The 144,179-nt window shown below is 40.5% G+C and overlaps 2 protein-coding genes across 11 annotated transcripts in view; one reads left to right on the top strand and one right to left on the bottom strand.

Moving 5' to 3' along the window:
* Positions 1 to 42,362, top strand: part of SLC25A12 (solute carrier family 25 member 12) — a 132,853-nt gene extending 90,491 nt beyond the window's left edge. For both annotated transcript variants that reach the window (XM_075829454.1, XM_075829452.1), the window contains exons 12-18: positions 19,503 to 19,555; positions 20,667 to 20,747; positions 30,368 to 30,508; positions 33,404 to 33,542; positions 37,698 to 37,856; positions 39,059 to 39,149; positions 41,726 to 42,362. In XM_075829454.1, coding sequence (XP_075685569.1) covers positions 19,503 to 19,555; positions 20,667 to 20,747; positions 30,368 to 30,508; positions 33,404 to 33,542; positions 37,698 to 37,856; positions 39,059 to 39,149; positions 41,726 to 41,921 — 860 coding nt within the window. In that variant the 3' untranslated portion in view covers positions 41,922 to 42,362. The remainder of the gene's footprint in view (positions 1 to 19,502; positions 19,556 to 20,666; positions 20,748 to 30,367; positions 30,509 to 33,403; positions 33,543 to 37,697; positions 37,857 to 39,058; positions 39,150 to 41,725) is intronic.
* Positions 42,363 to 62,328: 19,966 nt separating this feature from the next.
* On the bottom strand, positions 62,329 to 142,796 carry DYNC1I2 (dynein cytoplasmic 1 intermediate chain 2). 9 transcript variants are annotated; one of them, XM_075829443.1, is made up of 19 exons: positions 142,650 to 142,796; positions 139,817 to 139,862; positions 132,865 to 132,980; positions 131,515 to 131,629; positions 122,770 to 122,914; positions 120,388 to 120,411; positions 114,503 to 114,562; positions 113,562 to 113,677; positions 87,938 to 88,027; positions 86,792 to 86,954; positions 86,583 to 86,682; positions 84,042 to 84,167; positions 81,890 to 82,036; positions 80,795 to 80,908; positions 77,230 to 77,363; positions 69,931 to 70,075; positions 66,917 to 67,057; positions 63,573 to 63,698; positions 62,329 to 62,950 (listed from the first exon to the last, which is right to left on the bottom strand). In XM_075829443.1, the coding sequence occupies exons 3-19, from the start codon at positions 132,970 to 132,972 to the stop codon at positions 62,837 to 62,839; spliced, it is 1,968 nt and encodes a 655-aa protein (XP_075685558.1). In that variant the 5' UTR covers positions 132,973 to 132,980; positions 139,817 to 139,862; positions 142,650 to 142,796; the 3' UTR covers positions 62,329 to 62,836. The 9 variants fall into 9 exon arrangements, with proteins under 9 accessions (XP_075685558.1, XP_075685557.1, XP_075685560.1 ...); XM_075829442.1 differs by having other exon boundaries at positions 132,865 to 132,985; positions 139,819 to 139,862; XM_075829445.1 differs by having other exon boundaries at positions 142,662 to 142,796.
* Between the last annotated feature and the right edge of the window lie 1,383 nt (positions 142,797 to 144,179).

Raw genomic sequence — 144,179 nt, 5'->3', positions numbered from 1 at the left:
AAACGTCCTTGCTGAACCCTATATTGTCTACTTCCACATTAGTAGTAATCCGGCTTATGCTTTTCCTCCTATGATGACAAAATGCGCCCTCCTTCTCATTCCCCGTCCATCATTTGATAACCTGGAGGTAGGGAGGAAGGTTTAAATCACCAGGTAGTCAGACAGTACTTCTTTATATAATCCATAATCTGTATTGTGGATGTTATTATCAGTCCGCACCCCCTTCCTTTAACATATTTAATTGTCTTGAAACTCTTGGTTGTAATGGTATTGTTTCAAATTATCCAAAACCTTGATCTTCTATTCTTCAAAGAAGAGATTGTCCTGTTAATACTATGAGAAATAAAATGGCTTTACTTGTCCTGTGGATATATAGTTGACTGTTCAAACATATTTTTTTTTATTTTTCATTTTTTTTAGTATAACCATAATGTATAAGGACGTAGAGTATGAGGGAAGGAAACATAAACGCTGCATTTCAGATATTAAGTGAAAAAATGTTGTTTCATTTTCTCGGGTTGCACAATACACTTACTAGTTTTACCATGTAGCATATATATTTATATAGGTGTGTGTGTGTGTGTGTGTGTGTGTGTATATATATTGGCAGCTCTGGATGCGTAGTGAGCAGAGCCATATGCCCCTATGGCTAAGATGACACTTTTTTTTTATGCCCTAAAAGTTCAGGAAGCTGTGCTATGGGGAGCTGTTTGTTAGGGTACTCACACTGCAGAGCTGCTCTAGCTTTGTCTGTATCTGCTTTTGATATGGAGAGAACCCTTTGGTCATTGGTGAATGTTTTTTCCTGACCAACATGATAGTGGCCCCACAGTCTCCACGTGGAGTAAAAATAAACGTATTTCTGTTTTACTTTAAGAGTTGCTGTTTTGTTAGTCAGGGAAAGGAAATTTTAAATGATCAAAGTGTTTCCTAAGGAAAATAATATGAGGGGTTTAACATGGCTGAGGCATTCTGCAGATTGTACCATGTACCCGTTTATAGTTTATTAATTTGCCTCCAGTCCGGCCATTCCTCGACATTTTTTTGAAAATTAATGGTTAAAGGCACATACATTGCAAAATATCTGCCACAATATCTGTTGTTTATGTTAATGAGTAACAACGGAGAAACTAAAAATATGACCTCGACCATTTACGGCCAAAGGAACAATTCCCTATCATTAGAACAAATTTGTTGGTTTTTTTTTTGTCCCATAAACCTTATGTTCAAAGGATTGTAGTGGATAATGCCAATAAATTCCAAACCTTCCCGCAGTATGTAGGTGACAAGTTCACATGAGGTTCCTTAGGATTGTTGTTGCTATGAAAAGAATTCTTTTAATTCCGTTTAACAAAAATTGTAGGTGTTTTATGATTGAGTTGAAATGATTGTGTGACTCAATGATTTATTTTTTGCTAGCTGACGACATCTGCAGCACAGCTGGTAGGATGTATATACACTTTTTATTATAATTTATGATGTTTAGTATTACAAATACCAAGTACAGTAGGTATGTCTGTATTGTGTCAAATACTTTTGTGTCAAAAAAGACAAAAGTATAGTTGGTATGATACCTTTATTCGCTAACCATAAAAGTTCTATATGCGGCTTTCAGAGCACACAGGCTCCTTCTTCAGGCAAGGTAACAAATGAATGACTGAGAAATAAAAAAGCACAACATTTAAGATGTTACACAAAGACAATTAGTACATGAGGTGATACATCATTAAGATAAGCCGGGACAATAAAACTGAGGTTATAGGGGTGATGACTTAGGAGTTAAGGGATCGGAGGTCAGTCTGATGGGGGACGTGACGTGTGTCCATGTAGTGGCTCATAAATCCAGGTGTTAGATTGAGGCCTTGTGTCAATGACTGAAATTTTATCATCATCTTGAATTCCCAAATATTTCTTTCTCTGTTGTTTTTAAAATGACCCTTCAGAATGAGTACCTTTAAATCTACCAAACTGTGATCTGGTCCGGAGAAGTGTTTTCCCTCCGGTGTATCCACCTCCTGTTTTAGTGTATGTCTGTGAAGATTCATCCTGGTTTGTAGTTTTTGTATGGTTTCACCAATGTAGATTCCTTTATCTATGCACCTTGTACACAGGATCATGTACACTACATTGGAGGATGTACATGAGAACGTGCCAGTGATTTTATAGTCCTGCTGCGTGTTTGGTATCTGGATGGTGTTTGATGACAAGATGTTGGTACAGGTCTTGCACTTTCTACTGTTGCAAGGAAATGTGCCAGTCTCTGATGGTGATGAGCGGCACTTCTGACCAGGAGATTCCTTAGGTTTGGTGGTTGTTTGTATGCAAGGAGAGGTATAACCGGGAATATTTCCTTCAGTTGATTGTCTTTGTTAAAGAGGCTCTGTCACCACATTATAAGTGGCCTATCTTGTACATGATGTGATCGGCGCTGTAATGTAGATTACAGCAGTGTTATTTTATTTAGAAAAACTATCATTTTTGACGGAGTTATGACCTATATTAGCTTTATGCTAATTACTTTCTTAATGGACAACTGGGCGTGTTTTACTATATGACCAAGTGGTCGTTGTACAGAGAAGTGTATGACGCTGACCAATCAGCGTCATACACTTCTCCCCATTTACACAGCACATAGTGCTCTAACTAGATCACTATGTGCAGCCACATACACACACATTAACGTTACTCAAGTGTCCTGACAATGAATATACATTACCTCCAGCCAGGACGGGATGTCTATTCTGAATCCTGACACTTCCCTAATGTTTGTGTGAGATTTACAGCAAGGCAAGCGTAATCTCGTTTTAAATGACTGTATTCCTCAGTGATAGCAGGTGTTGTTTTCTGTCTTCGCTGTCTGAACAGATTCGTATGTACCGCAGAGCCTGGCTGTAGATGATGGATTTCTTTGTGTCTCGGATGGAAGCTGTTCCATCTCAGAAATGCTGGATGGCCTGTAGGTTTATGGTAGATAGTTGTTGTATGGTATTGCTTCTCATGTATATGGTCATGTCCAGGAAATGTATTTGACATATTGAGTAGTTGAGAGTGAGTTTGATGGTAGGATGGAACATGCTGAAGTTTTTGTGGAAAGAAAGAAGTTCATGTTCAGAGCCTGTCCACATTATCAGCAGGTCATCAATGTACCGGAAATATGCTAGAGGTTTAGTTGCACAGGTTGATAAAAACTCTTCTTCTAGTTTGGCCATGAACAGGTTAGCATATTGTGGTGACATTTTGCTACCCATAGCGCTTCCCATACACTGCAGATATATGGCTTTGTGAAATAAAAAATAATTGTGGAGTACGAACCTGATGAGTTGTAGGGCTGGCTCTGTCGCTAGATTGTTCTTTTGAAGAAAGTGTTGGCATGCTGCTATGCCATCCTCATGGGGATGTTATAATACATCAGTATTGTAAGAAAACCATATTATCTGCTGCTGGAAACCTAGGATACACTAAACAATCATTATTATGGCCGAGGAGAGACTCGGGCATTTAACACGTAGGACATTTTTACTGATCTTATCCTGACTCCTCTGATGCTCTTGTGCTGCATAGAAGACATGGACATTTCCTTCAGGTTCATAAAGTCTTTTAAAAATATCCAGGTTTGGATAGAATGTAAATCTCTGCATCTTCCATTGCTAGTTGAATAGACCTTTACATATACATGTTTGAAGTTGCCCATGTAAGCCTTATGAATACTAATGGACAGCCAATAAGAGTAAGATTTCACCTGGTTCCACTATTCTGTAGAAAACAAATACTATTGCTTCAGTTTTGTCGAGCCATCAGGTCTCCATAAAAAGGAAATATTGACACTACAAAGACTGCAGTTCCCACTTACCGGCAGCCGCGACCACAGGACTCTAAAACCTGGCCGGCGTCTCCTTCCTCAGAGACGCCGGTGCAAACTGCTCTCGCCTACTGCTGATGCCCATAGGGTGCACGCGCGCGCTCAACCCCAGTCTTAAAGGGCCAGCACGCACACCATAAACTTTGTCCCTTACCAATCCCAGCACAACCGGGACTTTAAAAAGAACCCTGGCCACTTCCACATTGCCTGAGCAATGTTGTATCTAACCCTGTGTTGGTCTGCAAAGGTTCCCAAGCATTATCCTGTATCCTATATCCAGTGTCTGTGTTCGGTGTCTAGTCCAGTTTCTGTGTCCGTGCCGTGTCCAGTGTCCAGTGTCCGTGACCACTTCAGTGTCCATGCCAAGTCCTGTGTCTGTGACGACTTTAGTATCTGTGCCCGTGCCAAGTCCAGTGTCTGTGGCGACTTCACTATCCATGTCTGTTCCAAGTCCAGTGTTCGTGACCACTTCAGTATCCGTGTCCTGTATCCGAAACAAGTCCTGTTGTCCAGCACAAGCCAGCTTCCGATAGTCCGGCACAAGCTAGCTTCCGATAGTCCGGCACAAGCCTTATCTGGCACAAGTAATCTACCCAGGTACTCTTGTTCTAAAGGCTATTATTGACTCTCATTTGACCAGCTGCTACTACGCTACGGCGGAGCAGCCCAGTGGGGCCACATACCCCACAGCTGTGACAACTGCATTCTGTATATCCTCTTTGAGTAGGCCTTCAACCTATACGTATTTTGGAATTGACTTACACATCTGATCTTAAATGGTGCAGAGCCAATGGCCCCATAGCTCTGGCGAGCCTTTAGGTTGGAGACATGTTGGTGCTGCTCTAAATTAATAATGATAAAGGGCTTCAAGATTGGGTGTCAAAAGACTATCATACATCTAAAAAGCTATTGTGGTAAGACCATCAAAACACCTGTCCCACTGCCCTTTCTAAGTCACCTGCCTTTTATGACTACATTGTACTGTTTGTTCCTTTTATGTAGGACACATAGCAATCTTCTTTTATTTTTTGCTGATATACAATGGCCAGATAAGTTTTTTTCTTTTTCAAAAAGTTGAATTTGCACCATTTTTTTCAGAAGGATTGTGGAGGATTAAAAAACATGGCTACTTTCTACCCAAAAAAAGTGCAACACCTCTTTATAGGCTGTGTGTGGTATTGCAGCTCACTTGCATTGAAGTGAAATAGGCTTAGCTGCAATACCATTTACAGTATGTGGACACGTGTGGTGCTATGTTTGGAAAAAAGCAGCCACGTTTTTCTAATTCTGGACAACACCTTTTAATATTTCATATTTTTTACTCATCTCGGCATATGGTATATATGCTCCCAGATTTCTCTATCTACTATATTTTGAACAGAGAAGATAAATATTCCTTAAAGGGGTTGTCCGAGATACCAACATTTTTTCAAAAACTCTGTCATACATTACCCCTTATACAGACAACCTAAATAAAGCATTATTTGAAAAAAAAATTCTACTTCGCACATTTCTGCTTTGAATTTAGCACAGCTTGTTTACATGCAGTTCAGCTCTGGTTTGTTGATCTTTCCTTGTTATGAAACTTTTTTCCCGTGCACGCTCATTGCAGGCTGCAATGAGCGTGCACGTACCTTCCAAGAGTTCATGTGAGCTGTCCTTGCTCCTCCCCGCTGACCTCCTTCACTGCACTTGTCTCCTTGCTGACATTCTTGAAGGATGATGAGCAAATGTTCTCCTCCCCATTATGTTTTTCACATTTATGTTTTCTTTCTCTTTTCAGGTCTATAAACCTCTTCGTGTCTCCCTCACCCTCGTCCACCCTCACCCTCGTCCACCCTCACCCTCGTCCACCCTCTTCTATCTCATGTCTCTCTCCACTAAGGCTATGTTCACACAGAGTTTTTTTGCCGGAGGAATATCTGCCTCAAAATTCCGTCTTGAAGTTTGAGGCAGATTTACCTCTCCCTGCACGTTGATTTTTGCGTCATTATTCCCGGAGTTTTTTGTGCGCTGTTTGCGGCTTTGTTTGCGGTTTTGTTTGCCGCTTTGTTCGGGCCGGTTTTCGCTTAGTTTATCTTGGCGTTTTTTGCTTGTTTGTTTGCGTCTTTTTTTGCTGTGTTTTCCGTTGCGTTTATCGTAGCCTTTTTCGTATCGTTTCTTTTTTTGCATCGTTGTTTGCGGCTATTTTTGCTGCGTTTTTCGTTGCGTCTTTCGTGGCGTTTTCCCAGTAGTTTTTCGCGGCGTTCTTTGCCTCTTTGTTTGCGGCTTTTTCCGCGATGTTTTCCGTGACGTTTATCGTAGCCTTTTTTGCGTCCTTTTTCGCCTCTTTTTTTTGCGTCGCTGTTTGCGTTTTTTTTTCTGCGTTTTTCGTTGCGTCTTTCGTGGCGTTTTTCGCGGCTTTATTTGCGATGTTTTTCGCGGCGTTTATCGTAGCCTTTTTGGCCTTGTTTTTGCGGCTTTTTTTGCTGCGTTTTTCGCGTCGTTTTCCGTCATGTTTTTCGCCCACGGCAATTGAGTGCCGCGGGCATAAAACAACGGAAATACGCTTTCTCTGCCTCCCATTGAATTCAATGGGAGGTCAGAGGCGTAAACGCCCGAAGATGGAGCATGTCGCTTCTTTTTCCCACGAGGCAGTTTTACTGCTCGCGGGAAAAAGATGCCGACGCCTCCCATTGAAATCAATGGTACGCATTTTCGGGCCGTTTTTTACAAGTTTTGCTACGCTGTTTCCGCTTAAAAAAAAACAGGCGGAAACATCCCCGTAATTTCAGCAGTTATGGACGCCCTCGTGTGAACATACCCTAACAATGTAGGCTTAGATACAGGACCCCAGAAGATCTTATCCAGTTCATGTCCGGGCTATTTTGCGCCTTCAGGACCAGACACCGTTTAGCCATTTTTAGCACGTGTTCGTTAAATGGCTATAACTTTTTTATTTGTTGGGCTAACGACGTGATTTTTGCGACGTTTTTTCCGTAGACAATACAGGTTTCATTTTTTATCGTTTTTATACACACCTTTTTTGCCATTTTAGAATTTTCTTTCATAAAGTTTGAAAATAATAGTAAAAAAAAAAGCTTTTTTACGTTTCAGCTATTTTTTTTTTTGCGTAATAACATAGTTTTACCCTAAAATAGACCTTTTATTTGTGATCGTCATTGTCTACTGTAAATTTTTATATATTACATGTCTATATTAGGGTAATTGGGTCAGCGCTAGCGTTACAACAATGATTGGCGGGGGGAACGGTATTTTTTTGGGGTGGGTATTTTATGTGTATTTATTATTGTATTTTTTTTTGCACTTTACTTTACTATTTTTTTTTTACTATGGTCTGTCCCCCAAAGGTCAGAAAAGACCTTTGGGGAACTTTATATATTTTTTTTCTTTCTTTTACATGTTTTTCCACTGTAACTGGAGCTGCACAGCAGCCCCAGTTACAGGGGAAATCAGCCCTCTCATAGTGACGATTGTCACTAATAGGGCTGTGCTGGGTCTAGTAAGACCCAGCAGCAGTCTGTCAGTAACGGCACCCGGTGATCATGTGACCACATGTGATCACATGATCACCGGGAGGAATAGAGACAGCGCCGCTGCTGCTGTCTCTATTCCTATACACAGCGTTCATTGAGCGCTATGTAAAAAGACATCGGAGAAGACAGAAGCAGCTAAAGCTGCTTCTATCCTCTCCTCAGGGTCCCCGGCAGTCACTGACAGCCGGAGACCCGACATTCAGCTGCCCGATCGCGCGGGCAGCAAGTTAAAACCCGAGCCGTAGAAAGTCTATGGCTCGGGTTTTAAGGACCCTGACCGCTGGCCGTAAAAATACAGCCAGCGGTCGGGAACCAGTTGTTAAACAGTGCACGGTGTCCCGCGGGCCGCAGATAACAGCCTCAAGGGCTGCATGCGACCCGTGTTCTGCATAGTGTTGTATAATTCCCTATCAAAGCCTACTATGTGTAGGCTTTGATAGGGGAAGAACTAAAAGTACAGATGCCACTGTACCTCTCTAGTCCGCGGGTGCCGTCCCTCTTCACTTTTTTCACTGTGAACACGCATAGGCGCGTTCACAGTGAAAAGATGCATAGGCTGGGCGGGCGGGCACGCGCAGAAACGTCACGTCTCCAGTGACGTGTCGTGTCCCATCCGAGGTCTCGCTGTGGCGAGACCATGTGATCGGGACACGACACGACAGTGGAGGAGGAAGAAAACGTGACGTCAGAAGACATGTGATCGGCAGAAAAGAGCTGCCAGAACGGAGAACAGAAGCAAGATTGCACAGGTAAGTATATTAGGGAATACTTAATGTGTGCATTGTGTGTTTAACTTTAAAATAAAAATATATCTCGGACAACCCCTTTAAGAAAATATTTTTGGCAGTGTTATCCTTCTCCCTACTAGGGTCCTTTCTAACTCCCAGATCTCCTGAACGTAGCGTGAAGGCAGCTTTTTACATCATCACTATCTAGCCCAGACTTATATCGAGACGCCGCCATTTATAGTAGGCTTTAAAGCAGCCGAATGTGTCTTACAACAATGCCGAACACTATGTACATTCAAGCATAGGATATTTCTATATTAATTTTTACTCTGCTTTATGAATTACGGCAGGGCTGAAAATTGTGTGATGAAATTCAAAACGTGCTAACTGATATAGCAGCACAATCTTACAGTCTTAAGAAGTCTATTCTTGGAGCAATATAGGTTGTCAGCAATAACAAATGAATATTCCATTTTTTTGGATGGGAAAAATTGATAATCCTCTCTAACCCCATTTAGGACAACTCCTATCTGTTTTTTGAATCAACACAATTTAGCAGAATTATTTAGGGCATACAGACATCAGGAAGGGGGTTTCACTCGCTCGGGGGCGACTCTATGAGCCAGTGCAATAATGTATGACTGGGACCCATGTAATACTACATTTACCCTGCAGCGAAGATCAGTGGCCCCCTTCAATAACAGCTAATCACCAAGGGTTAAAGAAGTCACACCTACTGCAATCAGCAGATCGCCAAGGTGGCTTCATTCTGAGGAGGGGACAAGCCACTGTGCCTTCGCCAGGGTCTTTAGGTACAGAACTAGGGCAGAAAACTGAATCTTTTCTCCTGCTGAAGGAAAGCCTAGTTACACCTCTAGATCATGATCATGATAATGTGTACATGTGTGTATGGTCTGAGTCCGTTCAAACTTATTTTTAAATATATGCAAATTTATGGATGTTGGATGTTTTTGTGTTAACGCTAATTTTTATTTATTGCCCTATATATATATATATATATATATATATCGCTATCCAATTCTGCAGTGGTGTACAGAGAATGCTCTTCCATATAATTCAACTATAAAGACAACCAGCAATCAGGGAGCTCTCTGAACACAGAATAGCTGCTCTCCATGTGGTACGACGTCAGAAACGTTTCTATTTAACAAACATCTGCAATGGGGTTGAGACGGAGGTTAGAACACAAGAACACACATGCTATGAAATTGGTTGGGTCCCTGAGTAGTTCATTCTGACTATTTTTCAAGTTTGATTTAAAAAAAACAAAAAAAAAAGTTTTAAACTCTCCTGCCATGTGTTCTTCAAATATTTATCATTTATGTGCGTCTTTATCAATATATGAATATAGATCATTGTGTAATTTCTAAGCATATTTTACTTTAGTAAAAGTGTGTATAATTGACAGAAAAAAAATAATTATATATATATATATATATGTGTATATATATGTGTGTGTGTATATATATATATATATATATATATATATATATATATATATATATATATAATCTTGTAGACCTCTTACATTAACAAGATGCTAGTATGATGACGTTTTGTTAATCCAACGTTTGATAATCCAGAAGGTCTAATAATCCAGCACCTGTTTCCAGCACATTACCGCAATAGAATGTAAGATTTCTCAAAATCAGAAGCCAAATACTGAGTTAAGATTTTACTTTTCCATTTTTTCCTGAAGGCTCTCTACTCTTGTAGTGAGTTGTTTTTTTTTTGTTGTCTATGCCAAACGATGCGTGCCATCATTAGGATCACAGACCAGGCCACAGATCAAGGCAGAGATCAATCTGCAATTTTTTTGAAATTTATGTCGTTTTTGCTCAAAAAGTTACAGACCAACCATGAACGACAAATGGTTCAGAAAACAGCCACCTGAAATCACTAATGTATGGCTCGCTTTGGTTGTGGTCACCGAATAAAAGCTTTATTTCAAATGTTTACATAAGAAAATTAACATTTATACGAAAATTCAGTGACAGAGTTGTGTCACCCCTTTTGAAGTGCTGTCTTCAACTAGCCCACAACTGAGGCCTGTGCTGGCTACGACAATGGAGCTGCGTTGGTGTTTTCTGCACTTGTTGACATTTAGAATATTTTATGTACATTTAGTTGAAGTACACCCGTATGGTGTATAATTTTGATATTCTTGAAATTATTCCAGTCTTTTACCAATGCTGAATGACAACCACTTACGGCAGCCATTACAGTGCCCAGTTGTTTCCAAATGCTAAATGGCATATGAAGTTGTATTGTTATGTTACCCTTTCACATAGATGATATGGGTGTACGCCTAAAATAAGTTTATGGCTATTTAATTATGAGGGATATTAAATCTTAGTGGTATGGCACGAATCTAAGAATGAGGTTTGCAATAATAAAGAAAAAATAATAATTTTAATGATTTTTGTTTCTTTTAAAAGATGAAGTGATCAGCACGATGTATTATATGTGACCGTTGCCGTAAAATACCACTACAAGCAGAACTAGGGAAAAAAGTGTGTTTACACTGGTTCCTTTCATCTAATGTTACACTTTGTTTTAACCCCTTCCTGTCGCAGCCATTTTTCGGATTTTCGTTTTTGTTTTTTCCTCCCCACCTTTCAAAAGCCATAACTTTGTTTTTTTATTTTGACGTCAACATAGCCGTATGAGGGCTTGATTTTTGTGGAACGAGTTGTACTTTTTAATGGCACCATTTTTTGTACCATATAATTTATTAGGAAACTGGAAAAAAAATTCTTTGTTCGGTGGAATAGGAAAAAAGCAGCGATTTTCTCCATTTTTTGGGGGGGTTAATTTTTACGTGCGGTTAAAACGACATGTTAACTTGGGACAATATGATTGCAGCGATACAAAATGTTTATAGTTTTACTACTTTTACTAAGAAAAAAAATAGATGTCAAATATAAAATTTGTTTTGTGTCGCCATATTCTGAGAATCATAACATTTTTAATAGATTCTGTTGATACCATTTTGGGGAACATGAGAATTTTTGATCACTTTTTATTCCATTCATGTGGGAGATGAGGTGACCAAAAAACAGAAATTCAGGCTTTTCAATTTAATTATTTTTTTTTTTTTTACTGCATTCACCATGCGGGTAAAATAATGTCTTTTATGGATGTGGTGATACTAGTTATGTTTTATTTAGTTTACATTTCTTTTGGGGGTTGTTTTTTTTTTTTTACTTTTAATATTTGACTTTTTTTTATATAGGAAAAAAATGTATTTAACTGTATTTAACTTTTTTCTACTAGTCCCCCTAGGGAACTTGAACTGGCTATCTTTGGATCGCTTAGACGCTATATTGCAATACTAATTTATTGCAGTATATCGTGATCCTGACGGGCACCTATTAAGCCCTAATATGTGTACAAAGATTGCAGACCTGAGAGCCTCCATTAGGCCCCCGGGATGCCATGACGACCTTCAGCACCCCGCGATCGTTTTGCGGGGGGGAGGGGGGGGCAATGGCACGTCAGATGGGGCTGGCCCACTCATTTTGATGTCTTAGATGCCGCAGAGGCTATAGACCGCGGCATCTAAGAGGTTAAAACGGTCTGGATCCCGCTCGTTACACTGAAGTACCCACTGTAAGATACTGCCGACACACTCATTCTATGGAGCACGCTCCATATTCCCCCACCAGACCTCCGCTGTATATACACGGCGGATGTCGAGAAGAAGTTAAAAGAAACAAAAATGTTAGGTATAAAATATATGCAAAAGCAGAGGACATATATACGATTTCATAAAACTGTAAATTTTTCCACTCTAACTTTCCTCCTACTGTTACTACACCCATCATCCATAACATTGATATCACTGACTAGTGAAGTGAGTAACATTGATTATTTTGTTACAATGGCACCTGACAAGGGGTGGGATATTTTAGGAATTAGATGAACAGTCAGTTCTTGAAGTTGATGTGTTGAAAGCAGGAAAAATTGGCAAGTGTAAGGATCTGAGCGACTCTGACAAGGGCCAAATTGTGATGTCTAGACGACTGGGTCAGAGCATCTCCAAAACGTCCAGTCTTGTGAGGTGTTGCCGGTATGCGGTGGTTAGTATAATCCAAAAGTAGTCCAAGGAAGGACAAACGGTAACCGGCCGACATGGTCATGGACACCAAGGCCCATTGATGGATAGCAGTAGTTTCTTTTTAACACAGATTTGCAATGGGGTTGAGACTGCGGCTAGAACACACATTTGGGTTAAGACTGAGGTTAGAACACACATGCTATGTGTCACGTTGGGTTCGTGGACCCACTGGGCGGTACCGCCTTGACGGTATGGCAGCTGGCCAACAGGGCGCAGGTTACAGTCTATAGTTCGTATAGTGTACCTGTGGCAGCTCGGACAGTAGCAAGGCAGGCTCGGCTGGGACTAGGCAACAGGTAGACGTCAGGCGTGGAGTAGCAGGACAGGTGTGGAATACAGCACAGCACGACTACAGCACAGCACGGCACTTGACCAGGATAGCACAGGATACAGGAACAGGGAACACTGGGAACTGGAAAACACTTGGAGACCATTAGCTTAGACAAACTAGGATACGACAAACAACGCTCAGGCATCGAAGCAAGGGGCTGGGCCCCTCTTAAAGTCCAGGGCACTCATGGGCTGATTACACATTAAAGTCCCGTGCGCGCGCTGCCCCTTTTAAGAGTGGGCACGAGCATGCACGCTTTGGGACCTGGCCGAGGTTAGTGGAAGTGAGCATTGGCGTCTCCTGAGGAGGGGACTGGGGCCAGTGCTCGCAGACCCATGGCTGCGGCCGTCAGGAGGAGAGTGAACCTGACCGCCCGCAGCCACGGAAATGACACCCGGCTCCTGCCGGGGAGTAAGACTACAGCATAATGACCAGGTAATCCTGCCAATGACTGAGACACAGGAGGCTGAGCCGAACTAATCTGTAGCAGGCAACGGTTGTGACACTCTGGGCCCCACTGGAGAACTTCTCCAGAGTTCCAGTCCAGGACTGGGGCATGTAGGCGGAGCCAAGGCAGGCCCAGCAGCACGGGGTTAACGGCTTTGGACAAGACAAAGAACGAGAGGAGCTCGGAGTGGAGAGCTCCTACTTGGAGCCTCAGCGGGTTGGTCACAGCAATAACTGGGTCTGGCAGAGGTAGTCCATTCACAGATGCAACCACCAACGGCCTCTCCAGAGGGGTAGTGGGCAATTGGAGACTATCCACCAGGTCCCGACGAATGAAATTAGCAGCGGATCCAGAGTCCAGATATTCAGAGACCCGATGTGTTTTCTCCCCGGACACTATGGTCACGGGGATGGATAATTTAGAGGGAAGTCCTTCTTTACCCAAGGTTGTCTCTCCTACCAACCCTAGGCTTGTGGGCTTTTGGGGACACAGACACACAAGATGGCCTCCGATGCCGCAATATAGACAGAGTCCCGAAGTGCGTCTGCGTTGTCTCTACTGGGTAAAAAGCTTACACTGGTCCATCCTCACAGACTTCTTAGGAGGGTCGGCATCAGAGGACAGCAGGGGTCCCTGCAAGGTAGAGACTGGACTAGGAAGACCTCCCTCCTGACAAGCTTTTTGGAGCCATTCTCGGATCCTTATATCAATCCAGGTGGCCAGAAGGATGAGGTCATCCAGGGTAGACTGTAGATCTCGAGCGGCAAGTTCGTCCTTAATCTTAGGAGACAGTCCCTGCCAGAATGTAGCCAGCAGGGCCTCATTGTCCACAGCAGTTCTCCCGCCAGGGTGCGGAAGTGGATGGCGTACTCGTCCACGAAGGTGTCTCCTTGGTGTAGGTTCAGCAAGGAAGCCGCTGCAGACGAGACTCGTCCAGGCTCCTCATACACCGTGCAAAATGTCTGGAGGAACCCCTGGAAGTCACAGGTCTCTGGTCCTTGTTTCTCCCAGATAGGATTCGCCCATGCAAGGGCCTTGCCAGTGAGGAGAGAGATGATGAAAGCGACCCTTGCGCCATCAGACGAAAATGCCCTTGCATACAGGCTGAAGTGGATCTGGCACTGGTTCAAAAATCCACGACCAGTCCCTGCGTCTCCATCATAGAGGTCAGGAAGTGGTAAAGAGAAACGGGGATCAACACTGCCAGGAGGTATAGGAGGAGGAACGGCAGCTAGCGCCTCCTGCCGACGTGCGATAATGTTTAAGGCCTAGAGGAGTTGGTCCTGTCGAGACCGGAGGTCTAGCATATCCGTCCGCATCTCTTGCGACGTCATCTTGGTCTTGGATCGACCAGCGGGGTCCATGGCCTGAGCGTACTGTCACTTCGGGTTCGTGGACCCACTGGGCCGTACCGCCTTGACGGTATGGCAGCTGACCAACAGGGCGCAGGTCACAGTCTATAGTTCGTATAGTGTGCCTGTGGCAGCTCGGACAGTAGCAAGGCAGGCTCGGCTGGGACTAGGCAGCAAGTAGACGTCAGGCATGGAGTAGCAGGACAGGCGTGGAATACAGCACAGCACGACTACAGCTCAGCACGGCACTTGACCAAGATAGCACAGGATACAGGTACAGGGAACACTGGGAACTGCAAAACACTAGGAGACCATTTGCATAGACAAACTTTGGAATACGACAAACAACGCTCAGGCATTGCAGGGAGGGGCACAGCCCTTCTTATAGCCCAGGGTGCTCTGGGAGCAATCAGCTCAATCTCCCACCTGCGTGCGCTTTGGCTTCTTAAGTCTGGACTGAGCTCGCGAGCGCACCCTGGCGGTCACTGTGGAACAGGACGGCCGTATGTGCAGACATCTCTGGAGAGAAGGGCGTCGACTGGATGGAAGGCGCTCGTGGTCAGCGACCACTGTCGTTACACTATGTTTCTGAAAGGGCCTACAATATGCATGTGAGCCTCAGAACTGGACCATGGAGGTCCAAACTTGCAACTTACAGGACTTAAATGATCTGCTGCTAATGCCTTGGCGCCAGATACCACAGGAGACCTTCAGAGGTCTTAATGGGTCAGAGATGTTTTGGTGGCACGAGTGGGAACCTACACAATATTAGGCAGGTGGTTTTAATGTGTTGGCTGAATGGTGTATAGCTTCATCATCTTCCATGCTGCTTATCATAACACAGTGTTGGGGTATCCGATTATAAAAATTACAAAAGAAAGTTTGGTGCAGACAAATGAAAACGTGTTCATAAGAGCCATTAGGTAGGAGTCCTGCTAATACGAGCTTACAGTCTATAAGGAATAGATATAAAGGTCAGGGAATGGGGCAAGCAGCTCTAAACATGTCAGGTAATGGCAATTGGAATGGCAGTTGGTGGACACTTTAGGCCAGGTTAAAAGCTTATTGTAAAAGGTAAGGGCCTGTGCACCTCAGCATTGGTTTGCTTTGAGGGGTTTCGTTGGACCTTTCCGTCGGAGGAACCCCTCAACAAAAAGGCAAACGGAAACCATAGGTTCCGTTTGCATTACCATTGATTTCAATAGTAATGCTTCCGTTGCTTATGGTTTCCGTTTGTCACCGTTGTGTTCGGTTTCCGTTTTTTTTTACGGAATCAATAGCAACTCCGTTGAGGGGTTCCTCCGACGGAAAGGTCAGACGGAATCCCTCAACGGAAACCAATGCTGATGTGAACACAGCCTAAATTTTCGTTGTGAGTTTGGGGATTGGAGAAAGTAGGATGGAATGAGGGAGTAAATTCCGGAAGAGACGAGGCACGACAGAACTCTTGTATGCGGGAGTGCAAGGAGGTGATTAGAGTGTTAGTCATTTGGTAGGGTGTGGGGTGGTATCTGTGAATTAGAGAAAAATGTGGAACAGAGCAGAATTGGATATGGTTTTATAGGTAATTGAGGATTGGGAATTCAAATCTTTGTGTGATTGTCAGTCAGGGTAGAGAATGAGAGAGGGGGAGGCATTAGAGGAACAAGAAAAGAGGTAGATGAGTCATACGGAAGTGTTATATGTGCATTATCTAACATTGTGGTAGGATACAGAAAATGTGTTTGAGTTGTGGACAACAGGAGATAGTCGGAGTGTGGATAAAAGGCTAATGTGAAGGCTGAGTTAAATGTTAACCCTTGGTAACGTGCTTGTGTACAGCGGGATAGGGGGGTGTTGTTAACTGATAAAGATATTTCAGGTGTGAGAGCTGATTGTGATTGGGATATTTGGCGAGCTCAGTTATGTTCATGCTTAGTTTCACAAAGCGGGAAGATATGAAGCAGGAGCTGGCTGACAATCAAGCTAGTAGCATGTCTAGGTAGGGAGCAGAGATATTTGAGTATCATCTGTGTATAGCTGATCTTGAAAACTAAAAGAGTTGATTAGTTAGCCAATGCCTTAGGCTTAGAGCCTGTGGTATACCAACCAAAAGTGGGCGTGGAGAAGAGATTATTGGGAGTAGGACCGGCATTATATTCACGAACCCGGTAGTTCTGGATGAATTCTACAATGTTGTTCTATTGTGATACTGCCCTCTATTTGCTCCCTGGAATATCTCTTTCAATTCACATTAGGCTACAGGTAGCCTATTTATTAGGGGAATAATTGTGTCGATACTATTAATGACTTGTGCATTGTTAAATGATGTGAAAAAAACCGTACAATTTTCCCAGTTTCTTACCTTTCTAAAACCTAAAATGATTGAATTTTATTGAGCTATGATTGAATATTATTAAAGTTAATTAATCCATGGAGTGTTGTTGCTTTTTGCTGTGTATATAATTCAAAAACACATTTCTTGCTGTTTGAATAAATCTTTTAGACTTAATTGTGTTACTTTTCTATAGTAGAGCAATGCCTGTAATATTCTATGAATGTGAATATTTACATTTTATGGGAAGACAGCATGGAAGCATTATTTGATTGGATTAATTGCCTCTCACTGCCAGCACAAACATCATGATTATTATTAACAGTGACGTATTAGATGTTTTATGAGTAAAAAAACCAAAACTCAAAACAGCGTAAAACTCTTTTTGCATAGAACAAAGGTGAACCTAACCTTGTATATTAGGGAATTGCATTTACAGCAATTTCCTCATAGACTTCTGTTATCACAATCGGTAACACAGACCATTTAGGGCAGGCTGTGCTTGCTGCGTCATAGGCAAAAAATTTACTAGATGTCCTAAAAGTCAGCGTTTATTGTACTGATGGATTAGAATATTTAGAAGTATAATAGGAACTTGCTGTAAATGCAAATGAATGAGTAACTTTTTTTTTAAGTGGCACTTTAGGGGCACACAACCTCATGTGTTGATTATAAAGTTTTGCTATTACTTATTTATTCCTGTTGCTTATCTATCCTCAACTTATTCCGCAGCGCTGTACAGAGATTATCATCATACACATAAATCCTGTACCCATTGGCTACATGCACAAATGGTGCATTTCTAAATTTTTGATCCTTGTTACATCTGTACAAATGTGTAAAGGCTTTCTTCTGGATCCACACGTTCTCATTTTTTTGTAAGAACTGTAATAATATAATAGGGAGGTCTGTGTGAATATACCCTAATGCTTCCCATGCACATTAAATTAATGTTGATGAATCCCAGATCCAACTGTCCCCCAAAACCAGATATTGATGTAAATGAGGATTTAAATGGGTTGCCTCACGACCGACATTTATGGCATATGCGCAGGATACCTCTGGGACCAGCACCTATTTCAAGAATAGGAATCCTCTGAGCCCATTCCTGCCTAGTGAGCCGGCTGGAGCATCCAGGCTGTGAAGGTGGTTGGGTTCCGAAAACAGCTTAGCTACTCTTTTTCCGTAACTCCCATAGAGGTTAATGGGAGTTATGGAAACAGCATAGCACAGTGGAATAAGCTGTTTGCTTAACTTGGCAGTTACAGAAACGACGTAATTCACTTTGCTATAATGTTTCCGTAACTCCCATTCACTTCTATGCGAGTTACTGAAACAGCATAGCACAGCAAGCTATGTTGTTTCTGGAACCAGACCACCTTCACTCCCTGGATGCAGCGGCTGGGTCACCCGGCAAGAATGGGGTCGGGGGACTCCCAATTCTTGAAATAGGTGCAAGTCCCAGAAGTAGGACACGCATCTATCAGACATTTATTGCATATCCTGTGAATATGCCATAGATGTCTGTTCCGAGACAACCCCTTTAACAAGCAAACGGAGTCTGCATTTTCTTGCGGAGGTTGGGAGAGAAAATGGTAGACCAAACGAGTGTAAGGGCTCATGCACACGGCAGAGCCACCCTAATGGCAATGCATGGAGAATTTTACGGACTCTATGGGACAGATTTACTAATACTATCTTAAATTTAGACAGCTTAGAATTTATCACAGTGGCTCATGCTGGATTATACATTTGGCGTATCTAGACATTTCTAACTTTATACCACCTCTTCGTTGGCTTACATACAAAGGTACAGTAGAGAACTCATGCACTTTTGAGGGAGCCCTATTATTGCTCCATATAAAACGGAGTGTAATATGGCCATGTGCATAAATGCTTAGGCCAACAGCTTCCTTGTGTGTACAGCCAGTTTAAGCGTGCACTGATCACGCTTAATTGAGAAACTATCCAGTGTTTTTAAAGGGGTTGTTCACTGTGGAGAATATCTTCTCGGTAGAAGGGTCCCCCCGCTCACAAGCTAATCACAGGTGCCCTGAGCTTGAAGCTTCATTTCTCAGATATAATCTGTGAGGGAACCCGGCAGTAACTGCTAAATTTCTCTACAGTGCCACCTAAGGGGAAATTAAGCATTACACAGTTCCCATTGAAATCACTGAGCTGTCTGTAATTCAAAGAGGTGCCAGGTAATCAACAGCGAGAGACACACTTCGTAGCTATATGAGGTGCCTAAATGGGAGATTTGTCTCCATTAAATCAGAATTCCCATATAGGGTATTTGAAAATGGGTTTCTAAACTGGGCAACCACTAGAACGAAGACCAAACAGTCAGACTCTTGCATATTTTCAGGTCTTTTTCTGTTCTATTTATACATTGGTTGCGTTATTGGGCAGAGGACACTGATTTTTGTGGGCAATAAAATTATTACCATTGACCATTTCCTGTGCAGCAAAGAACACAAAATGCCTAATATGGCTACAAAATGACAAAAACCGACAGGCCTCTTTATAGTCAATGGGGTCCATCAGTCAATGTTGTAATTTTTGTTGTTCTGCTAGTTTTACAGAGCAGAACTATGGAATCGAATAATTCCTATGTGAACAGAGTCTGGAGTTATGAAATTCTTGTATTGAAATGTTTAACTTTACAGGTCTTTGCTGTAAACCTGACATATAAGAATTTTGGGATGGATGTTGGGAATTGGTGGTAATCTAGTAGTAAATATATAGTATATTCAGAATTCTAAAATGTTTTCCCTTCTGCTCCTTGTGTAGGTTTGCTACCTCAGCTTGTAGGAGTTGCACCTGAAAAGGCTATTAAACTGACGGTAGGTGACTTTTGGCATTCTTAACTGAAAATCCAACCTAGAAATATGCAAATTGCAAATAAGGATTTGCATCAGAAACTGAGCAAAGCTAACATTATCTAGTATCACGATGCTTAATATGTCAGAGAAGAAGGAAATGTTTGGCTTGGGGGTTTAACACAGGACTCCATAGATCCCCATCATTGTGTTTCGGATTATCAGATTTTATATTAATGCAATTGTATGATGAAGCCAAATTGTGATTATGTTTCAATGCTTTTTTTATGTTGTTTTGTGACCTCCCAGTAGTATTCTTATTTTTGTATTTACAGTGTAGACATTTGCAGAACATATCCCTGTCTAACACACCGTGGGACACCTAAACCTGTGTCTTTTTTTGTAATTTAAAGCAATTCTGAATTCACAATAAATCTCTCCAGTTGAATCTTCAGATCATAAATTTAATAAGTAACGGTACATCTTGTAGTAATAATTGTTTAGCCACTGGACATATGTTGCATGTACAAATCCAACCATGATCACTAAATCTTTTAATATACATCTGTAGAATCTGCTCTCACAAATCAGTAACTATTCATCTTCAGCACTTGGAAGACACGAAAAATATAAAATCATCCCTCAAAAGTCAAAATAATTCCAAAATAAATCTGTGTATCATCATATAATAAAACGCCATATATTTCTTTGTCGTGGATCATTTTTCTTGTAATAACAAAATTGGGTTTCGGCTCTGGTATCCCTTTGAAGTTGACAATAGCAGACATATGTTTGCAAAGTTTGGTGTCCCACAGTCTATAATTTCGCCTATTTCTCTAAATTCACTTGCTTATTGGCTTTCATTTGTTATATAAAGTGAAAAAAGAGAAACCAGTCGTGTGCTTTGTCAGTTCTCCGGCTACGAGATAGGCCTGCGGAGCCCATTATGGGAGCGTGAAAAGCAGATCACATCATGTAGTGGTTCTTGTTTATAGATAGCATTATAAATTGTTATGTCTGTTTTATAAAAGAGCAGCGCTGCCAATAATCTGGTGGAAGAATGCGCAGCTCGGGAGATGTTCAGTGAATGTTGTCATTTTGTTTACTTATGTCACAATTTCCCTTCTTTATGTAGGTTAATGATTTTGTTCGAGACAAGTTTACTCAGCGAGATGGTGCAATTCCGTTCCTGGCTGAAGTCATGGCTGGTGCCTGTGTGAGTATCTTGTTTAGTGAAGCAATTTGGGAAAAAAAATGTTGATGTTCCGAGGAGAGGCTTGGGCTAAGTTATTTTGTGTTGGGTTCTGTACGAAAAAGATTAAGAAAGCATATGGTTTAAACACCTATAGATCCATGCACCTGGAAAGGCGCCTGAACGGACCCTGTAAAGCAGCACATGGAGCTATACAGAGCCATAGGCACTATACATGCTTCTCCCCATAGAAGCAAAATCCTGCATGGCATGCATGGGAGCATGCTACAATTTTCTTTTCACCTGGATTCAAATGGAATCCGTTGAAAAAAAAACTTTATATACAAGGATACGTACAACATGGATTTGTAAGGGTACGTTCACACAGAGTATTTTGGCGCTGTTTTTGATGCGGAAACCGTGCCGTAAACAGCGCCTAAAAACACTTGAAATTAGTGGTAAAAACTTCTTGCGGGAAAAAGAAGTGACATGCCCTTTCTTCGGCCGTTTCCGTCTGACCTATCATGAACGTCAATGGAAAGCAGAGATTGCGGTATTTGCCCGCGGCCAGAAAATGCAGCAAAAAAAACAGCAAATGTTCTGTCGGCAGGTCAAAATCTGCCTCAAAATTCATGAAAGAATTTTGACTCAGATTTTTCCGCCTGCAAAAAAACAAAAAAAAGACAGCCATAGGCATGAGGCCTTACACAGGTTTTTTTTCTGACCAAATTTAAAGGGGTTTTCCCATAATCAACATTTATCATCTATCCACAGGTTAGATGATAAATATCTGATTGTGGGGGTCCGACCACTGGGATCTCCACCGATCCCAAGAATGAGCTTACCTGGCCAATACTGTGCGCCCCATATGAATAGAGCACTACTGTGCATTCTCGGCCACCGCTCCATTCGTTTTTTATGGACATACCAGAAATCGCGTTGGCTATCTCCGGCATCCCCATAGAAAATTAATAAGAATATAGATGGAAGTTCTAAATGCATCTTCTCTGTCCCATTAATTTCAGCTGCCATAAAGCGCGCACATCCTGCTGTACTGACTACACAGGAAGTACAGCAAGCAAGTGTGTGTCTCCAATATGGCCGCCCCATGAACAGTTTTACAAATAGGAAATAAATAGCTACAGCATTTAAGAATAAAGACAAAACACATTATTTATCATCTATATACTTAAATATATTGAATGAAACTATAATTAAATACAGGATACGTTCCCTTTAACATACAAGTCAAGAGTGATCCATTTCTGCTGATGGTATAGATGCTTTGACTGGCGATTATCTCCATATGGCTGCCTTTGCTCTGCTGCAATAAAAAAACATTTCTTGACCATGGTTCATGAACCAGACGGAGGTGTTCTGCCTCTTCTGAACCCCAAGTAAATAAACCCCTGTAACAGTGTATGTTTTAGGATATTTCATTCAATTTGGATTTAGATTGAAGGTGGAATTACGCTTTAATATCCACTATTTTTTTTTTCCACTTTTTTTAAATGTTTTTATTTATTCTTGATACAAAAGATCCAGAAACCCGGCTTACTGCACAAAGTAACAATAAGCATACTTACAATGCGGGTGGTGAGCTTCCTGAGGTTAGTCGAATCCTTTCTGTAAACATTTGTGTACTTTAAAGGCTTGTTCCTAAAAACTGCACTACTATTTGTTTATTTCTCTTTGTTGGGAATATACTAGAGATGTCAATTTTTGTAATCTTTTTTTAAAGTTTATGATTTCTAATGACTGCCATTTGAGTGAAGTTGACAAGTTGGGATTAAATAAAACCAAAAAAAAAAATACTATCCACTCCCAGGACTCAGGGCAGTGGGGTTAATGACCCCTACCGGTTTTTAATTCAGAGACACGTCCCTAGAGGGCCCCTGAAGGAGGCTGCTTCTAGTCTCCTCTGATTGGATCTGGCAGCCTTATGCATACCTAGACCTTCACCTGTCACTGCACAAAGTTTGCATTCAGCGCCATATGAGAAAGACACTGTTGTGAAAAAAGTGGGGGTAATCCATTAAAAAAAAAAAATGTACTGTGGACAAGTACAGCGAGGACTGTGTTTTCTTCACAGCTCAGGGTTATCTCTGCAGTGACTGCACGGGTCCAGTATAACCAGATAAAGATGAACTTTGTATAGCATTCCGGGACTTCATACAATGGTATTTCCATTTTTCTTAATGATGGTGATTATTTTAATAGAAGGAGAATCATCCTACATATATGTATATATAGCATTTAAGACCAGAGTTTTGACTCCTCCTTCTTGCAGGTGCAACGTCATGGCAACAAAAGCCAAATTTTGCTATTGTGTTGGGGTGTTCTGAAACACCCCAAATCCTATTCTTGATAATCTATCCCCCAGAATCATATCTATGTTGTCTGAAGTTAAGTGTGTAGAGGCTTTACGGAATATATGCTAGACTAGATATATCATGGCCACATCTGACTTAGGACTTAAAGGGAATCTGTCAGCAGTTTTAAGGTCTCAAAACTGCTGACAGGTTGATAAAGGAGAGGGGGGAAAGAGCATTTTACCTTGCAAGTTGCATGACCAAGAAACCAATGTCTGATTCCCCTAGCGCGACAATCGCAAGTGTCACACTCTGCTCTGAGTGACGGCTCTAGCGACCAATCAGGAGACTGCTATAGCCGTCACTCAGAACAAAGGCTTGCAGCATGTAGTGGAGGAGCACTTGCACATCAAGTCCCGCCTCAGTGGCACTTGTGATCGGCACCCCGGGGGTATTAAACATAATTTTCTCTGCTTCATAACTGCTAACAGGTCCCCTTTAATAGTATGATGACTCCGTTTCAAAATCAAGCAATGAATATTAGTTCAATACACCTCAGATGCAAACTTGTACTTGGCAGATATTTTATAGAAGATCTATTTTTCCATCTAAAAACAACAAGTAAAATTTTCTTTCCTTTGCTCTTATTTTTATAGCGGACACAAAAATAATACATATCAGCTCTATAAAGGCAATGTGATTGTTTGTTTTTTTATCAGGGACTAACATTTTCATTAGTTGGTAAGAAAAGGGATCATTAAAAATTATTTTAAACCTAAAAATAAATGAACTAATAAGTCGTAATTTTATTATATATATATGCCACAAAAGGGCTAGCTATATAGAGGTATTAAAAAAATGAAGTACGGTAATACATTAAAATGAAAAACATATTGTTGCTCGGAGATGAATATTCTACACAATACAGTTTTTAATCTCCAGAACTAAAGTTTTGTGGCCACTATTGTGACCAACACAATATTGTAGTGCTTTAGTGGTCACATCTGACCTTTAATTTATTTTTTTTCTTATTAAAACAATAAGTATATATATATATATATCTTCGGTATGTTGATTTAGAGAGAAGTGCAGATGTGGACTTATGCTTTGACTTCCATGATACCTCTGTTCTTCTAGACTCTAGAATCTGTTGAGAATTGTTAGAGTGATTAAAAGAAAAACAATTACACAAATCCTCATTGAGTGTATTAATTATGCAAAATTTCTACAAAATGAGTTTCTCCTCGTTTTCCTGAAAAGATTAAGGATCTTTCAGAAAACTGACACATCAAAGCTGTTAAGTAATAAAATGATGAAGGATTCAGGATTGCAGACACTAATTTATTTTTTTCTTCAGACAAAGTCCCTTCACCCACACAGTGCATGTAATTCATTGCTGGAAGTGATGTTGATTGAGCTCTACAGATTTGATGAACTCTTTGTTCTTGAGATCATCATGGTGACATCTGTCCTGATATTATTAGCAGAGAATATATATATGTATATATATATATATATCTAAAATAAGTGGTACCCTGTAATCTTATTTCTTGTGCTTATGACCAAGATCCAATTAAATTATCAGATGGGAACACTGCACAGACATACCATGTATATCACTTATGGACTATGTCTGTGTGTTCACCCGGCGAGATCTCCCTGTCTCGTCTAATTCTTCACCGTTAGCTCTCAGAAATCTACAAACCAAGATTTAGGGAGCAGAGAAGTTGTAATGTATTATTATGGTGTCTCTGAACAATATGTTTCCTACATAGTGCCCGACAAGTGCTAAGAAGTAACCTGTAAAGAGAAATATTCCGTTTATTGGAAGTTTAGATTAACTTCCAATATCTGGTTAAACCACGAAGTGCCACATTTGAGTTTGTGAAGCAGCTAATATGGAAACATGAAACATTTACATGTTATTTCTTATCTGATTAATATATATATATATATATATATATATATATATATATATATATATATATATTTTTATCCCTGTACACCATCCTTGTCAGTAAAGCAGAATAAATCAAGGAGTATTTTATCGTACTTCAAGAAACTTTATTTACCAGCAGTGCAGGTAATATATTGAAACTAATATATAACTAATAAATGAATAAATATATATATATATATATACACACAGTAAAACACGCAGGATATAGACAGTAAAATTCCAATAATTCAGCACCCTTGGGACTGTCAGGGTGGTGAAATTCTGAATTATCAGATGACACACATGCATACTGTACTTACAAACGTACACATACATACATACATACATACATACATACATACACATAAATGCTTTCTGGCGTTGGTGGCAGAATGTGGGTCCTGGTTGTGTTGCTGGCATTAAGGGGCATCAAACCTTTATCCATTTCATTGGGGATCCAAGGGACATATGGTAGCAACTGGGTAGATTACATCTATTGGTTGATATTATATCCAGATGATGGTGCTGATGTACGAATATTGTCTCCAGTGTGATAGAGTAAGCGCACAGTTTTCCTGCCCCTGAATATTGAGGTAGGCTAATAAATGTAATCTATTCTGCCATTTGTGCTTTCCCCCTAAACCCCTGTAAAATGGATAAAAGCCAGCCGCACGACCTGTCCCGCCTACTGGAAACAAACAAATAAACAGGGGACTTTCACATTAATCCAATTCAAGACAATTTTATACATGATTTCTGGAGCAATGCGTGCCAGACCAGTAATATTTGACTATATGTATGTGTGTTTAAATGTATGTGTATATATATATATATATAAATATATATATATATATATAAATCGCTGCGGAATATGTTACCACTATTTAAAATAAAGAGTATTTTTATTAAAAACATTTTTATCTCTCAATGTGTCATTTTATGAGTCCGTCATTAGTGAAACATTGCGTAGCAAAAAATAAAATGTGTCCTTACACAGGAGAGTGTACTCGGTGCTCCAGAATGCAGAATGTAGCATTGCTGCCCCTATAGGTGGAAACAAGAATTGCACCTTTCCTAAACTAAACAATATAAACCCGTTAATTGACAGGGATGTGTAGGTTGTAAGTAGGAAGCTCAGATTGACTTTCTATGGGACATCCTAATGTTTGGAGGATTTGCCTTGGGTGGAATTGTAAAGGGCAATAGGTCTAATGTGTAGGGTCACATGTTTACACCCTGCAGCAATAACGTGGCACGGGGTGCTGTCTGCCGGATATCGGTGTGCATATTTTTTTTGTTCCCAGTTCTTTTAGTTTTTTTGCTTTGCTTAATTGTTCATTGTGGGCGTTTTACCTCATTTGGTTGACACAGAGGTTAAACAGATGACTTCTACTATTCACATTGATGCACTGGATAATGAGTATTTACAGTGTAATTTGTCATTACAGCCGAAGGTGTCTGTTACCAAACAGATTTTGTTTAGAAATTGGGAAATAGTAAAAATGTGTCCTGTAAATGTTGCTATTATTGAGTATTTGTTATTCAATCGTTCTATGTACTATTGTCCTAATTGTTCTACTGTTTTCAACAATTTCCCCATTTTATTCAAAGAGGAGGAAGAAAAGTTCTGGCACTGCCAATTCAGACACGTATTACTATAGAATGGAGATTCCCAAATGCCACTATTAACATTGATGGATTTCGGCAACGTACATGCCCACGGGGTGCTCCTCGACTTCAAAAACACATCAAAAACTTGAGTTAAAAAATAGAAGGAATCAAGGCAATCACCGACAGTGGAAATTAATTTCTTTATTCAAGATGTTTTGATCTATTCGATGTGGAGCAAGCCTACATAGGCTTGCTCCACATCGAATAGACAAAAAGATCTTGAATAAAGAAATTAATTTCCACTGTCGGTGAGTGCCTCGATTTTTCTTTTTTTTTTAATGGCCCCATTTTATGTTCTCTTTTGTCAAGTATTTAGGTTGTATCTGTTTCTGGGAAAGTTGGATGACAATGAATATGGCTAATATTGCACTTCTACAGTGGGTGTTATACAAGCTTTCCCAGGGAGACAAATCTGTCTAGTTATGCAGCATCCTCCAACCACCTTTCGCTGTGTAAGTTTGTGAGCTTGTTCAGGTTTAGAGGGAAAGATGGGTGATCAGTCCCACGGGTAATATCACACATCAAAAGCCATTGAAAAAGTCAAGTTAAAGTTCCTTGAATCTGTGTATTTAATGCGCAAAAAAAAAAATCAAGATAAAGATGGCTACATCTGTACAGTAGGCATATGTTTGACAAATCTTTTTTTTTTTTAGGTAAATTGAAGATTTTCTTAGCTTTTTTTTTCTTTGACAGGTCTAAATGTATACTTAACTCTTTCAGTAAAAAAATTAAAAAAAAAAGAGACAACACTCCAAGGAAATAGGTGAAAAAGGTGATGTGTTTTAATCACCCCACAGGCAGGCAACGTTTCGAGCCGACTCAATCGGATCTTTGTCAAGGCTTGACAAAGATCCGATTGAGTCGGATCGAAACATTGCCTGCCTGTGGGGTGATTAAAACACATCACCTTTTTCACCTATTTCCTTGGAGTGTTGTCTCTTTTTTTTTTATCTACAAGGGTTCTTAGCCTCAACCCAGGAGGTTTGCACCCACCACTGTAGCTGTGCTGCTTAACTATTTTTTTACTATAACTCTTTCAGTAAGAGACATAACTAACTTGACAGAGGAGGACGAGACAAGTTTTTTCCTGATCAGTTAAGTAAAAAATGTCAGAAGAAAATATATTCTCCAGTAAAAAGACAGACACGTCAAAGGAAATTGGATAGAATCCATTAAAGTCAAGAGGGTCCATCGAGCCCTGTTAGTGTCCGTCATGTGACGGATTTATCACAGCGTTGAATTCCGTTTATTTCACCTATGATGGAACAGAAAAATAGAATTTATAGCAGAGATGTGAACAGAACAGAACAGAAGAATACAAACATTTACAAAAGAGTAAAAAACACTTTGACCTTTGAAACCTCTGAATTGCCCTTTTAGTAAACCTACAGAACAATGCTTCAATGTATTGGATATATACTGGATGATACTATAGACTTCAATAAACTACTCAAAGAACTATATCTAATATGAAGGATTATATGTCCCTGAATAGACTTGTTTCATGTATCGGGTGACTTTAAGATGCCAGAGGTCATTAGTCCACTTAAAGCCATAATTGGAAATTACTTATCCTGTGATGACATCACCCATAATTCTGTGTGATTGAGATGATGTCATACAAAGCCCCTCCCTAATTAAAATCCCTACTTAGTGCTTCAGTCTTCAAAAACCAAGAGAATTTGGAGAGTTGGGTGGATAAAAGTTAGGAAAATTGCTGACAAAATACATCTGCTGGTAGTGAAAGTACTTTTTTCGGAAACAATATAAAACAGTGAACTAATTTTTAATAAAACCTTGAAAAGTTCTGCCATTATTGAATCTATCGCTTAAGTCCCGACAGGAGACTGCAGGACTCAAGATTTAATATGTGTTGTGTCAAATTAAAATCTCCATAAATAAACAAAGAACAATCACTGACTTGTATATAGAAGTAACCTGCGGACAATGTGCTGACCCCAGAAGGTCATGGGTCACAACACGTCTACTCATCTGCTCAGGGCAGACCGACGATGGCTAAATTGATTTCTGTGCATATTATCCTGCATGGACGACATTCATTGCTACGTCTTGATTCATTCTTATTTATCATTTTTTTTTATTAGGATTATTATTTGTTATTACATACGATCTTGCTTTCTGTAATATCTTGGAAGCAGGCCTGGAAATACAAAGACTTCAAAAAACAGAGTCATTAATTTCATTCAGCGCTTCTCTGTAGTGGCGGCTGCAACTTCTAAAGGTCCTTTAGATTAATTGAACTTTTGAACTGTGCGGATTTCTAAAATTCTCTAATCCAATGTGCAGCAATGCAGCTGATCTAATAATGTAAGTCCTGATATCTATTATGTGGAAGGTGAATACTTACTGGGGAAATGCCACAAAACGCCACTTGTGGATAAAGTCACACGGTGCAATCATATTTGGGAAGAATCGCAGTTGTGCTGCCATTTGACTGCACTTTGTGAATAAACTCTAAAACTAGCATTTGAATGTTGAACAAGTACTCTGGAAACTTCCTGGCAGGTTGTCTTATGAACAATGAATTGTGTAACCACTGCGGAATGCATATAAACATACTGTTATGATGGATCTGTTAAAAAAGGGTATATACAGATGTAGCCAACTTTATCTTGACTCTAACTTTCAGCAGCGTGATATCACACAACAAAAGCCATTGAAAAAGTCAAGTTAAAGTTCCTTGACACTGTATTTAATGCGCTTAAAAAAACAAACCAAGATAAAGATGGCTACATCTGTACAGCTGGCATATGTTTGACAAATCTTTTTTTTTTTTTTTTTTTTAAGGTAAATTGAAGATTTTCTTTGCTTTTTTTCTTTTCTTTGACAGGTCCAAATGTATACTTAAAACTCGGCAAATGTATACCTATGTGTTTGGCTACATTGACTTCCATTCTTAAAAAAAGAAAAATCGATACATTGATTTTATTAAATGTTAAAAATCCGGTACATCGCATAAAAAATGAAAAAATAACTAGAAAACTCCAGGCAAAACTTTTACAATATGATGTGCCTAGTGCATGGTCTGAGGAGGGTGATCTACGGAACACCAAAGAGATTAGTCATGCACTGCCCCCTCAGGCCCTGCACGGCATAACACAATGCATTGGTTTTAACTCGATGAGTGGTTTTAACACGAATGTATTGTAAAAACACTACCTAGATTTATTTTTAATAATCTGAAAATGCACATCATTGCATGGTAAAAACCACCGTGCAAAATGACGGCAGATGATGGGTCAGACGGCTGCGATTCTATCATAACGCCTGAGCCTGTGTTATTGTGTCTCTCTGTGTATACTCGTGCTTCTTCAGGAAAGTACCTGTATATAATAATTGAGACACACATGGGTGCAGGATGAGCAGATTTTATTAAGTGAAATCTAACAACTCCACCAGCCACATTCCCAATTTACTGCCACAGATATTACACAGTCAGACGTGTAGTATTTGAATTCATTTTCCTTATTTGACAGATGAGGTTTAATCCTTCCAGATACAAGATTTCATCATTTTTATAGGGAACTCATGGGATCTCTATTTTCACAATGTATAATACTATTCTCCGTAATGTAATTAGTATCTAACTACTACTGGAGGCGAGGGAATTAGTTTATCTCTGCATTCTCCTTACACTATCTAAAGATCTGGTCCCATAACGGCTGGTAAAAGATCTGACGGAATGGTCTATTTGTGTGCAGGCAGGAGGCTCCCAAGTCATTTTCACAAACCCGCTGGAGATTGTCAAGATTCGCTTACAGGTCGCAGGAGAAATTACCACGGGCCCCAGAGTCAGTGCTGTCACCGTAATCAGAGACTTGGGCTTCTTCGGCCTTTATAAGGTGAGTGCTGAGAATGTGTACCTATATATTATATACTGTATACCTATTTTATGTCTCTTTAATAAGTATAACATTAGGGTAGAATACCCATACAAATATTCATGAAGTTAGATGTGATCGATAACCACTGGATCCTGCGTATCAGAGACACGCAAGAACCGCTCAGTCGAGCCGTCAGTCCTGCTGACCTGACGGATTCAGCTTTGACGGCAAGATATATCTTCCACTTATACAGGATACAAAGAAACTAACTTAAAAAGTAAATTATTATATATTTTTTTTCAAACCTTCATTTTTATTTGCATTTTTTCAATTTTACATAATAACAATTCAATACAACATTGAACATTAAACATTGAAAAACAAATTAACATTTGCCAAAATGTATCGACATCAATTATCCTACACCAAATAATGCACATTAGAACGTCCATACAAGTAAGATGTTACAATTATTTCCGACACGACCCACCCTCCGTCCCACCCGTAAGCACCTATGCAAGTAGTCTAACTATACCTAGTATGGTCCCAATATCGTTCTCCCGAATACATCTAGGGAATTTCCAATGCTCCCAAAGAGCCACTAAGGTGTTCTCTTGGGTACCACGCTGTGTGTCTAAACGAGCACATCAATTCTCTGATCTCCTGATCATCAAATTGAGTAACAATAAATCTTTTCCATTTGGCAAAAAAAGTGGGTTGTTTCCTTTTCTTGATGTCGTTCTGTTTCTAGGCGTTCTATATTCAAGAGCTTCTTCAGCTGTATAATCACCTCTGATAGTGTTGGGGCTTCCCTAATCAGCCAGTTCTGCAATAAACATATTTTTGCTACCATGAGGACAGTATGTATTATTGAGGGCACTCATCTAGATATCGCCGTATCCTCCTCAGGTGGTCTCACCTGATGGAACAGCAAACATTGTGGAGACATTGGTAGGGATGTTGCCCAGAATGTTGTTACAAACCTGCACACTTCCCCCCAAAAAATTTTGAGTAGCCGGACAGCTCCAAATCCCGTGGTACATATCAGATTTGGCCAATTGACATTTAGGACAAGCAGTTATCCTATCCGGATTAGAGGCAGAAGCCGGGATGTTAAAACCATAAATAGCATTATGCATAATTTTGAAATACGACTCCCTCCATCTCTCATTTATAATGTCCTTTCGAACCGTCTTCCACCCTTTCAATATAACTTCCGCAATATCCGAATCCCCTGTCAATCTTTCCCACCTTTTATAGCAATCCTTAGGATTCTGCTTAATGACTCTATTTCTAATGATGTTATATAACGAGGATATCGAAGCTTTTTCCACTCTCGGGCCTATAATTTCATCAAAAGTGTGTACTAACACTTCCTCGTGCAGCGACTGCAACCTCTCTCTGCAAAACGCTACGATCTGCATTATGGGAAAATTATGTTTATCAGCCAAATTGTATCTGTCTTTGATTTCCCTCATCGTAAGCCACCTTGGATATAAATATTTTTTTTAATAAAAACCTATTTAAAAGTTGCATTAAATCACATAATACATTATTTTATTGGAAAAATAATTAATTCAAAGGCTTATATATCCTTTCAAGACATTTTCATCTCAAGACTCACCCTTAAATGATTGAAATTAGTTTCTTAGTCTCATACTGCTTTCTCTATGATCCATTACGGTTCATGGTCATGTGATGGACACACAGGTGCACGGCTCGTTACATTATGTGTATCAGAACTGTGTCTTCTGATGATCCCAGCACCTGTGTGTCCATCACATGACCAGGGACAGAATTTTATCCACTAGAAGTAAACAATAAATGTTTCTACTCAATAACAACAAACAGATCTTGAAATCCGTGAGGAATTAATACAGAACTTATATTGGAAAATTGTTTCACTTTTCATTATAGAAAAAAAAAACAACTCTTTGCTGAAACTGGACCACCTCTTTTAAAGATGTCATGTCTCCTGTGTAAAGCTCATTATACTATTTTATACTAATATTAAATAATTGTTTATGGTCCAGCCGGCAGACTATGGAGAGGGGTTGACTTGGATCACATCATGGAGTACAGCAGTTTTCTCACACATTTTTAGTCCTGTTGCTTTCATGTGTTTCGGGGAGATTTTGATTTTCCAAAGGGGACCTGTCATCAGGACTAGAGCATCTTTATAATGCTTTATCAAATTTGAACTAATAGATACAATTGTACCCACTAAATGGCCTCATAAAGTGCCAGTTGGGTTACCGGATCAAGTTAACCCCTGGCTGGTAGCCCTGTTTCCTGAACTTCAGCCTAACAGGAAGACTCAGGTGAGGATGGGTGTGGGCAAGATATTATTGGAAGACCATTTAATGGGCACAGCTGCTCTCCGGGAAGTTTATGTTGTCAAACCATCTATAAGATACCCCAATGTAAAGGGGCCAATGGAGAATAGTATTGTTACCACTATAACATTTGCTTGTGTATTTAGAGCCTTACATGCGTACAGGAAATAGCGGTGAGTGAATAAATATATTGGGGCAGATTTACTATAGTGTCGGGGTGTAGAAAATGTAAAAAAAATACAGCAAATTGGAGCAGTTAGGCGCAGTTTTGATGTTTGCACCTCACTAAACACTTTTTAAAAATGTTCTGAAAAGGGGGTGAGACTTAGTGGGAATGGGACGTGGCTTGCTGAAAAAAGGGTGTTGCTTAAAATGCAACAATGTGCGCAAAAAAACTGGCACAAAATTCTGACGCAAAATAAGCCAAATCAAAAGTGGTATAAGATCATGCAAGTTGTGCCAAAATGATTATGCAGTGTGGGCCTTCTGTATTTAGTTGGTGCTATAAAAAAAATTATTCTAAAAGATGATAAAGAAGCCACCAAAGCGAATGCAGTAATTTTAATGCTTGTTGCAGGGTGCCAAAGCCTGTTTCCTGCGCGACATCCCGTTCTCTGCCATCTACTTCCCGGTCTACGCACACTGCAAATCTCAGTTTATTGACGAAGAGGGACACATAGGAGCGTTACAGCTACTGACAGCTGGTGCAATCGCAGGTAAGACCCTATATTTAGATTTTTCTTCCTTAGCAAGATAACTCTGTTTTTGTTAATAGAGAACATGAAAATTGTCCTCATCAGCCCGTTTATACAAAAGCTGTATCAGTCACCACCAATGAGCAGTAAATATATGCTCACGGTGGGTGATGTCGTTGTTTTAATGAGCGCTAATTGCATTAGCATAACTGGTGTAAACAGCTTAATGTCGTTCTGCGATTTGGTGCAGCATTATGGGTGTCCATTTGTAGCAAGCTTCTGTCAAAAGCAGCTTCTGAGATGTTCAGGTCGTTGGAAAATATTTTGGTAGAGAAAACTAGGCGGCTGATTACCTGATATGTGTAGTGTTGAACGCTGTTGGTGCAGTTTTGTGATCCAGATGAACCCAGAATGATGGCCTAACACTTTCTTCTTCTTTGGGAAAAATATTTTTAAAACTGTTAAAACAGTAGGGTGCAGTATTCTATACAAAATATATTCTCAAACGGTTTCGAAATTATCTAAATCTTATACTTTTTAAATGTATTAATATTTATCTACAAACAAATTACTAAAAACAAAACCAAACTGAAAATGTCAAGTGGCAATGACATTATGTTGGTGCAAAGTCTCGTTCTGCGGTGCTGAGTGTAATAAAAACTGTTGCATGATCCCAGCAGAAAACCCAAGTTCCAGCGCTGTGGTGCCTGTTGGCACATTTCAGTAATGTCTTAACACAGGTGTTACTGGTTTACCAAATCAACAGCTAGTGAGTCACATTCGGGAGTCCAAGAATTACCTGCATCTCCCAAGCCACTGGTTAGAAACACTGTCCTACATTCTCAGACTTAATACATCAGAAAGCAAAGCAAACCCTTCCTTGCCCCAAGGGTAGTTTTAGCCAATTTTGCCACCTGGAGGGTATGGAAATTTGATATTCTCTCTGGATTACATACCCTTCATACTACCCTCTTGTTGCTCAGAACAACAATATTGGACATACGCTAAATGTTTTCCTCTTTTACAGTGCAACTTTTCAGCTGTCAACCACCCTTACTGTAAAGAACCCTTTCCTATATTGATAATGAAAAACGTATCACCTCCATGTGCAAATTATGCCCCCTAGTTTGTGGAATTATTCGTTTGCATGCCATTTCTTTGCACTGACCTTGTATGACTCCTCAACATTGAAATTGCAACATCAAGAAGGGCAAGCCGTAAGGTTATGCAAATCAAGGAAGTAGCAGGTATACCGATGTGGCCATCTTTATCTTGACTCTGATAACTTGCTCTGCAGGTGATATCACTCAACAAAAGCTATTGAAAAATCAAGATAAGAGATCTAGCCACTGTTTGTTTAATGCGTTAAAAGTCAAAGTAAAGACAGCTACATCTGTAGCTAAAAGATCTTCACATTTTCAATACCTATCTCCAATCTATTGCTTGTGGGAAGGGCAAAAAAGCCAGATTGGACCTCAAAAATTAGATGTTGGATGATTGTGCGATGCCTCCTATTCGACAACATGCCAGTTATCGTCACTTGTCGCGAACGGAGAAGGACAGTATCCTTGAACTGACCTTGGTTTATCACTCGCTACGTGCCTAGGCCGAGATGTCAGCACTGTTCAACGTTGCAAGTCCTGGAGGTTAGGAGAACAACAACAAACGCGAATGGGTCATAGTGATCCATTCTCTACTGAAAGTGAAATTGGATGCCCCAACCATGCCTTGGACAGCAACCGGTTTCAACAAACCATCAGAAGGCATTTGCACGACATTGGACTATGAGCCAGACGTCTAGCTACAGGTATTCCATTCACCACACGCCACCGCTCTCAAAGGCTATCATGGTGCACAGCAAGACGGTAATGGAGGCTGGAATGGAGGTCTATCCTCTTCATCGATAAGTCCCGCTTTTGACCCAATGATAGCCGGAGATTAGTCTGCAGAGCATGTGGGCAACGCCATGAAGAGGCTTTCAAAAGGGAACGTCAGACCGGTCCTACTCAGGTACACTAGCAGCTAGGCATTACATTAATTTGGTCATGGAACCAATGTTACAGCCATTTCTCCAAAGTGTCCCAGAAGCCATTTTTCAACAGAACAACGCCAGGCCGCATGTTGTTCATGCTACTGGAGCAGCCTTCGTGGCCTAAACGTGCTACCATAGCCTATGACATCTTCGGTCTCCCATCGAGCACATCTGGGACGTCATTGGTCGCAATTGCAAAAGGGAGCTGCCAGCGGCCAATCGTGATGATTTGTGCGCGCAAGTGCATTCAGCGTGGCATAACATTCCTCAGACAACCAATCATAACATCATCGATAGCATGCCATGGCGCATATTTCTGTGCGTGTCCCTCATACCCGATACTGAATAAACCAAGATATTTGGAATATTTTGCTTCCATTTTTTTATCCTTTCCATATCATTAACATGTCCATCGATCCTGTGATTTCTACAATTCCACAACTTTTCCTTCTTGGTGTTGCAATTTCAATGTTGAGTGTATTTATAGAAGTCCGGTTTTTCATTTCACCAGGCTTTGTAAATCTTGTAAGACATTCTTTTTTTTATTATTATTGAAATTCATCTACTATTTTCTTGCCCAGGCTGCCAGCTTGTTCAGGTCTCTCGATTAATATTTTTAACAATGAAGTTTTACAAATTCGACATAATTTTGTAAAATCAGCAAAAAAAATTACATAGAAAGCAATGGTCTGTCTGCGACCTGAAAGGGGGACCCCCCCTCTGTTAATTTATACATTTCTAATAGGTAATTTTAAAAAACAATTTTCTACACCAGACAATCCCTTTAATATGAGAATTGCGAGCACATACTGCTGAATTTTGCATTGACCTAATGACTGCTTGTAAAGATTACTTTGGACAATGTTTTTTTTTTTTAGTTCAAAAACCTATTATTTATTTTTTTCTTTTAATACTGGTTTTTATCCGTGTATCTTCATGACTTGAGCGCAGGCAAACATTACGAGCTTCGGATGGTAAGAGAGCAATGGGAATAATTTTATAATGAGCTCATATTAATACAAAACGCATCATTCGTCAACTGAAATGTTGAGTGTAGACTTCCATGTTTATGGTCCTTGGCTCAGATTTTTTTTTCATTTTACTACATAATAAAACATGAATTGTGCCATACATTGGAATAGTTACAGACCATAGAAAGCTCAGTTTGTATATTCATTACATAAGAACTATATCAATTTCCTCTTCCTCTCTGATAAAAACTAACCCCTTCATTCCACTGCTAGTTCATGGAAAATTACATAATTCCTCTTCTACCCCTTCCATATGTCACATTCTGTTTCCCAGGAGTCTAAGTGACATATTTGAAGGCACTCAAGGGAAATAGGTGGCGCAGACAACGGTCTGTCCTCTCATATAAACCACATTGTGTTCAAGTACTGGAACATCCTGACTTCCAGGCAAAGCAGGGCAAAAGCCACCTCATGCCCGGGGCCAAGCTGATGGCAGGATGCGGCAGCTCTGCTTCCTGCTGACCAGTCATAGAGGTGGCATTGTAAATCTTTTTCTAAAAAGCCATCTATTCATCCGCCTGTTAGCAACGCAGCATTCCCCGACTCCATTGAGTGGTACTAAATAACAGAACCCCCTGTAGATGGGAGTAGAGCAAGGGCACGCAGCCCATACACCAAGAAAGAAAATGATTCAGGTAACAAAAAACCCAGCAAGCGTTATAGACGGATCCATCATCAGAATTCTCTCCTTACGGACATGCTATAGATAAGCTATTCACAGCGCCTCTGTGTGTGACATAAGCGTGGTAATCAATTTGTGTATCCATTAAGCACACTTTGTTTAATGCCTGGTGTGTGTAGCAATCCTAACAAGCATGTAATTTGGTATCCAAGGAATACGTCTTGAGACACATGGATTGTGTCACAGAAGAGCGTGCTATAGATTTATAGACTTCTCAGCGGTTGTGTGTCGGGAAATCATTTTTCGCCTTTAAGGAAGCTATATGGCTTCCTTAGATAATATATGAGGCATATGCATAAAATGTATATTTTTCTTTAGTCTGATATTGACAGCATGATAGAGATCTGAACAATTATCCAACATCCCAGGAATTCCCAGAGCTCCTCTAATGTTCTTTGTGAGTAAATCTCTTTTTTTTGTTTATTGGCCAGGTGTACCTGCAGCTTCTTTAGTAACCCCTGCTGATGTCATCAAGACGAGACTGCAAGTGGCAGCTCGAGCCGGTCAAACAACATACAATGGCGTGATCGACTGCTTTAGAAAAATCCTCAAAGAAGAAGGAGCAAGGGCATTCTGGAAAGGAGCCGGAGGTTTGTATCATTGCCGTAGCTTTTACTAAAGCTCAAAAAAATTCACCAGTTCAATCCCGTGAGAATGCAGAAAATCTATTCTGTTGAAGTGGAAAATAGTGAGGATCGGGAAGGAAAAGTTCAGTACTTTGCAGTATTGCATATATCATATTAAATTGCAGTGTGAGGAAGTAGACAGGCCTCTTATTGTGGCGTTTCTATACGGGCTGAGAATATTGCATAGCTTTTAATGTAATTTATTGTACATAACTTGAAAGGCTAAAAAATATTACTTACCCTAAAAATCAATAAGTCTGTAAAGATGAGCCGTTAATTGTCAGTTTTGTAAATAGATTCAGCTGTTTCATGGTTATATCTGTTAGGGGAAAAGTTATGGGACAACCAGTATGGCTGCCACAACCTCTCCCACAAGGGTAGTTCCCAAGCTTTTGCACATTTTTTTTATTGGTATATGTGTTCTTAAATGGCTTATAAAAAGGCAAGTATGACATTCAGGAGTCTGTGGTGATGAACTCTGGGGGAGGAGTAATGGCAGCCATATTGTTTATGGCCCAATGAACCCAAAAAACCATATAACCTAATTGATAAAAGAAAAGAACTCAAGGACGTGTTGGTAAATGATGAAATGCTGAAGGGGTTCTTGAGGAGCAATTGGGATCAGACTGGCTCAAGTTCTCACACAGTAATGAGCTTCTAATCTAAAATGGGGCCCAAAAGGTTTAGTAGAAGACCCCCATTTGAAGCCGACTTTGAAACAAATTGCTTTCTGCCAGGCCCTATTTTTGTAGGGGGTTGATTTACAAATAACCTTGGAAACGATATTGATGATATATCCACATATAGTTGAGATCTAGATACTCTGTAAAGATAGAGGGTTGACCCTCAGAATCATTTCTTCTGGTGGCCCCAAGGTACCCTAGTTTGACACAATGGGAGAACTAGACATGCTTGAAAAGTGTTTCGAAGATTCGAAAAAGGGACTGCTTCCCCCCCCCCCCCCCAGAAACTGCGCCATGCCTATCCATAGGCTGTGTGTGGTATTACAGCTCAGTCCCATTCATTTTAATAGAGTGAAGCTGAAATACCAGATACAGCCCATGGATAGGAGTGGCGCTATAGAATAAACCAGTTTCTTAACAGTAAATGCTATATCTATGTCCTCTTTTAGTCATATTGAAGATTGTATCGTGATCTTTCTGCAGCTCGAGTTTTTCGATCGTCCCCACAGTTTGGCGTGACCCTGGTGACCTATGAACTTCTGCAGAGATGGCTGTATGTTGACTTTGGTGGGATGTAAGTATTATAGAGCTGTTTTTGTGTACATGCTGTGTTTTATGTATAGCTGTAATATATGTCTGATTTCTGAAATGCTAACACTGCCTGTCTGTGCTTAATATAGAACTTTTTTTTTTTCCGGTCCCTGGGTGATTTCACTCTAGACATATGACACGAGAGGCATGACTCTCTGAAAGTCTGGATTCCTGTGCAGAATGATATCAATTCATAGTCTGAAAAAAAAAGCTATCATTTAGCCGAGCACATCTCAAATTGAAACTCTGTCCTTTAACTAAACCCATTTTCCTTTCTCTCCTCAGTTCCATACTAATGAATGTCTGATAACTTCCACAGGTTCTAGAAGTAAAACTAATACATGTATAAAGGTGTTCACAAAAAAAGATCCTCATGGTTGAAAAAACTATGAGCCGCATTATTTTATATAGTGCAAAAAATAGTCCATTGGGTATACAGTGTATATAAATGTTGTAAATTGTAGCACAATCCCATTTATATCACAAAGACAAGGAAATTTAACAAATTCAACATCATATGGCAAAAGCAAACTCCTTTTGTTAGTTTTTTATATATATATATATTAAATGAGTTTTCCTACCAGGACATCCCCTGTCCATATGTTATATCGCCAGGCGTTTCAGTAGCTGGACCCACGGCAATCTGCATCGGCCTAATTTTCAGTAGGGGTTGTAGTGGTGAGACACCCCCCCTTTAGTGACTGATCATGGGTGAAGGCAACCTACATTTTTTTGATGCGGCACAAAACTATAGTACCTGAAAAGGAGTTGTGTACCCTAATAAATACAGCATGAAGAAATAAACCTACTTTGAGGTTTAAATATGAAGATATAAAACTAATGATTGAGTGGATACGAGGATCACAGAATAAAAATCAAAAAAACAAAAACCTGCTATAGTGTATCTATAGTACACTTTAACCACTATGATACCCCCACATGTAGGTTATTATAGAATGAAAACACATCGCTAGGAGGAGGTATTACCAGTACTATAGTTAGAGGCTACAATATATGAAGTCACTAAGTCTAACCGGAGGAAGGAATGTTTATCATGAATTACTAGCGCCATATAAATTAATTATGATCATGTTTTGTATGTTCTATTACAATTTATTGATTTAAAGAGAACCTGTCACATATTTGTTATCCCTATGTACTGAATGTTTGTTAACAGAATTAGAACTCTAAGATAAGCTGTGCCCAACAATGTGTGTCATGTGACTGGCTGCAGCCAATGGTCGTGAGGCTGTGGTGAAAGGGAGGAGAGAAAGTCTCACCTGTTGCATATCATATATATAAGTGTTTTAATCCATATCGGTGTGTTGTTTGTAACTGTAGGTTAATATAACAGCTGTATATACACGGACGACCCATGCAGACAACACTACTTGCCATGCCTTCCAACTTTCAAGTATTGCAAAGAGGGACATCTCCTGTGGCGGCAACTGTTTTTCAACATGAAGCCATGCCTCTAACCCTGCCTAATCCACACCCATACACACCCTGTTCAGCCCACACAGTATAATACCCCCATAGTGCCTCCCCACCGTACAATGCCCCATAGTGCCACCAGATAGCATAATGCCCCCAAAGTACTTCCCCACACACACAGTATAATGCTCATAGTGCCTCCCCACAGTATAATGCCCCCATAGTGCCCCTGACAGTATTATGCCCCCATAGTGCCCCTGACAGTATTATGCCCCCTTAGCAGCCCCCACATACAGTATAATGCCCCCATAGTGCCTACCCACAGTATAATGTCCCACTAGAGCTTAATAAAAATAATAAAATGAATATTCACCTAGTCCCGTTCCCACGACGTGTGGAGGACATCTCTCAGAAGGTCTCCTCTGGTCTGTGCTCTGTGTGATCCAGCGCAGACAGAATCTGGACTGTCCCGCTGGATCTGGGACGGTTGGGAGGCATACTACTGGCAGCTCGTACATTTCATCACAACGGAACATGTGCGGGATTCAAACAAAATGGCCCCCGCCTTCAGCAGAACAGTCTGTAATATTAATGTTCTTGTAGACATTAGGATTATCTGAGCCATAGGTTATAATCATAATTACAGCTTCTGCTGCTGGTGACCGGTTCTCATTAAATAAGTTCTACAGTCTTGTGTCTACCATGACAATGTAATACTACACTGACCATCACGGTTATGAATTCTACAGTAAGAATCAAGGCTTTTTCACAATATATAGGTGGTTATCAGTGTGACATTCTCTACGTCAATGAAAATAAATCTAGGATTGTGTTGGTGTGTGGATGAATGGTGTATTCTAATGAGGAATTCAACCTGGTGTCTGTGGGGTCACAATATCCTTGAGAACTGTCCAAGTAAATCAGCAAGTCTCGTGTCTAAATGTTCCATGCTTAGGCCTCTCTCCGAGCCATATAATAAAGCTTTTGAGCTTAGTTCATTCAATAAAATAAACCGCTTTATAACCCATGGTTTCCTGATTGCCTTATGTTCACGCCATGAGTTATAATAAGATGGCACAGTACCGACTTGTTTATTGATAGAAGTTTTTTGTTTTCTCTCTGCAGCAAACCCTCCGGGACAGAGCCTTCTCCGAAGACGAGAATCTCCAACCTGCCTCCAGCACATCCAGATCATATAGGTGGCTACAGACTGGCCACTGCGACCTTTGCCGGAATAGAGAACAAATTTGGCCTATACCTGCCAAAGTTTAGATCTCCTGTTGTGGCTCCTGCTCAAGCCAAAGCCGCACCCTCTGTATAATACAGGAACGTCTATGGGTGCCACACTACATAAGGTGCAGCATCTCTCGTCAATTGCATGTGAGTTTATCCGAGCGGCTTGTCCCATTTTCTATAATATATCCATTTGTTAAGAGGTGAATCACCCGTTTGCACAGAAGAGGTTACCTGCTTCATTCAGCACATAGAATGTATCTTTGTTTCCAAAAAGAGTGCATGTGTTTTTGTTTTTTAATAGATGGCTTTACATAGCTTTGCACTTACTGTACATATTGTACATCTGTACAGACGCCGCAGCTCATAGGATATCTGTTACTCTTTGAACTAGGGGTGGCGGAAAATGTACAGGACATATTGGAGGTGTTTTAATAAGAACCATGGAATAATATAATGTATTATGATTTCAGTTAATCATTTACTCATTTTAATGTATTTTATGGAAAATAAATCATTAATGTTTGAAGATTGCCTTTTATCTGTGTCTATGCGGAGTGTGGATCAACCCTCACGACAAGCTGCTGCGGCAGCATTGTATTATTACTGGAGTAAGTATAGAGTTGGTGACCATGTTCCTCAAAGATTTTTTTAGTCTTTCGACTATCTGTGCACCACAAAAGGGAGTATTGTATAAATGTTAAATCATATAGGTAGGACTGCAAACGAACTTCTGGAAGAGGGTCCAGGGTGTTGAAACATAGACAGAAAAGTGAAATTTGTAGCCCTCTGTCAAGTAATGGTTATTGGGGTTTTAGTTAAAGAAATAATTTTCTTTAATTGAAAGCATAACTCCACCCAAAACTGATGCCCCCCTGCACAATAAAGCAAAGTTTAACCTACCATGAACTTGTGGCCTTCTGTGTTGGGTCCTTAACTTAAGGGAACATTCTGGGCAAAACTGATAGTGTAATGTTTAGTGCAGGGTCTGAGGGGGTGGAGCATGACACATTCTCTTTTTGCTGTTCTTTTAATCCCTCGGGCCACTACACTAAGCATAACACAGCGTATATGTGTTTCCTAAAGTATTCCTTGCAAGCCTGAGGCAGAATTTGCAAAGACACCCATGAGAGAAGTTCTTCCGTACAACATGATTCAGCAGGAATGTGAGCATTTCACAAAACTTTTTCTTTTCCCCGATGTTGGGATCGGTTTCTGATCTGTTCTCCTGTCAGTTGTTTCTCATCAACATCGCTGACAGTGGGAATTTCATGTGAATGAGTTGCACTGTTTCGCTTTAATGGGGCTGAGATGCAATACCAGACACAGTCCATGTACACGAGTGGCACTATTTCCAAAAGAAAGTACCATGGTTTTCTAATCTCATACAACCTCTTAAGGAGTATTTATCTTTAATGGGTGGCACAAAAAAAAACTAATTAAATCCAATGGTATTATTTTATTTGTATTCCTTTTTTTGAACAGCATTGTGCGATATTGAGCCTTCTACTGTACGTGAAGACACATTACATACGTAAGAAGTATGTAAGAGCTAGAAATATCTCCATATCTATTAATAATTGATTAGATTGTCATTAAACAGTTCTAACGGATTACACCTCCTCCGGATAACACTGATCTCATTTACAACTCTCACAGTAGACACATTGCTCATATAACGTCGTTATATTATTCTGTATTTAACAAATTAAGGGTTTTTACAAGGCAATAACAGAGATGTCCACTCTATTACATAAGCTCCATTTGCACTGAACAATGTCATGCTGGGCCTTCTCGCTGAAAGTAATTATATTTGACATTATGTTTAATGTAATGGCCTAAGAGACCTGTTCACACAACGTCTCGGACCAAAACATTTCTAAATATTATTCTATCCCCCAACATTTTCTGTCCTTTTCTAAAATCTCAGGATGCTAATTCACTTGTGACAAACACTCATTCAACAGTTGGAGGTAGGAGGAGGGGACGGCTGGGATGGTCGGTGTTAAGCTTTAGGCTTCCAGTGACCGATTTGATCTAACTAGTGTGATGTTACAAGCATTGTGCATCATGTCAGCACCAGCAACAAATGAATTCCTGCTGGGATGCCAGTACTAGCAGAAGTAATATAATAACTTGTGTCTCTGTAGCGCCTTTCAATTCCAAAGTACATTATATTTCTGCTTCAGAGGAATTCACTCAACCATCGCAAAGCTGGAACACTGCGAGATCTCCTCCTGGAAACTGGAGAACTCAATCCCCAAGTAACTACCTGGCCACTCTCAGACGTTCCATCATAAAGATAATCCAGGTTTAGGATAATTAAACTATAATTGCCAATTGTCGCTCATTTCAAGGGTTTGTCCATAGAAAAGCCCTAGAAATGTTCCTATTTTTTGAACAATGAGCAACTGCATTCTAGTGGTATTTATCATTTATTATATGAGAAAGGATGTATCCAGCACACATTGAAGTAAAACTTTTGATTTATTTGGTCATGTTAAAAACAAACCGATTTAAAATCCCGGGAAGACGCTAACGCGTTTCGAACTGCTAAGGTTCTTAATCAGCTTTGATATAACACAGTATATAGACATTTTCCAGCAGGACTTGGCACCTGCCCACACTGCCAAATGTACCAATACCTGGTGTAATAACCACAGTATCACTGCGCTTGTTTGGCCAGCAAACTCGCCCAACCTAAACCCCATAGAGAATCTATGGCGTATTGTCAAGAGAAGGATGAGAGACACCAGACCCAATAATGCAGACGAGCTGAAGGCCGCTATCAAAGCAACCTGGGCTTCCATAACACCTCAGCAGTGCCACAGGCTGATCACCTCCACGCCACGCCGCATTGATGCAGTAATTTGTGCAAAAGTAGCCTCGACCAAGTATTGATGACATATACTGGACATACTTTTCAGTAGGCCAACATTTCGGTATTAAAAATCATTTTTTGAAATTGGGCTTATATAATATTCTAATTTTCTGAGAGACTAAATTTTGGTTTTCATTAACTGTTACCCATAATCATCAACATTAAAAGAGAAAAAAGCTGGAAATCGAGCACTCTGTGTATAATGAATCTATATAATATGAGTTTCACTTTTTGAATTGAATTACTGGAATAAATTAACTTTTTGATATTCTAATTCATTGAGGACTAGTGTGTGTGTGTGTGTGTGTGTGTGTGTGTGTGTGTGTGTGTGTGTGTGTGTGTGTGTGTATATATATATACACACACACGTTTTTTACTGTCCCCATTGGGGCTCGCAATCTAAATTCCCTATTGGTATGTTTTTGGGGTGTGGGAGGAAACCGGAGTACCCGGAGGAAACCCAAGTAAACACGGGGAGAACATACAAACTCCATGCAGATGTTGTCCTTGGTGAGATTTGAACCCAGGACCCCAGCGCTGCAAGGCAGTCGTGCTAACCACTGAGCCACCATGCACATTGAGCAAAGATCCACAGTGTAGGGAGAAAAATAAGTGAACCTATGTATTAATGACTTCTCCAAAAATTTATTGGAAAAAAAGTTTTATTTAAGAAAATAGAAAGTGTGGGTTTCACAGGTGCTTTGCCTATACAGGCACACAAAGCCCGGTTACAGACAAATCTATATTCCTTGGACAGAGCAAAGTGCTTCCCGTATGTACGTCCGGTGCACGGAGGCACCGGACCAGCTGATATGTGCAGGGTTCGGGTGTCGGACCACCACAGATCATGTACTGATGACCCCACAGATCATGTACTGATGACCTATCCGGTGGATAGGTCATCAGTTGTCAGAAGGTGGAAAACCCCTTTAAAGGAACAGTGTCATCACCCAAAAATTTTTTCATATGTTCAAGATGTTAGTGCTTTATTAAAAACGTTTATATTTATTTGTGTGTTTGTGTTTTACTTTTTCTTATTTTTACACTTTTTCTTCCCTATGGGGGCTGCCATTTTTTGTTCCATTTCTGTGTGTGTCGATTAACGACACATACAGACATGGAATACGGCAGCCACAGTCCCATAGGGACTGCGAACGGCTCCCGTCCCATTGACTGCAGTGTACGGCGTCTGTGTGGGAACTGCGCATGCGCCGCTCCCACACAGTCCTATTCGAAATTGGCGCCGTCCGGCGCCATTTTCCTGTGGACCGGAAGTCGCGGCCGGACAGTAATATTACTACTTCCGGTCGCGGCTTCCGGATTTGTGCACTTGCACCAGCGGCAGCAAACGGAGCGGACGGGCCGGAGGGAGCCGCGGCGGCAGGAGCAGGTAAGAGATTTCAATGTATGTTCGTGTTTGTGTGTGTTTACTACTGTATGTAAACCTACTACACTGTGGGTTAGCTCAAAAAATGGCGACACACAGTGTAGGAGGTTACATCGTTCAAACCCCTCGTTTATCCCGGCACTAGCCAGGATAAAGGAGGGGGGAATGCTGAGAGCTCACTAGAGCGAGGGCTTTTAACCCAACGTTGCAATGCTGCAATTTTGGGAACAGCTCCATCTAGTGACCAAAAATGGGTAGTATTATAAATTAGAAATAATTTATAATATTTCCTGGACTCGTGCAAAAAAATAAAAAAAATTTGAACAATGTTTAATCACCCACACACTAAATGTTTAATTTTTTTTAAAAAAACATGTTTTTCTGGCAACACATTCCCTTTAAGTGAAGCCAAGTTACTAGCAATAACTCCCCGCAAAGTCCCATTGTTGAAAAAAAGACATGTACTGAATAGGTTAAAATTTGCCAAGGAACACATTGTCTGGCCCAAAGAGAAATGGCGCAACATTTTGCGGACTGATGAAAGCAAAGTTGTTCTTTTTGGGTCTAGTGCCCGCAGACAGTATGTCAGACGACCCCCGAGCACTGAATTCAAGCCACAGTACACTGAAGACAGTAAAGCATGGTGCTGCAAAAATCATGATATGGAGATGTTTCTCGTTTCATGGTGTTGGGCCTATTTATCGCATACAAGGGATCATGGATCAGTTTGAATATACCACTTGAGGAGATCATGTTGCCCTATGCTAAAGAAGAAATGCCCATGAAATAGGTGTTTCAACACGACAATGACCCAAAACACCGTAGTAAGCGAACAACATCTTGGTTATAGAAAAACAGGATTGAGGTAATGGAGTGGCAGCCCAATCCCCTGACCTCAATCCCATAGAGAACTTGTGGTGTGACATCAAAAATGCGGTTTATGATGCAAAACCCCAAAATGCAGAACTGTGGAATGTCGTCCAATCTTCCTGGACTGGATACCTGTTCAGAGGTGCCAGAAGCTGATCGACTCCATGCAATCCAGATGTCAAGCAGTTCTCAGAAACAATGGTTATACCACTAAATATTAGTTCAGTAAAGTGAAATCAAACATTTGAGTTTTTAAAGAAAAATGCCGGCACTAATAGTTTTTTGAACAGCCTACTATTCCCTTTTATTTACATTTTGTAAAGGATTAACACAAACTGGATACATTTTGTTACGGTTTTGATTTGGAATTGAATATGTCGTATTTTCAGTGCATTTAGGCAAATTAAAGTTATTAGAATGATTTTTCGCTTTATTTACTTTTTTAAACTCACTGCTATTTTTTTTAACACTACTGTGTGTGTGTATATATATATATATATATATATATATATACACACACACATCACCGCACACTGCGAACACTAACGCCACCTAAGCCATTAAATATAAATAAATATGCATTACTGTTAAATTTACTTACAATAGTGAGGTTCTTAGCGCTCATTTTGATCAAATTGTGTGAGCCCACCTGCCACGACAAGGCGACCTCTATGAGGCGGGAACCTACGCTGCACGTACACCCAGAACTGGGACTAAACCTACGTATTCTTGGGGATGGTAGTAACCAGCGTTAAACTAATTAAATTCACCCAGGGCAGAATGGGAGGAGTGCGAGATCAATAATGGCGGCAGTCACTAACCCCACATCTATGAATCACATAAAGAACACAAAAGTTTGATCAGCACATTCTAACAAAATGAAACAAAACGTGTATACAGTATATATACACTGTATCAGAGACATAATAAAATGCACCTATTTATCGGATTATAATGCATACATTAGAGGGCTATTGTTAGTAAAAGATTTAGATCGATAGTGTTATGAGACTACAAGTCCCAGCATTCCCTGTCAGCCTTGAATTTCCACAGCAGCTGGAGTTACTTTGGTTAAAAAAAAAAAAAAATACACAAAGAATTACCACGGTAAACAAGTGAATTACCATGAAATTCCACATTTGATTTGGATGTTTGCCATGGTGCCCTTTGTACAGCCCGGGCACCACAGGTTTTTTGAGCTTTTGTATTGGAAAAAAACATACATTATGCTCTTATTTACAAATACGATATTCATTACACAATGGGACTATACTTACGCAAATAAAAATAGAACAATATCCAATGGAAAGTGTCTTTGTTACCAGCTTTAGGAAAGGGTTAATTTCATTCTCTGCTGGACAGCAATTATATGCAAATGATGAGGTCAGAGGAGGGTGAAGCGGCCTGTCTCTTCCAAGTGACTGACTTTCAGAACTGCTGGTAAAGGAAAAGGTGATGAAAACACACAGGGCAAATGTCAAATTGAACAGCGGTGGTTTTGGATTGGAAATAGAGGGGATAGTTATGATGAAGTAACCTGTTGGAAAGCCTGGAGCTAGGCCTCTTCAAACCTATTCAGCAAGGCTAACCACCTGAAGACACAACTCTGATTGCTGGAGAAGGACGCCGCATGAGCTTCTTCTAATGGAATTTCAGAGTGTTTTTCGCTTTTTTCTTTTTAGTTCGTTTTTTTCCCCTCTCACAATCCAATTTCTTTTTCTGGTCACGATGGTGACATGAGAATTCCACAGGGCAAAACGATTTATTAATGGAAATATATGTCACATTTCGGTTAAAAAAAATTGGGTTAAAGAACAAGAAATGGCTATGTATAGATCACGGGTCTCAAAATCAACCGGGTAAATGGGCCGGACATAGAAAAAAAATAGAAATTTGAAATACTACATTACTATAACAATACTACATCACTATAATACTACATTACTATAACAATACTACATTACTATGACTGTACTACATCACTATAATACTACATTACTATAACAATACTACATTACTAACAGTACTACATTACTTTGACTATACTACATTACTTTGACTATACTACATTACTGTAATACTACATTACTATAATACTACTACATTACTATGAATATACTACACTATAATACTACATCACTATAATACTACATTACTAATAATACTACATTACTATAATAATACTACATTACTATGACTATACTACACTATAATACTACATCACTATAATACTACATTACTATAATACTACATCACTATAATACTACATTACTATAAGGGTATGTGCACACACACTAATTACGTCCGTAATTGACGGACGTATTTCGGCCGCAAGTCCCGGACCGAACACAGTGCAGGGAGCCGGGCTCCTAGCATCATACTTATGTACGATGCTAGGAGTCCCTGCCTCGCTGCAGGACCACTGTCCCGTACTGAAAACATGATTACAGTACGGGACAGTTGTCCTGCAGAGAGGCAGGGACTCCTAGCATCGTATATAACTATGATGCTAGGAGCCCTGCTCCCTGCACTGTGTTCGGTCCGGTACTTGCAGCCGAAATACGTCCGTCAATTACGGACGTAATTAGTGTGTGTGCACATACCCTAATACTACATCACTATAATACTACATTACTATAATACTACATCACTATAATACTACATTACTATAATACTACATTACTATAATAATACTACATTACTATAATAATACTACATTACTATAATACTACATTACATTACTATAATAATACTACATTACTATAATAATACTACATCACTATAATACTACATTACTATGACTTTACTACATCACTATAATACTACATTACTATAATAATACTACATTACTATGACTACTACATCACTATAATACTACATTACTATAATAATACTACATTACTATCACTACTACATCACTATAATACTACATTACTATGACTTTACTACATCACTATAATACTACATCACTATAATAATACTACATTACTATGACTATACTACATCACTATAATACTACATTACTATAATAATACTACATTACTAACAATACTACATTACTACATTACGTAAACGCCCGAAAAACGGCTGAAAAATCGGAAGCAGAATGCCTCCAAACATCTTCCCATTGATTTCAATGGGAAAAACTACGTTCTGTTCTGATGGGCCGTTTTTTTACGCGGCTGCGAAAAAGAAGTGCAGGTTACTTCTTGGGACGTTTTCGGAGCTGTTTATCATTGACTCTTGAAAAAAGCTCTAAAAACGGCCATAAAAAATTTTGAGAATATCGCAAGTCGCTTAAAAAATGTCTGAAAATCAGGAGCTGCTTTCCCTTGAAAATCCCTAAGGGTATGTTCACGCGCTTAACAAAAAACGTCTGAAAATACGGAGCTGTTTTCAGAGAAAACCACCTCTGATTTTCAGGCGTTTTTGAGGCTGAAAATTAAGCTTCTTTTATGTGGAGCTTCTTTTGAGGCGTTTTTCATAGTGTTCAATGGAAAATCAGCTCCAAAAAACACCTCAATAAGTGACATGCACTTCTTTTTTAGGGTATGTGCACACACACTAATTACGTCCGTAATTGACGGACGTATTTCGGCCGCAAGTCCCGGACCGAACACAGTGCAAGGAGCCGGGCTCCTAGCATCATACTTATGTACGATGCTAGAAGTCCCTGCCTCGCTGCAGGACAACTGTCCCGTACTGTAAACATGATTATACTACGGGACAGTTGTCCTGCAGCAAGGCAGGGACTCCTAGCGTCGTACATAAGTATGATGCTAGGAGCCCGGCTCCTTGCACTGTGTTCGGTCCGGGACTTGCGGCCGAAATACGTCCGTCAATTACGGACGTAATTAGTGTGTGTGCACATACCCTTACAGAGCATCTTTTTACGCTCCGTTTTTTAAAACAGCGGCGTAAAAAGACGCCCCGTATGAACTAAATGCTGTTTTTCCCATTGATTTCAATAGGCAGAAGTTTGTAGGCGTTCAGCTTCCATTGTTTCAGGCGTTTTTCGAGGCGTAAACGCCCCGATATATGCCTGAAACCACTGTGTGTGAACACACCCTTATACTACATTACTATAACAATACTGCAGCACTATAATAATACCGTTAGATTTGAACTTAACAGAAATTTGCGAGTTTACTCCACGTGCTTATTTTAACAATCCAGTTTTCCAGTTTAAGTGTCGCTAAATGCAGTCCGGCAGCTCAGTTGGCAGCGTTTGGCAGACAAAAGAATATGTAGATTGGGCAGCCCCTTTTTAAATAGTGCCACAGAGCCCTCTGTAGATAATGCCACAGTGCCCTCTGTAGATAGTGCCACACCCACCCATAGATAATGCCACAGTGCCCTCTGTAGATAGTGCCACACCCACCCATAGATAATGCCACAGTGCCATCTGTAAATAATGCCACAGTGCCCTATGTAAATAATGCCTCACCCCCCCCCCCTCCTGTAGATAGCTCCATTGAGGCTCCCTTTAGGAGTGGAATCCCCAGCCAGAGCGTTTCCGACACTTTGGCCAGGGATTCCTTTGCTGGACCAGAATGTGATGTCAGGGGTAACCCCAGAGCCGGTGTCCCAGAGCCGAGCACTAGTATAGGCTTTGCTCCGGAACTCTGGGGAAGCCCCTGACATCACTGTCCACTAGTAGCGCTCTGCCTGGGACTCCAGTTCTGCTCCTGACATCACTGACCATATATGGACAGTGACGTCAGGAGCTTAGTCATTCGCCGACACACTCCTCCTTCGGCCTGCTCTCTCCTGAGGGAGCTACGGTTCCCCGCGGGACGCAGATGACCCCTGGTAGAGATATTATACATGTTTAGGGTATGGTCACACTTAGCGGATTAGCCGCAACAGATTTCATTGCGGAAAATCCACAGCGTATTACAGTAGCAGCAAAATGGATGCGAGTTGAACAAATCTCATTCACACACTGCGGAAAAAATAAGCTAAGAAAAGTTCAAAAATTGACCTGCAGTGCGGTTTTTTAATCCTCAGCATGTCAATGTCTGATATGTAATCGTTGCACTTTTGTTGCGGGTTTTCCCCATTAAATTAAATTGGGAGGTAAACCTGCAACAAAAAGCAAATGTTGATATTTTTGCGGCGGAAAAGCTGCAATTCTGTCGCAAATCAGAAAAAAACTCACTTTAGCCAATAGGTATTGTTTTGTTTTTTTTGCCATCTCTGCCATCTTTTCCGCAGCGGAGATTCCGGCCGAAAATCTGCACCACAATTTAGTGCGTTTTTTTCGTACAGAATTCCCTGTGGATTCTAGGATGGAAACGCAGCGTACTTTTACACAGCATATTCGCCCTATGTGCACATACCCTTCTAGCAAATGATATGGTAATGTAACATTGTCCTGTAACCGAAATACATATACAATCAATGGGTAAAATGAAGTGTTGGGTCAAAGCAGGTAACAGACTATATACTCATATATACTGATGAACAAATCTTGTACTTTAAGCTGGATTCACACATCGCGTATTTGTTGCAGATTTTGATGCAGATTTTTGAGCCAAAGACACAAGTGGTTTGAAAAGGAATAAAAAAATGTAAGGCTGAATGCACACATTGCATAATACGTACGGATTTCCCACACGTATTTGGATGCATTACAGTAAAAGCAAAGTAAATGAGATTTCAAGAAATCTCATCTACACAGTGCAGATTTTTTCTGCCCGTAAATTGACCTGCGGTGCACATTTTAAAATCCGCAGAAAGTCAATTTATCCTGTGTTTCCGCTTGCGAATTGTATCGGATTAGTTTTAAAGAAAAACGCACGAAAATCCGCAGCAAAAAATGCATCTATTTCCGCATGAAAATGTAAATACCGCACCTGAAACGCATTAAAAAAACACAATATTTGCTGCAGAATTGCGTGCGTACACTTGCGGTTTTGGTGCGGATTTTTCGTATCAAATTACGCAACCTCCCGGATCCACTTCTGGCTTTGGCTAAAAAATCTGCAACAAATATGCGATGTGTGAATCGAGCCTATGAGGTAAGGCCATGTGCACATGCCAGAGACCTGTATAGATGGCTGTCTGGTGGTACACAGAGTCCCTATGGCTCTGTACCATGGAGCCATAGGCACTATATTTGGTGCTGTTTGGTGCTCTGTGATGTTATTCTCCATAATATACAGTTCGATTGAGCATGCCACAATTTATAGAGGTCGAGGCTCAGTTTTACTAATACAAGTTCCAAATCTATAGACAGAGTTAAAATGATGAAATTATGGCTGCCTACAGCCACCACTAGGGGGAGCTTGAAGGGGTTGGCCAGCATTAAAAAAAACATGGTTACTGTCTTCCAAAAATAGCACTACACCTGTCCACAGGTTTTGTATGGTATTGCAGTTCAGACCCAATTACATCTGCAGAGCTATGCTGCAATACCAGACACAACCCATGGACAAGTGTGGTTTTTCAAAAAACAAACAAAAACAGCCATGTTTTCTAATCCTGGACAACCTCTTTCATGCATTCAGTTTATACATTAAAATCAATAATGATGCAGTATGCAGTAAGCTCCCCCTAGTGGACACAACTTCATAGACAAGCCGTCTCTTGAAAACAAGAAGATCTTTTTTTTTAAATATTGGGAACCCAGCCATCCTGAGCAGATGCGCCCCTCTCTCGGAAACTCATATCACATATGCCTTTGCCTTCATGGACTTATAAACTGATTTGCAGTTGTACATCTACATAAGGAATCTATGTCAACACTACTTTTTATGTAAGTCACTGCCACGAGGGCAATCCACTGCATATGACTTGTCACAGTAACAGAACAGGCATTTTTTTTCTATGAGGAATTTGCATAACTAGGTCGCACCCATAGGCAAATAAGGGAAATGATTTGTTGACGCGTTGTCACATCTGTCAGTGTTGTTAAGAGAAAATTATCCGTGTTCTCCTCACCTTACTGACATAGCTGGAATTATCATTTACAAAAACACAGTAAGACAATCAGCATCTGAGCATTTTCCGAAGAAAAATTCTGCATTGTCTGTACTTTAATTATTTACTAATGTATTAATGTAACTATTTGAGTTACAGACACCAGAAGGCCAAAAGTATGTGGACACCTGAACATCACTGGCAGAGCATTACAGCAGTCTAAATAGTTAGGGTGTATTGTGTATTACTGTAGTGTGGCCTCTATTTCCCAACATGGTGTATAATTCTGAACAGTGTTGTACCTAATGTTGTTTTCCATTTAGAAAGTGGTTGCAAAATGTAATAAATTGGAATCTACAACCACTTTTCTTTACAAATAACAATTTTCATTTGCCTGTTAGAAAAAGAAATGCAAAATTGTTCATAAATATGGCGTTCATGCCAAAAAACGTATTTAAAAGACAACAGTTACATCAGAAAATGATTGTAATTGCATTAATGAATGCTATCAATTTATCTCAAAGGGTTATGGTCCGAGCTCCATACAATCCATTCAAGTTCTTTCACACTAAACTGGGAAAACCGGTGCCATTGTCCTGCTGAACTAAAAAGGGCCTTCCCAAAAGAATGCGTCTCCACTGCTCCAAATAATGGCTTGTCCACATGTAACGGAATTGCTGCAGAAAATTTCTGCAGCAATTCCGTTGAAAGTAGCAGACATTGCGCTGCGGAAAAAAGGCACCATTTCCTGCAGTTTTTACTGCAGAAAATGGTGCGTATTTTGCTGCGTTTTTCTCAAATCTGTGAGATGGTGACATCTCCTCCAGAAAAATGCAGCAATTCAGTCCACTTTCCGCAGCGGGGATTGACATGCTGCGGTACAAAAACTATGCACCGCAGGTCAATTTCGGGTCAGAATTTTTACGCAGCGTGTGGATCTCACCCACTTTGCTGCTACTGTGTTCTGCTGCTTATTTTCCGTCCGCAATCCAGGACGGAAAATACGCAGCAATTCCGCTACGCGTGGACGAGCCCTTACAGTGGATGATACCTACAGGGATGGACTGGCTCACCAGAGTATCCTCCGGTGGGCCATAGGCCTAAAAAAAACAAAGAAATGCACAATGTCGCAACCTAGGGCAACATTCCACAACCAATAAGACAGTAGTGACAACGGTCATGCTAATCGTATTAAGTTCTGCCAGGAGCACAACGTCCCAGAAGACGTAGTGATACTGGAGATGCTGCCCCGGATCTGTCCTGGGTACTTCTGTTTCCGGTAGACAGCGATATTCATAGTCGGAAGGCAAAAGGGCGACCACTTGTCAGCACTGCTCACTGTCCCTTTACAGGCATCAGTTGGCAAGTGCAGTGTCATGTTACTGCCAGGCTCCCCCTTGGGTAGGAAGCTAGTACATGGGCAGGTTAAAATGGCAGTAATCTGATGGGTCCAGGCTCTGACATAAAAATGGGCCCATAGATTCAGCAGAAGACAACCTCATTCGGAGAGATCTTTGGAGCAAATTACTTGCCTCCATGGTCTATTTCTTATGGGTAGGCTCACTAATAATATATTAGACCTTACCTTACATGATACGTCATGTTTGTGCAATGATAACAAAGATTAAAGGGGTTGTCTGCTTTTGAAAAACAATCAAGCAATACCTATTAAATATTTATTAAAGTATTTTTTAAATATACTTACAGTCTTAGGCCTTATTCACATGAATGTGTCCATTTTTCGCGCGCAAAAAATCCAGCGTGTTGCGCTCGCAAAAGTTCAGTGTGGCATCTGTATATGGTGTGTGGCTGCGTGATTTTCGCGCAGCCGGCATCATTATGTTACTCTGTTTTGATGTTTACGAAACAGTAAAGAAGGACAGGATTTTGTGTTTCCCTTCACTATTGTAGTGCTTCAGTGTGCCGTGCGCGATTTGCACGCACCCATTGACTACAAAGGGTACGTACTGCGCGAAACACGGGCAAGCATAGGACATGTCGTGAGTTTTACGCAGCGGACATACGCTGCGTGAAAATCACGACCTCTCAGAACGGCCCCATTGACTTACATAAGTCCGTGCGACGCGCGTGATTTCCACGCGCATAGCGCGGTCGTAATACACGTTCGTCTGAATAAGGCCTTAAAGTTGCAGATGTCTTCTAATTCCGTCTAGTGTTATGTGACTCCGCCACCGTCTGAACTTTTCTATTCCACGGACCTCTCGTTAGGTCTTCTTCAATCCGGACGACCTCCTCTTCCTGTCTTTCTGCATCTTCTCTTCCGAATGACGTCTTCTTCCCCTTGCGCCAACGCATGTGCAGTAACCTACAAAATCTTTCAGAACGGTTAATGCGCATGTGCAAAATATTGTAACCAAACCACAATATAAACAATACAGCGTAAATCTGATTTAAATAAATCTCATTGTTTAAACTACAGTCGGGACAATAAACTCACAAGGCAGCAGCATTGCAATGATTTAAAAAAAAAAAAAAAGTAGTGGAAAACCCCTTTAAGATGCAATTAAAACCGGATATGCAGATATAGACGGAGGGCGAATCAATCCCTCTGGTCGTTCCCAGGAACCCTAGTCCTCACTGGTCTATGGTGACTTGAATGGCTTTTGGATGCGCCCTGCTTCAGTCCCACCATTTTTCAGAGATTTCAACTAAGGAGAACACATTTTAACTAAAGAATACCACATCATCTACCAACATGATTTAGTTATAATTTTGCATATTGTGTGGCCTACTACTTCACAAATGAGGGGTTGCTGCTCCTAGACATTTTTTTTCTTCACAATAGCAACATTTACAGAGTGCCGCTCTCGAAATTTCACATGCTATAAAAATCCTACGATAGCGCCAGATTGAAAGCCCCTGGGCACCATAGCACCACCCATTCTACTGGTAATGTTTGCTTATGTGTGGTTGAAATGTTTGCACTCACCAATTAGACAGGGTGTCCACATACTTTTGGCCACGTAGTGTTTACTGTATGTTAATAACTGGAGGGTTTTTGCATTTAACCTGTCTGGTTGGTTACCAGGGATACAGCATAGTAAGGGAGCAATTTTCTGCTAAAATATAACATTTTCTAATTACGGTGAAAGCCACACTACAATCACAAATAAACCAAGGAATAAATATCAATAATGTCTTATGATTAAAATTATACATCTAGTACACGGCTACCACTAGTGTGTTCCGGGGAAGCCTGTAATAAATCATTACTTTGTATGTTGTTGAATAAAAAATCAGCAGCTTTAACAGAACGGTTTCCATAGGATTTCTTAATTTTAATAATTCAGTGTAATTGTCGATTCACTGAACTGAGAATTTCTAGCAGTGAGTGGTAGACAAAGTGCATTAATTACCTGCAAATATGATATTTTCTCAGATTTGACAGAAAGGGTTATATTAAAAAGCACCTGTCACCTGCATGCAGTGGAGGAGGGCGCGGAGGACACTGCAATTGACAGCGGTATCATGGGAGTATTATTTATCGCTCTTTAAAGGAGAGCACCGGTAACTAGGTCATATAAGTTGGACTGGTTATCTGACCTGAATAGTCTCCCTGATTTATTTTTTCCTAGACCCTCCCGTTCCAATGATATGGCCCACTGTGTTGTTTAATGCTATTTTTTATGCAGTTAGCCAACGGGGTGGAGCTAAATTTTGATGCTAACCAATCAGCGCAAGGCAGCTTGAGGGTAGTTCACACCCTGTTGGCTAACTACAGCAAATTAGCATACAGGGAGCCAACACAACAATGGGCCAGATCTCTGAAACGGGGGCATCCAGGAAACAAACAAAACAGCGCTGGAATCAGGGAGAGAGCACTACTCCGGTCAGCAAACCAGTTCAACTTATATTACCTAGTGACAAGTCTTCTTTAAATATGTGGATGGAAAGTACTTTAAAGGGAACCTGTCACCAGCATTTCATCTATTGAACTCTACTCACCCCTCGCTGGCCACTGCTGTCGAAATTCCATTGCCGTTATCGCCTCTCCTAAACTCCTCCTCCGACCGTAAATAACGGTGTGCAAACATTTTGCACCTTTTATAGTAATAATCCAGCAGTCTCGTTCGTTCCTCTTCTTATGCCCGCCCACCGCTGAAAACTGGCCCGCCCTGAATGCCAAAATCCCGTCTGAGATAGCACACATGCGCCGATCATGTATGGTCTGACACCCTTCTCTGCTTCGTCTGGGCACCAAACCTAGATACTCCGCATGCGCCACTATGTTGTCCTATTGTGCGCATGCACCAGAACAGGACATCGATGCGCAAACACAGGATTTTGTGTGTGCTGGGGGGAGGTGAGGAGCTGTCAATCAAAAGTAAGGAGGCGGGGTTAACTTAGAAAGGCTTGAGGAATGACTTATGCTCATTAGCATACAGCACAGGAACACTAAAAAAAAATTAATACTAAAACGGTACAGAGCTACTAAGAAGACAATTATAGGTTACATAGAAATTATTTTTCACCCACTACCACCAGGTATTGCTGGTTTAATAGGCGAAATGCTGGTGATTTAAGGCCAGGACACACACACGCACACAATTTTTACAAAATTGTATAATTTGCGCTATACTTTATTATTTGCAGAAATACGCAACTGTATAGCATATGATTGGCCATATGTTCAACGGGACAGCTTTAAACTCTCCTGCTAAAATATAAACAGAATGCGCTCTGAATTTAGCCTGAACTACATCCCATTTTCTGAATACACTTCAAACTGTTGAGGTAGGTGCAAAAAGCGTCAAACACATAATAAATTTGGTATGCACTCAAATTTTTGGCCGTAATTTGTCAATTTGTGTACATTTTGCATCTATCCTATGTGCATTTTATTTAGGTTTAATGAAAACTTTTTTTTTTAATCTTTCAATTATTTCAATAAAACAAAAACAAAACTTATTTGACTTCAATGGTCTGTTCTGGATACAGGAAAATTCGAGTTACCTATACCACATGGATGAAAAAACCAACCCGTTCGATATTAGAAGCCGGAAAGCGATCACTGAAATGGTCGAGGGGCCTGCAATGAGTGTCTTTAAGCTCTCAAGTAATACAGAGGCTGTCAAATATTCTGTCTCCACAGGAAATCGGGAAAAATTGTTGGAACAATTTCTTGAATCTCATTTTTGTAGCAATTTCACTTGATATACTTCAGTCAATCTTGGAGGGTTTCACACTATTCTCACTAATCACTACCAATATATTGGAGAAATCAAGCGAGAGAGAGCAGATGTGCTGGAAACCAAACCAGCTAATCTCCGCATAAACCAGTTATTACAGCAGAGAACGGCAGCGGGAACACAAAGAATATTGAGGACCGGATGGCTGCTATAACACAGGTTGTGAGTGAAGCCTCACCCGACACTACTGAACAGTATAGAAAAGTTGACAAGACTATGAATGCTCGGTGTTCAAACAACAATGGCTGCCGCCACCGCATCACGTCACACACACCTCAGTACTGAATGAACGCGCCGGGTATGCGACCTTCATCTCATATACTTGTATTTTACATACATTTTCAAGGTTTGATTTGACAGGTTTATTCTGTAATGTTTTTCTACGAGTTGGACTCCGCTCAATGTTTATCAATTCTTAGCATTTGTCAAAGAAAAATATCTCCGCAAAGGAACCAGTGAATGTTCCCGCCAGAACTCATACTTCAAGGGTTTAAACTTGCATGATTACTTTAGGGGATTGTCTCATGTAGATCATTTTAGTATCATTAAATTGAAATTAATTTTTCACTGGTGGCGGCCATATTGGAAACACTTCCTCCCTGCATGGCCTGTATAGACAATGCAGCAGGGTGTGTGCGCTTTATGGCATTTGCATTGAATGGGAGTTAAAGGGAAACAGTCAGGTAATTTTTGCAGACCAAATGAGTTACCAGTGTTTGGTAGGCGTTTTAAAACCAGGCGCCCACATACCTTTGTATGGCTGGTTATCGCCCTCTTGTTAAAGAAAATCCACTTTATTCTGAGAAGTAAATTAGGTTGCAAGTGCCACTCAGATGGTACAAAGCTTGGCAAGTGCTCCTGCTCTCTGCATTTAAGGCCGGGTTCTCATGGGTTGGAGGCGCTGCATAAAAATCACGCAGTGTGTCAGACCTGAAACCCGCACTACATTCTGTCCGAAAAATCGCACTACATTGCAGTGCGTTTTTTCTAACGGAATTTCCGCTGCGGAAGAAAGAGCTCATACTTACCCCCTCAGTCTTCCCTGACGATGACGTAGCAGGCCATGTAATGCTGCAGCGGTCACATGGGTTGAAACGTCATCCCAGGAGGCTGGACTGCAGAAAGGAGGAGGGTGTTATAGGTATATATTTTTTTCAGAGTTGCGATTTTTGCAGCGCAATTGCTGCGATTACGCCGCAAAAGTCGCAACACCTGGCTTTCTGTTGCGGGTTTTGCATCTCCATCGAATTCAATAGGCAAAACCCGCAACAGAAAATCAATAAAAATGCAGCATAAATTGACAAATTCCGCACCGCAGGTAAATTTATTAACGTTTACACTGCGTTTTTTTTTTCAGTAGTTAATAGACGAATAGCCTCCAGGAAGTAATGTAGTATAGCCCCCCTATAAGCCAGTAAGTATGAGGCAAAGCTGCATACAGAACCTTATCTGCGTGTATAGTGTTGCTAACCTGCCTTTGACTGCATTCACAGAACCATAATACACGTGCATTTTAGTGTATGATAGAAACAATGTTTGCACCTCCCATAGTCGTACTGAACGGACACAGGTTAGAAACGCGGGAGGATTGGGTTTTGCAGCCATAATACCGATGCTAAAATGCACCCATATTATGGCTGTGTGACAGCATCCAGGCCTCCAGCAGTACAATAGAGCTACCCCCCACTCTAATAACGAGCTAGCTTTGCTGACTCTATCCCAGTCTACACAGCAAAGGTAAAAAGTGATCTGCAGAAAGCAGTAAAGGTCAGGCTAATGTGTATGATCTAGTCTGAAAACGTCAATATTTCTATGAATATAGTCAAATAAAATACACCACCTTTTCTTTTTAAATATATTTCTAATAAAACCTAATTTAAATATTATGTTGTTATCTTCTGGTGATACACTCCCTTTAATTTTAGAAGAAAATAGGAAACCAGTATGACTGTAGTTCCCAACCAGTAGACACCCAGTAGACATTCGGGTTTGGAAATGAGAAAAATGCAGGATGATTGTAAAACCTTATCTTGACATCCCCTTCATCTGTAGGTTTCGTAGATTAGGGTTTTGTTGTTTTTGTAACTGCATATTCAGATTCTTATGAGATGTAATTAGAAGTCTACTATGATGACCAAAGAAATTTGGAAATAAGTTTTTGTATTATATTTATTTGATATAGTGCTGGCAACCCATTCACTCAGAGAATTTATTTGTTGCCCTTGGTTAACGTAGCTTCAATCTTATTTCCCTACTACTTATTTGTGGTAATTACGTCAGATTTATTGTTTATTTACCGGTTGTTATTCACGGTCTAATTAGAAACATGAGAATAAAAAACATCCCTCGAGTCTGGAGTCCCTAAAAAGGAGTCTCAAACGTTTTTTTTAAAAAAAAATAAAAATTGGAATAGATTCCTAGTTTTAGGGCTACAAGTGGTGAAGTGAAAAGGTCAAATTATTTGCCTTGCAATGGGGCTGCAGGGAAATAAAATAATGACTACCACATTAGACTATCACCGTCTTTAAAGAGGTTGTGTCACCAGTTTATAACTTCCCTATCTCCTAGCTAATCTAATAGGTGCTTTGATGTAGATAACTACTGTTTTTTTTAAACGCTTATTATTGACTAAGTTATGAATTTTTTTTTGATTTATGCACATTTTTTCTAAATGCCCAAATGGGCGTTTTTTTTTTATTCACCAAGTGGGCGTTGTATAGAACAGCTGTATGACGCTGACCAATCAGCGTCATACACTTCTCTTCATTCCAGCCCAGCTTGATTCATAGCACCGCGTGACGTCACTTCCTCCCGCAGGTCCTTCACGGAGCGTCAAAAGACTGACCAGACGTCGCCTCCAGCCTCTGCAGTCCTGGCATGGCTGGAGGCGCTGTCCGTTAAGTCTTCCGCCGCTCTGGTGAAGGACTTGCGGGAGGAAGTCACGTCACAGCATAATCTCGCGAGATCACACTGTGCTATGAATCAACTGGGCTGGAATGAAGAGAAGTGTATGACGCTGATTAGTGTATGATGCTGTGCTAAAAGTCTCCTTCACAGCGCTACCTATGTATACATGGCTACGATGATTATTATGCAATTATTTTTATATCATTTGATGTACAGTATCATCATAACCAAGAAAATACCAATCACATACTTTTACAGAAATCTATTGGTCTTTACTTAATGTACCAGACAAAACACGAGACAGTCATTGGAAATATCACGTTAGAAACATTTTCCTTTAATAAAATGGCAGACTAGGTAACGATATTAACACAAAAGTGTCCACTGAATGCAGTAGTTTGGTGCGAGTGCTGGAAACATGGCAAACCTTTGCACACATACACAGCCCTAATAGTGCTATCCTGAGGGGTTAGGCTTTCAGCTTACAAATAAGATGTACATTAGTACGGTAAATGGATTTTTATTTAAAAAAAAGTGGAAATACATTGACCAGCTCATCTGACAGTAAAGGGTATACCAGCCACAAGTCAGATAGCGGCGGACTGTTATTACACATGGAGAAGGGACACAGGAGGACAGATGTGGAGATACAAAAAAAAAGGGACGCTGCATTTGGTTGCAATGAAGTTTATAAAACATTGTAGTCCACAGATTCTGTCCACATACGGCTTCATAAATTATCTTTTGAACAGATACATGCTAGCGCTCTGGAGGGTATATTATGTCAGGGCGGGTCTCCTGACGTCACACATTATATAAATGGTTTATCCAGGAATGCGGTTTGCCGCCTCCTCCTCTGCATCGGCCCGGTTGGCATTGATTTCTGCAAGTGTTCTTGCAAAGCGGGTCCATTCATCATTGCGTGGCACGGCAATTTGCTGTTAAGTAGAAGGCAGAAAGAATCAACGTTATAAAACATACAGCGTGAGATTTATCAAAACTGGAGCAAAGGAAAAGTGGACCATATGAACCATTTAGCTGCCAGCTCTTCTATTCCTGAGGCCCTTTGTTAAATTAATGCTGAAATCTGATTGGGTGCTTTGGGCAAGTAATTCACTTTTCTTTTGAATAATCTCCCACACAGTCTACATTGTGGGTCATATATAAAATAGCAAAATAGTTGACATTTGATTCTTTGCAATCGTAAGCACCATGGCTGGCATGCAATGCATATCTCAAACCAAAGAACACTCCAGCCACCACCTCTTATATGATGGGAAATACACAATCGAGAACGCTATAGAAATACGCACATTGGCCAACTCCTTTAAGACTACCACCCCCCCTGGAAGAACACTTATGTGCAATTTTGGGTGATCGTTTCAAAGAGGGTTTAACTGTACATATATTTGGCATCCCCATATCAACAATAACACATAAAAAAAACTATACATTTGGAGCCAGTGCCATCCCTTGCTGGAGATACACCAGCACTCTGTTTTTGCACAGTATCTGTTTTTGCAAGTGAATAGAATAAGAAGGTAAAACAGAATAACATACCTCTCCCACATCATAAATAAAGATCTGTCCTTCAGAATCTCCCACAGCGATCTCTCTACCAGAATGAGTCCATCTGACGCGATTAAGTGCTGGGTTTCCATCCACTGTAATGCTGGCTGTAGGGACCTGTTTACAAGACAAGATACACAAATGCTCGTGAGAATATAGCAGGTCATCGCTCCCTCACACCGCGATATACTGCAAATCCACATGAATAACAAACTACGGTGCAGACATTATTAGATTGGATACGTCAGAAATATCTTATATTCACATGTATATAATTATTACGCATTCTTTAACTACATGTAAAATGAACCAAAATTCTATGAGACCCATAAAAGAATCAAGACTTCTAAGATCACCAAACTATTGACACCTCCTAACCACACGATCAAACAACCTGTTAAATGGGTATTCCCAACCGGGAAATTTCCAATAGTTGCCGGTCCCACTTCTATCTCTAGAACAGGGCCCGCTGACCCCTCTCCTACCTTCTCCCGCTGGTCACTGAGGTATGCGGTGGCAAGGAGTATGGAAATATCAGCGCTCGCAACGCTGCTTCTGTAACTCCCATAGAAGTGAATAGGAGTCATGGAAAAAGCAGAGCACAGTGAGCGGAGTTTCCGGAATTTGGAAGCTACGGAAACAGTGTAGCTCGCTGTGCTACACTCTTTACATAGCCCCTATTCACTTCTATGGGAGTTAAAGAAAGAAGTGTCTGTAGTCCTGGCCACCTCATAACTCAATGGTTGGAAACCAGCGGTATAAGGTAGGACCGTGTCAGGAGCCCCATTCTAGAGATCGATGCAGGTCCCAGAGGTGGGACCCGCATCTATCGGACATTTATTGGATATCCTGTGGATATGTCAAATGTCCTATATGGGAATACCCCGTAATAACAAAAAAGCTTGCAGAACGGTACAAATAAATTGAAAGGAATTCAGGAACTTAAGTCACCTGGAGAGACAGTTTCGTTGTATTATATTTCTAATCTTGAGTCTTTGAAAATACAGCAGACTATAACCAGTTCACTCACTATTGGTATTATCAGTAGTAGAGCGGGCCATTTTCTATCTATTTTATAAGAAACTGATCTCCCTTCTTCAATGTTTCCGTCTATCTTTAAAAAAAAAAACAAAAAAAAAAAACAAAAAAAAAACAACAACTTTTTGTAGCCCATGGGAGAGATATTTTCCAAATTGGTGCAAAGGAAAAGTGGAGTAGTTGCCCATGGCAACCAATCAGGTTGCTGCTTTCATTTTCTAAAAGGCCTCAAACACCAGAGGTGGAATCTGATTTGTTGCCATGGGCAACTACTCCACTTTCCTTTGCACCAGTTTTGATATATCTCTCCAAAACCTACATGTCTCCAAAATATAGCAAGAGACTGCTCTCTATTATTTTTAATGGTGTCAGGGGTACAAGACTTTTTTTATTAGGAAGTGGTTTTTGTTTTTCCAATAGCTGTATTTTTCTATATCTAAAATAAATGCGGTTATAGGAATAGCTCATTAAATAAAGCGACTAAATCTTCCTAAAAATGGACAAAAGTTTGCGCCATGACAATACTGTATTTTACACGGATATTAATTATAGAACTATAATTATCTTTGAATCAGTTCATATCTATTATATCAAACACAATTACAAAATAATAAGGTTTAATGAGTCTTTAAGAGTCTCTCAGCAAACGGCTTGTTAACCACTCGAGGTACCAAAATAAAAGCATTATCAGACCAATCTTCATACGCAGATTTAAATGGGATAATTATTTAATTTCCAAGTATACAAAAGTTTATATTATATTAATTTCTCCGATATGAAATCTTATTTAGGCAAAAACAAGAAAAAGAATATAATTGCCAGATTCCTCTCACAGTAATGTCATTTAATCAGCATATCAATGACACGATTATGCCAAAATAAGGAACGGCATGGCCACAATTACTTATCACAAAGCCGAATGCCACTGCAGTAACTGTACACATATAGTTTAGTCTTAGGCTTCGTTCTCATCTGCGTCTGGGTTTCCGTTTGTGGGTTCTGTCAGACCTTTGCGTAGTCTACTACGCTATTGACTGCACCAAAAAAATGAAACCCTTACGGAACGGATGAAAAGCATTAGCAACGCAAGTGTTACCATTGAAATCAGCGGTAATGCTAACAGAAAGCCATGGTTTCTGTTTGTGTGTTCCCCTTATGGAAAGGTCTGATGGAACCCACAAAGGGAACTTCAATGCAAATGTGAACGAAGCCTTAGGCATTATTTACAAGAGCGTTACGGATCTCGGACATGAAAAATGGCAGTTTTTCACGCCCGAGGTGCATCGGTGCACATCGCTGCGGGACACGATGTGTCGCAACCCCCATAGTTAAGAATCTATGGAGGGATGCGTGAAGCGTGGAAAAAAATAGGACATTCTCACGGACCCTTCACACAGTCCGTTGAAACAACGGCTGTGTGAACGGCCATATTGAATTACAAAGGTCCATAGGACGGTCGTTGTTTCAACGGCCGTCACACGGACGTTTAACACGCTCGTGTAAATAAGGCCTTAGATACATTTACAGATTGTATGATTATTTCTCTTGCAGCCCATTCCTGCAGGTTGCTGAGCAACTACGTTTCTCCACATCTTGGTGACCACCATTTAACAGCTTGAAGCATGTACAGATGTGATCACAGGAAGTTTTACCTGCTAGAACGATACATTGCAGCTCTATGCTGCGCATATATACTTGATATAGGTCCCTCCAACTCATTAAAAGGGAAGAAATAAGATTGTCGACTTGCAATAGAATAAATAAATAACACAGCTACAGAATAAAATCATGCAAGACAAGAGAAGGAATAAAGAAACAAAAGTTATGTGCGGTTTGTGTACTGATCGCAAGAAAGGCTGGCGGGAGACATTGTGTAGCAATCAGATATAGGCTGTAATAGGTTCTAGTGTTGAGCGGAGGGCAGGCCATTGATGACCAGTCACCTCTCCCACTGGGAATGGAACTACGGGCCCCATGTTTTCAGTGAACCGTGGGACTCCCATCGGTCCAATCTCACCCAATTCTAATTTTATATAATATCAATTTAACTAAAGTCCCTTAAATAAGGCAAGTGGCACAAGCAGAAAACCCTGGTGACATTCTCTCATCTGGAAGACAGAGAAGCAAATTGCTTCCATGTGTTACTTTACAGATGCATTTACCCACTGCATGTCTTATCACAACAGGACATTCTTATTGGTAAAGTAGAGGTTAATTTAATCAAATTAATGTATTTTTTTTTTTTTAAATGACTGTATTTGAACGGACCAATGGTTATTATGTAGCCGCCTGCTTACCTCTGTATCATTGTTAAGGTTCCACAAATCTAGTCGCCCTACTCCATCCACACAAGCAAATAGGGCTGGATGAGTGGGAGACCACATGACGTCATAAACGTAGTCGGCGTTGTCCTCAAACGAATACAAAGGCTTATTATTCTAGGAGAGAAAGGCAAAATAAGTCAAAAGACTGCGTTCAGAACGTCTCATGAAGGCAGTACAGCCTGTTTAATAACTTCATTGACACAAGTGCCGCAACTAGAATTTTAGAGACGATGGCGGCTTTCATCCTGCATTATAGTTAAGTTAAACTTTTGTTTAAGAACTCACGATAATGTTTGCCTCCTAGATTTTTCCTTTAACTTCCCTCGTCATGTAGCAGGAAGGTCAAGTGATATAAGGGTTAATGCAAGTCAGACTTGACCTGTGCGCACATTTTCCAGTAAACTGGACTATTATATTAGGATTAAAAGTTATATGTAGCTTTACAACTTGCAAATAGGCTTGATCAAAAACATCCTACTGTTTGTGTATACAGCTCCTATGTGGATCTATGTGTCTCCATGGTTGTAGGCTGACCCTGTGTTACTCCACTCTCTATGCCCCCTCTCCTCGGTGGAGTAACCCTCATTTGCCTTTTCAGTAGGATTAAACTACACATACTATTTGGTTTGTAATCTGGAACCATGGAGGCAAAGGAGCGATGTGGTAGAAGTGTCTGTTAAGCCTCCATTGGGCTGGTATACTTTTTTCTGGTATGGAATAGCGTAGTAGACTTCACAATACCGCGCGTTATGTTATTTTTAACATGGGATCCTATGGATAATGTATGCAACTGCATGGCCTATGTCTCAGGCATCCTTTTAACGCATACGAAATTTAAATGACATATATGTTAAACAGATACCATATTAGTCTATGAGTGACTACTGCCTATCCGGTATTCATTTAAAATATACGTCATGAAAAGCTATTGAAGAGCTGCCGACAACGAAAGCCATAACGTCCTACGGGTGACATATGTCACTGTTAAGCATACGTCACAGCCTCCGTTGTTGCGGACCTGTTTATTGTTTGTAGTTTTATAAATGACATTGAAGCTCAGGCCACAGTGACCACAATGAAGTTGATAGAATAACGGTGGCTATACATGGTGAGAAGTATCATGGTTGGCCCCTCTGATTTACAGAAGTGCTGAGTATCTGCCCCATTATTCATCCATTTCTTACTTATGTGTGTTATGGGCTAAGCTAAGACAATAAGTATGGCTGGCAGTAGCGCTTACACAGGGGCTTTCATCCCATTGTCCCAGGCTCCTGAAATGGCAATGTTTCATATATATCAGGAAGGACAACTAAATGGCAGCCATACTGGATGTCAACTGCCCTACCCAAAAACAGATACAACAAAAATGGCAGAAGAGCTGTGCTTATACTCTGCGATGTTTCTTTATTTTAGGCGGCAGTGCTCATTCATGTCAATCAGAATATGATCAGACATGGGAGAACACCACAACCATTAGGTCTCTGTAATTTCGATGGTTCGTCGGACATAATCGTATCATATAAAATGGTAGACACCGCACTGTAACTACACGGTAATGTTACGATATGGAGAGATAATCCCCTTTCAAAAAGTGTTGTGGTAAAAGCACAGACCACATTATTAAAGAGGCGTCTTATTTTGGGTGTGTAGTAAAACATTATTTTGCCATACAGGCAATATTTTCTAGAAAGATGATTATTGGTTTCTTATCCGTCGAGTAGAGGAATAGTGGTTTGAGTGCAATGTATATGCAGGTTTATTTTACTATCTAAAGCAGCTGTAATACTTATATTTGAAGATTGCTACCTTCCTCCATTTTTCTGCCTAATTACCTCCAAAGTACTGATATTGCTACACTTACAAACAATTTATTGCAGGAATTGGCGCCATGAGTGACAGGTGAGCATCATGGAAGCAGCCTGCGGTATTATTCTGTCTAAAATGCACTATTTTTTCATAATGATTATAGATAAATATCTTTTATGCACACACTGAACATTTTTGTATGTCATCTTTCGGTAAAATTATTTTCTCAAATGCTTGTCAGGAAAGCGAGAAGTACAATAAGGGGATTTTACAAGCAGGCCCCAGTGAGGGAATATTCAGAGACTCTGCGAATACAACAAGCAATTTTCAATTAACGATTCTAACATTGCCAAAACTATAATTAAGATCATTTGTATTAGCATGCACTTCACGGGTTCATACGTTTTATTTATACGTTCGCCTTTACAACCTTACATCGGCTTCTTTCTCTGCCGGGCTCTCAGTAAATTGAATTATTTCGTTTATAACCACCTACAGTACTCTTAAGTAATGGATAAATGGAAACAGCAACCCATAGTGTTACCGACAATTCTGCATTAGGCGAGAACATTTTTACTTGTGCTGAAAAAAACTCATTCCGTGAAAAGAAATTCTTATAATTAAAAGAGACCTGACGCCATAGCTTTTACATAGTGTAGACAGAAATTAAGGGAGAAAATTACCAAGACCAGGATTATGACTATCTGCAGTATGCTGGCAGTGAAGGCAGCCATTGTGGGTGTTGAAACAAATTTATAAATGGGATAGATAAAAAAGCTGTTTTCACAATTAGATTTGCTTCTGAGCCTGTATCGTCCAACATCCCCTGCTTGATCAGTGTCTGTACAGAGTTAGTGATGAACTTTCCCTGAAGAGTAGTCTTTATACTAGATAGTATACAGTATTTAGATGAAGATAAAATACAGATTCCCAGCACAAGTTTTCAAGAGCTTAGATAAGCCCCTTGGGGGTGTGTCTGTCAACGGTTTCTAGTAGCAACTAGCAGTACTGTGACAGCTCTGGAATAAAGTACGGGCTGTAACTCAAGATCAGTACAAGCAATGTAATGTATGTAAAGTCTCACAGTGTATGGTATATAATATTTATATATAAATGGTAAAAATGTTCTATAAATGTGAACATAGCTAAGTATTGGTGTTTGATCTTTCACAGAAATGTACCTTTGTTGTCCACAGTTTCACCGTCCAATCGAAGGAGGAGGTGACAAAGAGGTGAGAGAAGTCCACAGCTCCCACAGCAGAGAGGCAGTGGATTCCTGTAATTGGTCCTTGATGTCCTTCAAACATTTCACTAATACCGGCTTTACTACAATGAAAATAGAATGCACAAAATGCATCAAAACAATCATATCGTTTTAAAAAAATTATTATATATTTATTACACAAAAAACTGGCGGACTGATGCACAAAATAAAAAAGGTAGTGAGGTGTTAGCTGTGCTTCAAAACAAATACATTTGTGAAAGTATTTTTTTGCATTTAGGATCCATTTCATAAAACCGTGTTTAACCATACCGTAGTTCCGGTTCATCTGGAAATGAAATACAATCCATGGCCAATTATATCTGGTCATGCATTAACTTTTATGAATGGACCATCGATGAAATACGTGGCGATCACGTAGAATTCATGAACTCAGAATGCAGTCTCTTAACTACAGTAGAGGTCTGCATCGTATCTTCGCAAGCTAAAAACGGACAACAGCAAATTGGGCAATGGGGGGATGGAATTTGTTTTGCCCACAAGGAGTTGTCACTTACAATTTCTTGAAAAAAACAATTCTTCTTAAAATGCCCGAACACTGTATATATGGGCCAGCACACGTCTAAAAGCTTTGTGGTCAGATAGTCTTTTAAAGGTTACGTACACCTCTGAAAAGTTTTTTTTTTTTAATACAGATATGTATTGGTGTGTTTGGTGCAACTTTCTAATGACTTTTCATTAAAAATTATTTCTACTTTTTGAAATACAGCTGCATTGTATTCTGTATATAGAGCAGCTCTATCTAGCACTGAGTACTAAACCAAAATATGTCTCAAATTAAACAATTTAGACCTGTACAGTCCAAAACATAATACTTTATTTTATTCCTCCATAAACATGGACACCCACAATTACATACAAAAATATAAAACACAAATAAAAACCATGAACTCTTAGAGACCATCAAAATTCCCAGCAACAACATTATCTACGTGAACCTAAGAGAAAACCTACATAGGCCCTGTTCACACTGAGTTTTTTTACGCGGAAACCGCGCCAAAAAACTCCTCAAAAACCGCCCGAAAATGCCTCCCATTGATTTCAATGGGAGTTGGACGAGTTTTTTTTACCGCGAGTAAAAAAAACTCGTCGCGGTAAAAAGAAGCGTCATGACCCATCTTGAGGCGGTTTCCGCCTCCAAAACCCCATTTCAATCAGTCAGAAAGAGGAATAAAAAATCTTGACGAGTGTTTTGACGAGTTTTTGTCAAACCACTGTGCAAAAACCTACTGGAGCAGTTTTTGCAGGAGGAATTTTCCTCCTGCAAAAAACTCAGTGTGAACACAGCCATAGATTTCCAATGTGACCACTCTAAAATAAAATAATATATGCTATTATGTATTTAAGAAAAACTATCTTGTAACTATAGTATCTAGCTCGGAGACCTGAATCCATCAGGTCTGCGGGACTGACGGGTTCAGTATCAGCGGGTCCTGCATGGCTCTGATACGCAGTATCCACCTGTTAGATGTGATCGGTAACAGCTCAATAATGCGTGTCTACACTGAACCCATCAGTGCCGCTGAGCTGACCGACAAAAGGTTTCATTGCTAGATAAAGCTGTTCTGTATACAGAATACAAAGCTGCTGTATCAAAAAAAAAAAAAGTCAAAAGTATTTTTTTTTTTTAAATTAGAAAGTTTTAAAAAATAAAAATAAAATGGTTTTCAAAGGCGGTGTACGTAGCCTTCAAATAAATTGTCTGATCGGTCTTATTCTCTTCTACCCGCACAGAAAGGGGGGGGGGGGGAAAAGGGGGGGGGCGGAAGCTTCTCCAATATTTTTTATGTTCCATTCTGAACACCTGTGCGGAGAAAGAAGCTGAGAAAGCAAAACAAGAAACTGAAAGGCAGATGCAGAGCTGTTCACATGTTGCCTTTTTTTGTCCTTCCTAAATGGGTCAATTTCCATTAAATATTTAACCCCTTCCCTCTTTAGCCACTTTTGACCTTCCTGACCGAGCCTCATTTTTCAAATCTGACATGTGTCACTTTATGTGGTAATAACTCCGGAATGCTTTCACCTATCCAAGCGATTCTGAGATTGTTTTCTCGTGACACATTGGACTTTATGTTACTGGCAAAATTTGCTCGATATGTTCAGTATTTAATTGTGAAAAACACCAAAATTTAGCGAAAAATTGCAAAAATTAGCATTTTTCTCAATTTAAATGTATCTGCTTGTAAGACAGGCAGTTATACCACCCAAAATTGTTTCTAATTAACATCCCCCATATGTCTACTTTAGATTGGCATCGTTTTTTGAACATCCTTTTATTTTTCTATGACCTCACAAGGCTTAGAACTTTAGCAGCAATTTCTCACATTTTCAAGAAAATTTCAAAAGGCCATTTTTACAGGGGCCAGTTCAGTTGTGAAGTGGCTTTGAGGGCCTTATATATTAGAAACCCCCAAAAAGTCACCCCATTTTAAAAACTTCACCCCTCAAAGTATTCAAAACAGCATTTAGAAAATGTCTTAACCCTTTACACATGTCACAGGAATTAAAGCAATGTAGAGGTGAATTTTACAAATTTCATATTTTTTTGCAGAAATAAATTTTTAGTACAATTTTTTTTATAACACAGAAGGTTTTACCAGAGAAATGCAACTCAATATTTGTTGCCCAGTTTCTGCAGTTTTAGGAAATATCCCACATGTGGCCGTAGCGTACTACTGGACTGAAGCACCGGCCTCAGAAGCAAAGGAGCACCTAGTGGATTTTGGGGCCTTATTTTTGTTAGAATAAATTTTAGGCACCATGTCCGGTTTGAAGGGCTCTTGCGGTGCTAAAACAGTCAAAATCCCCCAAAAGTGACCCCATCTGGGAAACTACACACCTCAAGGAAATTATCTAGGGGTACAGTGAGCATTTTGACCGCACAGCTTTTTTACAGAAATTATTGGAAGTAGGTCGTGAAAATTAAAATCAACATTTCTTCAAAGAAAATGTAGGTTTAGCGATTTTTTTTCTCATTTTCACAAAGACTAAAGGAGAAAAAGCACCGTAAAATTTGTAAAGCAATTTCTCCCGAGTAAAACAATACCCCACATGTGGTAATAACCGGTTGTTTGGAGACACGGCGAGGCTGAGAAGGGAAAGAGCGCTATTTGGCTTTTGGAGCTCAAGTTTAGCAGGAATGGTTTGAGAGGCCATGTCACATTTACAAAGCCCCTGAGGGGACAAAACAGTGGAAACCCCCCACAAGTGACCCCATTTCGGAAACTACGCCCATTGAGGAAATTATCTAGGGGTATAGTGAGCGTTTTGACCCAACAGGTTTTTTGCATAAATTATTGGAAATAGGCCCTGAAAATGACAATCTAAATTTTTTCAAAGAAAATGTAGGTTTAGCTAATTTTTTCTCATTTCCACAAGGACTGAAGGAGAAAAAGCACCGTAAAATTTGTAAACCAATCTCTCCCGAGTAAAACAATGCCCCATATGTGGTAATAAACGGTTGTTTGGAGACACGGCAGGGCTGAGAAGGGAAAGAGCGCTATTTGGCTTTTGGAGCTCAAGTTTAGCAGGAATGGTTTGCGGAGGCCAGGTCACATTTACGAAGTCCCTGAGGAGACAAAACAGTGGAAACCCCCCACAAGTGACCCCATTTTGGAGACTACACCCATTGAGGAAATTATTTAGGGGTATAGTGAGCTCTTTGACCCCACAGGTTTTTTGCAGAAATTATTGGAAGTAGGCCCTGAAAATAAAAATCAACATTTTTTCAAAGAAAATGTAGGTTTAGCTTATTTTTACTCATTTCCACAAGGACTGAAGGAGAAAAAGCACCACAAAATTTGTAAAGCAATTTCTCCCGAGTAAAACAATGCCCCACATGTGGTAATAAACGGCTGTTTGGAGACACGGCTTGGCTTAGAAGGGAAAGAGCGCTATTTGGCTTTTGGAGATCACATTGAGCAGGAATGGTTTGCGGCGGCCATGTCACATTTGCAAAGCCCTTGAGGGGAAAAAACAATGAAAACGCCCAAAAAGTGACACCATTTAGGAAACTACACCTCTTGAGGAATTCATCTAGGGGCGTAGTGAGCATTTTGACCCCACAGATGTTTCATAGAATTTATTAGAATTGGGCAGTGAAAATAAAAACAATCCTTTTTCTTCAATAAGACGTAGCTTTAGCGCAAATTTTTTCATTTTCGCAACAAATAAAGGAAAAAAAGAACCCAACATTTGTAAAGCAATTTCTACCGAGTACGGCAATACCCCATATGTGGTCATAAACTGCTGTTTGGGCACACGGCAGGGCTCAGAAGGGAAGGACCGCCATTTGGAGTGCAGATGTTTCTGGATTGGTTTCTGGGCGCCTGTGGGCCCAAAACAGTGGAAACCCCCCAGAAGTGACCCCATTTTGGAAACTACACCCCTCAATGCTTTTACCTACGGGTGTAGTGAGCATGTTAACCCTGCAGGTGTTTTGTAGAAATTAGTGTGAACTCGATGTTGCAGAGTGAAAATGGGATTTTTTCCACAGATATGTGGACAATATGTGGTGCCCAGCTTGTGCCACCATAACGAGACAGCTCTCTAATTATTATGCTGGGTTTCCTGGTTTTAGAAACACCCTACATGTGGCCCTAATCTCTTGCCTGGACAGTCGACCAGGCTCAGGAGTGAAAGGGTACCATGTAAAATTGAGGCCTAATTTGGCGATTTACAAAGTATTGGTTCACAACTGCAGAGGCTCAGATGTGAAATAATAAAAATAAACCCCTGGGAAGTGACCCCATTATGGAAACTGCACCCCTCAAGGCATTTATTAAGGGGTGTAGTGAGCATTTTCACCCCACAGATCTTTTCCATAAATGAATGCGCTGTGGATGGTGCAAATTAAAAATTTATATTTTTCCCTAGATATGCCATTCAGTGGCAAATATGTCGTGCCCAGCTTATGCCACTGGAGACACACACCCCAAAAATTGCTAAAAGGGTTCTCCCGGGTATGACGGTGCCATATATGTGGAAGGAAACTGCTGTTTGGGCACGCTGTAGGGTTCAGATGGGAGGAAACGCCATTTGGCTTTTGGAGCGTGGATTTTGCTTGGTAGTAGTTTTGTTTGGAGTCTTACTGGTGTTTCCGTTTATAATGTAGGGCATATGTAAGCCGGGCGGAGTATATCAGGGGCATAGTCAGGTGGTATAATGGGGTAAAAAAAAACAATAAAATAATCCATAGATGTGTGTTACGCTGTGATCGATCCTTTCCGCACAGGCCGGTGTCGCACTGATAAATGGCGTCCTTTATTATCCCCCTTTGGTCCACACTCCGCGCCTTTGTAGTTTGGGGAATTTTGCTAGGAAAGTGTTGTCCTGGTGTAATACGGGCACCGTCGCTTCCAGCGGACATGTTTGGGCCCTCCCTTTCCTGGTTCCCTAATTTTAGGTCCTTGATAAATCGCCTCTTCAAACAGAAGAAATGTTCCCCTCGGGCACAACTGCATATTTTTTTATTTCCTGACTTATTGGAGCCATAACTAATTTTATTTTTCATAGACTTAGCGGTATGAGGGCTGGTTTGTTGCGGGACGAGCTGTAGTTATTATTGGTACCATTTTGGGGTACATGCGACTTTTTGATCACCTTTTATCCTATTTTTTGGGATGCCAGGTAAACAAAAAAACGCAATTCTGGCACAGCTTTTTTCGTTTTTTTTTTTATACAGCGTTCACCATGCGTTATAAACTACATGTTAACTTTATTCTGCGGGTCAGTACGATTCCGGCGATACCTAATTTATAGAACTTTTTCATGTTTTACAACTTTTTGCACAATAAAATTACTTTTGTAAAAAGAATGTATTTTTTCTGTCGCCAAGTTGTGAGAACCATAACTTTTTCATTTTTTTGTCGACGGAGCTGTATGAGGGCTTGTTTTTTGCGGGACGAGCTATAGTTTTTATAGGTACCATTTTTGGATATGTGCGCCTTTTTGATCACTTTTTATTCTAATATTTGTAGGGCAAAGTGACCAAAAAACAGAAACTCTGGTAACGTTTTTTACGGGTTTTTTTTACGCTGTTCACCGCGTGCAATAAATAATATAATATTTTGATACCTCCGGTCGTTACGGTCGTGGCGATACCAAATACATATGGTTTATTATTATTTTTCAATAATAAAGGACTTGATAAGAGTAAAAGGGGGATTGTGTTTTATTTGATTACTTGAAACTTTTACTGTTTTCAAACTTTTATTTTGTGCACTTTTTTTTACACTTTTTTATACTTTTTTTACACTTTTTCTCAAGTCTCACTAGGGGACTTGAAGTTCCAACGGTCAGATTTTTTTTTTTCTAATACATTGCACTACCTATGTAGTGCAATGTATTAGATCTGTCAGTCATTCACTGACAGCAAGCCGATTAGGCTTCGCCTCCCGGCGGGGCCTAAATCGGCTTCCGTAATGGCAGAGCAGGAGACCATTGTGTCTCCTGTTGCCATAACAGCAGTCGCCAGTCCCGATTGCCTGTCAGGGCTGGCGATCTGCTAGTAACCGCTACGATGCAGCAATCGCTTTTGATTGCTGCATCGAAGGGGTTAATGGCAGGGATCGGAGCTAGCTCCGGTTCCTGCCGTTACAGGTGGATGTCAGCTGTACAGTACAGCTGACTTCCACCGCTGATGACGCCGGATCAGCTCCTGACCCGGCGCCATCTTGCCGACAGCTACGGAAGCCGATCAGGCTCCGCCGCCGGGCGGATCTTGACCGGCTTCGGTGCTAGGCAGACCGGGAGGCCAGTATTAGGCCTCCGGTTGCCATTGCAGCCACCGGAACCCCGGCAATTTCATTACTGGGGTTCCGATGAGCTGCAAACACCTTAAGTGCAGCGATCGCGTTTGAGCGCTGCACTTAAGGGGTTAATGGCGGGGATCGAAGCTAATTTCGGTCCCCGCCGTTACAGCCGGATGTCAGCTGTAAGATACAGCTGAGATCCGGTGATGATGGGACCGGCTCAGCTTCTGAGCCGGTCCCAAACATTTGGCGTACATGTACGGCAAGATGCGGGAAGTCAGTACTTTCCATGACGTACATGTACGGCAAATGTCGGGAAGGGGTTAACCAGACATTTCTGGCCGATGTGCCTCACTCTGGGAGACATTAGGGAGACTTCTTCCTTGTCAGATCTAAGAATTGCATGAAAAAAAAAAAAAGAAAAAGGCTTGGACTTTTTATTCTACCTTCCATGGCGGCATGCTGTGTAGACAGAACCTTCTTCACTTCCCACCACAAAGTTGTTGACATCTCCCACTGGGAAGGACATACAGGTGACAGCTACGGCCTTCGATTGCTTGTGAACTAACTCCATGCTGTCCTGGAGAGAAGTAGGGGGCAAAAATGTATTCTCAAGCTCTGTGTAATGTATTCTCCACACCACGTAATGACTGCAGCCTACTCAAAGATTTCTATTTTAGCTTTACAAAAATTACATGGGATACTACAAATACATAGAATTTATTTTGAGAAAGGAAGTGACAGGACATAAATCACAAAAATGTTTATGATTATATTCCTGTGCTTCCTTGCACAAAAACCAAAAAAGGTATTTACGGTCATGTACATGTTAAAACTTGCAGTAAAGGCAGGAGAATTAAAAAGGGACCTGTCATCCCCCAGACATGTCTGTTTTAGTAAATACTTTTCTATGCTCTAACTATTTTTGTAGATTTTTTTCTTAGAACTCTGTGTTCCTTCTTAAAATGTATATACAAACAACTAGTCGTTCCCATTTCTCGTCAATGGGGCGTGTTCCTACACACTGACACTGTCCAATCAGTGCTGACATAGATTGTGTATGGACACACCTTATTGACATGGGGAATGGTAACACCGGGTTGTCAATTTATTTATCCATTTCCAGGAGGAATAACATAGGAACAGCACAATGCAAAATTCTAAGATAAGATGCCCCAACATTGTTATTATATGGAGATTCAAGTACTCACTAAAACAGACATGTGAGGAGAGCAGACAGGTCCTCTTTAAAGGGTTTTCCCCATGAATAACATTACTTATCAATAGTTGAGCCCCCCCACTCATTGCTAGAACAAGACCCCGCATTCCCAGTTGCCTCTAATATATAAGGCTGCTAACAGAAGGAGATGAATTGAGTCATGGCCAAGCAAGTGCATGGCCCGCTCTATACATGGGAGATATAGAAAACCGTAGTCAGCCGACTGTTGCGCGCGTAGTGTGTGTGTGTGTGTGTGTGTGTGTGTGTGTGTGTGTGTGTAGTCAGCTGACTGTTGCGCGCTGTGTGTGTGTGTGTGTGTGTGTGTGTGTGTGTGTGTGTGTGTGTGTGTGTGTGTGTGTGTGTGTGTGTGTGTGTGTGTGGTCAGCTGACTGTTGCGCGCGTAGTGTGTTGCGGTTGGCATAGCCCACAACATTTCATACAATAAGCCTCACCTTCTGTCCGAGACCACCACCCAAAACTGCCTGTCACCAGATTCTCAAATCCCTATCTCCTATTGCATGTGATCGGCGCTGTATGTAGATAACAGTAACGTTCTTTGTTTTTTTTAAACGTTAATTTTTGGCCAAGTTATGAGCTATTTTATATATATGCAAATGAGCTTTGAAATGGACAACTGGGCGTTTTTTTCGTTATGTCCAACTGGGCGTGTATTGCGGTTTTAACTGGGCGTGTTTACGTGTATGACGCTGACCAATCAGTGACCAGTCAGCATCATACACTCCTCTCCATTCATTTACACAGCAGCGATGTGCAGCCACATACACAAGTGTCCTGATAATGAATACACATGAAATCCAGCCTGGACGTCATGTGTATTCAGAATCCTGACACTTCTGACTCTTTTCTGTGAGATTCCAGCAAGCCACGCATAATCTTGTGAGATTACAGAGGTAAACGATATTTCGTTTCCCTTGCTGGAAATCTCAAAGAAAAGAGTCAGAAGTGTCAGGATTCTGAGTACACATGACGTCCAGGCTGGATTTCATGTGTATTCATTATCAGGACACTTGATTAACGTTAATCTCTGTGTATGTGGCTGCAGATCGCTGCTGTGTAAATCAATGGAGAGGAGTGTATGATGCTGACTGGTCAGTGATTGGTCAGCGTCATACACGTAAACACGCCCAGTTAAAAACACAATACATGCCCAGATGGACATAACGAAAAAAAAAATGCCCAGTCGTCCATTTCAAAGCTCATTTGCATATATATAAAATAGCTCATCACTTGGCCAAAAATGAACGCTTTTAAAAAAAAAACGTTACTGTTCTCTACATTGCAGCGCCGATCACATGCAATAGGAGATAGGGATTTGAGAATCTGATGACAGAGCCTCTTTAAGTGCCCTTTTATGCAAATCTGCACAAGCCACCAAGACAAAAAAAACTCAAAAGAAAAACAATAAATTGACAAATATTTTTTAAATTGGGGATAATATTCTTTATTTTGTTAGAGCATTCCTGTGGTGGTGAAGTCATATGCAGTAACGCTTCAAATGTTACATTTTGGGATATATGATCTTTTTCCTGGGTTAAATAAACCAATTTACCAGTAAAGAGGCATAAATGCCTTTAACGAGAAGCTGTAATATATTACTGTTCTGAATAAAATAACTCCGCCATGTGACAACCCTCGCCTCTAAGTTATACTAGCAAGTTTCTCATCCTCATGGACTGGCAATGACCTTACTGAAGACTTGTATCAAGTGTATCAGTAACACTGCGCTATATAATCAGCATTTTGGTAGAACGGTGTTGTTTGAACTATGAATTGAACTTTTCCTTTAGTGCTGATCCCAGAAGAACTGACCATTATCTAGCAAACTATGGGAGAGTTGAGCATCAGTATAAAAAAAAAAAAACATACAAAATGACCTGCTAGTTTCTTTTAAAGGTTGTTTTCTTCAGCTGATAAGTATTAGGGAATTGCTTAAAGGGGTTGGCCACTACCAGACAACTGATGACCTATTCATTGGATAGGTCATCAGTGCGGGTCCGACACACCACCCCGCACCAATGAGCTGCTCAGTATGCAATGTATGGAGCAGGAAGCAGTTGGCTCTGTGCATCACATACCAGCCATGATGCTGAACTGCAGCTCTGCTCTTATTCACTTGAATAGGAGCAGATCTGCAGCGTTGCAGCTCGGCCGCTATTCCGTGGCTGGAGCCATCTGGTTCTGGCATGAACGTCCGATGCACAGAGACAGCCAATCGGTGCGGGGTCCGGGTGTCGGACCCCCACCGATCATATACTGATGACCTATCCGGAGGATAGGTTATCAGTTGTCCGGTAGAGGACAACCACTTTAATAAAAAAAAATAGAGTTCTCTCATGAAGAAAACCGCAGACCATATGCCCTACTAGGGCAAATAAACATCAGAGGTGGTCATCATCTCCTCTTGGGACCCCCATCTATTAGCCAGAATAGAAAGCCACACCATATGAGCGAGCCCCTGGGAGACCCAGCCCGTCTATGCTTTGACGTCGACGGCCATTCATTTGATTGACCGGCCTGTTATGCTACATTTGAGTGTTTAGTCGCAGCTTCCATCAGCGATAATGGCAGATCTCTGGGGGTAAGAAAAGCCGGACATATGGCGCATACTGAGTACGTTCTGTAGAAGTAAAGTTGTAAACTTTGACTTAATGTACAGTTTATAAGTCGATTGTTGTCTTTTGGTTTTTTTGGGGGGGAGGGGAGGCTAAATAGCGCATTTATCTTTTTTTTTTATTCACATCAAAAATACGGATTTTAGATTATTGACTAACCTGTGGCTGAGAGAGCATATCAAGGCTCCATGAACAGATCTTGCCATCTGTTGATATACTGATCAAATTGTGGGCATTCTGGGTGCCAACCACATTAACACAGTACACTGGATGCTAAAAGACAAAATATATTTAAAGTTTAAAGTTATTGATCCAAAGCATTTAACAATACGATAAAAAATAATCTATACACATACAGTATATGATTACAACGAATGCGGTTTGTCATGTTCAGATGTGGTGTCCGGACAAATTTTTATTTTAAACTCATTTTATTGAAGAAAAACATAAGAAATGACAGATCCAATAAAAGAAAAAAACCAAAAAGATGGCAAAAATGGAGGCATGACCGTATGACATCATACCGGAGTACATAAACAATACACAGTATTATACACAAGTCTGATACAAGGTTATATGAGGTCATTGAACAATGATGAAGTTTAGATGCGCCTTCTTGAAATAAGGTTTAGAGGAGATACAATGATTAATCTAACAGTCAAGGAAAATCATCTGGTCTAATTTTTGGGCTCACAATTAGAATGGATTGTGGCGGTCACCCGAGAATACTATATAGAAGCAGCCAAATCGGGGCGTTGGGAAGGGTGGTAGTAAAATTTCTAATATAGTAGGCAATAGGTCCATTATATTTTTCGACTAGTCTGATACGTGAGGGAAAGACCAGATCAGCCTCCTCCACATAACACCTAGGGCAGATAGAATAGTCAATTCTACCCATACTATGTAACCTAAATGGGGGTCAAGAAATATTGACGAAAAGTGTAAAGTTGGCTTCATTTGTTTTAAGCAGCTGGGGATACAAGTGTTCTAAATAAAGATACCTCTAAGTTTCATTGTGGCCCTTTGAAGCGGTACAATATCACAATGTGACCCTAGGTCCAAAAAAGGTTGTGCACCTCTGATCTGCAAGGACTGTTAAGGATAGGCCGTAGTGATGCAGAGCTATTTTTCTCATCAAATATGATGGAATCTGCAACGAGGCCTCAAAAGAATACGTGAATATAGCCTTAGTTCTATGTCAAATAAAATAATTCTCCGAAAGGCCCAGTGCACCCCTAAAAAGTTATCCCTTACCGTGTGAGCAGCAGCTGATAGTGGAGTCCTTTGGACTGGCGTCCTCTTGTTACTTCGATTGTCCCATAAGACAATTTGGCCTGAATATGTGCCACCAACAACTAGGTTTGGGTGAAACTTTGCAAACGCAGCAGACATAACCGCAGACTAAAAAATAAAAATGAAATAAAATATATTAATACACTAGTAGCCCTAATTCACAAATGTATATGCAGTACAGTTATACAAGCATTAAAAGCTAAGGACACCATTGCACTGACATTTTTGTTTATTTGCTTCCTAAATTTAAAATTAAGCAACTTTCTAAACCTTCATTAAAAACGTTTTACTTTTTTTCATTCTGTAGAGTCTTCGAAGCTCCTCTACGTAGCTGGTTGTCCTGCTGTTTCTACTGGCTCTCTCTGCTCTACCCCCCTTTCTTTTCGCAGGGAGGGGGAGGTGGTTGTACACAGCAGATCAGAATGTGAAGAGGGGCAGATTGCATCAACTATCAGTATCAGAGTAAAAGATAGAGAGGAGAGCACATATGGCAGACTCTGCAGCTCGAGGGAGGGGGAAATCAGCACAGGTGAGAGATTATATAAGGGCTGTTTTAGAGGAGGAAAGCAGTACAGGAATGAAGCTGTGCTGATATGAGAACTAGTAGAGTAGCATCCTAAATACACAGAACTAACATCCAGCATGTATTACTGGGACGGACATGATCACATGAGAAATTTCTAAAAATAGGAGCATGTTGTAAACTGCATCAGGGGATCTGAAAATGAATGAAGGAAAGGAGGTCGTTGCCAGAAACTTAGTGCAACTCTTTTAAACTCAAGGTGACCACTAACCGATAAAAATAACTTTTTCCAATATCAAAATGGATCTTGTACAGAGCTATAATGAATGACACCTCAATGTCAAAGTCTGAGTTACAGAATCGCTATGTATTAGGGTCAAACAGGTTAATGGTCATCATGGTGCACGAGTACTGGTAATGGCACATATTGGTCTGACGCTATACCAAGAATTATTAGGTAATGCGTTCATACTAGTAAAGCCTGAAAATGAAATTTCCATCCGACTTTCCTTATTTTTTTTAAAATACAAAAATACAAGTTCATAAAAGGCTTATATTACATTACTGCCTACACTTGTCTGAAGAGGACGGATATCCGGGATCTGGGATCTTTCAAACGTTATCTCAACACAGTTACAGTAGAGAACACATTATATAATAGGGAACAGGATTTTCAAACACAGAAACTCCCTGATAATCGGAAAAGAACAGAAAAGGTCACCATCAACCCATTGGCCCTCTCAATACAGCAAAATTAATTACCAGAAAAATGTGGGTGATAACCCCGGACCATGATAACATTGTGGAGATTCCAGGTCCACTACTATCCAGTTGGGTTATACAATGTTCCTCATGACACAGCTCTACTGCTGTTTATGAATTGTTGTAACATCTTGTAGCAGATCCTTAACTACTCATTGTCAAGTAACGCTATTGAAAGTTTTCAAAGAGGCACAAAGAGAAAAAAAACGGCACAGAATATAGTTTAAAACTCAGTAATGTTTAGGGGTTGTCTCATCTCAATTTCAGTAAAATTAACATTTGTCAGTCATCTCCACGGCGCTCTGACAGTAATCTGACAGCTCCGGATTACACGCTACATTTAATCCATCACAATAAACTCAGCAAATTTTGACATCCAGAAAATAGAAGCTGCTCACTTGTTGGCAAACACATTTAAGCTATTCTCTTTACTTCAAAATATGATAGAAATTTTAGCATGTGTTTCCACTTAAACAAGTCTGTTTCCATCTCCTCGGGCCACGTTCTTCTCATTTAATGGTCCAAAAAGTATTGTCTGACATGAGAAAGCAGCTAGGATCTTTCTTTGGGACCAGGAAGGCTTGAACTAATATAAATCAGAAGGGATGTAACAGCCAGGTTTTTGGCAACCATAAAACCATGCGAATGATGTCAACAGGTCCAGAAGAAAAGGATTTTTATTTTTTTTGAACTGATGAAGAGCTCAATCAACATGTTTGCAAATGCATGTGGTTTAAATAGGGGCAATGAAATCATTATGCGAACTTGTATTTGGGGCATAGCAGAGCATGAATCCAAATGATTAGCATAAAATGTCTGGTTTCATACCTGGCAGTGAAACACATACTCCGGGGTTGTCTTCTTATATTTCATGTTCCAAACAAGAGCCACACCATCTGGTTCATGTGGGGCGTCTTCGTTGTTGTTGTATGATGCAACTAGCAACTCTGGGTACTGTCAGAGAAATCACCAATAATATAAATTTATACTGCAGATCGGTCATCCCTCAGCTGCACATACTATAGAGAATCCTATGTCAACCCTCTTTCTAGATGAATGATGGGAGCCGCCATACTCCTTCCTAAACAAGGCCGCCCTAATGCACACCTAAAAATATCATACAAAGCCCAAATAATACAGCCATACATGCACAAATAATACTTTCATGTCAGGACATAAAAGGCATGCACATATGAACAGTCAAAAACCATAACAGGTTTGCTGGGTGGCTAAAAAATGCGGGCAGGGCTACATAGCACGTTTTGTCAGGCGATTCAGAGCCACACCAAAAACACACGTCCTTTGATGCCACTTGGTCTTAGTCCCCCCCCCCCTCCTTGTCTCAAAATTTATTTTTATGTAGTATTGGTAAGCTGTGCGACATCAACAGAAAACTACAACTATGTTGCAGAAGCATTAAGTCACTTCACGGCCGAAGGATGTTCAGAAACTGCATCAACCAAAACGTTGGCGTTCCCAGTTTAAAAAAGTGGCAAAACTCTACTATAAATGGTGAGATAGGATATATTGTCAACCCAATATAAATAACCCTGCACTGTGATGTAGTAACATTTAACAATCAGTGCGATTCAGGAGAACAGTAACGCAATAAATCTTCATGACTTGGGGGGACGGGACTTCACCCCAACATGGGACCCTTAAAATGGTTCCACAAAGGATGTGACAGCAGTGAGTGGCAGATTACACGATTCTACATGCAAAGGCTTACTTTACGGTTATGTCCATGCCACCATGTAAAAAGCCTGCCAGCGGTGATACTTATTCTAATGTACAGTAAAATCCTTTGGGAAATCGCTACACTGAGATTTTTGCTTATCTAGGATCTGGCAAAAAAATTGCAATAAGCAGGAATCAGCAGCACATGGGATCATTGGAGTTGTACTGCAAAAAACTTTCATAGAACATTTAGCGATTTTCTTGTGGGGACTTGCTTTGCATTACATTTCAGTACCTAAGTTACTGCACATATTCGACCATCTGTTTCATAATGTTGGCCAACATTTTATGCTGAAAACAAACAAGCTGTCAATTACAGTAAAAACTCCAGCCCTACAGGATAAACGTTGACATATGGCCAGTGAGTTTCGTAGTGTGATGTTCCATTCATTGACACTGAACAAGTAAATTCCTAAATAGGACAGCGTTATAATGCCAAATTGTAACAGGTAAGGCATGGTTATTGATGTACTTGCAGCAAATATCAATATCCAACATGGGTATTTCCTTTCATATACTTTCTGACATGTCAAAGAGGACAGTATAAAAACATCGGTGACCACTGATCGCAACGGATTCTTGGAAATTTCCAACAAAAAGTTTGCAATACTGCTTCATTGAAGAGTGCAGTATTAAAAGGGTTGTTCCACCACAGCAACTTATCACCTATCCATAGGATAGGTGATAAGCGTTTAAATCGATGGGGGTCCCACTGGTCGAAAGAACGGGGATTCCGAGTCCCCTTATGAATGGACCTTCCGCTCCTTATGAATGGAGCGGAAGGTCCATTCATTTTCTATGGGACTGCCACTCCATTCATAAGGGTGCTCGGGACCTCCATTCTCTTGATCCGCTGGGATCCCCAGCGATCAAACACTTATCACCTATCGTGTGGATAGGTGGTAAGACAACCCCTTTAAGAGTTTTGTAATAAAAATAGATAGAGCATGCCAGTCCCTTAAATAATGGCATCAGTGGAGGCCCGTGAGCTTGCACCTCCACCTGTTTAGATAGGTCTACATGATGAAAGAAGACAAATTCAAATCGATTTTTACTTTAAAGGGGATATCCAGTGTAGAAAAACAATTTTCATACACCCTATTACGGAATTCTGAGTTAACAAAGGGGGGTCCTGTGTTCAGGATCATCATCTCTCGGCCAGAGTAGTCAGCAGTAGTCCTCTTCACTCTTGATGACCTATCCAGTCCAGCATTAGTCCAGGATTACACTTGCTCTTTTAATGTAGTTTTTGGTTCTGTTTTTTAAGCCAAATAAAGGAGTGAATACAAAAGAAACAAGATGCATAAGTCTTTTCTTTATTCCTTCCTTTTGGATCCACTTCTGGCTTAGGCTCAAAGAAATAAGCCAAAAACCATCAAAACTTTGTGTGTAATCCTGGCCTTACACAGACAACCCATTCATATGGATGAGCACTGTGTTATTACCACTATGATGGCTTGGTAGGGAAATTAAACACTTACTGCCAGGTTTCAGCTGATCACTGGGGGTCCCAGCAAATGGACACTGAGATCAGCTTATTGTCAATTCACCCTTCTAACAAGTAGTGATTGTCCAAAGTGGAGAACCCCTTAAAGCAAAAGGATTATAAATATGGTGGCTTCTTCTTAATACCTGAGAAGACCAGTCCAAGCAGCTGACCACACGATGCTTTGACCAACGTTCATCAAAAAACTGTCGATTCAGAGATAACTTTGCGCCCGCTTGTATTTCCCTGTTAAAAAGGAAAAATATCAACAAAAGATTAGCTCTAATCTTAAAAAGTACATTCTACAAATTCTACATGAGAAGATTATAAAATGTATTGTGTTTTGCATAATTACCCTTCTTTTTCTTCTAAGTCTCGGCCACTGTAATCAAAGAAAATGTTGATTTGTTCGGACAGGGCACGCTCAACAATTCTTGTACTTTGGTCAAAGAAACTTATAAATTCTTCGCTGTGAACAATCTGCTGTTTCTCCTCTTCTGTGAGCTCGTGTGGTGGGGCTGTGAAATCATTGTATACGGTAATCAATCTGAATATAAATATCACAGTAATTGCAAATTACATGAATAAAATTCACACTAAAGAAATATGATCGATAGGAACAAGTCAGGCTAATCTTTCACTAATCTGCATATACCAACCAGTAGTTATAATAACGAACATTGGCAATGAAAATAATAACGAGAACCTGGTTCCATTCAAAATGGGTATGACCCAGTTACATATTGTTGAAGAAGTCCTGTGGTGTCCAAGTTTGGCTGCAGATATCGGGAAATTAGATTGTAAGCTCCACTCAGACAGTGCGTAATATGCCTCAAGGCGGCCACACACATGCACCGGACATCCACAGACTGATCGGAAAGGGAAGAATTGGAACTGCAAAAGGTTTTCATTGTGTGATATTTTGTATTTCTGGTTATCAAAAATGCTTGATCATTTTCCATGCAAACGCAGGGGGTTTTCAGTTCTGAGACTCCTTGTAAAGAGGTTGTATTCCCAACTCACATATTTATGTTATATCCATGTAGTTGCGGTTCCCAACTCCGGGACCCCCACCAATGGGGAGAACAAGGTTCCCCCAAAGTGCCTGGGGAGCCATCCACCGCATGCAGAAGGAGAGTGAATGGAGAGATCATAGGTGTGCAGCTCTCTCCAGTTTTACAGGAGCTACAGAAACAGCCAAGCTTGCTTTTACACGGCCACCGCTCCATTCATTCTCCGCCTGGATGCGACAGCCGGTTTACCACATCCTCTGGATATGCTGTAAATGTGTAATTATTAAGTGCTTAAAAATACCTGCACGTTTCCATGTACGTACAGCCTATATAATTCAATATCAATAATTTTCTATATACCAAAATGTAGTATTGTTTTATAGTTCAGTTGTTTGAGGTTGTGAGAGGGTGATAGACTTTGAGACAAAGACTACCAAGAAAGGGCAAACATATGACCACAATATAAAAAAAAAAGAAAAGAAAACTACCATCACTCATTTCTTCTTTCTTGGCAGGTTTTTCCTCTGCAGGTGCAGCTGTCAGCTTTGGAGTAACAGTTTCTTCCTCCTCTTCCTCTCCTAGTATGTGGAAAAACATGTATATATTTATGTCATTCTCATGCTTTACAACAAGTTTATCCGAATGATAATCAAATAATATACCCATTATGAAAATTAAATTAAATTGAGTTGCCAAGTACTATGAAACCAAACTTAATTTTAGGGTCTACTGAAAATAATCAGATCACAGGGTGTACCGCTGCTGGAAACCTCAGTGATCAGCTGTAATCAGTGGAGGAACCAAACACTGAGTGTTCAATTCCCCTGTGGCGCCATCACAGGAGAAACAAAGCATTACAATTTGCTCATTGACATCAATTAGCTGTCTGTATAACATACTGATATGCCGAGGCCTCCAGAGGAAGAGACGCTTTGTAGCGGTTTTCTGCTCCAGCTACAAGATTATTAACTTGGAGTGCCCCCAATAGGGTAATTGTTCATCATATGGTATAAAGGTTGGTCATTTTCAAAGACTTAAAAACACAAAACTTTTACGTAGTTACCACTACTCCAAATATATATATAAAAAAACCTCCATTTAACCTCAAGGGAAGAGCTCCCATTTGATTTGTTTTGTTTTCCAACCATACGAGAATATGGATTTGCCCAAGTCAGTAAACTTGTATTTTAGATTCATTAATGCTTTAACATGGCAGCCGTGTAAGCTGATATTTTATAATCAAGATTACATTTAGGATTAATTTGTCCTTTAATGTTCTTCTGAAGAAGGGTTAGTGTAAACAAAAAGGAATTCTGTAATAGAGGAGTTTCCTATAGATTTGATCTAAATTTTTCAGGTTAATTTCAGACTTACTGTGCAAAGGATGCATTTTAAATTACTAGAGCAGAAGGTCAGGATACGACATAAGGCACCATGTAACACTGCATCTGTTATAAAATACCCCTGCAAGTGCTGGGATGTCTGCTTAGGCAGGGCGGCGATGGAGTATATATATATATGTGTTAGCTTCACCCCGTCGCAATTCCAGCATTTGTCGCTGCATTTACAAAAGGGAACTGTAATGTTAAAGGGTTATTCCCAATGTAGACATTTATGGCATATCCACACGATATGTCCTAAATGTCGGATAGATGCGGGTCTCCGCTCTGGAACCTGCACCTATATCGAAAATGGGTGTCACCGCACCCCGTTTTGCCTGGAGTCGGCTGCTGACCGCAGATTCCGAGGGAGGACTAGTGGAGAGGAAGCCGAGCAGCTTTTGTTTTAGTTTGTGCCATTTTAGTGGTGTTTTTTGGGGACAGTTGGGTCAGTCTTTATCAAAATGCAACAAGCTGAAGGTGTGGTGTTCTGTTCAGGCGCTTTTCTCCAAAGTGTTTTCATTATAACTTTACAAACGCCTTAAAAAATGCTTGTACAAAAGGTTTCCCACACTTTTTTAAAAGCAACAAACTAGAACCTGTGTGAAGGAGGCCTCAGAGTCAAGAACCACATATTGAACCAACACGGAACCCTAAAATCAACATCTGGACAGATTCCAATGGGCCCAATAAATATTGCGTTTTCCCTGTAAAATGAATATTTGCATCGCAGCTTGGAGGGATCTCCCGCAAAATCAGCTCATCTCGATTCTGTTTCTATTTAAAAAAAAATCTTCAGGTGCACAGAACTCAAAAATCACAAAGGCAATATTCACATTTATTCATGTTTTCTTTTACATTTTTGTAAAAAAAATGCTATGAACTTTTTAGCATCGTAGTGAAATCAGTTTGCATAGAATCTTTTAGGATCCAAGCATCATTTTTGAATGAGAAAAAACAAAAAACATTCCCACCTTCCCAAACAAAACAAAACCATTTATTTTGTGTATCAATTCTGGAAAAAGGCATTAGTCTTTGCGGACTAAAGCCCAGGACACTAGCTTAGGCTTCGTTCAGGGGTTCCCTCTGAGCTTTCTGTCGGGGGAACCCATGAACTGAACCCTGACTGAAACAAACGAAAACCATAGGTTTCCGTTTGCATCACCATTGATTTCAACGGTGACAAATCCGGTGCAAATGGTCTCCGCTTATCACCGTTGTGCAAGGGTTCCATCTTTCTGATGGAATGAAAACGACGGAAACCTTGCACAACTGGTGACAAGCGGAAAACATTTGCGCCGGATCCGTGACCATTGAAAATCAACGGTGATGCAAACGTAAACCTATGGTTTCCGTTTGTTTCAGTCAGGGTTCCCTTCATGGGTTCCCCTGACAGAAAGCTCCGAAGGAACCCATGAATGGAGCCCTGACGCAGATGTGGATGAAGCCTTAGAATAAAAACAAGCATTAACAGAAATAAACTACATACAAACAGTGACTCACGTTCAACAAACGCAGACAATAACAAGCTAGAATGACAAAAGGATATAAAGCTAAAACACTTGATTTAAAGGTGACAAATAAAGAGCCACAACCAGTGCAGCATAGTAGAATATGTAAATACACATGATCGCTGCCAAGCATCCTTGTAACTACAATGTAAATATATTCAGCAGATTGAAATATTATAAGGAAAAAAAAAAAAGATGTTTTCCTGCCAGTTCTAATCAGTGAAAACAGCTGCACAAATGTTGCGGCAATCAAAAGACAATGGAGCTACTCAAGAAGTTTTAAATAAGAATGAAGGGCTCAGTAAGGAATCGAGCAGTCATGGGAGGGCCTCCTAACAAGTGTAGCGAATACTTGATCAAAGAAATGATCTCAGCGTTTTTGCACATATGGCATGAATATGAAACATTCAGGTTACGACGGTTCGTAAACACACTGAAATATTCATGACCAAGGAGCGGGGCCGAGCAGCTCATAAATATCCACAAATAAAAGCTCAATTGTCGCTTTGGCTCCCAATCATCTGCACTATGTTTTCCATGTCTGACTTTTCAATTCTTGTTTTAATAAGCAGACGTTTGTAAAAAAATATGCAAGCGCTAAAAAATACAAGCAGGATAATACCGCCATTATCTGCCAGCATAAATATTATTTTCAGAAATGTAGATGTTATAGTCACACACAATGGCGGCAGAGTCTCAAACAACAATGGCTCGATGCGGATGGTTTAGAATAATGGTTCAGAACATAAAACGACTATTCTATTAATTGGATTCCCTCTCCATCATTTTTTCCTAAACTCTACTGTCCAACAGTTCAGTATTTTTCAAAAAAGTAACAATACTGATATTATTTATCAACATATCTATGTGGAGAAAATCTACCGTACATTACTTGTCCTTATATCCCACGATCTCGGGATGCCGATGGTCGTCATGGCAGCCTGAGGGGCCAAATGAAGGTCCCCAGGTCCACCATCTTTGTCGTCCTATTAAGCCCTACCTCCAGCAGGGTTTAAAAGGAGCATGTCAGAAGCACGATAAACGGCAAAACATTAGTATTACGGTAGATCGTTCAAGCGATCTAACGATCGCTGTTCAAGTCCCCTAGGTGGACTAATAATAATAATTATTATTAATACCATTAAAGTTAATTTAACAAAAATATTAATAGTTTGTTTATAAAAAAAAATATATATATTTTTTTTCCATTTTCCCCTAAAAGCAATGTCATTATTTAATTTTTACGTAACTGGTGGCGTCACATCCATAAAAGTCCAAATTATTACAATATAACATTATTTAACCCGCACGGTAAAATGTAGTAAAAAAATTTTTTTTAAGAATGGAAGCGCTAGAATGGCTGTTTTTTGGTCACCACATCCCTCACAAAGAAATTGAATAAAAAGTGATGATTAAAAAAATAAAATAAAAAAAAAGTCTCCTGTATTTTAAAATGGTAGCACTAAAAACTACAGCTCGCCCTGCAAAAAATAAACCCTCACGTCGCTCAAAATCGACGGAAAAATAAAAAACCGTTATGGCGGCACAAAATACATTTTCTTTTTAACAAATTAGTGATTTCCTTGTAACAGTAGTAATATATTAAGAAAACTATGTCAATTTGGTCAAGCTGTTAATCGTATCAACCTATAGAATAAAGTTACCATGTCGTTTTTACTGCAGAGTGAATGTCGCAACAACAAAGCCAAAAATAACTGGGAATAGAAAGAACTTATTTCCCATTCCACCCCACAAATAATTTTTCTCCAGTTTCCCAGTACATTATATGTTAAAATAAATAGTGCCATGAAAAACAACTTGTTTTGCAAAAAAACAAAAAAAAAAACAAGCCCTAATACAACTGTATCTACCTAAGAAAAAAATATGGCTTTTAAAATTTGGGGAGGACGAAGCGAATATATAAAAAAAAAAAAAATGGCTGCTGAGGGAAAGGTTAAGTTTTTGTTTTTTTTTCACCAACCAAACCAATACCACGATGAAAAGCATTTAGAAAGTGGTCTCTTTCTTGCCAGCGTCCCACCACTGCGGTAATTTATGCCCGTTTTTCTTTAGAAACGCAAACAACTTATGCCTTCTCAGGGAAAACAGATGAGAAAGTACAAGTGGGATCTGCTGACAATCTAATGTCTATCCTTACAGTAGTTCATAGACGACAGGACACATTTCAATTATGTTGTTCCAAAGGTATTTATTGATCAAACATCTATAGCAAAAGTGCAACGTTTCGACTCATCAACATAGAAGGGTGTTTCTCAAAACATGCTGTGTTGATAGGTCGAAAAGTTGCAATTTTGCCATGAATGTTTGATCAATAAAATACCTTGGGAACATAATGGAGATGTGTGCTGTCATCTACGAACTACTGTAAGGATTGAGGAAGTCGGAGGGGGTTTGAACGATACAAGACGGCATGACACCATCCCATTACTGGGCTCTGTGCCGATTGGTATCTGAACTCTTTTTAATCTTTAGTCTCTGTCCTCCGACCTGGGATGTTGAGGGAGAATAATTAAAGAAACATTGTATGAAATCGGAGGCATAAGGAAATAGCCACAATCGGACATCTCTTGGTGGGACAGAAGTGTAACCATTATAGGATACATATTACATTTGCCTTAAAGAAACAGATCTCTGTTGTACATTTGCATTCCATGGGCCGGGATGCCATACTTGTAGAGCAGATATAAGAGTTAGTCATAGTTGTTGTACACTAGGATTTGTCTATCCTGCTTCAGGACAGTGTAAATACAGAAGAAGGAAAACCTCAAGATTTTATTCTATCCTTATGTTCATCCCGAAACAGCAAAGAATTCCAGAGCTTTCATCTGCCCCAAGAGGCCCAGGGAAGATTCTTCCCTATTAGAATGATTATCTTACAAATTCTAATCAGCCCCATTTAGCTGAATGACAATCAGCAACCTATTAAGTTTCAGGTTTTGTCAAATATCTATTTACAATAAATTACTGCGCTCTGTTTTTTGGAGGAGCCTTTATGGAATAAGGTATGATAATTGGAAGAATATAAAAAAAAATAATTCTTCTGCCCCTTCAACTTGTGAATACTGTATTATTAAATTTACGTTTCCATGAGTCACTCCCCGATATGTTCCATAACAAGCAGCTCTGTTTTCTTAGAAATCAGATGAACTCCACATAAATCTGATAAATGACCTCATACTCCAATTTAATTTGGCTTGTGGAAGAGAACATTAGGACCCAAAAAGCCCTTTGTTAGGACCGGACTCTCATCCTGCTCCATCCGCTTCTAAGCTTGAGACATAGGAACTAAAATACTATGAAAAATGCAGTTGTTAGTCTTGAGCGCATCTTACAAAATTCCCATACACATCTCTGTAGTTTTAACAAATCATATACTAAACTACAACTGCCCAAGGGGCATTCTGCATTAAAACATATTTTGGCCTCCAATCAGGCCAATACCAATCAGAGTTGGTGAGGGCCATTTGATCTGACTGAAATCCGTTTCATCTGCCTGAAAACGTATTTGACCTGCTTAGAGATTTCTGTCTGACTATCACCATTATCATCACCATATATATGGTAAATGTTAATCTGAAAGATGAATCAGTTACAGGGAATGGAAAGGTTTTATTTAAATCTCTATGTGTAGAAATGGATAGCTCAGGCCAGATGTCGATACGGATATTAGTCTGATAGGAGGCCAAAATCTGTGTGTGTGTCTAAAGCTTTGATTCTGTATGGTCAAAGGAAACAGTCCCGTCAAGACAGGAATGACAGTGGTTCCTTTAATTTAATATAAAGAAAATAGACATTCTTTTGTATATAACAGAAATATTAGGCCAGGTTCTCACCACGCAGTTTGGTTCCGTTTTTGGTCCATTTCTAAAGCATTTTAAGCCAAAGCCAGAAGTGGATTCTCAAAGGGAAAAAGACTTACATGCTATAAAAACCTTAGAGTACAAAAAGTTTTTTTAAACAACGTATCAGACGATTTTAGACAACTTTTTAATCGGTTTCTATTAAAAAAAAAAAAAAGTTTTATTTTTTTCAGATGCAGCTTCTGTGTATCCTGGATACAAAGAAGCTGAATCTTGCGCTCAGTCTTGGATCTGTCAGGTCAGCAGGGCCGACTGCTTTGGTGACCGCGGGTCCTACGTGCCTGGCACGCAGGATCCACCGGTTATCAATCATATCCAAGTTCATGAAATGCAGGACCCACTGTCACCAAAGATGTCAGACCTGACTGATTCTGGTCTGAGTGCAAGATACAGATTCTATATATCCTGGATACATTGATAACCATTATCCTTAAACTGGTTGTTTGACCTGGTTATCTTACCCAAAAGGCCATAAACCGGATTGTGGGCATGCCCGTCGGTCCTCTATACTCCGTAGGCCTCAGTAACGCTGCATCCACAGAAGTAACAGGAGACTCCGATATTCTTGGTATATACACAATTAAAAATATATCCTCGAATTGCATTTTCTTACCAGTTTCTTGTTTTGGGGCGGTGTAACCAAGGCATTTTCCATTATTTGCTTTGTTAAAACTTGTTCCATAAAATCAATAAAAAAAACATTTAAAAAAAACAAAACTATAAAAAAGGTCTTTATATTTTCAAGGTAAATTACAATAATTTAATTTTACCAGAATGTAAAAACATTAATTATCTATTCCTGCTACTCAGAAGGAAATTTCAAACATATGCCTCGCCGCAATTCAGTGAACAAGCAGAGATTTGAAGTGCATTGGGGGGCTTCTCCGCTCATAGATACAGCAGGTCTATGGGTGCGCTGCAAACGAAGTCTACGTACGCATCAGGTCAATAAAGTACCTGTATGTAGCTCACACACTTCCATGTAGTATGGCCCATGGGATGTTGCACTGTGCACTGCTGAAGGTGCTTCTGTGAGGCATTATTTTCACCCTAGAAGTAAAGTCCCTAATACAGCATGTGGTTTAGGATGTAATATTTTTTTGTCAGATATTCTGTATAAAATCATGAAAAAAAATCCTTAAAGTGACCCTCCGCAATAAAAATAAAATGTTCCTCAATAAAGTTATCAGAAACCAAGCCCCCGTGCCCTACATTTTTAGCTTCTTGACCTTCTAGCTTACATGTCGCAATTTTTTTCATTTCGGGCACCATCTTGCTTTTTATCCCATGGAGTAGGAGGTGATACTCAACGATGCCAGATGGTTCTCACTGCCCTCTGTTCCATCATCATAATATCTCCTGCACGTCCTTAATATAGAATAAGGCTGCACCTTTAACATGCCCTCTACTGAATGGGAGGTGTTCCTGTCCAGCTACTAATGTAGCAAGGAATCAGCCTGGCATCTTCTTCAACAAAGACCTCCGACATGGACTTGTTGGGAGCTATGGGGGAAGTATTAGGGTTGGAGACAGGACTGATGTCATGAGCGCTTTGCCCTTGTGATTAGGACAGGAGGGGCTCAGTGTCCTTCTGTATGCACGCGTAGTCTCTTTGCAATGGGTGGTTTGAAACTAAGGCGGTCGTGATAGGCGAAGAAAAAAAAAAGATCTAAGATGATTAGAAATACGGCTAAAATAAAAAAAAAGAAAAAAAAAAACGCTATAAAAAGGTATGTCTACTATTTAGATTGTGTAGTATAGCCAATTTTATTTCTGAACGGGAAAGGCACTTTAATGTGCCTCTATAGGAGGTCCAGTAATCTATAGACGTGTCTAACAGATCCGTAAAACAGTCACGTTCATGAGCCCTTAACCCAAGATATACATAGCCTGTCTCCGAATACATGAACTGAATACATATATACAACTTATAAACCATTTTTAAGAGCGTTCTTTATAAAATCTGTGCTACTATAATATTATTATTTTTTTAAAAAGAGGGGAACAGGCGTTGGTGAATGCTGCATCCCATGAGGAGGGTATGATTGTATCAGTCCAAATATGCAAAAATAAAATTTTGCGATGAGCAGTGTCAGAGAGCTGCAATAAAATGTATTGGAAACCTCAATGGAAATCACCAGCAAATACATGTATTTCAGATGCAAAGTCAAACAAAACAATACTTGCTGTATGCAACACAGTGACATCTTAATACTGGTGAATAAAGACCATCTTCCAAAGTGGGGCTTGTGATCATCGGCTTAATGGGCCCCGGGCCTGCTGGCATAAAGATGTCTCTCATTAGCTTTCAGATTGCTGCTGTAGACAAATTTCTTACAAAACATAATAGTCTCCGCTGCATTTGATTCTCCTGTCATCCCGGATGCAAGACTCATTTGCCACACAGTATCATGTTTGACAATGAGACTTTGAAACCAAAATGTATTTTCCTAATTTCCATGAATAATGGAGGAGTCTTGTACGGCATGCAGAGAGGCACTGCTTGGCAGAATGGTGTGTGACAACTGATTTGCATAATCACTATATATATCCTACTACAGAAAACGGGGATCAGAAAATAACCTTAACGACTTGGTTAAAAGCAGACGAGGCTGGCATTTCCTATCTGGGCTCTTAATTTTTTTTTTTTCTCCGCTGCCTCCCACGGTAAACACTACTGGTCAAACAGCTATGTCATCTGTCTATGAGGAAATGGCAGCAGGGGGACTGGAACCTGCTTTATCTCTGGTAATGAGCAGCTATTCAACAGGAGTTCAACTTGTGTGTCTATATAATGCCCCTGACCCATGTTCAGTTATCCAAAGAACGGCATAAAAAAACATGGTAAAGGGACACTGAACAGCTGCAAAGCCCAAGAACCAGCCAGCTTAGCCAGCTGACAAGATAGCAGCAACCAGATGGCACTGCTGGGGATTGTCTCTTTCTCCTACGGAGGTGGCGATGGGATGGCACAGCTTTTTTCTGCTTGGTTGCTTCCAATCATGGCTTTCCCCAATGGCAAGAATGTGCAATTACTAGCACTGCAGGCGGTCCCACAGAAGAGAATGCACCCGTGCAATGCAAAAATAATACATCTTGCAGGGTTCTATGACCAGCTGCCAAACCACACACATAGAAAAGAGCTTGGACAGGGCGAAAAGGTCATTAACTTTGTCGGTTATTTGGAAACGTATATTTACTCCATTCAGGTGTGTAAATACCAATGTAATACAGTTGTTGGAGTGATTAAGTATTTAGCTTTATTCCACAGATGCCCTCTATTAGATAAATGATTGAAAAAAAGGATTAAACTACGAGGACATAATACATAGCAAGCAAAATTAAAATATACACACGAATATATTTCTTCCTATTGTCTTTTACCTAGAACTAGCCATACATCCATGGATTTATAGCCAACCACTCATTAAGTCATCGGTCAAAGATTTAAAACATATCCCACTATCTAGCTCTCTCTCTCTCATATCTCTATTTGATATCTATCTAATTGTCCCTCTATATATCCATTCATTCATGCACCTCTATTGGTCAACCCGTCCAGCTCTCTCATAATCTCTCTACCAAAGTCTTCCATCCTAATCGAATACATGTGCATGCTCTATAGAAACAATATTACATGGCCCATATATACAGCAAGATTATATGCTGTGTAAATATATACACTGTCGTCTTTAGATTTAGTACACCTTTCTTCGTTACGGATAATGCCGCTCAGAATAGTCCGATTTCATAATGACATTTTTTTTTAAAAGGGGTTGTCTAAAATGAGAAAAAGTACTAGTTTTTTTTTTTTTGCAGCACCATCATCATCACTTTATCTATGGGCAGTGCCTGGTACTGCAAGTGTGTTTATGGAATCGGCTTAAGAAAGAGGCTCTGTCACCAGATTATAAGTGTCCTATCTCCTACATACTGTGATTGGCGCTATAATGTAGAGAACAGCAGTGGTTTTTATTTTGAAAGACGATCATTTTTTAGCAAGTTATGAGCAATTTTAGATTTATGCTAATTAGTTTAATAGACAACTGGGCGTGTTTTTACTTTTTACCAACTGGGCGTTGTACAGAGGAGTGTATGAGGCTGACCAATCAGTGACCAATCAGCATCAAGCACTTCTCATTGTTCCAGCCCAGGGTGATTATGCAGTGAAAGTAGCTAGGCTGGAACAATGAGAATTTATGTAGGCCATAAATACAACAGTAAGAGATCATGTATCTTTTATCCACATACATGCAATTTACATCCTTTCATAATGAATGTAAAATATATATATTATATATTTCCCTTCTATATGAACTTTCTTAATGTGTGATAAGCTGTAGCATAATTACTTCTTGCTGTGCCTTTAAGATAGTTGATCGGCGCTTGCTTCTGTCACACAGAGCTATGGATGGGGACGAGCAGTCGTTACTCTGATCGCTCATCCCTATACATTATTATCCTGTCGCCAGCGCGTCTCCGTTTACACAGGGAGATGTGCTGCCGACAAAGATATTTAACTTTTTAAAAATGATACGACCAGCAGATGATCGAAGGTTTGCTCGTTCATCTGCCGATTGGTCCCGTTTACACAGGGCAATTATCGGCAACGAGCGTTCTATGAATGCTTGTCTGCCTGATAATCTGCCAGTGTAAAACCCACTTTAGACTGTGGTCTTAAAAGAATGTAAATGGTCAGCAACAATTCTCATGTAGGCTTTTGTGTTTAACCAATGTACAATTAAAACCGTATTAAAAAGATTTTTTTGACCTTCGGGAGTTGGAATGTAATAAATTTAGAAAAAAGCATTATACATGCTCTAGAAATTCTTCCGGTCTTTGTAGGCTGTGGTGATGTTGAACCCATAAAGTACACAAGAGTGTTCCATAGGTAACGGCAGTAAGCAGTGGCGAGGGATAGGAAAATAATTTAAAAGGTACGTACATGAAAAAAAATAAAACAAACAAACAAATATAAATATATATATATATATATATTCTGAGGACTTAGAAAAACCGCCGAAGGTAGAAAAAACCACTTTAGGAGCCTATCAAGTGCAGGAAGTCATTCTTAATGCCATTGCACCATATCCGGCCACATTCCATTCACATCAAGGGAGGATGAATCCATAGACTCAATTATGCATCGACTTAAAGTCACGTCAGGAAATTAAAATATACATGAGGTCACTGAGGGCATAATAATGTCCAAAAAGGGCAATGATTTCATGTACTAAACTTAAAAAAGCATTGCTGACAGATCTGGAAACACGAAGGTCAAGTTAAAATTTGAATGCATGGAGCGCACCAGTATATGCAGAAGGGCACCATTCGAATAAAAGTCTGAAGCCATGTTTTAGGTTTACATTTTTTTTTTTTTTTTTAAAGAAGGATGGGTGCTTTAATCCAAATGGTAATGACACACGCCGGTCCGACATTACTTGAAATTGAGTGATTTGCACGTTCTGACAAGTTTACAGAACTCGGATAAATGGCATGAATGATTTCAATATATGCTCATACTTTTGAACCAAATGGTGAAGGTTAAAATCTTTCCTTTCAAGGGCCTCAATCAGCCACAAAGGAAAACAGTAATCACTGTCTTTTCAGCCGGCCCAACCGCATTTGTCAGCCCTTTCTCCGTCAATGCAGCCCGAGCAATCAACCTGCCAAGCATTCAGAATGGAAAAACAATCTGAAAATACAGGGTATAATGCACCTGCCAGTGAAAATGGCCATTTCAAGAAAAGCTAGTGATCTCAGTGACCCCGCTGAGGAGGCGGTGGTGCAAAGGGGAAAGAGCGCTTCAAAGAAATCGTACTGATCTGAACTCACTAACACACTGACACTTTTTTACAAAGCATGCCAGTTAGGGCCTTTGTGCTTCTTGGAAAGGAGAGAGAAAGCTTTTTGGGGGCAAAATAATCACGGAATGGAAAGGAGGTGGAGGCTACTCATGAGGTGGTGAATGATAAGGACAGGGCTAAGGTCTGGAATAACCTTGTGCAGGAGCCTGTGATGTCGTTTATCGATGCATATATGTCTATAGGTTTAACGGAGATATATATATATATATAGATATATATATATATATATATATATATATACACACACACACACACACGTGTGTTAACCTACTATAACAATGGCTAAATCAGAATTAATATCCTTGCTGACTCCAGGCCAGGTTATGCCCGCTCTAACAATATTGATAAAGATGGTAGCGCTTTTCTGGTTCTAACTAAACTCACTGAAGTTTCCGGGGCATGACTAAAAAAGACCCTCTCCTGCACTTAGATTGCTATATCAAAAGGATTGCCATCATTTTTTTATTCTCATGGAATGTGCTATAATAAAAAAATATCTCTATGCCTCTATATGAAATCAGATGAACATGAAAGTACAGTAGGTGCTCATTGATGCCATAATTAAGGACTCCTACAACCCGAATCCATAAAGTGATCTTGTGCATAAGGCTCTGTTCACATCTGTATGAGGCGCACCATTTGGAGCCTCCATTGCAGATTCAGCCAAAGTTGAAAGAAGAAATAGAGGTGCAGGCCACGCTTTTTTCCGTCATAATGGGGTTCGTCATGTTCCGATGGGGTGTCCATCTTAAGTCAAAGGGTTACCTTGGCCAACGATGGTAACCGTCATACGACAGATTCGGCATGAACGGAAGCCACATTGCAAGTGTGAACAGAGCCTAAGGCTTAAAGGGGTTTCCCTTAGAATCGACAATGATCACCTATCCACAGGATAATTGTCCAATAGAAGATAATTGTCTGAAGGAGGAGTGGGGTCCAAACACCCCATTTGTCCGCACGCTCAACCGCAGCGAGAAGGACTTTGAATGTAGCAGCGGTCAAGAATGAACTCTGCCGCTACATACAAAATCTATGGGAATGACGGAAATAGACTAATACAGAGCTCGTCTGTTTCAGTCAGTCCCATAGACATTGATGAGAGCAGCGGGCACATGCTTAACCAGCGCTTCATTGAAGCTTCTCTTCACTGCGGTCGAGCAGTAAGGAGGAACATGGGGTTCTGGACCCCTAGTCTCACTATTGGTGGGGGTCCCAGAAGTAAAACCCCAGCGATTAGATAAAATTATACCTTAATACTAGAAGGGTATGTTCACACGCAGTGTTTTCAGGCGTAATTCGGGCGTTTTACACCTCTAATTACGCCTGAAAAAACGGCTCCATTACGCCTACAAACATCTGCGCATTGCTTGCAATGGGATTTACGATGTTCTGTTCCCACAAGCCTTTATTTTATGCGTCGCTGTCAAACTACCGCGCATAAAATGACGGTTCGTCAAAAGAAGTGCAGGACACTTCTTGGGACGTTTTTGGAGGCGTTTTTCATTGACTCCATTGAAATACTGCTTCAAAAACGTCCGTAAAAATGCAGCGAAAAACACATCTGAAAATCAGCAGCGGTTTTCGCCTGAAAACAACTCCGTGTTTTCAGACGTTTTTGCTCACTGCGTGTGAACATACCCGAACGAATAAAGTAGAGCGTAAAAATAAAGATATACATCAATAAAAATTAAAAAAAAAGCCATATAATAAAGGGACCTAAACCCACTGGTCTTTAACCTAAACCAACTTTTGAGCCTTCAGAGCTGGAAATAAAATTACTGGTGACAATCAGCTCTCAAGTGTGAGAACCTTCCCAAACTGCTCTCCGTATACCCTTGAGTGCGATGTGGGGGGAAGAGTTGTATTTATTGTTTTTATGATGACAAATAGATTTATTATGTCTATGACGTGTATTCCATATTATACGGATAAATGAAACCAGGAGAAATAAATCTACGCTCCATTTATCACTGATCTGGACAGCGAGTCAACTTTTAAAGATAAATGAACTGACCAGATACTTGGAAAGAGGTGTTTGAGGAAAGTGAAACATATGCATTTATTTTTTTTAAATCGCAGTTGATTCGCCAAGTTAACATAACTTAAAATAAGGTGGTCTCAGGCCCTCTGGGAACAGTGGGGCACTGGGCGTCTTCTGCCCAGGAGAGATTATACTGATTAAGACCCTCTCTTAGCAGAGAAGAGTGCCAGGCTTTTTGGTCTTAACCTTGCCTTACACCACTTTGTTCTCCTCCTTGTCTTGTCTTATGTCCTTTTTTCTAATATGATAATAGGACAAGGTTTGTGTCTAGGAGGGCCTTGATATAATACGTTAACACTGTGCATTCTTGATGCGATTCTCCGCTACGACCTATGTTTGATTTAACATTTAACAACCTTACCTTTTGTATATCGTGTAATATTCAACAGGATTAGGCTTTGAAATTTCAAGCAGTTAATAAAATTAGTTTAACAAAAAATAGATAAAGGTTTTCTACACAGAATATCGAACAAGAGGATGTTCCAGACTTTATTCTGCTGTATGCCTTTTTCATTAGCTACCTCTAGTTTCAGTGTTGCCCCTAACGATTCCCCACAAAAAAAGTATATATGTTGCGGGAAAAAAAAAAGTAATTATAGCGAGTGTCCAGAGGGAAAAAAACAACCTTTGGGGCTTAAATTATAAGGGAATCGAACGAATAGCGTCAAAGGAAAGTGCAGAGAAAAACTTCTAGTAAGAGCTGGTGTCATAGTATATATAAGGGGTGAGCAGCTATGCAAAAGCTCTTAAAGCAGATATGGTAACATAGCGTCTTCTTTAGAATACCTATGAGGAACATACTTCTGGGTTAGTGCTTGTGGAGGGTAGAGGAACAATAAAGCTGGTGTTTGAGTTTCCCATTATTTTCTCGCATTAACTCATAAGGGTATGTTCACACGCTTAATAAAATACGTCTGAAAACACGGAGCGGTTTTCAAGGGAAAACAGCTCCTAATTTTCAGACGTTTTTTAAGCAGCCAGCGTTTTTTTACGGCCGTTTTTGGAGCTGTTTTTCTATTGAGTCAATGAAAAACGGCTCAAGAAGTGACATGCACTTCTTTTTATGGCGCGTCCTTTTACGTGCCGTTACTTGAAAATGAGGCATAAAATAACGCCCCGTCGGAACGGAACGCTGTATTTCCCATTAAAATCAATGGGCAGATGTTTGTAGGCATTCGGCTTCCGATTTTCCAGCCGTTTTTCGGGATGCTTACGGCCCGAAAAACGGCTGAAAATAGCAGTGTGAACATACCTTCATATTGATCGTTGACTTTCTATCCCTTCATATAATACAGCCTGCAGTTTATGCATTTCACATCACACTAAGCTGCTGGTGTACAGAGAATGCTCTTTTAGTGAACAGTCTAATATGGGCATTAATGACCAAGCGATATATATATGTTGAATTTGAATTTCAAAAGTCATGTTTTATTTATCCGTAGAGCACGTGTGAGGGCTTGTTTTTGGCAGGACGTCTTTTAATGGCACCGTTAAATATCATTTGATTAAGGAATGCAAGTGGTAGATCCAGCGCCAAGCCAGGTATACTGGTCAAAAAGGAGGCTCCCTTCCAAATTTTATTCCATAAATGTATTAAAATCAGAAAGATATATTCCAGGTACAAAAGGTGGTTGTGGGTATAGGCGGTGCCTACGCGTTTCGGATGACTGCAGCGTCCTTACTCATGGCTTGTTTTAGAGATTTCTGTTTCTATGCCGTGTGCCGACACGGGGATCCGGGCGCAGCCAGCGGTGTGAATCTGCTTAAAGGTGAGCTGGAGGATTTCTCCTATAAACATTTTATCATTTGATTAACTTTTAACAATTTTATTCTGCGGGTTGTAACGGTTGTGTAGATACCAAATTTATATGTATTTTTCTATATATATTTTGCTACTATTGCACAACAAAAACACTTTGTTCTTGTTGTTCAAATATTTGTTCTTGTGTCGCCATATTCTAAGAGCCATAATTTATTTGTTTTTCGAGAAAAATTATGAGAGCTTATTTTTTGCAGGACAACTTGTTTTTTTTGGTACCATGTTGGGGTGCATACGATTTCCTGATCGCTTTAAATAGAATTTTTTTAAAGGTAGGAAAAACAGTAACTGCCATTTTATTTTTATATGCCGTTCACGGTGCGGGTTAACATAATAGTTTTAGAGTTTGGGTAGTTACAGACGCAGCGATACCATTTATGTGTAGTTTTTTTTATTTTTTCAGGGAAAAAGTGGGTTAATTAATTTTTTTTATTACTAACTTTATTAAACTACTTTTTACTTTCTTAATAGTCATTTATAATACACTGCGATACTTTGCCGGCTGCCAAGATAACCAATCGCCACATCGCAATCACGTTGTGGGGGTGCCGATTGGGTAACAGAGGGAGCCCCTCCCTCTGAAACCACTTAGATGTCGCGTTCGCTATTAACAGTGGCACCGAAGGGGTTAAAAAGGTAACTCCGATCCTGCCATTAGAGCAGGAGACCGGCTGTCTTTAGACAGTCGGCACCCGCTCTAGCCGGCCCAGGACACCCATGCCGGACTTATGACACATTACCATGAAAAGGCGGCGGTGTAGCATAAGTACACTTAATGACTGCCTATATGCCTTTTTAGGGAAAACGGAAAACATTGGCAATAGATCTGTCACCATTGAAATCAATGGTGATGCAAACGGAAACCTACAGTTTCCGTTTGTTTCAGTCAGGGTCCCGTTCTGACGGGAAGCTCCGATGGAACATCAGAACGGGACCCGGAAGCAGATGTGAACGAAGCCTAACCCATTTAATACTGGCCATACAAGAGACAATTTGCCCTGATCCAGCCACCAGTCTTACAATATTTTACTACAACAATACAACTGCAATGTTTTTTTTTAAGTGAACCTTTCTTTCCTGTACGAATATATTTTAAGTGCACATTACTGCACAGGGATTTTCTCATACAATAGCAGATTAATTAGTAATGACTTTAAAGCGAGTCATAGATCGGTTATGTCTGATGGTACAAATTTCCTTCAATTGGCACCAATTTAGTTCTATGCCCATAACCATGATTGTTAATGAACTTCATTTCTGATTAACAATTATATGTATGGGCACCTTAAAGTGAACATCCACACTTTAATACCATTTGGTTCTTTTAATCTAAAAAAGTTCAACATTATGGGTTACTGCATTCCTGAATATATCTTGAGTAGTTGAAGCTTTGTTTATATGATACAGAGCTCCAAATCCCCTGCACAGACATAGATTTAAAAGAGAACAGTTTTCTAGTTTCCTCCAATTACCACTAGAGGGAGCTTAGGAGTTTTCTGCATACTGTCTACACATTAAACTCTATAATAAACCATTATGCAGTAATCTCCTGACCTCCCACTAGTGGCAACAGGCACCTTAACCTATGAATGGGGATTTGGAGCTGTGTATCAGGAAAAACAAAGCTCCCATCACTATTGCGTCGGGACGTTCATGGGTTCCGTCTGGCTTTTCCGGCACGGGAACCCATGAACGGAATCGAAACGGAAACCATAGGTTTCTGTTTCCATCACCATTGATTTCAATGGTGACGTATCCGATGCAAATGGTTTCCGTTTGTCACCGTTGTGTAAGTGTTCCGTTGTTTTGACGGAATCAATACCGTAGTCGACTATGCTATTCATTCCGTCAAAACAATAGAACCCTTAGGCCTCATGCACACGACCGTAGCCGTGTGCATGGCCGTGATTTTCGGGTCGGGCGGCTGCGGACTGTTTTCAATGAGCCCGGACCGCAGAAGATGTCCGTAATAGGACATGCCCGTTCTTTCTGCGGTGTGGGTTCCCGGGCCATGCACGGACCGTAAAAACTACGGTCGTGTGCATGGCCCCATAGAAAAGAATGGGGCCGCAATTCTCCCGTGGATTTTCGGGGGAATTGCGGCCGCAAAAACACGTTCGTGTGCATGGGGCCTTACACAACGGTGACAAGCAGAAACCATTTGCACCGAATTCGTCACTATTGAAATCAATGGTGATGCAAACGGTAAACCTATGGTTTCCGTTCATGGGTTCCCCCGACGGAAAGGTCCGACGGAACCCATCAGAGACCCGACGCAGATCTGAACGAAGCCTTAAACATATAAAAAAATTAAATCGGAACATTTTAGTGTTGAGATTCACTTTAGGAGACAATTACATCTGCCACATCATCCAGACCCTGCAATGTTGCTCCAAAACTCCATAGACATCTACAGCTATAAGCAACAAAGTATGTCTAAAAAATGATATTTTAAACCCATAACTGTCTACAGCACTACTCCCAAGGGCAGGAAAACATTCTACAGCCGATATAAAAGGAAAAAAACAAAACAAAAAAAAACAAAAAACAACAACTCAAAATGGCAAACTGAGTAATTATTCCATGATCTGTCTCTGCGATCGGAGATTCGTAATGCATTTATGCATGACCATTTTGTCCTACCTTTTAAAATGATGTATTCCCCCTCTAGTTATTTTTTATTCATTTACAGCTGTTAAAATGCAGTGCATAATAGAAAACATAAAACAAAGAAAAGGGAGAAAAAAAAAAAAACCACAAAAAACTTCGCTTGAACTTCCAAGCTGTTAAGACCCTGGATGTCACGTCAATGGATCAATGAATATTCATTGCCATCTCCTAAGTGGTTAACTCCATGCTTTTTCTGACAGGAGAGCTAAGGTTACACACGGTATAGTAAAAATGGCAGAAAAGTAGCGGTTGCCTTAAGCGATGACAAACCTCTTGTCAATAGATGCTAAAGCCTGGTTTAATGAACCGATGAATTTTTACTTGGAGATAACATCAAAATTGTGATGTATTTTGGTGAGATGGAAAGAAAAACAGCTCTGGAAATTAGGCTGCAGCCGGCAATAACACTATAGAGTAAAATTCCAGTTGTCTGAATAATCTTTTGCTGCGGAGCAGGTTAATCAAAGTTAAATCATCTGTGAAATGGGTGCCTTTTGTTAAGCTCAAGGTGTCTTCATATCAAAGATTTTCAAGCAGGATTTCATTTAAGATTTTGGGCATGCCCCACGATGTAGGGAATCGGAGGAGACAGCATTGCGTGCGAGCGCGGGCATTAAAATTTGTATATTTACTTCATGTCTTGCATATAAAAAAAAGAAGACATCTGTATTCAGGCATTCCCAGTGATAACCCACTCTTTATGCGTGTCAAGCGCAGACACTTTGCATTTTCGGAGTCGGAATTTAGATTAATTCTGTAAAACAAAAGCTTAATGGGAAAATTGTGCTCAATTAACAAGAGCCTTCTATTAAAATAAAGAATAAATGACAGAAAATGGGGGATACAAAGATAATATCACTCAGGGGAGCTAATGGGTTATCGGTAGAATGCCTATGGCACGGTAGGGAGGTTATTTTCTCAGTAAGGAGGTGACGTAAGAGTATACTATGAGACAGATTACAGCGTTTCCTTCTTAATTAAAATGTACATTAAAGGGGTTATGCAGGGCCCAAATATTTTTAGCAGTGTAGTCACTGCAGTATGTGAGTACACTCGCTAATATACATTCCGCTCCTCTGTTCGAGATTTTCATAGACTTTTATAGTGCTGGCGGGGGACCGAAAGTCTAGTTGCACAGTCTTCCTTCATAACGACACGACTCTTCGTCATGTGACCGGCCCTGCTGTACTCCCTGTACTAGCAGTAGTACAGCGGGGTTGGCCACGTGACGAAGAGTCGTGTCATGATCATAGAAGGCCGTGCAACTAGACTTCGGATCCCCCGGTATCGCTATAAAAATGTCAGAATCAGCGCGATGGGGGACCGGAATGTATATTACCAAGTATACTCACATACTGCAGTGCGTACACTGCTAAAAACATTTGGACCCCATTAAGGGCAGTATTTTGTACAGGTGCCAGGCTAATGACAAACCCGTGAAAAGGGCGGCACTGTGACATAAGTATCCTTAATGACTGTCGTAAAAAGGAATATGGGTGGTCATTAAGGGGTTAATAATTTACATCAGCACGTAAGGCTGATCCATGCGTTTTACTCCATTTAGAATCCCCTGCTGGTTTTAGCAATAAATAGGAAGGACTTCTAGGGTATATTCAGATGTTGCGGTGCGGCTAAAACAGCATAAAATAAACCCATGTATTTTACATCGATTTGATACTTTTTTCGATGCGGTCGCCTTTCTTTTTACCACAACTGCATCGAAAAAAGCATCATAGAGGCAAAAACCTATACATTTTTTGGATGCACCCTTCACTTTGCAATTCAACCCCAGTTTTGTCAAATACTTTTTTTTTGGGTGTGTGTGTAGTTGGAGGTACACAGTAAATGTCACCAATCATCATAAAATGTGAATATTTGACAGAATTTTTTCCCCAGACATCTGTATCAAGTGACTATACCATTATAGTCTGTCCTGGCTTGGCTATAGTAATGGACATGGACATTGGGGTTTAACCTGGAAAGAAAGTGACATCACGACAAAACTCAAGACCACAAGCCCTTTGTCGGGCTCCTAAAACACGGCATCTGGCTATACTTTTACCTAACCATGCATGTGGCTATACACTTCTGGCCGCTGCAGGGGAAAACTACAATTACATGCCGGCCATTCAAAACAATGTCGGACCATAAAACATGGATGGGCAGGGTCTGCCAGTACGTCTCTCTGTTCTGGCTCACACAGAGGGGTCCGCAGTGGGATATTATTACTATAATCGGTCTACTGGATATGCACAATAATCTGGAGTTAAGAGCGACTTTAACACTAGCAGTTGTGGTAATTTAATCAGAAGTGATAAGGCAACATGTTATGTTATAAGGACAAGACCCGGGCACTTTCACGTGGTGCAGGTAGCATAAATGCAGGGTTTCTGTGACATTGCATTGGCTGTAATATATCTATCGGCAGTGGAAGCTAATGCAATGCTTAAATATCTATTCAGGTGACCGGCAGAGTAAATCTCTATCTCTACATGATATTGTAGTCATGGATGGCACGCTGTGTCTCCTCGGGGGCGCTCTGTGAGAATCTAGATGTTCACCATTTACTCAGGTTTTTCTCATCAAGTTTTAAAATGACCACAGTGCCACGTCTTTACACCATTACTTAATAGAAAACACTTCGGCTACAGTTTAATTTTTGAGAACCAAGGGTATGTTCACACACGCAAGTTTGAACGTTTCCTTGCTGCATTTTTTTTAAATAAAAAACAAAAAGCAGAGGATAAAGCGGCCCTGAAATCGAGCTGCATTTTTAAAAATTCCATTCATGTTTTTTTGTGCCATGAAGCATTCATAGAACAAGAACGTTGGCGTTTATTTTTCATTCTCCTCCGGTGACAAACTAATTTATCTAAACGGTTAACCTGGCCTTGTTGCCCATACCGACCAACCAGAGCTCAGCTTTCATTTCTAAAACTGCTCTGGAAAAATGAAATCTGCACGGTGAATGGTTATGGTTGACTGCGGTAACAATACAGATTTACATAGAATCACATCTACATTTTGTACAGCTGCTCTTTTAAGAAAAAATGCAATGTCCATTCGGTTTGAAAAAGGCGCATCAGTTTTCGGCAACTTTCACGTTTCCGTTATGTAGAACATCACGGCTTTAGTATATACTTTATACTTCTAGTCACTATTTCGTGGCACATAATTATCAGTGTATTATCTATAAACCTTGACCAAAGTGCACAAATATGTAATAGAAATATAATAAGCAATTCTGCCCAGTAGAGTCTACATAATAAATGTCATATTTAGCAAGGGTTAAATGCCCTCAGCTCTACAACCTGCTGTGGTATAACCAATAAGAAATCATTCATTACTGCTTTCTATCTGTATATTAAAAAAAAAAAGTGCACACAGTATTTGGACAAATTACAACATGGTCGATCTGTTGGCGGTGCTGGTGGTAACGACAAGAATGAACTTGTCACTTGGTACTTGGCTTTTACACTATCCAGGAAGATTCAGTACAGTATATAGTACCTGAAATACAGATGTAGAAGAGCGGTATTTGATGTTTTGCCCAAATCACAATGTCATTGTAGCTTATTTTTGGTTTCTCGTATAACAGTAGGTAAATCTCTCTTTACTTATTATGGTGCACAGAAGAAACAGTTAAATTACCAATTAAGCTCTGCTATACTTTCTACATTCTAGGACTTCAGTCAGGTGCTCCTATCCCATTTGCCATAAAGTGGGCAAAATCAAATTTTTTCAACAAGGATATTTGATGAATATTGGTTGACGGGAACCTAGACCTTACCAAGACTGAAGTTCTTGTCTTGTGGACGAGACAGAAGCCATGGTCTTAGGCCCTCTTCCCATCACATTTATGAACTACGTTTATCATACATGTCGGGAAAGCTCCCAAAGTAAACGATAGAGGTGTCCATAGGGCTCCAATAGCCTGACAGAGGCAAAAAAAAAGTGTGTCCTTTTGGCCTCTGACAGGTTGGCATACCTTTTTTATTCTTTATTCAAGGATAAAATAGCATAGTAGACGACGCAATTCCATCCTAAGGGATCCACAAAAAAAACGTATTCTGTGCTATATCAAGTTTTGTTAACATGAGAGCCTATGGATGACACTGTTAGGCATACATCACAGGTATATGGTAAACACATAAGCCAAGAAGCTCCAGCGACATAACTGTCCATATATAGTTATTTTGATTAAGTTTCCTGCACGGCCGCTCTTCCCAGGGACTTTGACCTCCTGAGGTCTCGGTTTATATATGGCAAGTGACATCAGGGGCTTCCCCAGGGACGGTGTCACCGGGCAGAGGAAGAATCAAGAATTGCCATGCCTGGGCACTCTGGCAGACCTCCTGACGTCACTGTCCATATATGGAGAGTGACATCAGAAGCTTTCCCAGGGCCAGAGTCCCCAGGCAAGCCCCTGACGTCACTTCCATATGTTTCGATCTTTCATCGGAGCTATACATTAGGAGTCATCCCAACGTATACCTCTGATGGGAGGCCAAAATGCAAAGTAAAGTAGTGCCTTTGAAGCCTACACAAAGTCCATTTTCTCTTTAAACAGCCACTAAATATAACAGGCAGCGCATAGAAAAGACGCGCAAATTCTAATTAAGCTTATGTAAAAATGTCAGGACGTACTCAGAACCGTAGAGAAGTAACAAAGTAATGATCATGGGGGCAGACATTATGGACTTCCCACTAAAGACTACTAGTGTCCTCATGTTGGAATGGCGGATAACCAGAAACGATGGACTGCATTTAATGCAGATGAGATACACTTTAATGTTTGCATCCTTTTAGCTGTATGAATGGTTGGCAGTAAGGGACCATTTAAAGAGTATTTCAGGAATAGGATGCTATTCTGCCTCACAAGCTCTAATCGGCCTCTCAAGATCTATAAAAGCACTAACAAAAAAGGCTCAGCGAATATGAATTTCTTCCAAACGCCACGTGGCGGTGCTTTTATCTCCTTTATATTGTTTGTGTTCTTTGTACAATATCAGGATTTTACTTGTAACTGTGAATCGTTTTAGATTCCCACTGGGAGATGAGCATTATATAAATAAACATTATTATTATTACGATCAGACAGTGAATAAATAAGGGCTTTTGTGACCATCTCTATACAGTAGCTCACAGCGGCGGCGTAACCCTGCGGTAGACTTATGCATTTAGTATGAAGTATAAACATTTTTACGGAGCTTGGACTAATCTCAACATTGCAGCCAATTACCACGGAGACTATTTCAGGTGCCTGTCAATCAGCTTTTTACAGATTCAGATTAGAAAAAAAAACCAAAAAAAAAAAACAACATTCATTTGTTTTACCAGAGCCCTTTTCTTTCAGCTCTGTTTCTTTGGAGATGTCTCTGAACCCTGGCGATCGATCATTTTATCTCTTCAGAATTTAACAGCTTTTAAAAGCAAATGAATACATACATATATAATGTGTGAATCCTGTCACATGTGACAATAAAATTTCATTTTATAGCCCGTTTTCCTATATCCTTAGAGTGGTACATAGTGTCTTTTCTTTTTATACAGAGATTATGCTATTATTCCCCTCCCCCTTCCATCAGTAGCACACGATTACCAGAAATATTTCAGAAGAGGAGTCTGGTATAAGCAGGTTACCGCACAATCTACACGTATGTACGCATACCATACAGATATCGTTTGGCTCTTTGTCAAATGGACAACACGTCACTGTTTTTGCAAGTGAGTGACTGTTGTTGCAAGCGAGTGGCTGCCGTCGTCGCATATTCATGTACAAAATGTCATTGTCCTGAGATGGTAACAAGACCTAGTGGGGAACCCATCATAAGAGGTAGGTATATTACAATTTTTGTAGAAACAATTTGCAGCATTTAGAAAAACATCTTTAAGTGAATGCTCTAGATTTACCTGAAGTCCCATATAACACCGCAGATAACACACATCAATATGAGTTGTGCCGAATGATAACATTGCCTGAGCATTATGTATACTGTACATACTCCTATACATTGACGTGTTCAAGATAGATAGACCTAAAGGGTCTTCCTTTCTAACATGTCAATAAGACAAGACATTGGTAGAGGTCCAGGAATTTGAATCACCCAGAGGGATCTGGCCCAAGGTAGTATGGCCATTCAATGCCAGAATCCCTTCAGGTCAGGACATTAAACAATATCCTTTTCTTACAGGTCTGGATATATGGAGATGCATTTATTGCAGCTTTCAAACTAGTTTTAAAATAAAGGGCACCTGTGACCAAACAAAGCCGGACTGCGAGACCCTTGGGTCCTTCTTGGCATATCTGATGGGCCAAAGGGGTCCGGTTTGCTCAATTAGAATACTGATTGTAAGACTATTTGGCAGATTCATACACGCTTGTTATTGGAAGGGTGCCCTTTAAAGTAAAAGTCCCCCTGGACACTGAAATTAGATTTATATTTTTTAGCCACTGTTTCCCAAGCAACTGCCCAAAACGTTTACGTGTCACTGAATAGAAGAAAATACAGCTGCGGGTATTCATGCCCTCGTGTTGTTCTTGCTAAATGAACACTTACCAGTAGCAGGTCCAGCATTGACTGCCAGGATTCCATGGAAGGGTTATGCACTCTTTATTTTATTATTTTTTAAGAAACGCTGTGGCATGTAAATCTAAAATGATCATCGGCAATAGGATAAAAAAAGTGTGAGTAAATAGAAGAACCAAAATTCCAAATACAGACCCAGACATGGTGTTTTTGTTTTTTTTCTTCATTGCATGTACAATTTTAGGAGATTGAATTATCCATGACATTACAGGGAACTAGCATTTCCTTTTGAGCGCTGTTTTTACCGGCAATAATAGGCAACCCATAAGATTTAAGAAAACAAACCCACAAAAGAAAAAAAAAAGAAAAAAATCAAAATGCCATTAAATACGGTGTTGGGAAAAAATAATTTACCTTCATTTTCCTGGGCGACAATTGGGGTCTGTGTCTCCTTTGTATATGTGACAGTCTCTCGAGGCGGAAAATCCACTTGGGTAATTTTGGCCATGCCCAACTTTAAGGGACCACGTCTATAGTAGATATTCATAATTAGCAAATTAATGTTTAAGAATAATCATAATAGTAATAAATATATTTTTTTATTAAGACAAGACGTGCACACATGTGGGCCTCATGTATCAAAAATATTGAATAGTAAAACTGGCCTTGATGCCCATACCAACCAATCAAAGCTCAGCTTTTATTTCTTGAACTACTCAAGACAAATGAAAGCTGCGCTGTGATTGATTACTCTGGGCAACAAGGTCACTTATTTGGTAAGACAGTTTTGATATGATCTTATAGATGTCACAGAACATATAAAAATGGCAGCCCATAGCAAACAATCTGATCATGGAATTAATTTGTTTCGCCTGTACTTCATTGTAGAAAGCTGGAATCTGGTTAGTTGCTACAGGGAACTCCTTCTCTTCAACTATTTTGTAGGCTGTGAAAGTTTCTTGTAGAATTATAAGGAAGGCTGGGTTCACATTTGCATTGTCAATTTAATAACAAAATTGACGGAGTGCCGGATCCGTCACACGATGGACACCAACGCTACCAGATGGACCCCATTGACTTAGAACGGGGTCCATATGGTTCCATTGTGAGGTCTGTCGTTTTGACGGGAATGCTGTGCTATTTCTCCCATCAGATAGGAGCCTCTGTTGCAGATTCCGTCATAACAGAGCTTCCGACGCGAAGAACAGAGTCTTCCACAGTACATTTTTTATTATGGCTGAAGTGTTTTAACTCCTATCCACATTACCATACATGACAATATTAAAAATACAGTATAAAACTATTACATAAATGACATAACATAGCAGAATGTAAGTAATAAATTGTTGCAGTACCCCAGTTCAGAGTCAGAGTGGAGCTGAAGAACTGACGGATCAGTGTCCCAGTGCAGAGTCCTGATTTGTTGCCGGACAACCACGCAGCATTAGCAGAAGAGGTCAGAAGTTAGTTAGTTAAGCAAACACAACAAAGTGGTTACAACTACTACATAAAGACAGCTACCAAAATATTGTATAGCAGTTAGTGCAAAGAAGATGGGGATATTTGTTAATGCAGTTAGTGACCATCATTAAAAAAATAAGCACAACCTGATGCGGAATTTCCCCAATAAAAAAAATAGACTATGCGTCCGGTGCTTACGCATTCACCATGCTCTAGACTTCTGTTCCTAATAGAGGTCAATGAGCCACTAGATAGGTGTTGCCAAATCAATGGGGGATATATGGGAGAATTTCTACCAAAAAAAAAACAACAAAACAAAAACAACAGGACAAGGCAGAGGTAACACAGACCTGTACATCTTCTTAGAATTTGTCACTGGAAGCTATTTTGCATACTTCTCCCCATTTTTAAGTAATTGCATAAGTACATGTAACAGTAAAAATAAGCATGTCGTACAAGACGCATCATTTCAGTCTGGGTTCTCTTCTGACCAAGTTTCTATTGACTTTTACTGTGCGACTCATTTCAGCCTCATCGAATGACATGATGGTAACGCATGGGTTCGAACAATCGTAGTAACATCCCCATGCATTAGTGACTATAGCTTCTTGTGAAAGGAACAAACAAGTTCCGATCAACAAGCGGTCTCATTGATCGGCGTGCGTTGTTACGGCCAAAATTGGCTGGTGTAAAAGGACCCTTAAATCCATTTTAAAAAGGTAATAAATTCAATCAATTGTTTTAAAAATTATTTTAATAAGGGTTCTCTAGTCTATTACCATTATTACATCAACTCAAGCACGCTAGAAAAGACTGATACACTGTGTTACACCTAGAGCAGGAGCTTCCCTCTTTAGTGCTGTTGAAAGAGTCCTGCACCGCTCCCTCTGGCCCTGTACCAGGCATACCGCTAAATAAGCTTTTCCTGGAGTGCTACTTAAAAATGGGTATTCCCATCTCGAACATTTATGGCATATCCACAGAATATGCCATAAACGGCCGACGGGTGCGGGTCCCTCCTACGTGAACTGCATCTATCTCCAGAATGGAGCCCCCTGACACCAGTTCTATCTTCTGCCGCTGGGCTCCAGCGACTGACTGACAAGGTGACCAGGTTTTTTGGAAGCAGTTGAGCGTTTTTTGCTGTTTACAGAACTTCCATAGAAGTTATTGGGAGTTCCAGAAACCGCTACACATTTTTCTTAGTTCCCAAATTTCAGAAGCTCGCTGCACCGTTTCAGTAACTCCCATTCCCTTCTATGGGAATTCTGGAAATAGGATATCAAGAGTCTGACTGCTTCTGGAAAACCTGGTCACCTCGGCAGCCATTGGCTGGAGCCCAGCGACAGAAGGTAAGACGGGGGTCAGGGGTGGGACCCGCATCTATCGGACATTAATGGCATATCCTGTGCATATAACCAGGTAGATTCGTCATTCATAAATCTTGGAAAGCGGTGTGGCAATCTCTGGAAAATACGTCATGTAATGATGGCCACATCTCCGTTATTACATTGAAAACCATTTAAAGGGTTTTTAAGCTTTTATTCTTTTACTTTAGTAAAAAATCTTCAAAAGTAAAAGAAAAAAAAAGTATTCAAACGTCTGCCTTGTATAAATAGACTACAGCTGTCCTATAAAGCATCCAGCATGTTTTGAACATATCTGGAAAACAGCAATATGAGAGAAGACTGGGATTTTTCTTCACGTCAAGGGATTTATATTTAGAAACTAAATAAACCATTACGAATTGAATTGGAATTAAAGATTATGGTGATTAAAGACCCTTTTTATTTTTAAACATAGATAAGCATAAAACACTAATGGTTTTAAAGTGAAAATGTTTTCTTTTACACAATTTCACATACAAGTTACAGTTTGTATCATACATTAGATTTCGCCTAGCTGAGCGCCAAAGACAGAGGCAATCACAATGGGTTATGTCATGCTGCCAAGCTAGTTAGCTGAAGAGAACGGTAGTGTGGAGAGGCTGGCGACAGGTGTAGCTAAGGGCAGAACATGTTACAGGCTTTTCCCAGCAATATCTTAAAGCACTAAAAAAATTCAGAGTTAAAGTATATATTCAACCTGTAAACACCATTTTAAAGTTGATAAAGATCTATATGTAAAGTTGGATAAATGTGTAAATACATTGCATTACTTATTTTGTATTGTTCTTAAAGGCTATGTAAACCTTTGAAAGGGTTGGTAATTTTTTTTAATAAAAAGGTCAGTGTGTTTGGTGAAACTTTAGAATTAGTTTTTATTAAAAAATTTAACTTTTTTTTAGATACAGCTGCTCTGTATTCTCCATACAGAGCAGCTGTATCGTTCACCAAGACCTGAATCAGTCAGTCCCGCGGACCTGACGGGTTCAGTGTCAGCGGGTCCTTGTCTCTGACATGCAGGATCCACCTGTTATCAATCACATCTAAGTTATGAACTTTGACCTGTTATCCATCACATCGAGCAGGACCCGCTGACACTGAACCCTGTCAGTCCCGCGGACCAGGCTGGAACAGAATTTAGCGAACGATATAGCTGCTCTGCATAGAGAATACAAAGCAGCTGTATCTAAAAAAAAAAAAGTAAAAATATTTTTTAATAAAAACTAATTATAAAGTTGCACCAATCACACTGATTGACGCTTTTTATTTAAAAAAAAAAAAAAAAAAAAAGAAGGTTTACATAGCCTTTAAAGTTAGTCTATATTTTAGTCCGGAGCTGCATTCACAATTCTGCTGGTTGCTACTGGAAACAGACGCTGTTCACACCTCGCTACTTGAATGCTTTTGACATATGCACCGAGAAAGCTGCAGGCACATACATTAAACGTATACATAGCACCCCATACACCTGGCGTATGCACAAAGTGTGTCTTTTTTTTTGCATACGCTCAGCCAGTATGGAATCACATAAAAATAAATTTTTCTACTGTATAGGAGAGTGTAGTTTGCTGCGCTTTCCTATACAGAGGGATACAGTAAAAAAAAAAAAAACATGCAGTATATGTTTTGTTTTCTTTACAGTGTGAGACGTATGCCACTGTATGCCTATACAGTGGCGTAAATCGCAGCCTTCTGTCAGAGGTATATGCCAAGGCATTCTTCCAAACCTATACCTCTGATGGCAGGAAAAAAAATGAGGCGTGAACAGAGCCATCATTGAGCTGCATTGGGAATGTTAATTTGTCCTTTAGCTTGTCCTTCACCACCAGGACCCTCACCGATAACAAGAATGTCTATGGGGCCGCCCGAAACAGCCAAGCGCTGTACATTGCAGTCTCCATCGGTCCTGTAGACATTGAATGGAGTGGCAGCGCACATGTACGACCACCACTCAATTCAAAATCCTGCTTACTGTGATCGTGCTGTAAAGAGGAATGGGGGTCGGGAACCCTGTTCTAGTGATCGGTGGGGGTCCCAGTGGTGGGCCCCCCAGCCATCATACATTCATCACCTGTTCTGTGGATAGGTGATAAATAAGCTTAGTGAGTAAACCCCTTTAAAAGCTGCATATCCCAGAATGCAAGTTCACTAAACAAGCTCTGTCCAGACATTAATACAGCAAGAAATGCTAAAAGATTACAGCTCTGAAGTCACATTTGTGTATGCAGACTTGCTCAACTTAAGATCAGTATACGATAAGTAAAGTATTTAATAAGCAGATTAATTATATATTAAACTGTAAAATCTATATGTATACAGCCTGGCATAGGTACGGACTTAGAAACCTTAGCACTTCATCATCACTAAAGCCATTGTTGGCAACTTTCCCTGTGATGTCGCTCGGCTCCTCTGAGTTACACAGAGAATTTGTTAATCTGTTTCTCATCCACTTTGAGATGTGATCCCTCTACGGCACATGATCCTGAGCAGAACTTGTACATGTTGGGTGTGAATGATCGGTATCTTGTAACATTGCCCACAGCAGAAAACATGTGCAGGAAATGGTAGTATTGCTCCAGGAAGACGTCTAACACATCGGCTCTTTGGTAAGGAAACAATCTACATTTCCACTGGGATGTGGTACTGATAGTGTTTCCAAGATGTGACACGGTTGTAATTATGGGTTAACCACAGCCTTAGGCACATATGTGTCAATTCATGTGAAACCCAGCATACATCGAATATAAATTCAACGGGACTGCAGGACTGGGCAAAACTGCTTAACCCTCGTGATCTGCGGTGGAAGCCCTGGTTGCTTCCTTTCAAGTTCTCCGTGGGGTGAGGGGTAACATTAAACACAAGCCCCTTGAACTAAGGTGATACTCCATACCGATCACAGTGACGTCCAGCATTTAAGATGCAACTCTCCCTCCAGCTGGTCACTGGACATATTGCTCACTTGGGTGGTTAAATTATTCACCCCACCAAAAATACAACACAAACATATCAGTAGCTGTTTTACACAGGGATTAGACATGCCAGAGAGCCGCCATGGTCATATATCAATTATATTGGTATAACTATAGTGACAACTACTCCGTATTTTAAGGAAGCGTGATTGGTTGTAACAGCCCTGCCATCGTACTAGCGTCTTTAAATAACCATGTGCTCATTTTTTGTCGTGAAGTAACCGCATTAGTATAATTAAAGGATCACTCTACTCAAAACAATATTTGCACGCCGAGTTTTCTGCACAAAAAAAAAAAAGTTGTTACCAAATGTAAATTCCAACATGCAACAATATTAATGTGCAAACTATTAGACTAATGTTTATGGATCTGCAGGCACTAGTCCATAAAGATCAATATTTAGATTAGTATCTCGGTGCACACGAACCATTGATATAAAACGTTCACTGATAGGACAGCAAAAATGATCCTTTGTAGTTTATGGACAATAGTTTTAAAATGTAGATAGTTTTATAGAATTGTTCCAAAATTACATTATAACCCTATTATCATGTTACAGGAAAATTCTAGAATAATACAAGCCATGTTGTAAACATAGAAGACCTCCATACAGTATGGGGGGAATTTATGGAGACTGGCGTTTCATATCTTAATAAATTTGTCATCTTTGGCCAGGAGCGGGCGTAGATTTCAGCTGTAATGTATGCTAGTTTCTGGCATAAATGATAGTAAATGTGTTGGGTAATGGGTGGCCCCGCCCTTCTGCTAAGCTCCACCCACCTTTTTGAAAAGTGACAATAGAGGCGGAAGCCGCTTAAATGTCGCAGTTTTTGTGTCTTTTTAGCCATTTATGACTTTTCTACTCAGTGTCGATCCATTACTATTAATGTCCACATGACGAGGTCATACGGCTGAAGTACAGAGCGGTTCTCCGTACAACGCATGGGGGTGGGAGAAGGGGGACCACGTACAGGCTGAGCAGAGGCCGCAATGTTTACATGCACCTAGGGAGAGAATTAGAAATAATAAAGTGGATTCCATTTTTTCTACAAGATGGTTTGTTTTAAGAACATGCAGAAAATCAGACAGATTGAAAAACAGTTCGGGCAAGTTTGTCTCCGGTTTACTTTTATCGGTCAATTCTAGGATTCGTGTTCCTTTTATGCAAACCCTTTCTCAGGTCTCTTCTTAGTTGACATTAAGTAATGACAATAAATAATCCCATATAATTCCTTAGGTGACAAGACCCACAGAAAATGGGCAACAGAAAATGTGTCTTGTAGGTGGGACAACGGCAACATAGCATCCCATCAGAAAAAGATCAAACACTTTCTTTGTATCTATGGGTATTCTTCACTATTGTAACATATGTTTTCTAAAATGAAAAGCATAATAAACATAACAGAGAAAAGGAATATGCTTTACTTCTTGGTAACTGCAGGTCTGGAACTGCAAAATAAGCACATGCAGGAGGTTAGTAAGCTTCATAGGATCTAGTCTTATTAAATGTAAGCTTGAGAGCCAACAGGTATCTTCTACTAATAAATCCAGCGATTGTATGAGTCGATCAGCACAAGACCCCCACCGATCGCTAAAACAAAGCAACCAGACAGAGCGCTTAGGTGAGCACTGTGCCGCTTCGTTTCTGATCTGCTTTCCTCAGAGCCGCGTACTGGCTCATTAGAAAGTCTATGAGTCCGTACACCGCTAGCTCGGCTTACTGAGGAAAGTTGATCGGAAATGGAGCTGCACATCGCTCCCCTGAGCACTTCTGTTGCTTAGTTTTAGCGATCGGTGGGAGTCTCAGTGCTCAGATCTCCAGCGATCAAAACTTCTGACATGTCACTATGACATGTCAAAAGATTTTCAAATGATTAGTTACCCTTTAATATAAATGATTTCTGTCACCACAATACAAGGCTTGCAGAAAGAGGACTTTGAAATTATAAAACGGCGGTCATTGGGACAATTTGTTAAAAGCTCCTGTTCCTTCTGTTAATATTGTGATATTAATTCAGAAAATAATAATTCTGATCTCTAGACCTGGTCACGAGTCAATGATCTATATGACCACAATCTCATATCAGGCCTTCTAGATGTTGGCCATTTGCTCAAGCTCCCTGCACTTACAAAGGAACAACAGCTAATAAGTCGAATTTAAGATGTCTGCCATTTGCATAGAGCATGCAAAAAAGGTCTCTTGAACAGCAGCCTAAGGGGGAGTTCACACAGAGTTTTTGGACGCAGAAACCGCGTCGGAAAGCGCACCAAAAAATGGCCGAAAATGCCTCTCATTGATTTCAATGGGAGGCGGAGGAGTTTTTTCCCGCGAGCGGAAAAACCGTCTCACGGAAAAAAGAAGGGATATGCCCTGTCTTCGGGCGTTTACGCCTCTTACGTCACATTGACATCAATGGGAGGCAGAGAAATCGTATTTCGCTGCGTTTTTTGCTTGCGTTGCTCAATGGCCGCGGGCGAAAAACGCAGCGAAAATCGGCGTGCAGGCAGAGCAAAATATGCCTGAAAATTCCAAATGGAATTTTGAGGCAGATTTTCCTCCTGCAAAAGACTCTGTGTGAACCCAGCCTAAAGGTCCTCGTACACGGGCAAATGATCGGGCGAACGAGCGTTCATACGAATACTCGTTCCAGATTATTGCCCTGTGTAAACACAACAGAGTAAACACTCATTTATCAGCTGATCGGATCTTTTAGGTGTCCAGAAAAATGGTTGCTCGTTGGCAGCACATCTCCCCATGGAAACAGGGGCTGATCTGACGATATGCTTTACTGTCGATCGGTGCTCGTTCACTCTGCCAAATATCTGCCTGTTTAAAAGGGCCTTCAGAGCTAAGGGGAGCATACTTGATTTATAAATGGAGCTGTGCCATTATGAAAGATGCATGTATTAAAGAGTCATTGGAGGGTGAAGTTTAAAATTAAATGAATCACTCTGAAAGCATCTTTCACGGGCCCTTAGTGCTACACTGAAACTTCTGCTAGCCAGGTAGGTGATATCGATATCAATGCCACATGTGAGATGAGAAACCTGTCCTTAGCAGCTATATGGCTTCCCTAACAGCTGTTTACAGTATATAGAGTTATACAGAAGACAAAGGCTATAAAATAATACAGCACTTAACGATACTAAACATAAAATAATACTTTAATCAAATTGAAAGGTAAAATATTATACAAAACCTGGCAAATAATTTGTCCATATATGGCAAGATAGTGAGGATAAATGGAGAGATATTGCAATACAACAAATCGTTGGAAAGGGCAATCAAATAGGAATTATTCACAGGAGTTGTGCACGAGGACAATTCCTGTCCATATACCCGAATAGCGGCTGTGGCTCATAGAGGACCACGGTTTACATCAATATGCCCTGAGTATCAATCTGGCGGGCCAAGGCCTTCAGTGTATTACAGGACCGGACAATTATTTGATTGCCGGGGCTGTCAAACACCCTGATAAGCAAAGACTGTGCTACCATTAGATGATTGTACCACCACATGATACCTTAAGAATTAAGGCAATTCAAGACATTATGAAGCGCACAGCCTGACGCGGTCATGTCACTGGATGATCAGAATGTATTATTCCACAAAAACAGGAATTTTAAGAGAGGCTAAGAAGCAACTATAATGTATCTGCAGTTGGTGTTGATCTAGATACTGCGGGAATGCACACTTTATAAGTAGTACTGCACCTATAACCCATCATCCATTAGATCTATGGAGCTGAAAAAACCCAAAAACAGTAAAATCACTATTAAAAGTGTAACCAAAGCATCATAGCTTACCTGGCTCCAGTTGTCCCATCACCGGAATCTTGACTTCCAGCTTCACTTGGGGTGCTCACAGACTTAGAGGAAGGAGACGTTGGCGGAGGGACTAAATAGTGAAACAGACACGTATCCTCTGTTACTATTCGCAGGGGTTGGACCGCTTAAGAGGTTTCCAAATCAAAGTTAACATGAAGGGTTGATAAAGAAACAAAATAGGTAACAAAACCAAAATGTACGTGGATGGAGATGAAGAATGGGGAAAAAGAAGGGGAGAGAGAGAGAGTTACCATTCACATGCTGGCTTATTCATGCATCTGCATATAACATGTTGGTGACAAAGAGGGGAGAGAAGAATGAAGAGTGATGAGGAAGATTTAGGACATTCCCTTCCTATGAGAAGCTTGAACTTTACGTGCAAATGTCTCTTTTGTAATTAATACCAACTGTAAAGTTAATCAGTCTCACTGTCCCTATATACACAGTAGCCCAAGTCTTCACTGGTAGGACAGCAACAGAACAAGGTGATAATACCGGGGCCACAAACCAGTCCAAAATAGATTTCCTGATCGTTCTGCTCCGAGCTACATTTCTAGCAGCCAAACAATGTTTTCTACCATTGTCGGCACAGATTGGAATATACTTTTACGCCGGTGTACACTTTTGTATAGGAAAGCCATGCTGAAGTGCTTTATAGTGGAACAAATGCAGCTGCAAATTGTAGGTTTTTGGCTTGAGGATACCCGTGTATTCCCACTAGGATCTATGGGCAAATATGCATCTTGTGTGTATAGGACTCCACTGAAACCAGCGAATGAAATACTGTTCAGTACATAAAAAGTACATGAAGTGCAGAACTGCTTTCATGGCATAGGACAGTGTAGCAGAGATCTGGTTATGTGCCTATGGAGCTAGTTTAAAGAATATTGGCCTTCTTCACATCAGTTTATGAACTACGTACATCTGGTACGTCAGGAAAGCTCCGTGTCCTTAGAGATACATTAGCCTGGAGGCCAAAAGATTGTCCTTTTGGCCTCCGTCGGGTTGATATACCTTTCTTTTGAAGGATGGAATAGCGGTGTAGACAATGCTATTTCAACCTGAGAAATCCTGCAAAATCTGCCACAAGATCCAGTGACATAACTGTCCTGCATAGCCGCCCGGCCCAGGACTCCAGCGCTATAGAAGACCCTGACGTCACCGCTCATATATGGACAGTGATGTCAGGAGCTTCCCCAGGGCCGGAGTTCCCAGGCAGAATGATTCTTGATGCTTCCTCTGCCTGGAGACACAGGCCCTAGGGAAGCTCCTGATGTCACAGTCTAAATATGGACAGTGATTTCAAGAGCTTGCGTAGGCCAGACTCCCTGGGTGACGTATCCCAATGTATGCCAAAAAGTGGAATACATTGCAACCTTACATCAGAGGGATACGTGGGGGTCCTCCCGGCATAGATCTTCAATGACAGGTCAACACCCGATCCCCATTCACCAGACGGAGGCAAAGAGAGTGTCGTTTTGGCCTACTTTGAGGTGGTATGCGTAGGAATACTTTTTCTCTACTGTATAGGAAAGCACAGCACGCTGCACTTTCCTTTATAGTCGGCCACTGCAAAAAGAAAAAAAAAAAAAGTACACCAAGCAGTATACTTTTTTTTTTTTTTTTTTTTACATTTTGGCCAATGGGTGACATGTCCACTGTATGGCTATACAGTGGCATACTTTGGAGCTTTACATTGGAGGTGTACGTCGGGGAATACCCCTGATGTATACCTCCAACTAAGTGCTCTGACGTGAAGAGCTTACAACAACCCCTTTCCACATGTCCTATTACGACATATGGATGGCATGGAAGTGACCCCCTAACCAGGTTGTCCCCTTGTCCCCTCTATTAGCTAAAGTGGAGAGCCATTAACAAAACAACGGAACTTGCTCCCCGTATTACATTGTTGCTGAATAGATGGCATATATTACTACATTGTACTACGTATAGCTCCCTGCAACTTCCTCCAGAGAGATTTGCCGTTTACTCGGGGGAAACAGAAGCCAGATCTGAGAACATCCGCTGGGTTGTTTTGATTGGACGACCCCTTTAACGGATGCAACAATGGTGATATTAAACTATGGAATTACTGTGTATGCCATTAGCTACTGTAATTATTAAAGTGGCTCTTGAGGTAGCTCTCCCATATAAAGTAGCAGGTTACGAGACCGTTATGTCAACTTTTAAGTGTAAATAAATTATGCCAAAATCGCGACTTTGAAACTTAATTAACTCAGTAATGCTCAGTGATATCTTATAGGCAATCGTATTTCTTGTTCCTGCCTTCTGTTCTTTTTGTAGCCAATCGTTTTTTATACAGAATTATGAATGAATTGCTCTTTGATGCCACTTCTGCCATGCTGTCTTTTGCCATCACAAAGCAACTAGAAATTCACAGCTTGCCAATCTAAACACTGCCAGAAATGTAGCGCAATTAACATAAATGGGCTCATATATTAAAGAAAATATGTTGGTGGTGAGAAACGTAATTTAATGGCTATAATGACTATAAAATTGTGCTTAAATGCTTGCACTATATGCACAGAAGCAGTTTAGGATACCATATGCAGTTTTGGAAACTTCCAACAAAAACGTTAAAAGCTATGTACACCTTTAAAATATACATTTTATAAAAAAAATAAAAAACTGCAACTTTCTAAATACTTTTTAGAAAATTTTTTTTTTTACTTTTTAAAGATACTGCTGCTTTGTACCCGGATCCTGTATTCAGCGCACACGTATCTGGTGCTGAATGAAACCTGTATCCATTGAAAAAGACAACAAAACTAAAACGGTCCTCGTTGCCCATAGCAACCAATCAGAGCTTAGCTTTCATTTCTTAACCTGCTCTGGATGAATGAAAGCTGCATTGTGATTGGTTTCCATGGGTAACAAGGCCAGTTTTACTTTTAAGCAATTTGGCTAAATCTGTCCATGTCTATTTATACATGATCCCAATATATGTCTATTTATATTATCCCAATGCATGTAGCTTTTACTCCAGCCCAATTTTTATCAGTTGGCCACTGGACAATAGTAAGATTTTTTGACAAATAAATATATGGAGAGGAGCCGATTATTACATCTTTTTATATATTGTTTAAAATATTTTCTTTGTCTTACCACGGATGGATTTCCAGTCCTACATGTCAGTGTTGGAGGGATAGCAATACACTGGTTTTTAATACCATCTGTATGCTAATGGAATTGAGTCTTACACTTTCTCAGTTGTCTCTCACAATGCCAGAGCTCAGAGGAAATCTATACCATACTTTACCCTCCCCTCCACCTTACTGAAAGTCAGCCGCAGGAATAAATTATGTTCAATTACAAGTGTCTCATCCTGCATATAATTAACCACTGTACATATATATATCACATATATACACACACACAAATGCATTCGTGTGCATGTTCACACTGAGTTTTTTTTGCCCACCGAAAAATCTGCCTCAAAAAATTCCTAAAGGAATTGAAGTAGATTTTGACATGATTGAACTTTCTTTGCGGCGTTTTTTGGCTGCGGCCAAAAAAAAACGCTGCAAAAATCGCTTTCTCTGCCTCCCGTTGATGTCAATGGGAGGAAGGAGATGGAAACGTGGAAGAGCATGACGCTTTTTATCCCACAAGCGTTTTTTTCCTCTCGCGATTTTGGGCATTCTTTGGCGTGGTTTCCATTGCGGTTTTGGAGTCAAAAACAGCGCCATAAAACTCAAGTGTGAACTAGCCCTTATCTCTCTTTAGTCTGTACAGGGCTTGTCATCACTCGCATCAGTCCCTGTGTCCCATCATATATTAGCCAATTTGCTAGAAAGTAATTTCACTTATTAGTGTGTGTATATATATATATATATATATATATCCCTCTAAACCTTTAACTTTAATGTTGGTAAACTATTAGGCTTTTAATAATATGCTTAGTTAGGATTATTTAGTATTTTTTATTACTTAGACTGTGACTTTTGGCCAAATACAGCTATCCAATACATTTAGACCAGTACTGCCATCTAGTGGTAAAATAAGCCTCTCACATAACGAGGATCTGTGTACATTAGGATATCCATAATGTTAGTAGTCACTGAACTCCTGAGCACTTGGATCACAGAAAGCACACGCTGTATACGGAACTGCATCCTTCCCGCTAAGGTTTTGTTCACACGCAAACGATTTATTACAGAAATGTCTGCGACTGGAAATCTGTTTCATGCATCTAAATGGTGTTGTTTCTGCAGCATGTGCATGAATTTCTGGAAACGTCGTCTAGATGAATGGGACAGTTGTGTGAAATCTGTGCAAATCTGCCTTGTGTGAATATAGGCTAACTCCCTGAAAGCCCTGACAAGTTTATGGGATTTGGGAAAGCACACAGTCTGGGTAAAAAAATAAAAAATAATAATAAGGTTTTGCCCAGAACAACAATTTAAAACAATGCATAATAATTATACCCCTGCTAAGCCGTGTACCAGACACAGCCACATACGTAACGCTTTCTTTTGATATCAAGTCCAAATGGTCACATGGAGCCCATGAACGATGTGGTCATGTGATAATGCCATGTGATCACTTGGGCATAATGTCACAAATATGCCTTATATCCATGGGCCATATTGGTGTTTTTTTTATAATTCCTGGAAAACCCCATTAAGAAATACATATTAAATGGAGGATTTATATTGTCAACAATTATGCTGACATTGTATTTAGGGGCATGATTCGGGATACACGCTTGAAAGATATCCTGATGTATGCACCAAAAATAAAGCCCCAACGTATTTAACACAGTGACATACATCATACATAGGCCCCAATATTAAAATAAAATGTATACTGTGCAGTATCTTTTTTTTTTTGGGGTGGGCCACTCTATAGGAAATCTGTATAGTAAAAAGAAAATAGAATATATTATTATTGGAAATGTTGCTATTTTCCCTCTGTTAGTCTACAGGATGTTTTACGTTAGCCCCTGTCTAGTCTTACAAATCACATGCAAATCCAATGTGACTTTGATTGTAAACCTGCAACGTTTTCCCCACAGGGAATAAGAAAAGTTGCACGCAGAGTCACAGTATAGCCATAGCCCATGACAGGTTAGGCTGGATTCACACCAGCATGTTCGGTCCGTAAAGGACGGAACGTATTTCGGCCGCAAGTACCGGACCGACCACACTGCAGGGACCCGGGCTCCTAGCATCATAGTTATATACGACGCTAGGAGTCCCTGCCTCTCCGTGGAACTACTGTCCCGTACTGAAAACATGACTACAATACGGGACAGTTGTCCCGCAGCGAGGCAGGGACTCCTAGCGTCGTACATAACTATGATGCTAGGAGCCCGGCTCCCTGCAGTGTGTTCGGTCCGGGACTTGCGGCCGAAATATGTTCCGTCCTTTACGGACCGAACATGCTCGTGTGAATCCAGCCTTACAAGTAGCGGTAAACTACTGCCTATACTCCTGACATGTCTGCAGTCATCAATGTTACTGGCGGGTTGCTCCCGCAGCTAAAGGGGGTACACGGCCAGAACATCATAAAAGGATGCGGCTATATATATGCAATTCAACAATGTAATCTTTCAAGTGGTTGCAAGGGTTGACCCCAAGGCCAGATTCCCACACAGAATCCTATGGTGATCTAAGTAGAGGGTGAGGTATTATGGTGATGTGGAACTGGCCTAACGCTCTCTGTGCTGAATAATATAGAACAAGATATACTCTGTGTCATTTGCAACCAAATATATAAATCCTTTGATAATGAGTGGTTTTTTTTAAAACTATTTATTAATCTGCAGGATTTATCATTACAGACTCAGCAGTCAGTCAATTGCAGCAATTCATCAATTCGATTTTTCTAAAGACAAATAAACATGGACTCCTAGTAGGGCTTGTCCCTTGCAGGAGTCGCAGGCGTGTGTATAGGGTTTTAATAGGGGGATACAAAGATGCAGAATCGCCAGGAATCACCTTTATGTTCAAGAATCCCCCATTGAAAGAAAGGAGGTGCCGCGTGCATCAGTAAGACTTTCTATATTCTTTCAGAAGTGCTGACAGGTTACATGGGATTTACAAAATCATTTACATTTAAATCCCTTTTCCTCCTCCCTTTTAAAGCATGTAATCTGAACAAGAGAAAACGCCTTGTGGAAGCATAATGAGGCATGAGAAGATTAGTTCCCCACCGCAGGCTTAGATAATAATACAAGAAAGTGTTTCTGGAAACGTGACAAGGCTTTGACCTCCAAGTTCATCACCTCGGCCATTTGTGGCCGGCAACGCAGGCAAGGGAGGAGAGTCTTTAAAAATAAATGCATAGAAAAATGGTACGAAAACGAACAGCGAGGAACTGTAGAAAACAAAAGGTTTCCAATGAGATCTGGAATCTTACATGACAGATATCACATCTGCCAAAATGTCAGATATAAATGCCAAAACCGTATTTTATACATACCCGCTGATGATGAAGAAGATTTACTATGGACTCGGAAAAGGATATGGGATTACGGTCTCTGCTTGGGCATGACCTAAGGCCTTATTCACATGAGCCTGTTTGATTTGTTTCGTTTTTTTATACATATGAATGTTTGTATTTAGTCAGTGTGGTTTCGTGTGCGATCCATTTTTTTCACGCAACCATAGACGTTGACGGGCGAGTGTAGTCTGCAAAAACTGACAAGAATAGAACATGCGGTGATCTTCACGCAACAGACATACGCTCCGTGAAAAAATTAGGGGGTCGTGTATAAAGTGTCTTTTGGATGATAATTTCACACCCAGAATAGATCTCTTAATACAAGTGAGCACAAACCCTTCGGTAGTCCGGTTCATGGGACTGTCGGCCAACAATCGGGGCTGTATGTGCGTCTGTATATTGGAAAACTTAGGACAAACGACTGGTTGTACAAGCGCTAAAAAACTAGGAGTACCACATTTTTGATATGTAAAAAGGTTTATATTTGTAAACTGGTGGAAATGTTAATATTTATAGACGAAATGATGCAATACGTTTTCTGATGTATTTCTGCTATTGTTTGTCACATGTATATGAGCCTCATTGTGTGTATGGGAGTTCATCTATTATGGAGGGGGGGGGGGGTCCTGCTTGTACCTTATTCAATGTGACAGGGAAACCAGACTGTAATCTCCACTGGTGCGGGAAATGAAGCGCCTGGATTGTATAGTGGCAAAATATTCTATAACTACATATAGTGTGTAGTACATGTAGCTCACTATAATATGATACAATATCTGTATTACTACCACACATATCAAAGGCACGAGTCTCAATGAGAAAAATAAAGTTATAATTCAATAGGAAACGAATGCTTACATTAAATTAGCAGATAACTTCTCCTGCCTGTAATGATCTCCATGTGTAAACTTGGCAGCCAAAAATAGTTAGAAATGTAAACATAGGAACAGTCGCTGTGACCGAACACTATACATTACTGCACTTCCCAACTGTTCCATTGTTCGCAGTAGGCCCAGCCACATTGACCGTGTATTTAGGTCATCTGAAGAGGAGACAGATTAGCAGTGTGGGGAAATTAAATGTGGCGGGTTCACAAGAGCTGGCCTATTCCCAGTCACTTGCCTTCTAATCCCTAGTGGACAACCTGCGGAGCTCCGTTCATCCTCAGTCCATTCACTAATAGGACATCACTAACAAACCAATTAATGCTGGTTACGCTGGAGACACCTGGCAAAAAAGGGACTATCCCTACACAGATTACTACAGGATAAAACTAATTTTCATCTCGCTTTGTAAAGCTAAAATCTAAGATCTAAAGAACAATTTCTCAGTAATGAAAAAAAATAAACAGAGTTTAAAGTACTAAATGGACTTTCTTAAAAGCGGTTTTCCTTGAGTTTACATTGAAAGTTTATAGCAAAATGAAGGGTCAACAGCACTCTATCCAAGTGAATGGGCCTGAGGTGCAGTACCAGGCACAACTGCAGATATGGACAAGTCGTTGTGCCCGGATAAGCATTTAAGGGGCCGCTGTATTGCAGAGAGCACCCGTGGCCCCTTCTTCTGCCTATCAGTGGGAGTCCCAGGGGTCGGTATACTTCCCAAAACCCATTTAATTCTATATTTTTCCCAGAAAATATGTCTTGCCACACAGTGACATAGTCGTGTTGGGGGGTGGGGGGGAGTTTCAAATTGGGCCAATTGGTGATTCAGGACCTTAGTAAAAGCAGGGTGGGAGCAACAATGGCGGCCATATTGGTGGTGACCCAGAAAGCGACTATAATCATCTATTATCAAGGTTAAACAGAATTTACAGGCGAGATATTTTTGTTATTGGGGTCCTATTTAATTTCAGCACTAGAAAGGGACAACTTTGTTACTGCTCTATTAAAGGAATATTACTTTAGTACAGATTTAATAAAAAAAGATACAAGTGAAACTTCTCTGATAACATTATAAAATACACAGTTGCTTTGATTTCATGTCTGACAATGATAACTACTATTAACCCTTAATTTCTGGGAAAGGTAGGCAGTCTTTTATATTAAACCTTAAGGGATTGTGATTAGATCATAATCATGACAATGTACTGGCTGAGCTATATACTGCAATGTAATGTTTTATTGAAGTTTATTTTGCATTTTAATCAAGGTAGGGCAGGTACTGTATGAAGTTTGTGCAGGCAGCATTACCATGAAGCAAGCAAGCAAGCATGCAAGTGAGCATGCAGTCACGTGTAAGTTTTAGGGTCCTTACCCAGCGGGGGCTCAGAGGTGATTCCCATGCTCTGGAGTAAGGCTTCAGCTTCTCTTCTCTTCTTCTCCAAGTCAGACTCTTCTTGTGGAGGGGCAACATCCTTCTTCTGATCAGTCTAACAGAAAAAATGGCAAATGTTCATAGACTATAACAAGTGCTCTATCTAAAACATGCATTTATTCTTCCCCTGGTGGACTGGATTACTAAAACTTGACCAATTTAAACGTCTAACCTGTACTATACAGCCGAAAATAAAATGAACTTGCTACATATGCCTTAAAGAATTTTTCTGTGCAATTTATTTTGTCCAGACCCTTTCATTTCCAGTTGATTAAATTAAGTTACGGTATATGAAAATACGATAAATAATCCCACTTCCAAAAGTTTGGTAAAGAGGGGAAGAGCAGTGTCTAGAATACTTTACATTGTCATGGGTATTTTGCAAGTTATTTAATGATCGATATGAATATTATGACAATCATTGTTTGTGTTTTATCAAATGTTAAGTGTTTGGCACCCCCTGCTGGAGGCATCAATAATTACAGCTTAGTAGTAAAACAATGAAACTTGTGACTTTGTCCATATAATAACTTATTATTCAAAAAAATGTTACAATAAAATTGCATGCAAAATAATGTAAACTTTTTTGCTGGTATCTTGATATTTTTGTAAATACTTTTCGCATATTTATTGACGGTCCTAGAGTTAGTTTCTGAGCAACTATGACTACTACCCTGGAGGACCAAAGCCTAACATTTCCAACTATGCAGTATACAATTGGTTCTTAGTGTACAACCATCATATGAAATATATAACAATAAAAGCAAGAGATCGATACAATACTGTACAATCTAGAAGCCTGGCAGCTATAACTATGTGCATTTTCTGTATTAATGCATTTCTATTGTCGCACATTGAATGCTTAGGCTGTTTCTTTTACCACCTACTCATATGTTCCACACCCACACCATTATTTTCCAGGCACAATCTCACTTGAGGACATGCTGTAACTAATTGTTTTTGCGGAAGTGAGTAGAAAAGGTCAAATCAATTAGACAAATATCAATCTAAATTAGTCTGTTTAAACCAGGGGTGGGCAACTGGTGGCTCGAGACCACATGCAATCTGTGGGTAATCACCCATCTATTCAGGCCATGTGTCTCCATGGTTACAGACTACAAACTGTATAGTCTGACTACAGGGACCCCTATCTTACAGATAAGTAAAGGCAGTAAAAAGGAGTTGGATACAACAGCGGCGCACCAACATGACCTGCAGAAAAAGACATCTGACGTAGAAAACTTTCAAGATGATTTAGTAAGGAGAAACGATATAGTAGAAATGCATTACCTCCTTCTTTTTCTTTTCCTCTTCTTTCCTTTTTTTCTCTTCTCTTATCTGAGCCAAACGCTGTTTCTTTCTCTCCAACTCCGCTTTGAGTTCACTTTTGTCAGACATGATGATGATGAACCTGGATGATTGAGAAGAACATTGTAAAATGCTGAAATGTGAGATAAGACACAAGTCATAATGAATTATTGCTACGGATTAACCAGAGTAAATACCTGTACCTCGTCGAGTGCAGAGTTCCAGCGGTTTTATATATCTATATACGTCTTATATCTGAAAGCAGTACTTGAGGTAATAAAAAAGTTGGGGACATTAGCTTAAGGCCTTATTCACACGACAGTGTTTGATCCGTGATATAAGTTTGCATGTCGGCCGTGTTTCCTGGACCGAACACCTTTCAGGGAGCGAGGCTCCTGGCATCATAGTTCTGTATGACGCTAGGTGTCTCTGCCTCCCCGCAGTAATACGGTCCCGTACTGAAACATGTTTTCAGTATGGGACAGTAGTCCCACGGAGAGGCAGTGACTCACAGCATCATACATAACTATGATGCCAGGAGCCTCGCTCCCTGAAAGGTGTTCGGTCCAGGAAACGCGGCCGACATGCGGACCGTATATCACAGACCGAACACGGTTATGTGAATTACACCTTATTGGGATATATTAGTTTGGGAATGCTGGATAAGTGGAATCAGCTGCTCTGGTAACAAAGAAAACAACAGGAGTAACACAAAGTAACGTCAGGAGAATCGTAAAGTATCAAAGTTCAGAACTAGAGTAATGCAAAAAATATATATATAAATCCGGTGAGACACGAGCTCTCAATAAGGCTGGGGCTACATGGAGACTCAAATTTTAACTACTGAACTACAGCTGCAGTCTAGAGGATGCATGCAATCCAATTCACTCTTGTAGACTGCAGCTGTTCGATAGTTAAAATTTGAAAGTCAGGCTACAAAAAAGACGTCATGTAACCCAAGCCTAAAGGTAAAGAAAAAACAAATGTAACTGGTTAAACATGATGTGTTGAATAAGTGCAATAACAAACCAATCATACAACCAGTAAAGTGTCGAGAACCAACAGGTGTCAGGGCAATACGAAGAGGGAGAAAGTCTAGTCGTACAGTGAAGGCCTAGGTGGGCTATTGCCCTGTAGTAAGTATAATTATAAAAGGGGGCTTGTCTGCTGGGGAAAGATCCAGGGGTCCTCAGAGAAGTCAAGGGTCATTTATAGAACGATCCCCACATACTTAGAAGATAATGAATTGATCACTGTGAAGATTCACCTGAAACACTAACATACAGTATATAGCTGGTACCATATTCTGTCTAAAAATTCTCATAGGTTTTACTAGATATATACCACTACTCCCAATAATAGACAATGAAGGCCCATATTTTGGCAAACAGAATGGGCACACATGGTAAAGTAACTCACCAACACCAACACCATGTTTATAAGCAGCAGAAAATTTCCACTGCAGAAATAGACTTTAAATTTGCAGCAAAATCTACATGTGTCTCAGACGTATTTTGCTGCAGTTTCACCTTTTTCATTATAATGGGTGAAATCCATGGCAAAAATGTTAAATAAATCCGTGACATATAAGAAATACGGCAAATTTTTAAAACCGTGCAATTTCTGCAGTGTGCGAATGGGGGCCTAATCATTTCTTTCAGAAAAAGGAAACGGCCTTGTTGTCTACAGAAACCAATCATAGAGCAAAGTTTAAGAAAAAAAGGCTGCGCTCTGACTGGATTATGTCACTATCACATATATGTGCACTATAGGTTTAACGTGGGAGCCTATGGACGACATATGCAAATTTATGGTACACAGTTGTATACGCCAAGGTTTTATGTTGGGAGACTATCCTAGAGTATATGCCGAATCTAAACCCAAAAAGTGTAACAAACAGATCCTAAGTCACAGATGGTATATATCACCTTTTACGTCACCTCTATTACCTATAGTATAATCTATTCCATCATAGAAAACAGTGTAAGGGTATGTTCACACGGCCTATTTACGGACGTAAATCGGGCGTTTTTGCCCCGAATTACGCCCGAAAATAGCGCCTCAATAGCGCTGACAAACATCTGCCCATTGAAAGCAATGGGCAGACGTTTGTCTGTTCACACGAGGCGTATATTTACGCGCCGCTGTCAAATGACGGCGCGCAAATAGACGCCCGCGTCAAAGAAGTGACCTGTCACTTCTTTGGCCGTAATTGGAGCCGCTATTCATTGACTCCAATGAATAGCAGCGCTAATTACGGCCGTAATTGACGCGGCGTTCAAGCGCCTGCACATGCCGGTACGGCTGAAATTACGGGGATGTTTTCAGGCTGAAACATCCCCGTAATTTCAGCCGTTACGGACCCCCGCCGTGTGAACATACCCTAAAGGGTACATTCTTGCAAAGTAAAATGTTACCCTAAATCTATTTAGAAACGTGCTGGGAAAAAGCTGTATCCTTTCAGAATTCACAAAAAAAACAGCAGTCATCTCTGCACATAAGGCAGAGACGCTCGAGTACAAGGCTGGAAATGTCACTGCACACACAGCTTGGAAAAAGAGTCCAAAAAAATAGCTGCCAGGTTATCCGGCTAATAGAGATCACAGCAACACACAAGCCTATTAAACGACGCAGCATCTCACTGCCAAGCCTTCTGTCAGAACACGTCAGCTCTCCTATGTAGACACCCTTAATCTGCAGACGAGGCCACAAAGAACTTCATAAAAATGGGAAGAGATTTGCTGCTTTTAGTGAAACCAACACAGTTTATTCTAAGTTTCTGTCCCCAGTACAATAAAATACAGGTCCTCCCTAACAAAAACAAGCAATATTTTATCCTTGCAAAATCAAAAGGCTGAACAGGGCAAATAAATTGAAAGCGTACGCGTCGTTTCAGGTGACTTTTCAGAATAAGCGGTCATATGTATGTACATGAGGAATAACACTGTCTGACCATTATAGGACTTATACATGCAATTTTTGCAGTTTTCTCCTCTGCAGACTCTAATTTTCAGTTTTCCCGAAGATAGTTGGTGGAGCCTAACTGCTATCATATCTGACATACACTGCACATAGAGAAGAAAATATTCTGCTCTCTTATCTCTTTGTAGAACACCCTCAGAAACAGCAGTATCATGGAGGAGATTATACAGCAGTAATGAGCAGTGTAGCTGTAAATGAGATGTGAGGTGAGATATAACACTTACTAGAAGCTGCAGCAGCATGTGTCTCTCTGCCTCGCTCTTGCTCTCATTCTGCTCCCTTCTCCCCTCTTGATAGACTTCTATGGGCAGCTGTAACCTGATCCCTCAGTAAGCTGTAGTTTGTCTTGAGGAGACAGATTTAGCAGTAAACTCGGGGATGATTAAACAGTTAGAGGAGGGAGCCTGATAAGCTTGAAGATGCATTTTTCTATTATAAAATATTTATAAAAAAGTTTATTATATTCGCTTGTACTATTAATTTATGAAAAGTTTGTTCAAAGTGAAGTGCCTTTTTAAAGAAGTTTTTTCCTTCAACCAATTGAAGTCTCTGTAGATGAAGGGAAATTAGCTATCTGGAAAACCCTCTGCTCAATAAGGATGCACCAGCGATTAGTTAATGACCGAGGGTTCGCCAGCTGAAACCCAGAGTAACCAGCTGTCTGCGGAAGTGCGGCATTGAACGCCCTAACAGGGCACAGACAGCGGTGGACTTAATGGGACAGCCTCTATAAGTCGCTACTTATGATATGAATTGAAGAATGGCATATTTAAATAGGAACTACACTTTCATCAAATTTTTGATATGTCATAGAAACATATCAAAGGTCTGAATCGGTTAGGGTCTAGGTGCCAAGTTCCCCCACCGTTGCTGAAACAAAGGTGCAGAAGCCCTCAGCTGAGCGTTTTGCTACTTTGGCTGTGATCGGCGCTCCCGGTCAGGCTGCAGATCATAGAACATCTACGAGAGCCGCCTTCAGCTTGCCATGGAGGGCTGATCACAGCCAAAGGAGCAAAGCGCTCAGCACCTTCTGCACCTTCGTTTCAGCAACAGTGGGGGGGTCTCAGCGCCCGGACCCCCACTGATCCATGACATATGACATAACAAACGTTTCATGTAAAGAAACAAGTAAAAGTCCAGGTTGATTTGAATGGTTCAGATATTGCATGTGGTATAATGTCAGTGACGGCTCATAAGAGGAACACAATCTGGTCTGTCCACATATTAGGAGAATCAAGCAGAACATTTATTTGGACCAGAGCATCTAGTACCTGCGCACAGGAAGGAGGAAGGGGGATACTTCTGTAAAACTGGCTTTTATGTGTACGCAGAACAGCCCAATATCAGGAGAATTCGAAAAAGTTACTGAGTTTAGATCCTGAGTTTACTTACATGGCGCCCTGTCTACACTTACAGCTGTATACGCCAAACACAAAGGAGAGCATTGAGTGTCTAACAAAGCTGCCTTTCTACACTACTGTAGAATGTCATCAAATCTTATGATAACCCAAGATGTGAAAAAAATAAATAAATAAAAAATAGACTTTATTGAAGAGAACGAGATCGTGCATTTTGTGAACCAAGAAAAGGAAACGCCTCTACAGTAAGCCCCCCTGGTACACGCACACTGGTGTATTACAGCCCGTTATGTACAGAGCCGTAATTAATAGGGCTGCAATAGAGGCGAAAGAGGCCTCTACTGTATCTCCGTATGCCTCCCATTTCACACGGAGGCTTTTTCTGTCGTAATATAGCCAAACATATTGTGTGGCACTGTATTCTTCCCTAGATGCAATCCTTCTAGGGGAGAATATCTCCAGTATACGGAGGCACACAGAGGTACTATATAACCGTAATCCTGCCATGTGCTCTAGAATACACTACTAATATTTCTATTTTATTTTCGGCGTTACAAACACATGTAGACACATTCCCTGACCGGTATCATTTCTGGAAATACACTAAAGTTGCATGATACAAAACTTATGTTAAAATACAGCCGGTGGAAGAAAAGCCGTTTTATGCAAGAAACATCAAAGAACGTCTTACTGGAAAGTCATCACAACTTGACAGTGCCAGTGGCACATTATCTAGTAGACAGGATGGAAGGTGAATCTTCAAAAGGAACCATTTTTTTTTTTTTATTTTTTTTTTATAGCTAGACAATAATTACAGCTTTAAGTGGCCAGACGATGAGGAAAGAAGAAAAGCATTCAGGGTATGTACCAAACAGTACATTAAATGGGAACTGACCTAATCCTTCCATTTATAGGACAGAACATTTAACCTCAATGTATAATACAAGCTCTGATCGTGTTAAAACTGCCGATGGCCAAATGTCTGCTCTAGATATGACAAGTAATTTAACAAACCCACACTACGGGACAATCATTATTGCTCCAATGCATCTAAAATAATAAAATGAAGCAACTTTGCAAAATATCCTTCAGAGTTCAACATCACACATGGAGATCGGAAATATGTCCTTGCAAAGATTTAATATTGACATGTTCTTCTGTATGGCTGCGTTATCCTACAATAGTGAACGTGTGTGCAGAATGCACTCGCATAGATCACAAGATAAGGAGATCTTGTTAAAAAGTGCCATGCGTCATATTTATAAGCCCCTGTGCCACTTTTTCCAGACAAATCTGAATGTGTTGGGAAATTTAATCAGGACTTTACTCCTTGCGATTCATTTCTTTCTGATAAGAAAAATGGCAGGAAACAGCGCCAGGTCAGACATGGGGTTGTTTTAAGACTGCACCATATTCTTCAACACAGTGTGCCTCCCGTTGAGGAATATGGAGCACGCTGACCTGAAGGAAGGACTGGTGCATCATTTGGACAGAATATCAGTATTAGGCTATATTCAGACGAGCGTAGCTAACCTGCAGTTTTTCATGTCCGAGGTGCACAAATGAGGGGCGCGTTGGCATAAAATGAGTGACACAAAGTAAAATACGAGAAGATAGGGAAAAAAATGGAGCTCCTCAAGGACAGTGTCGTTCAAGGTACAATGATCCTTATCATCTGGTACCACAGGACCCAGCAACCCGTCTGTTCTCTGGTTATAGGCATCACATCAGAGGGAGCAGCGGTCGTGGATCTGTATTGTAGCGGTGTAGCGATGTGTGCCGGCAGCCTCCTACTGCGAGCCCTAGAAAGACGACTATAACACAGGGATAAAATTTGATGCAGGAAAAGTTCATGCAGTTATTGGGAGATGGCGCCAGGCAAAATAGGAACTGATGCAGTAAATCTCTCTTTATTCGTGTGGACTACGCGTTTCGAGACCGTACCGGTCCCTTCATCAGGTCAGTATAATGTTTGAATTTAGACGGTACACCCTTCCTATTTTGCCTGGCGACGTCATCCAATAACCGCATGAACTTTTCCTGTTTTTTTCTGCATGCGGTAAAATAAGACAGGTCCTATTTTTTCACGGACCCTTTATACGCTCCATTGAAACAACAGACGTTTGAACGGCCCCATTTAAGTACATGAGTCCATTTGACGGCCGTTATTTTAATGGCCGTCACACGGACTACACATACGCTCGTCTGAATGAGCCCTTAGGCTATGTTCAGACTGCCGTTTTGAGCCTCAGTCACATCTGAGCAGTGCTATTTTTATGTCAAAACAAAAACTACAGCAAAACTCAGAGGAACCGGATAATAAGTAAATAGGGGCCATTCAGATCAAGCAATACAGTACAGCGTTGTGGCTCACATTCATAATGGAAGCCACAACGCAAATGTGAAGAGAACCCTAATCTCCTCCAATGTTCATGGGTGACACCAGCAACAACAAACAAGCAAAACAGACCTAAAATTGACAACAACGTTACATAAACTTTTAAATGTCCGCGGCTGTAAAACAACCCCAATTAGGGTCCAACTTGAAACTCTAAAATCTTGCTCAAATACTATTTCACACACAAGTAACACTCACCTTCCAATCCTCCAGAAAGCAAATGAAGGACTTCAATATTTAATCTGCGGGAAAAGACAAATCCTGTCATAATGTGCACAAATAATTGTTGTCAAATTTTACACACATCATTAGTTTTGAATAAGTGAATGTGTTCCAGATGCATTTTTTATTTTTATTTCTTTTAACAACTGTGTTTTACTAGAACATCAGTCATGTAAAGAGGAAAACTGATCTCTGGCCAAGCACATGGATGTTAGGGTTGGTTCACATCAGCGTTCGCTTTCCGTTTAGGGTTCGTCGGAGGTTTCCGTCGTGGAACCCCTCAACGGAAAGTCAAACGGAAACCTTCGCTTCCGTTTGCATCATCATTGTGGTAAAACTGCATGCGTTTTATGACAGCAACTACTACATGTGGCCTCACCCTAAGGCCGGATTCACACGAGCGTGTTCAGTCTGTGATATACGGTCCGTATGTCGGCCGCATTTCCCGGACCGAACACACTGAGGGAGCCGGGCTCCTAGCATCATAGTTATCTATGACGCTAGATGTCACTGCGAGATAACTGTCTCATATTGAAAACATGATTACAGTAAGGGATAGTTGTCCCGCAGCGAGGCAGGGACTCCTAGCGTCATAGATAATTATGATGCTAGGAGCCCGGCTCCCACAGTGTGTTCGATCCGGGAAATGCGGCCGACATGTGGACTGTATATCACAGACTGAACACGCTCGTGTGTGGGGCTCCTTAGGGCATGTTTACACCTGGCAGGTTCCTTGAAGAAACTTGTGCGGAAAAAAACCCCATACATCTGAATGAGAATGTTTCTGAAGGATGTGCGTGGGATTTTTATTTTTTTTCCAGATTCTATTCAGGTGTATTGAACATATTTCAGAATTTAAAGGAACCCTATGGCTGCTTTAGGACAAGTGCAATACAGGCTTTTATTCGGCCATATTAGAGACGCCTCACTCAGACCACGCACAGTTTATCAGAGCCGCCGTTAGAGCACTAAAGATGCCAATGGTGCGCTAACTCCGGTTCTAATGAACCACGGGAGTTCCGGCTGTTGCATCCGTAATATGGCCACAAAATTTACCTGTATCACGTCCATCTTAAAGCAACCACATGCTTTTTTTATGCATATAACTACGGTCTTTCAATTATTTTTTTTCTCATGTTTCACCTGTAAAATCTGTGCAGCGAAGGTTTCCTTCACATCTGCGTCAGGGCTCCGTTTCGACTGAGCTTTCCTTCGGAGCAGAGCCCTGACTGACACAAACTGAATCCATAGATTTCCGTTTCCATCACAATTGATATCAATGGTGACAGATCCGGTGCCAATGGTTTCAGTTTGTCTCCGTTGTGCAAGGGTTCCGTCGTTTTTACGGGATGAATACAGCAGTCGACTACGGTATTCATCCGGTCAAAATGACGGAAACCTTGCACAACGGAGACAAACTGAAACCATCGGCACCGGATCCGTCACCATTGAAATCAATGGTGATGGAAACGGAAATCTATGGATTCAGTTTGTGTCAGTGAGGGCTCCGTTCCGACGGAACATCGGAACCCTGACGCAGATGTGAACGAAGCCTTAATGTCAACAGAAAACCATGGTAATTTAAGTTCAGTTAAACCGCCTGGCACACTATCGCTACGTATACAAGCACCAAAATCTTCAGGTAAATAAGAATTCTATTCGCCAATTTCTTGGTTATAGCGGTTTCCGGGGAACAACAAATATCGCCGATAATATTATTCCTCCTAAAGAGATTTTGGCGCTGATTTTGATGCAAAAATCGCGTTGGAATTAGCACCAAAAAAATAAAGCGTCATGCACCTTGGAGCGGTTTCCACCTCTAAACCTCGAGTGAAATCAACGGGAGGTAGAAAAATATGCTCCGCTCGTTTGGAGCGTTTGTGACGCAATTTTTGCATTTAATTAAAACAGCCTGAAAAAAAAGAAGAAGAGTAAAAAAAACACCTACAAAAAACCCTGGCATTTCAAAATCTGCCTCAAAAATTCTTAAGTAATTTTAAGGCAGATTTTTTCTGCCTGACAAAAACTTCGGCGTGAACTAGGCCATACGCAGCTTTCTAGTATTACTAAATATCAAAGCTGCCCAGTGAAGCCGCAATACGTGGACGGTATCACTATAAAACCAGTCAGCTTTGTAATTTAGGTATCTGCGATGGCGAAAGGCTAGGGCTACACGGCAACTTTGGCCGCGACACGCGTTGCGCTGTCTTGTGCTGGCTGCATCGCAGTGATAAAAGTGAACGTGGCCGGGTTGCAACCCACAGGTGGCCATGACCGTAACACGAGTCGCAAGAAATCCATCAAGTTAAGATTTCTTGCGTTTGTCACGGTCACTTTTATTACTGTGATGCAGCCAGCGCGACACTGCGATAATGCAGCCATCTCCGGCTTTGCGACCTGTGTCGCAGCCAAAGTCACCGTGTAGTAACGGCCATATTGGAAATCACCCAGCTTTCCCAGAAACAGATATAGACAAGAAATGACAACATGGAAGGTAACATATGTATCAGAATGACAAGTCGCAGCATTATTGGCAGCACAGCTGTACAGCAGGTGGAGGATAATCGCTGTCAGGCCATGCTGGTACTTGTAGTCCCTGGAACTGTATACACAAAGAACATAAATATCAGTAGAATAATCCAGAATAGACCACAGACGTCCACAGCAGTGCTGCTACACCCGGCTCTCCTGCATCCAGCAGCCCGCCCACAGGCTGGGGGAATGACTGTAACAATGACAACCAGTAGGCCCCATTGTTATCAGTCTGATGCCCTCAGGTGTATATCCCCACCACAATCCATACCCACCGAATAACCAACCTCTCTACTCCCCAATGGGTCCAAATGCGTCACCGCCCTGTCTGCCAGTGCACCCCGCCCGACACCGGCCACATACACTGCGAATGACTGATGCTCTACGGCGAACGATGGAGACCAAAACACCAATCGCGCATATGAAATTACGTCATCCTCATGAGATGACAGGAGAACGGTATAGTAAAAACTAGAGGGCGAAAGAGAAAGCTTCCTGTACGTCTGTAGTACAGGAGCCATTTTACTGTGGATATGGGCGTAAGTCACAACGGGTGCTGGTTTACGGGGAAGATATCAAAGCATTATTCACGATGGGGACAAGTTTTACGCACATTGTCTGAACATTTGTTTTTCCGGCACTTTGCTCCTCATTTACAGAAATAAAAAAAAGTCGGTGGGGTGTAGTGTCAAAATAAATGTATAATAAACTATTAATTGATGCAAAGGGAAACTGGGGCAGTTGAACACAGTAGCCAATTATATTGCATGATTTATTTACTAAACTGCGTTGTTAGAGGTGTATTTTGGATGACCTGGACCCTAGTGCGATAGCCAGTGCCGTTTCGATCATGGTCACGGGATGAGACCGTGACCGGGCCCAGAGGAGAAGCGGGTCTGTGGAGGTACCGCCCAGAGGGGAAGCGGGACTGTGGGGGTGCCACCCATATCCCCTCAGATTGCCACATCAGACCCCGGCTAAGGTCTGCTCTTTGGCATATACAAGGTCCTGACACCGGGAAACGTCAGGATGTTGTATGCGATGCAGCACCCAACAAGAACATGTGCTGTGTCACCAGTGGCGGATTAAAGAGACCATAGGCCCTGGGCAGTTCCCCAAACTTGGGCCCCCCTTTCTGTGCGAGCATTGACAATTAGGTGTTACAATTCCCATTGTCAAAGGGCTGTGTCCCTAAATACTGACAGTCTCCAACCATCGCTGACAGTATCACGCTACAGCAGGGGCCTCAAGCACGCGGCCCGCGGGCCACATGCGGCCCCTGTGGCAGTCTTCTGCGGCCCGCGGGACACAGAGGCGCTAGTACAGGCTCTACTCCAGGACTCTGTGGAATTCCCTGACATCGCTGTCCACATATGGACAGCGATGTCTGGGGCTTCGCCAGAGCTAGAGTCCCGTGCAGAGCGCTAGTATCGGCTCTGCTTCGGCACTCTGTGGAATTCCCTGACATCGCTGTCCATGTATGGACAGTGTTGTCAGGGTCTTCCCCAGAGCGGAGTCCCAAGCAGAGCGCTAGTACAGGCTCTGCTCCGGGACTCTGGGGAATACCCGGACATCGCTGTCCTCATATTGACAGCGGTGTCTGTGGCTTCCCCAGAGCCTGAGTCCCGTGCAGAGTGCTAGTATAGGCTCTGCTTCGGCACTCTGTGAAATTCCCTGACATCGCTGTCCATGTATGGACAGTGTTGTCAGGGTCTTCCCCAGAGCGGAGTCCCAAGCAGAGCGCTAGTACAGGCTCTGCTCCGGGACTCTGGGGAATACTCGGACATCGCTGTCTGGAGCTTCCC

This window comes from Rhinoderma darwinii, chromosome 6 (assembly GCF_050947455.1).
Source record: "Rhinoderma darwinii isolate aRhiDar2 chromosome 6, aRhiDar2.hap1, whole genome shotgun sequence".
Classification (NCBI taxonomy): domain Eukaryota; kingdom Metazoa; phylum Chordata; class Amphibia; order Anura; family Rhinodermatidae; genus Rhinoderma; species Rhinoderma darwinii.
Note: the sequence above shows the minus strand (reverse complement) of the source record. Positions and strands in the feature narration are given on the sequence as shown.

Excerpts from the sequence above, each read along its gene's own strand:
- DYNC1I2 (XM_075829443.1), bottom strand. The coding sequence starts at position 132,972 with ATGTCTGACAAAAGTGAACTCAAAGCGGAGTTGGAGAGAAAGAAACAG. Across the intron at positions 113,678-114,502 it reads CACTCTGACTCTGAACTGGG|ACGTGGTCCCTTAAAGTTGG; the intron begins GTACTGCAACAA and ends TATCTACTATAG. Across the intron at positions 86,955-87,937 it reads GAAAGAAGAAATGAGTGATG|CCCCACCACACGAGCTCACA; the intron begins GTAGTTTTCTTT and ends ATGATTTCACAG.